Source organism: Cetorhinus maximus, chromosome 1 (genome assembly GCF_964194155.1).
Source record: "Cetorhinus maximus chromosome 1, sCetMax3.hap1.1, whole genome shotgun sequence".
Classification (NCBI taxonomy): domain Eukaryota; kingdom Metazoa; phylum Chordata; class Chondrichthyes; order Lamniformes; family Cetorhinidae; genus Cetorhinus; species Cetorhinus maximus.
The window spans coordinates 249621267-249743162 of record NC_135879.1 but is presented as its reverse complement, the minus strand read 5'-3'; the positions used below and the strand labels follow the sequence as shown (position 1 = coordinate 249743162).

Below are 121896 nucleotides of genomic sequence, written 5' to 3'. Positions count from 1 at the left end.
CCTGTCTGTCTCCAATATCCTTTCAAGCCGGTCAGAGATGTCCCTCACCCTGGCACCGGGCAGGCAACATACCATACGGGACTCTCGATCCTGCTTACAAAGGATGTTATTAATTCCCCTATTTATAGAACCCCTACAACTACCACTTGTCTTTTTGCTCCCCCCTCTTGAATGGCCTCCTGTGCAAACTGCAGTGACTCATGAAGAGGCTCACTATCATCTCCTTAGGGCAGCTAGAGATGGCAATAAATGCAGTGATATGCACATCCAAGAATAAAAAAAGTAATACAGTATTGGTATTTGTTTTAGTATTTCAGTTCATGAGCTTAAAACAAAACAGCACATCCCGAAAGACAGGAATTTCTGAAAACCCGCTGACAGTCTTAATTCTTTAGTCTTCCATCAACACAGTTGTTAGTTTCAAAGTTTGGTCACAACCTTTAATCTTTTAGCCTCATTTTATTCAAATGATAAGGGAACCTAGTAAGGAAGGAGAATAAATGCTGGCCTTGCCAGCGATACTCAAACCCTACAACTAATTTCTTAAAATCTATTTTATTGCTTAAATGTGAGATCTCTCACCAGGGCGCTGTTCTGTTCTGTTACCAAAGTCCTATTTGCATCATAATATGAGACTTGAAACCCTTCTGGTACAAGGACCCTGTAAATGGAACAAACAAGGGTTATAAATGCAAGCTTTTAAACCATGTAGGACATTCTAAGTTGATGTATCTTTGGCTACGATAGAGAAAGCTAAGAACGTGGCTCATTCAAATACCACAATGTTGATTTAAGAGCATAAGAAATAGGAGGAGTAGACCATTTGGCCTCAAGCCTGCTCTGTCATTCAATAAATGATCTGACTGTGGCCTGAACTCCACTTTCCTGCCTGTCCCCATATGGGTTGCCTATTGCATATCCATAACAAATAATTAGAGTTTTTTGACGATGTAACTCGTAGGATAAAGGAGAAGCTGTAGCTGTAGTATAACTGGATTTCCAAAAGGTACCACACAAAATATTAATAGGCAAGAAAAGGACTGGGGATAATATATTAGCATGGATAGAGGATTGGATAATGGACAGGGGGTAAAGGGTGGGCATAAACTGGAAATTTTCAAGTTGGCAGGCTGTGACTCGTGGAGCTGCAAGGATCAGTGTTGGGGCCTCAGCTATTTACAACCTATATTAATGACTTTGATACATTACTCTGTCTCTTCATCTAAGTTTCCTGATGATACCAAGCTAGGTGGGAAGGTAAGCTGTGGGAAGGACACAAAGAGGCTGCAAAAGGATATAAGCAAACTAAGTGAGTTGGCAACAAGATGGCAGATAGAGTATAATGTGGGGAAGTGTGAAGTTATTTACCTTGGTTGTAAGAATAGAAAAGCAGAATATTTTTTAAAAGGTGTGAAACTTATAAATGTTGCTGTTCAGGGGGACCTGGGTATGCTCATACAAGGAACGCAGAAAGTACCATGGTACAACAAGCAATTAAGAAGGCAAATGGCATGTTGGACTTTATTGCAAGGGGATTGAGTACAGGAATAAAGAAGGCTTGCTACAATTGCATAGATGTTTGGTGAGATGACATCTGGAAGATGGTGTGCAGTTTTTGTCTCGATATTTAAGGATGGATGGAGGTGGTACAGCAAAGGTTCATTAAATTGATCCCTAGAATAAGGGGGGGTGTTGTCCTATGATGAGAGTCTGAGTAAATTGGGCCTATTTCTCTGGAGTTTAGAAGAGTGAAAGGTGATCTCTTTGAAACATACAAGATTCTGAAGGGGCTTAATGCACGCCAAGAGACTGTTTCCAATGGTTGGCGAATCTCAGACACAGGGGTCTTAGGATAAAGGGACATTTAGGACTGAAATGAGGAGCAACTTCTTCAAAGGGTTGTGTATCTTTGGAATTCTCTACCCTAGTGGGCTGTGGATGCTCCATCGTTGAACATATTTAGGGCCAGGATCGACAGAGGGCACAATTTTCTGCCTGTTGGGTGTGCCGTGCGGGACCGGGCGATCGGGTCCGCGCCGCCATTTTACGTGGGTGGGCCAATTAAGGCCCGCCAGGTTGAAACGCGACTCCGGAGGACAGTGGGAGTGGGCGGGCGGCAGCGGGACTAATATGACTGCCGGGTCCAATGGCGACCCGGCAGCCTGTTTAAAAGTGCTCCTGCAGCCTTGCAAAGGCTGTCAAACACGCTGCTGGTGAGCAGGCCAGGAAGGAAGGTAGGGCAGGGGGGCACTGTGCCTCGTTTCTCAGACGATTGCCTTGCTGCCCTTCATGAGGAGGTGGCAGCACGACGGTAGGTCCTCGTTCCCAGGGACAGGAGGAGGAGGCCCCCCCCACATGACCAAATGTGCCTGGGAGGAGGTGGTGGAGATAGTGAGCTCCCGCGACGTAGTGTGACGCACCTGGATCCAGTGCTGCAAACGTTTCAACAACCTTTTGCATCCTGGAAGGGTGAGTACCATGTTGGCATTGGTCACATAGCCCAGCAGATAGGCTTTCCCCCCTGGCCGCCCGTTCCCCTCAACTCTGAGTGCATTGAATCATTGACGGCATGTGTCCTTCGCTGGGTGGGTCAGCAGATATTGCACATGCCGAGGTCACCCTGACAGGGTGGTGATGAGATGGGTTCTGCACCCGCAGCATGTGGTACAGTGACACCCACATTGCTGTTTTGGGGGCAACCTGGGGGGTCTGCACCTAGGCGCAGTGCTGGAACTGCAAAACATGTCAAAGTCAGGGTGCTGACATGCTGGGAGGGGAGCTTCCAGGTGGCAGGGCACCGAACCATCTGCTGCCCTTTCCGTTCCATGTGCTTGCGCCTCCTTGCTTTGCAAGGTTGGACCATGTGGTGCCAAATGTGATGTAGGCTGCATTTGGCCAAGGGGGAACAGACCTGGCGTCTTTGTGTGAGTGTGGAGGAAGCATGGTGCTCGGCCATGAGGCTTATTGCATCGGCGATGATCTTCCACCACGGAGACCAAGTCAAGCATAGCCTCATGTATCTCTACCAGATCCTCCCGCGCACCCTGCTGGACTTCCAGCGTTTGCTGCCTCATGAACGACTCCAGAGGCACATCATCAGCCACCGACTGAGCATGTGCCTGGTACCCTGCAGTTCCTCCGACTGCCTGCGCCATGGGCACTCTCTGTCTCCGCCAGCTCCTCCAGCGACTGTGAAGTGCCCTCACCACTGTGCCCCGGGACACTAGCCAATGATCTAATTCCCACCGAGGTGCTAGTATCTGCGCTAGGTGAGGAGGCACTGGAGCCCCGCAATGTTCCATTCTGGTTGGGGTGGGATGGCAGCGAAGAGATTCCAGGTACAAATTGCACTAATCAATGCTCTTTTCTCCTTTTCAGGAGAAGAATGCTCATAATGCCGCCGAGCAGTTGAGAACTGGTGGAGGGCTGGCCTAGTTGGCCATCATTACCAAGTTCGGGCAGGAGGCCATCGATCTGGAGAGGCGCCATGCGCCCACGTCCACCGGTGGTGAGGCTGGGGTGCCACAGGCAGGTATGTTAGCCCAGCACTGAGGTCACCATTAGTGTCCCAGCAGCCATGGCACTGCTAAATGTTCAGTGATTGAAATTTGCAACATGGCTTGACCATTGCTTATGGAAGGATGAGCGCATTATGATCCGGGGGACAGGGGTGCACACTGACATTATCTCCACGTTAACTAATCAAATGTCCTTGTTCTTCCTTTCAGCATCAGCGGATCAGGGCCGGGAGGAGGCGGCACAGGGGTCCCCCCTCTCACACCTGAGGGCCCTGAAGTCTCTGACCCACCAGCTTCACACCATCTCTGCCAGGCAGGCACCCAGCGCAGATACTAGCACCTCGTTGGGAATTAGATCATTGGCTAGTGTCCCGGGACACAGCGTGAGGGCACTTCACAGTCACTGGAGGAGCTGGTGGAGTCAGAGAATGCCCATGGAGCCAGCAGTTGGAGGAACTGCAGGGGACCAGGCACATGCTCAGTCGGTGGCTGATGATGTGCCTCTGGAGTCATCTATGAGGCAGAAAATGCTGCAAGTCCAGCAGGGTGTGCGGGAAGATCTGGTGGAGATACATGAGGCTATGGCTTGACTTGGTCTCCGTGATGGAAGATCAACGCCGATGCAATGAGCCTCATGGCTGAGAGAGCAACTCTCATGGAGAGATTCCTCCAGGAGGCCAATCAGGGCTTCTTGGGGATTCGCTTGGACCAGCAAGCCCTCACATCGGCATTGACCTCAGCTGGTCAGTGCCAGTGTGAGAGATGGTCTGGGCACCAAATTTCCCAGCTCAATGCCCATCCATCAATGGTGAGCAGGGAGGTCCGAAGCAATCTCACGTCGGTGCAGCAGCTGTCTGTCGTCTCTGCGGGCTCCTCTCAGGGCACTCCGGATGAGAGCAGCAGACCTCCCACCCCATCCCTCTGCCAGTGACCGTTCCATCCGATGAGGCTGACTGGGGAGCTGTGGAACTGGCCGCTCCCTCCCAGGAGGGGCCAGCACAGGCTCCATGGGCCAGAGGACCGCCGCTAAGGTCACCAAGGCAAACAGGACAGCACAGTGAGCAGGCCGTCTCAGATGCCACTCCCAGCGAGGGGGCCGCAACTAGACGTAGCAACCGAAAGCGTAAATTTAAGGCACCTTAGGCACACCACAGGCTTTCTTGCTGACGCTTTTGTGTTGCCCCACAATGAGGTCATGATTAGTTGGTGTGGTGTTTAACACCTTTGTCATTTTGTTCCCTTAAGTTCATTTTGTTATGTCATTAAATTTAGACATGTGACCATGGCTGAGGGTGCCTCTTTTCCTCTGCAGGTGGATGGTTACCCATGATGTTATGAGTGAGTTGTGTCACATTGAGCTTTACTGACAAGGCCCTTAAATAATGTTCTTATCCAGGCAGATTTAGCACTCAGGAATCGAGTATGGAGCCTGCAGCATAGGCTTTTTTTGGAGGTCCATCTGTGGTGTTCTAGCTGAAGGTTCATTGGATTAAAGCCTCTTGGGTGTCCCTGCCTCCCTGGAGTATGCCTGGGTCAGCATCTACCCCCTCAGCATTTCCCCGTGCTCATCCTCGGACTCACTGCTGGTCTCATCATGTGCAGCTGCAGCAACTGCGTCTACATCTTCTTCATCCACAGCGTTGCCCCTTTCCAGCGCAAGATTATGGAGAGCACAGCATGCAACCACTATCAGCGATACACGATCTGCGGGGTACTGGAGTGCGCCCCCTGAATGGTCCAGGCATCGGAAGCGCATCTTGAGAAGACTGATGGTTCTCTCCACCACAGCCCTTGTGGAGGCTCCTATTGTACCACTTCTCAGCTTCTGTTCTTGGATGGCGGAGCGGGGCATAAGCCACCTTCTGAGGGGATAGCCCTTGTCACCCAGCAGCCGTCCATCCAGCCAGGCTGGAGCACTGAAGAGCCCCGGCACCTGGGAGTGTCTGAGGATGTAGGCATTGTGGGAGCTGCCTGGGTACCTTGCACAGACTTGTAGAATCTGCAACCTGTGATCACATACTATCTGCACGTTCATGGAGTGGAAGCCCTTCCTGTTGACGAAGGCACCGGGCTCACCTGCTGGCGCCTTGATGGCCACGTGTGTGCAGTCTATAGCACCCCGGACACGGGGGAAGCCAGCAATCGCAGCGAAGCCTCTGGCTCGCTCTGTCTGGCTGGCCTCGTCCCAGCAGTAGTGGATGAATGTCAATGCACACCTGAATAGAGCGTCTGTCACCTGCTTGACACAAGAGTGGACAGCTGATTGGGAGACACCGCAAAGGTCACCCATGAAGGTCACCCTGGAAAGAGCCATTGGCATAGAAGTTGAGGGCAGCTGTGGCCTTTAGAGCCACTGGCATGGGATGTCCACCCACACAGTTAGCGGAGATCTCAGGGCCTATCATCTGACAGGTACAGCTGACTGTCTCCCTTGAGACAAAGCCTCCGTTGGCACTGCACCTCAGACATATTGAGGTAGCTGCTTCGCCACCTGTATCCCCTGGCAGCAGAATAGTGACATCTTCTGCAGCCCCTTCCACCTTGGATTTCCTGTTGGCCCTGCACCCCTTGTGCCTGCGCCTCTCCTCCCAAAGGCGGCTCCACTGGAGACTGAATGTGCACTTCCTGGCTTCCTCCCCGTTCTAGCCCTCCCTTCCTCCTCAGAGGAGGTGCCTCCAGTGGAGAGCACAACTCCCATTCCCAGGCTAAGGGAAGGCTTCCTGAAACCTGCAGGCCCGAAAAAGAATCTTCATTGCAGAGTGCTGACCTGAAGGTTGTGAGACCTGTCCAAACAACTGGTATGAGTTTTGAAGTATTTCTGCTCACACAGGCAAGTATCAGTAACTTTCCAAATTAAATCTCTGACTGAGCACATTCACGACCCCACTGACCCCTCTGATCCCACCCGTGGATGAGGTTTATACAAATGTGTCCTACCCGCCTGCCTGTTGCGCTCGTGCGACGACCTGAAGGTCGTCGCACGGGCCCCAAATAATCACCGTCAATTGGTGCCTTGAGGGCCTTAAGTGGCCCGTTAATTAATGGCGGGCGTGTATCAGAGATCACTGCATGCCCACCCACTGAAATATTGTGATGGCACGTGGTGATGTCAGGATGCTTACCTGACGTCACTGCGTGTCACTTTACGCGTCGGTGTGCGGGGCCCGCCCCCGCATACCAAGGGGAAAATTCTGCCCAGAATCTTGGTTTCTCGTGGATTTATGGGATATGGGGAGTGGATGGGAATGGGGAGTGGATGTGAAAATGTAGTTGAATCCCAAGATCAGCCACGAACATATTGAATGGGCAGATCAAGCTCGACAGCCTATACAGTCTACTCCTATTCCTATTTCTTGTATTCTTGTGATTTCTAAAATAAGCAGAATTTTCTGTGCAATTCATCCAGCTGTTGAAAGTGTTGAATCCTGGTTTACAATTTTGTCCCACTTAAATTATAATTTCTTTTACTCAAAACTCAAATTAAAATCCTGCTGCTTTTCTCTTTAATAACATTGCTAACAGCTATAACTAGAGTTTCAAAATTCAGAACCAGTTTTCAAAAGATTTTTTCTGTTCTCCTTTCAAAGATCTTCATAAGAGAACATGAGAAGTCATTCAGAACATTGAATCTTCTCACTGACTAAATTTTTTTTATGAAGTGTAACATAGGATGTAAACTCGTAAAGCAAGTTACTCTGAGACTGACCTGAAGACCTGGCATTGGCCCAGGAACAGTCACTTCCTCTATCTAATACTGGGGTGGTAGAGGATTACAAACATTCCATTCTTGATAGATATACCAAATTTTGCACAGTGTATTACTGATCTTGCTTATAAAAAGTACAATGGCATTACCATTGCTGGATTCACCAACACCCATCACCCACTCCACCCCACCCACTATCAGCAGCCTGGGGTTACAATTGACCAGAAATTGAACTGGACTAGCCATATAAATACTTTGGTTACAAGAGCAGGGCAGAGGCTAGGCATCCCATGGCAAGTAACTCATCTCGACTCCCCGAAGCCTGTTCACCATCTATAAGGCACAAGTCAAGAGTGTGATGAAATGCTCTCCACTTGCCTGGATGAGTGTAGCTTCCACAACACTGAAGGATCTTGACACCGTCTAGGACAAAGCAGCGGCTTGATTGGCCTTCCACAAACATTCACTCCCTCCATCACCGACGCTCAGTAGCAGCAGTGTGTACCATCTACAAGACGCACTGCAGTAACTCACCAAGGCTCCTAGGCAGCACCTTCCAAACCCATGACCACTAACATCTCAAAGGACAAGGACAACAGATAGATGGGAACACCACCACCTGGAAGTTCCCCTCCAAGCCAACCGCTTGGAAATATATCGTCGTTCCTTCACCGTCGCTGGGTCAAAATCCTGAAACTCCCTCCCCAATAGCACTGTGGGTGTACCTACACCACATGGACTGCAGTGGTTCAAGAAGGCAGCTCACCATCATCTTCTCAAGGGGCAATTAGGTTTAGGCAATAAATGCTGTCCCAGCCAACGACACCGACATCCCATGAATGAGTTTAAGAAAAGTACAAGTGGCTTGCAATATATTGTAGGCTAGAAACTGGCTTTACTTACAGATTTCTTCTAAGGTCTAGAGTTAAGTGCTGTTCTTCAATTTCCACCAAAACCTGGAGTTCATCAGTATACTTGTTCTGCTCAACAAAAATTGTGTCTCATTAGTTCAACAGTGACATGCACAAAAACTCGGTCCTTGCCTGAGATACAAAGTGCGTTCCACGGCCCTCAATGAAAAACATTTCATACTCCTTTCTGTCACTCCACAAAGAGGTTTAAGCATGTGACTCCTGTGATCATCTGCTTGTTAGCCTTTGTTATAGAATCAGATCCTTCAATTTTTGTCCCTCTGACCAGCTAATTTTGTAAACAGGCAATCATTATATACATGACCCAAACTTCTAGGGCTCCAGAGTGTTATAACTGGTGGGTACCCCAAAGATGCGCTGGGGAACCATCACCTCCCAAGTACCCAAGTAAGGGTTGCCGACAAATGCCCAGAAAGTTCAAACTTCCTTTGGGCTATTAATTGCTCTGCAAAGGAAACCATCCGAAAGTACGATATAAATCACAAACTTTGGATGATTCCGACTGTCTTGCAGTAATAGTTGCACAGGAGAAGTTAAAACCACTTCTAACTCCTGCATAACTATAGTACTGACCGCCACCAACAGCCCCCATGGGACCCTGCCCCCGACACCCAACTGACCACTTGGCTCAATCGAACCTTTCCTGACCAACCAACACCAACCCCACTACCAAGCAACAACCCTCACCAAACCAATGCGTTGACTCTAAAATGCCCTCTGAAATGGCCTAGCAAGCCACTCAGTTGTATTAAACCGCTACAAAGTCAATAACCCCCTTATTAACATCTGGAGGCTTGTGCCAAAATTGGGAGAGCTGTGTCACAGGATAGTCAAGCAACAGTCTGACATAGTCATCCTCACAGAATCATACCTCACAGCTCATGCCCCAGACACCACCATCACCATCCATGGGTATATCCTGTCCCACCGGCAGGACAGACTCAGCAGAGGTGGCAGCACAGTGGCATATAGTCAGAAGGGAGTTGTCCTGGGAAAACTTAACATCAACTCAGCATCCCATCAAGTGTCATGGCATCAGGTCAATCATGGGCAAGGAAACCTCCTGCTGATTATTATGTACTGTTCCCCACCACCCCAAACTGATGAATCAGTGCTCCTCCATGTGGAATACTACTTGGAGGAAGCACTGAGGGTAGCAAGGATGCAGAATGCACTCTGGGTGGGGGACATCAATCTCCATCACCAAGAGTGGCTCGGTAGTACCACTACTGATCGAGCAGGCCAAGTCCTAAAGGACATAACCGCTAGACTGGGTCTGTGGCAGGTGGTGAGGGAAGCAACAAGAGGGAAAAACATACTTGACCGCACCCTCATCAACCTGCCTGCCGTAGATGCATCTGTCCACTGTAGTATCAGTAGGAGTGACCACTGCACAGTCCTTGTGGAGATAAAATCCCATCTCCATATTGAGGATAACTGCCATCATCTCATGTGGGACTGCCACCATGCTAAATGGGATAGATTTCCAACAGGTGTAGCAGTTCAAGACTGGACATCTATGAGGTGCTATGGGCCATCAGCAGCAGAATTGTACACAACCACATTATGTAATCTCATGGCCCGGCATATACCCCGCTCTACCGTTACTACCAAGCCGAGGGATCAACCCTGGTTCAATGAAGAGTGCAGGAGGGCATGACAGGAGAAGCAACCGGTATACCTAAAAATGAGGTGTCAATCTGGTGAAGCTACAACACAGGACTATTTCCATGGCAAACAGCATAAGCAGCAAGTGATAGGCAGATCTAAGCGATTCCACAACCAACAGATCAGATCTAAGTTCTGCAGTCCTGCCACATTCAGTCGTGAATGGTGGCAGACAATTAAACAATTCACTGGAAGAGGAGGCTATACAAATATCCCCATCCTCAATGATGGAGGAGGCAAGCACATCAGTGCAAAAGATAAGGCTGAAGCTTTCGCAACAAGCTTCAGCAAGAAGTGCCGAGTGGATGATCCATCTTGGCATCCTCCGGAAGTACCCAGCATCTCAGATGCCAGTTTTCAGCCAATTCAATTCACTCCACGTGATAACAAGAAGCAGCTGAAGGCACAGGGTACTGAAAAGGCTATAGGCCCTGACAATATTCCAGCAACAGTACTGAAGACTTATGCTCCAGAACTTACCGTGTTCCTAGCCAAGCTGTTCCAGTAAAGTTACACCACAGGCATCTACCCGGTCATGTGGAAAATTGCCCAGGTATGTCCTGTACATAAAAAGCAGGGCAAACCCAACCCAGACAATTACCGCCCCATCAGTCTACTCTCCATCATCAACAGTGCTATAAAGCAGCACTTGACTAGCATGATCCTCCTCACTGACCCTCAGTTTGGGTTGCACCAGGGCCACTTAGCTTCTGACCTCATTACAGCCTTGGTTCAAACATGGACAAAAGAGCTGAACTCCCGAGGTGAGGTGAGAGTGACTGCCTTTGACATCAAGGCAGCATTTGACCGAGTGTGGCATCAAGGAGCCCTAACAAAACTGGAGTCAATGGGAATGTGGGGGAAAACTCTCCGCTGGTTGGAGTCGTGCCTAGCACAAAGGAAGATGGTTGAGGTTGTTGCAGGTCAGTCATCTCAGATCCAGGACAGGAGTTCCTCAGGGTAGTGTCCTAGGCACAACCATCTACAGCTGCTTCATCAATGACCTTCCTTCCATAAGGTCAGAAAAGGGGATGTTCACTGATGATTGCACAATGTTCAGTACCATTCGTGAGTCCGCGGATACTGAAGTTTAAAAAGGGTGGCAGGGATAATCCAGGAAATTACAGGCCAGTGAGCCTTACTTCAGTGGTAGGGAAATTATTGGAGAAGATTCTTCGTGACAGGATTTACTACCATTTGGAAGCAAATGGGCGTATTAGTGAGAGGCAGCATGGTTTTGTGAAGGGGAGGTCGTGTCTCACTAATTTGATCGAGTTTTTCGAGGAAGTGACAAAGATGATCGACGATGGAAGGGCAGAGGATGTTATATACATGGATTTCATTAAGGCCTTTGACATGGTCCCTCATGACAGACTGGTACAGAAGGTAAAGTCGCACGGGATCAGAGGTGAGCTGGCAAGATAGATACAGAATTAGCTTGGACATGGAAGACAGAGGGTAGCAGTGGAAGGGTGCTTTTCTGAATGGGGAGCTGTGATTAGTGGAGTTCCGCAGGGATCAGTGCTGGGACCTTTGCTGTTTGTAGTATACATAAATGATTTGGAGGAAAATGTAACTGGGCTAATTAGTAAGTTTGCAGACGACACTAAGGTTGGAGGAGTTGCAGATAGTGAAGAGGATTGTCAAAGGATACAACGGGATATAGGTCAGTTGGTGACTTGGGCGGATAAATGGCAGATGGAGTTTAATCCGGACAAATGCGAGGTAGTGCATTTTGGAAGGTTTAATACAGGCAGGAATTATACAGTAAATGGCAGAACCCTTAAGTACATTGACAGGCAGAGGGATCTGGGTGTACAGGTCCACAGGTCACTGAAAGTGGCAACGCAGGTGGATAAGGTAGTCAGGAAGACATATGGCATGCTTGCCTTCATTGGCAGGGGTACTGAGTATAAAACCTGGCAAGTCATGCTGCAGCTGTATAGAACCTTGGTTAGGCCACACTTGGAATATTGCGTGCAATTCTGGTCGCCACATTACCAGAAGGATATGGAGGCGTTGGAGAGGATGCAGAGGAGGTTTACCAGGATGCTGCCTGGTCTGGAGGTTATTAGTTATGAGGAGAGGTTGGAGAAACTCGGATTGTTCTCACTAGAGCGATGGAGATTGAGGGGCGACTTGATAGAAGTTTATGAGAAATTATGAGTGGCATGGACAGAGTAGATAGTCAGAAACTTTTTCCCAGGGTGGAAGAGTCAATTACTAGGGGACATAGATTTAAGGTGAGAGGAGAAAACTATAGAGGAGGTGTGCGGAGCAAGTTTTTTACGCAGAGGGTAGTGAGTGTCTGGAATTCGCTGCCAGAGGAGGTGGTGGAAGCAGGTACGATAGTGGTGTTTAAGAGGCAGCTTGACAAATACATGAATAGGTTGGGAATAGAGGGATTCGGACCCCGGAAGTGCAAAATGTTTTAGTTGACGGGCAATATGATTGGCGCAGGCTTGGAGGGCCGAAGGGCCTGTTCCTGTGCTGTACTTTTCTTTGTTCTTGTTCTTTGAAGCAGTCCATGTCCAAATGCAGCAAGAGCTGGACAATGTCCAGGCTTGGGCTGAGAAGTGGCAAGTAACATTCATGCCACACGAGTGCCAGGCAATAGCCATCTCCAACAAGAGAGAATCTAACCATCGTCCTTGATGTTTAATGGCATTACAATCACTGAATCCCCCACCATCAACATCCTGGGGGGTCACCATTGAAACTGAACTGGACTAGCCATATAAATACTGTGGCTACAAGAGTAGGTCAGGGGCTAGGAATCCTGTGGTGAGTGACTCAGCTCCTGACTCCACAAATCCTGTCCACTATCTACAAGGCACAAGTCAGGAATGTAATGGAATACTCTCCACTTGCCTGCCATGCAGCTCCAAACAACACTCAAGAAGCTTGACACCATCCAGGGCAATGCAACCCATTTGATTGGCATCACATCTACAAACATTCACTCCCTCCGCCACTGACGCACAGTAGCAGCAGTGTGTACCATCTGCAAGATGCACTGCAGCAACTCATCAAGGCTCCTTTGACAGCATCTTCCAAACCCATGACCACTACTATCTAGAAGGACAAGGGCAGCAGATACCTGGGAACACCACCACCTGGAAGTTCCCCTCCAAGCATCCTGACTTGCCGTTACTTCACTGTTGCTAGGTCAAAATCCTGGAACTCCCCGCCTAACAGTACTGTGGATGTACCTACACCACATGGATTGCAGTGGTTCAAGAAGGCCAGCAACTTCTCAAGGGGAATTAGGGATTGGCAACTAATGCTGGCCTAGCCAGTGACACCCACAAGCTATGAATGAATTTTAGAAAAGTATCGAGTCAGACACATCAGGAAGATTACTGCTTTAGCCGCTAGACTATATTCACATGGGCAATTTCAGTAGTAATTGGGTTTTCAGAACTGGCTTCAACAATACCAAGCTAAAGGAGGTAAACCTGGCTAAAGTTGAATCATTATTTACTGACCCTGATGGGCAGTACATGAGTAGGAGCACAGGGTGAGGATAGGATTAGGCCTATAAGGAAACATTCAATGTTCAGGTTCATTTATGTAGAATGTTCACTTGGAATTTGTTCCATAAATTACAATGAAAGAATGAAAATGACACAGCACAAGCTGGAGGCCAGCTAGCCAATTAATCCCACTTCCCTTCAAAGTTTTGCCTTCAAATATTTATCCAATTTTCTTTCAAATGTTGTTATTGAATCTCCATTAGTCATCCTTTTTGATCAGAAAACACTGTGCAAAAAAAAGTATCCTCATGTCACCTCTGGCTTTTTCGCCAATCAGTTTAAACTATGTTCTCTTGTTACTGACCCTTCTGCCACTAGAAAGATGTACTCTATTCTTTTATTAATAAAGCCAATGATCCCATATGCTTAACAGTTTTCTCAATTGTCTTGTCACCATTAAACATTTCTACCAATATTCCTCTCTATTTCTGCAACTCCTTTAAAATACCATATTCCTTCTCCACACTTTTCTTATCGAAATGTATCCTTTCATACTTCTCTGCATTAAACTTCAATGGCCATTATAGCAGTCTTCTTCTGTCTTCCTGAAATTTAGTGTTATACTCCTCACAAACATTTGTGAGTTTTGTATCATCTGCAAACTTTGAAATTCTATCCCATATACCCAAGACCGGGTGGCATTTTCCATTCCCGCCAGCAGCGGGTTTCACGGGGGCAGGTGCGGAAAATTTGGAGACAGGCCAAAAGTCAGAATCCTTCCAGCGGGAAAACAAGTCAGAATTTTCCCCTCATCACTTTCATGGCGGGTTGAGTGCAGGTTGGATTTCCTGCTGGCCCATGATGGGAACTCATTTGCATGCATTAGCACGTCATGAATACTCATTAAAAACACAACTCACCAGCAGCACATCACCCTCCTAATTACATGCCATGCCAGCAGGAAACTAGACCGGTCTGATTCAAGACTGAATATAAATGTCGAGCAGCAGTCCACCCTCGCGTCGCTTGTGACTTCGAGGTAAGTGCAATATTCAGAGCCTACCTGCAACAGCACTGCTCCGGGTCCTCAGTGATGCCAGTGTCAGCACACACTCGTGGAGGTTTATGCTTAGGCTACTCATAGTGGGTGCTGGGCTACTCCAAGACAATGGCATTGTGCACTGCGGGCTTCAGGCAGAGCACCATTCTGAAAAAGAGACCAGCATGGTGACTGCATGGGATGGGTGAATAGATGATTGAGACATGAGGGTGAAGGAGTTATGGTGGGGTCGGTGGGGGTTGGGGAAACAGAGAAGACAGCTAAGACATGACAGTGAAGGTGGCATGGTGGTGTTTGGGCAAGGTGTGGGGACACAAAGGCAGGTCGAGGGAAGATTGGGGGTGGGAAGCTGGAGCCCGACATGGAACACTGGAACGCAGACACAGAAAGGGGGGATTCAGATTGCATGATGTGAGGGGATGCATGCATACTCTGGAGTAGGAAGGTGGTAGGAGGGGGGTCTAGTGTGGCACTGAATGGTGTTGATGGGGGGTGGGGGGGGCGGGGGGGGAAGGCTTGCATAAGAGGCATGGCTTGCACAGAGACTCATGGAGGGGAAATGGTCTTGTGGCCACGGAGAACTAAGTAAAAGACAGTTGTAGTCCCCGGACTAAGGCAAAGAGGTCTGATTGAGAGATTAAAGGCAATCTCTAGGCTCTGTGGATCACTTAGTCAAGGTGAGAGATAAAGGAAGTCTTGGGGCTTCGCAGGCGTGCTATAAGGCTATGTATGACATGGACATCGTCTTCCTGCTCCAGGGAGGAGCAAGGTCTGTCTGCTCAATGGGAATCAGGCATAGCTTGGTGTGCAGGGCATGGTCATTGTCTCACACTTGGGGGTGATGAGGGTGTTTGGCTTGGTACTGATCTGCACATGCAATGGTCATGGTCAAGGGAGGCAGCTGCACCCTTTAAATGGGGAAAACAGGGCTACTTGAAGCTCTCGTGTGGACGGGGTGTCACCTCTGTATGTCACTGTGTGCACAGCCTCAAGAGGGGCGGGGCGAGGCGAAGTCCACATCAGGCATGGGGACATCAACAGTGATGGGTTCAGAGGAGAGGGCAAGAATATCCACCACAATGACAATGGGATCCAAGGTTACTGGGAGGCTGGAGAATCACTGGAGGGCACTCTTCCTGCACATCGTGAGGTCTAAGGAAGATCAAGGGGACCTGGACACTGACGTGGGAGGGTCGAAGCTGGCATCGAAGCAGAAATGCAGCACCACAATTTTAAGACCTAAGTTATGACGCAGTTTAAAATTTGAAACTGGAAAAGGATCTGCACGGGAGGGGTCTGAGGCAGTATGAGAGGAGCCCACAGCTTGACTCAAGCCCTCTCAGGAGGCACCCTCAAACTTGCAGTAACAACAGTGAAATGAACTCTGAGCTGACTGGAGTCTGGATGAGTGCTTTGAGAAGGTGCAATTGGAACCACTGATGTTTGGAGTGCTTTATTTTGACAGTGCTGGACAATAAAGTAGATCAACTTGAGCATTAATAGAGAAAGGAAGATGCAACCAGCCATTAAGGCAGGCAGCACAACTGCTGGATATCTGCAAGATGGTCAATGAAACCCAGTGAAGTGCTTTCTCCAAGTGGCATGGCTAACGGGCCAAATAGCATACAAATACAGTAAAGTCCAGACATTTGTGACTTCTTTGTTTGTGAATTCACTTACCCAGGCTTTTTACTTTGTAGACAACATCGCCCATCGCATGAGCAATGCTCGCTTATCCACAATTTATTCTCTCTCTCTTTTCTTTTCCCGGGGAGATGGCACCCATGATGGAGCGTCCAGAGCTATAATAACGGCTCTATTCAATTTTAAATCTTCACTAGCATCTAACCTAACTCTATGCCGATGTGTTTTATAAGCCTGTGCCCTAGTTATCCCATCCCTATAATTCTTAGCTAATCCTTTGGAAAGAATTCTGTGCAAGTTGGACGGGTTACACCTGAACAGGAACGGGACCAACATCCTTGCGGGGAGGTTTGCTAATGCTGTTGGGAGGATTCAAACTAAATTGGCAGGGGGATGGGATCCTGGAAAGAGAAGCTGAGGTGGCATTAGAAGTTAAAATGCTAGTAAGTGAGTTTGGAAGGCAGAGGAAACATAGGCTAGATAAGAAAGAAGAGAGTTTAGCAAGGCTAAATGAAATATATTTTAATGCAAGGAGCCTGAGGAATAAGACAGGTGAGCTGAGGGCACAGGTAGGCACGTGGGAGTATGATATCATAGCTATGACCGAGACTTGGCTAAAAGGGCAGGATTGGCAGCTCAACATTCCTGGTTATAGGGTATTCAGACAAGATAGAGAGGGAGGTAGAAGAGGAGGGGGGGTTGCAATATTGATCAAAGAGTCAATTATATCAGTGAGGAGGGATGATATCTTGGAAGGATCATCAAATGAGGCCATATGGGTAGATGTAAAGAACACAAAGGGGGCAGACACGCTGTTGGGTGTGTACTGTAGGCCCTAAAAGAATCAGGGAGAGAGACGATCAAATATGTAATAAAATTTCAGAGAAGTATAAGAATATTAAGGCAGAATTAGTAGGGGAATTTAACTACACAAATATTAACTAGGATAATTTTAGTGTGCAAGGTAGGGAGGGATCAAAATTATTAAGTTGCATCCAGGAGAACTTTTTTAGTCAGTACTTAGAAAGCCAACTTAAACTGCTTTGTATAATCAGGTGCTGATAGAAAAGGTGTAGTTGTTAGTACAGCTTTCAAACTGTCAAATGCATTTTGACCCTCCTGTGTGCAGTGGAACTTTATATTCTTTTTTAATAATCCAGTCAGCGGAGCAACTATGCTGCTGAATTTTGGCATGAATTTCCGATAAAATCCACTCTTGCCTAGAAATCTCAGAACTTCCCATTTCACTGTAGGTGCTGGGAATACCACAATAGCTTTCAATTTTGGATCTCTCGGGGCCACTTGACCATGTCCAACAGTGTGGCCCAAATATGTAACTTGTGCTTTCACAAATCCCCTTTTAGCCTAATTCACAACCAAATTGGCCTCCTGCAGTCGATCAAATAGTTCCTTTAAGTGTGGTAAATGCTTCTCCTACGTTTGACTGAATACTATTAAGTCATCAATATAAACAGCACAATTGTTCGGTTCCTCAGTCACTTTGTTTGTTCATCTCCGAAATGTTGTTGGTGCATTTTTTCATACCAAAATCCTTTACTTTGCACTGAGAAAGATCATCCAGTGTCACAAAAGCTGATATCTCTTTTTCCCTTTCCGATAAGGGTACATGCCAATATCCTCACAGCAAGTCAGTGTTTGTGATAAATATTAACTGTCCCACTTTCTCGATACAATCCTCCAATCGTGGATATGAATCTACTTTTGTTACTACCTTCACTTTTCAGTAATCAATACACAGTATTTGTGATTTATCCAGTTTTGGCACCATTCACAGAATCACACAATGCAGAAGAGGCCCTTCGGCCCATTGAGTCTGCACCGACACGTGAGAAACACCTGACCTACCTACTTAATCCCATTTACCAGCACTTGGCCCACAGCCTTGAATGTTATGACATGCCAAGTGCTCATCATTACAATGAGTGAACTTCAATTACTGTGACAGGGTTCTATGATGACATTCTGAAGCATAAATTCAATTGCATTCCGCACTTGAGCTAATTTTACTGGATTTAATCTATATGAGTGTTGCCTTATTAACTCCAATTTCCCCACATCAACATCATGTACAGCTAAATCTGTTTTCCCCATTTATTTCCACAAACTGCTTTGTGTGACTGCAATAGCTCTTTTAAATTACTCTTGACAACTTTCTAGAAAGTAATTCAATATTACATCTAGATTCTTAAGCACTTCCTCATTGTCCAATTTAATCAGAGGAAGATCTATTTCAGAATCCTTAATTCTACTTCCCCTTCCTTACTTACAACTAGCAGTACCTTTTCCTGTTTATTCTCTTTGTCAAAGTATTTTTTGAGCATAATTACATAGCACACTCATGGACTCTTCCTTCTATCTGGGGTATAGGGGGAAATGGTGGCATTGTGGTATTGTCACTGGACTAGTATTTCAGAGACCCAGGATATTGCTCTAGGGCCCTGGTTTCGAATCTCACCATGGCAGATGGTGACATTTGAATTCAATAAATATCTGGAATTAAAAGTCTGATGATGACCACGAAACCATCACTGATTTGTTCACTAATGTCCTTTAGGGAAGGAAATCTGCCATCCAAAACCTGGTCTGGCCTACATGTGACTCCAGGCCCACAGCAATGTGGTTGACTCTTAACTGTCCTCTGAACAAGGGCAATTAGGGATGGGCAATAAATGCTGGCCTAGCCAGCAATGCCCACATCCCATGAATGAATAGAAACTTACTACATTACTTCACTCAGTCAGTTCTCAATCTGGTAAGGTCCACTAAAGCTTGCCTTCATCACCTGACATTGGCAACAATACTAATGCTTTCACCCCACCCACAAAACTACTGAGTTCCTCTCTGCAGATGCTGCCAGACCTGCTGAGTTTTTCCAGGTATTTTTGTTTTTGTCTTGGATTTCCAGCATCCGCAGTTTTTTGCTTTTATTTTTGCTCACATCTTTATGTAGCCCAGTCCGACTAAAATGTTTTTATATCTTAGCTTGAGTTTTCCTTATTCCCAAATGTCCAGCCATTGGAATTTCATGAGCCATTAAAAATTTAATTCCGGTACCCAGATGGTATCACTACTTGGTGCACTACCATCCACTTTTTACCTTGTTGCGGTCTCCATTTCCTCATTAACACATTGCTCTTAATGTAATAACACTCTGGGATGCATTCTGCTTGTTTCAGAATAAGCTGTCTGATATAATTTCTTCAAATTCCTTCTGCTATAAGTCCACTAACTACACTCAGCTGAACACTCAACCTCACCCTCTTTACTCTTCTGCTCCTGAGTAATCTTTTCAAAGATTGATGCAGCCGACTGAATTTCAGCATTCTCCCCATCTTATAGATTTTTCCTCTTCCTGTTTAAACTTATGTTTGCGATCTTGTCACCACACAATCTAGGAACAATCCAGGATGCTTTTTCTGTAAAACCTCTGTTCCTTGTGTCTCAACAAGCTGCTCTACTACAACAGGCATAGTCAATATCTGTGATCCAGCTATATCATTCCCTAGAATAAATTGAACCCCTGCAATGGGCAATTTCTCCACTACCCTGACAATCACCTCTCCTGTTTTCAAATTACTTATTAAAATTTACATTAGGGAATGAAATAGGTTTGACTTTGCCATGAATTTCATTAATTAATATTTTGTCCAGTAATAACCTTTCCGGGCAACAAAAACCATTTTCCATAACATTAAGAACTGGCTAGCCCCAGTATCCCTTAAAATTTTGACATCTTTTCCTGATCTCCCCTGAACACATGGATATATTTTCTCTTTACATATAAAATCTTTAAACACCTCTGCAACCTGTGCTTCAGAACTCCATTGGGAAGTTGTGAACACATTTCCACTTTCCTAGCTACCAATAATTCTTCCTGCTCCACCTGTACACAAACCACTGGTTTTCCTTGCCTCTCGATCTCAGTGCCCACAGTACTCTTATTTCCCAAACTTTTCTGAGTTCAAATGGCCACAATTGGTTTCCTGTTTAATCTCTAACAACTTGATCTTGTGTGTCCAGCCTTATTACAAGGCAACATATCAGTTTCCTTCCTTCAACTGTACTTTCCACCTTTCCGTCTTTAATACACTGACGCCCTTCAGTTTGATCCCTATTACCAACATTTTTACCATCAGTAGGTTTTCTAAATCTCCAACTTCCCTGCGGATTTCCATATGACCCTTTTCCTACATTTAACTGTTTGTGTGAAATAACATACGTAACGGCTAAAACAGCAGCTTCCCTGATCTTTTTGTTTTGTCTTTCATCGAAATATTTCTTAATGTTTACTGGATTGCTATTTCTAAGTTCATCCATAACCATAACGTTTCAACATGAGTCAGATTAAGTCTCTTCCTTAAAGTTCTAAACTTCAACTGATAGGGTTCAGGGACAAACTCATAAGCATTTAATATTGCCTTCTTTACTATCTCATGATCTGCAGACTGCTCCTCGGAAAAGCTTGCATACACATTTATTGCTGTACCTGCTATAACATGATAATCCAAGCATGTTTTGGCCAATTCAATTTCATAGCTATCTTTTCAAATGAGGTAAAATCTCTATATCCCCTGTAAATTTATGCACTAACCAAAGATTTTTAGTTAAATCAAATTCCTCAAAGCAATCAACATCACTATCTGAATCACTATCTCTCCTTTCTTCCTTCATTCTAAGTTTCACGTTAGACAATCCAAAGAGGAGATATATAACATTGCCAGAAAAAAGCAGCAAGCCTGAGGTTTTGGAGCAGTTTAGAATTCAGCAAAAGTGGACAAAAAGATTGATCAAGAAGGGGAAAATGGGAGTATGAGAGTAAACTTGCAGGGAACATAAAAACTGACTGTAAAAGCTTGTACAAATATGTGAAGAGAAAAAGATTAGCAAAGACAAATGTAGGTCCCTTAAAGTCAGAAACTAGAGAAATTATAATGGGGAACAAAGAAATGGCAGAATTGAACGCATATTTTGGTTCTGTCTTCACAAAAGAGGACACAAATAATTTCCCAGAAATGTTAGGGAACCAAGGGTCTAGTGAGAGGGAGGAATTGAAGAAAATCAGTATTAGTGAAAATAAATGGTGCTAGAGAAATTAATGGGGTTAAAGACTGAAAAATCCCCAGTGCCTGATAATCTACATTCCAGGCTACTGAAGGAAGTGGTCCTGGAAATATTGGATGCATTTGTGGTCATCTTACAAAATTCTACAGGTTCTGGAGCAGCTCCTACAGATTGGAGGGTGGCAAACATAACCCCACTATTTAAAAAAGGAGGGAGAGAAAAACAGAGAATTACAGACCAGTTAGCCTTACATCAGTAGTTGAGGAAAATGCTAGAGTCTATTATAAAAGACGTGGTAACAGTACACTTGGAAAGCATTAATGGGATTAGACAAAGTAGCATGGGTTTATGAAAGGGATATCATGCTTGACTAATCTACTGGAGTTTTTTGAGGATGTAACTAGTAGAATAGATAAGGGAGAACCAGTGGATGTGGTGAATTTGGATTTCAAGAAGGCTTTTGATAAGGTCCCACATAAGAGGCTAGTGAGCAAAATTAATGCACATGGGATTGGGGGTAATATACTGGCATGGATTGAGAATTGGTTGACAGGCCGGAAACAGAGAGTGGGAATAAATGGGGCTTTTTCCAGGTGGCAGGCGGTGGCTAGTGGTGTACTGCAGGGATCTGTGCTTGGGCCCCAGCTAGTCACGATATATATAAATAACTTGGATGAGGAAACCAAATGCAGTGTTTCCAAGTTTTCTGATGACACAAAACTGGGTGGGGTTGTGAGTTGTGAGGAGGATGCGAGGAGGCTTCAGGGCGATTTAGACAAGTTGTGTATGTGGGCAAACACATGGTAGATGCAGTATAACGTGGATAAATGTGAAGTTAACGCTTCGGTGTGAAAAAGAAAGTCAGAGCATTATTTAAATGGTGATGTATTGGGAAATGTGAGTATACAAAGGAATCTGGGTGTCCTTGTACACCAGTCAATGAAAGTAAACAGGCAGGTGCAACAAGCAATTGGGAGAGTAAATGGTATGTTGGCCTTCATTGTAAGAGGATTTGAGTTCAGAAGTAGGGATGTCTTACTGCAGTTATACAGGGCCTTGGTGAGACCACATCTGGAGTATTGCATGCAGTTTAGGTCTCCCTACCTAAGAAAGGATATACTTGCCATAGAGGGAGTGCAGTGAAGGTTCACTAGGCTGATACTGGGGATGGCAGGACAGTCGTATGAGGGGAGATTGGTTTGACTTGGCCTGTATTCTCTAGAGTTTAGAAGAATGAGAGGGGATCTGATTGAAACATATAAAATTCTAACAGGGCTAGACAGACTGGGTGCAGGGAGGATGTTTCCCTTGGTTGGGGAGTCTAGAACCAAGGAACACAGTCTCAGGATATGGGGCAGGCCATTCAGGACTGAGATGAGGAAAGATTTCTCCACTCAGAGGGTGTTCAACCTGTGGAATTCTCTACCACAGAAGGCTGTGGAGGCCGGGTCACTGAGTATATTCAAGAAAGAAATTGATAATTTTTTGGATGTTAGGGGCATGAAGAGAAAGCGGGAATATGCCGTTGAGATAGAACATCAGCCATGATCATATTGAATGGCGGAGCAGGCTTGAAGGGCTGTATGGCCTAGCCTGTTCCTATAAGGAGGAAGTGTTGAATAGATTGTCGGTACTTAAAGTTGACAAGACACCAGGACCGGATGAGGTACATCCTAGGATATTGAAGGAAGTGAGAGTAGAAATTGCAGGGGCACTGGCCATAATCTTTCAGTCTTCCCTAGACTCAGGAGTGGTGCCAGAGGACTGGAGAAATGCAAACATTATGTCCTTGTTCAAAAAAGGTTGTAAGGATAAGCCCAGCAATTACAGACCAGTCAGTCTAACTTCATGGTGGGCAAGATTCTGGAAACAATTATTCGGATAGAATTAGTAGTCACATGGAAAAATATGGGTTGATAAGGAAGAGCCAGCATGGATTTCTGAATGGGAAATCATGTTTAACTAACTTGCTGGCATGTTTTCAAGAGATAACAGAAAAGGTCGATGAGGGTAATACTGTTGGATGTGGTGCACATGGACTTTGAAAAGGCATTTGACACAGTATCACACAACCGACTTGAGAGAAAAGTTATTGCTCATGGAAGAAAAGGGACAGTAGCAACGTGGATACAAAATTGGCTGAAAAATAGGAAGCAGAGAGTAATGGTCAATGGATGTTTTTTGGGCTGAAGGAAGGTTTGTAGTGGAGTCCCCCAGAGGTCGGTATTGGGGCCCTTGCTTTTCCTGATATGTATTAATTAACTATTAATACACCTGGTGTGCAGGTGACAACATCAAAGTTTGCAGATGATACGGAGCTTGGGAGTGTAGTGAACGGTGAGAGGACGGTGTGGAACTTCAAAAGGATATGGACAAGTTGGTGGAGTGGGCAGATAGGTGGTAGATGAAGTTCAATGTGGAGAAGTGTGAGGTGATGCATTTTGGTAAAAAACATGGGCTTTTTCCCATTGAAGCTTTTTTTTATTTCTATTTCTTTTCTTTTTCCTTCTCTTTTCTTTCTAATTTTTTAAAAATTTCCCTTTCTTTTCCTCTTTCTTACAAGTCAATTCCATTTGGTTCCATTTCTTGTTCAAGTTCAAGCTTCTTCATGAGGTGTCAGCTGTGGCTCAGTTCATAGCACCCTCGCCTTTGAATCAGAGGGTTGTGGGTTCATGTCCCACTCCCGGAAACCAAGAACTGTGATTGTACTGGAAAGAGTTGCAATCTGTGACTGTTGATAACTCGAAAGAGTTTCAAGCTTCTTCATTTGCAAATTAAGCCTTATGACTTCCAGCTGTCACATACTAGTTTCAGGTATCCGTTCCACCAACTTTAGATGCTGGGTAAGTACTTTAACAATCTTAGCCATACGAAATTCTGCTTCTTCTCTACCTGCACTTCATCTGCTAAATCTTCCAATTGAGTTTTAGTCAGAGATTTCAAACACTCCACAGTTACATTTTTCACTCCCAGAAAAGCCATAGCAATTATCAAAACTATGGTACAGTCTAAACACTTTAAAAGCCCTCAACACAAACCTCCTGAAGTCAGCGTTCTTCTTGTACTCGTATCCCTTGGATTCACAAATTCTAACCCAATCAAGAAATTTTAATAATCTCACAAAGAGCTCCCAAATTTGTTACGACCATAGCCGGTGTTAATTGCTACGCAAACCAAATCCCAGAGGGAAACATGACCAACGGGCCATAACCTTTTTTTTGTATTCTGAAATCAAGAAAGCAACATACCGATCTTAGCAGTAAGAGGTCCAGTAACACTTTTGGGATCTTAAAAATAGAGGTTTGGATCACAAAACTAAAAGAAAACTTAAGCGCACAAGATTATAGTTACGCAGTTAAGGTTAATCTTTCAAAACGTTGCCCTAAAACTCTCTACTTGGTTAAACCCACAAGTAAACACCTTCCAGGCAACACTCCCTTTTCGATGTCTACTATGAAGTCCAGTAATATTACACAAGGTAAACTGCTGTACCCTCTCCCACTCTGCAGTGGAATCCACTTCAGAATAAATCTACTTGCTGCAGCCCAAGGCTTTTCTAGCTTGCTTGACTGGATGGGTAATTCAAACAGCATCTTCTCCCAGCCCGGAGCTCCAGCTATCTCAACAGTTTAAACAGCTCCAGCCATCTCTATCTCAACAGCTATACACAGTAATTCTAATATACATTTTTTCCTTTAATCTCTGTCCCATAGTTCTCACGCCTCTTTGAAACTCAAACCCTTCCAAATATAAGATATTTTGTGTTTCCATCTTGTCAATGATTTTGGGTCATTAAAATACAATATCCCCAGTACTATTTACCAATGGAACTCCTGCAAGATGCAAACATGTTTCTGACTCCACTTTGCTTTCAAGCAAACTCTCAACTTATCTAAAAATGCAAATGTTAGATCTAACCAATTTGCTTGTACCTCAAACGTTACAGCTCTATCCCTTTCATGTTTCCAAATCCCCCAGACAACCTATCAAACTCTGCCCAGCTTAATTAAATCTCTCTCTCACACACACACAGCCTTTTTTTACAGAATAACACAATATTCCCCACAATATATTAAAAAAATAACATCCATCCTCACAATTAAGATGAAAAATGAAGTAGTCCAATCCAAAACTAGGGTCCTAAATCTAAACAAAGGAAACTACAAAGGTATGAGGTGTTAGTTAGCCAAGATAGGCTGGGGAATTTCATTAAAAGGTATGACGGTAGATAGGCTACGGCTAGTATTTAAGGGATGAATGTTTGCAATGCAACTGTTATATATTCCTTTCTTCACAAAAACACAACAGGAATAGTGGCCTAACGGTGGCTAACAATTAAATTAAACATAGTAATCGATCCAAGGAGGGACCATATGAAGTTGCTAGAAAAAGTGGCAAGCCTGAGGATTGGGAGCAGTTCAGAATTCAACAAAGGACGACCAAGAGATTAAGGGGTGAAAATAAAATATGAGAGTAAACTTGCAAGGAACATAAAAGCAGACTGTAAAAGCTTCTTTTAAGTATGTCATAAGAAAAAGATTAGTGAAGACAAACGTAGGTCCCTCACAGTCTCAAACAGAAGAATTTATAATAAACAAGGAAATGGCAGAGCAATCAAACAGCTACTTTAGTTCTGTCTTTACAGAGGAAGACACAAATAACTTCCCACAAAGGCTTTAGGGAGAAGGAGGAATTGAAGGGAATTAGTATTACAAAAATAAGTGCTGGAGAAATTAATGGGGCTGAAAGGCGATAAATCCGCAAGGCCTGATGATCTACATCCCAGAGTACTAATGGAGATGGCCATGGAATTAGTGGATGTGTTGGTTATCATCTTCCAAAATTCTATAGATTCTGGAACAGTCCCAACAGACTGGAGGATGGCAAATGTAACCCTACTGTTTAAAAAAGGAGGGAGAAAACAGGGAATTACAGGCTGGCTAGCCAAACATCAGTAGAAAAGAAAATGCCAGAGTCTATTATAAAGGATGTGATAACAAGGCACTTAGGAAATATCAACGGGGTTAGACAAAGTCAGCAATGGATTTATGAAAGGGAAGTCATTTCTGACAAACCGACTGGAGTTTTTTGCGGATGTAATTAGCAGAATAGAAAAGGGAGAGCCAGTGGATGTGGATTTGGATTTTCAGAAAGCTTTTGATAAAGTCCCACATAAGAAGTTAGTGTGTAAAATTAAAACATATGGGATTGGGGGTAATACATTGGCATGCATTGTTTCCTGTCTGCCAACCAATTCTCAGAATAGGAATAAATGGGTCCTTTTTGGAGTGCCAGGCAGTGACTAGTGGGGCACCGCAGGGATCATTGCTTGGGCTCCAGCAATTCACAATATATATCAATGATTTGGATGAGGGAACCAAATGTAATTTTTCCAAGTTTGCTGAAATACAAAACTTGGTGGGAATATGAGCAGTGGAGGAGGATATGAAGTGCCTTTAAGGCAAATTACACAAGTTGAGTAAGTGGGCAAATACATGGCAGGTGCAATAGAACATGGATAAGTGTGAAGTTATCCAATTTGGTAGGAAAAACAGACTGGCAGAGTATTATGGTGATAGATTGGGAAATGTTGATGTACAAAGGGATCTGGGGACACCAATCATTGAAAGCAAGCATGCAGGTGCAGCAAGCAGTTAAGGCAAATGGTATATTGGCCTTCATTGTGAGAGGATTTGAGTACGGGAGCAAGGATGTTTTCCTGCAGTTGGACATGGCCTTGGTGAGTCCACACCTGGAGTATTGAGTTCAGTTTTAGTCTCCTTACCGAAGAAAGGATATACTTACCATAGGGGGAGTGCAGCGAAGGTTCACCAGACTGATTCCTGGGATGGCAGGTTTGTCGTATGAGGAGAAATTGGGTTGACTAGGCCTGTATTCACTGGAGTTTAGCAGAACGAGAGCGGGTCTCATTGAATTGTATAAAATTCTGACAGGGATTGACAGACTAGATGCAGGGATGATGTTTCCTCTAACTCGGTGGGGGGAGGTATCTAGAACAAGGGGTCAGAGTCTCAGGATACAGGGCAAGCCATTTACAGAATCACAGTGCAGAAGAGGTCCTTTGGCCCATCTAGTCTGCACCGACACATGAGAAACACCTGATCTACCTACCTAATCCCATTTACCAGCACTTGGCCCATAGCCTTGAATGTTATGACGTGCCAACTGCTCATGCAAGTACTTTTTAAAGGATGTGAGACAACCCGCCTCCACCAGCTTCCCAGGCAGTGCATTCCAATCCATCACCACCCTCTGGGTAAAAATGTTTTTCCTCACATCCCCCCTAAACCTCCTGCCCCTCACCTTGAACTTCTGTCCCCTTGTGTCTGACCCTTCAACTAAGGGGAACAGCTGCTCCCTATCCACTCTGTCCATGCCCCTCATAATCTTGTACACCTCGATCAGATCGCCCCTCAGTCTTCTCTGCTCCAACAAAACAACCCAAGTCTAGCCAACCTCTCTTCATAACTTAAATGTTTTATCCCAGGCAACATCCTGGTGAATCTCCTCTGCACTCCCTCCAGTGCAATCACATCCTTCCTATAATGTGGTGACCAGAACAGCACACAGTACTCCAGCTGTGGCCTCACCAAGGTTCGATACACTCCAACATGACCTCCCTACTTTTGTAATCTATGCCTCGATTGATAAAGGCAAGTGTCCCATATGCCTTTTTCACCATCCCACTAACATGCCCCTCCACCTTCAGAGATCTATGGACACACACGCCAAGGTCCCTTTGTTCCTCAGAACTTCCTAGTGTCATGCCGTTCATTGAATACTTCCTTGTCAAATTACTCCTTCCAAAGTGTAACACCTCACACTTTTCAGGATTAAATTCCATCTGCCACTTATCTGCCCATTTGACCATCCCATCTATATTGTCTTGTAGCCCATGATACTCAACCTCACTGTTAACCACCCAGCCAATCTTTGTGTCATCGCAAACTTACTAATCCTACACACCACATAGTCATCTATGTCGTTTATATAAATGACAAATAATAGGGGACCCAGTGCAGATCTCTGTGGTACGCTACTGGACACTGGCTTTAAGACACTAAAGCATCCTTCTGTCATCACCCTCTGTCTCCTAAAACTAAGCCAATTTTGAATCCATCTTGTCAAATTACCCTGTATCCCACGTGCATTTGCCATCTTTATAAGTCTCCCATGTGGGACCTTGTCAAAGGCTTTACTGAAATCCATATAAACTATATCAACTGCACTACCCTCATCTACACACCTGGTCACCTCCTCAAAAAATTCAATCAAATTTGTTAGGCATGACCTCCCTCTGATAAAGCCATGCTGACTATCCCTGATCAAACCTTGCCTCTCCAAGTAGAGATAGATTCTCTCCTTCAGAATTTTCTCCAATAGTTTCCCTGCCACTGACGTGAGACTCACTGGCCTGTAGTTCCCTGGCTTATCTCTACAACCCTTCTTAAATTTCAGAACCACATTAGCTGTTCTCCAGTCCTCTGGCACCTCCCCCGTGGACAGAGAGGAATTTGGTCAGAGACCCTGCGATCTCCGCCCTTAGCAGTCTGGGACACAAATCATCTGGACCTGGAGATTTGCCCACTTTTAAGCCTGCCAACACCACCTTGTCACTCCCTATATCAATTTGCATAAGAGCCTCACAGTCTCCCTCCCCGAGTTCCATACCTTCATCCTCATTCTCTTGGGTGAGGACGGATGTGAAGTATTCGTTCAACACTCTAGCGATGTCCTCTGGCTCCACCCATAGATTGCCCTCTTGGTCCCTTATGGGCCCTACTCATTCCCTGGTTATCCTCTTCCCATTATAGAATATCTTGGGATTTTGCCTACTTTTACCAGCCAGAGCTTTCTCATATCCCCTCTTTGCTCTCCTAATTGCTTTCTTAAGCCCCACCCTGCACTTTCTGTACTCCACTAATGCCTCTGCTGATTTGCTTCCCTTGTACCTGCTAAAAGCCTCTCTTTTCCTTCTCATCGTAACCTGAACATCTCTGATCATTCATGGTTCTCTGGACTTGTTACTCCTTCCTATCACCCTAGAGGGAACATGTTGAGCCTGTACCCTCCCCATTTCCTTTCTGAACGCCCCCCACTGCTCCTCTGTAGATTTCCCCACAAGTAGCTGTTCCCAGTCCACCTTGGCTAGATTCTGCCTTATTTTACTAAATTCCACTCTCCCCCAGTCCAGAACATTAGGACTGAGATGAGAAGAAACTTCTTCACTCAGAGGGTGGTGAACCTGTGGAATTCTCTACAACAGAAGGCTGTGGTGGCAAAGTGACTTAATATATTTAAGAAGGAAATAGGTAATATTTCTGGACTCTAAAGCCATCAAGGGGTATGGGGAGAGCACAGGAGTATGGAGCTGAGATAGAGGATCAGCCTCATACTGAATGGCCAAGCAGGCTCGAAGGGCCAAAAGACCTCCCCCTGGTCCTATTTTCTATGTTTATATAAATCACCTGCCATTAGAATCTCATGGGCAATTCTTAAAATTTGATGGACTGCTGTCTACTTCTTATCTGCTGGTCTCTGAGGCCGTCTCCACTTCCTCATCAATTTCTCATTTTTTAGGTAATAACTTTCAGGGTCCATTTCAGATTCTTCCTCAGAACACTGGTGTCTAGATATGCACCTCAAATGCCATAACCTGCAGGGCTACGGACCATGCGCTGGGTTGGTCGAAATGGCTCCTTTTCTATCCGGAACAAATACGATGGGCCAAGTGGCCCCTTCCTGTGCCATAAACTTTCTATAATTTTTTGATTCGCAACAGCTGAAACTGCAAACCGGGATCTGCCTACTGGGCTTCATCCAAGGGAGCTCAGCTAAATAAGTCAGCCTCGTTACTTTCAGGGTCTCTAACCTCATTCAAATTCCCTAAAAAAAAATTTCTATCCAAATGAACACCGGAAATACGCTCCCTCTCAATCGACTCCGCTTCATACTGTCTAGCCCTACAAGCCTGAGCCCTAACTCCGCAATTCCTCTGATGCCCTACATCATATCAACCACTTCCAGCTCCCTGGCCCCAACCACCGCCTCTTCGCCATGGACGTCCAATCCCGTTACACCTCCATCTCCCACCAGGATGATCTGAGAGCTCTCCGCTTCTTCCTTGAACAGAGGTCCGAACAATCCCCATCCACCACTACTCTCCTCCAACTGGCTGAACTCGTTCTCTTTCAATTTCTCCTTAAACTCGTCTTGCTTCCTCCAAATGAAAGGTGTGGCTATGGGTACCCGCATGGGCCCCAGTTATGCCTGTCTCTTTATGGGGTATGTGGAACATTCCTTGTTCCAGTCCTACTCAGGCCCCCTCCCACAACTCTTTCTCCGGTACATCGATGGCTGTTTTGGTGCCACTTCATGCTCTCGTCTGGACCTGGAAAAATTTATTAATTTTGCTTCCAATTTCCACCCCTCCGTCATTTTCACATGGTCCATCACTGACACTTCCCTCCTCTTCCTTGACCTCTCAGTCTCAATTTCTAGTGATACTGTCCACCAATATTCATTACAAGCCTACCGACTCCCACAGCTAACTCAACTATAACTCCTCACACCCCACATCCTTTAAAGACTCCATCCCATTCTCTCAGTTCCTTCGCCTCCGTCGCATCTGTTCCGATGATGCCACTTTCCATAACAGTGCTTCTGGAATGTCTTCCTTCTTCCTGAACTGAGGTTTCCCACCCACGATGGTTGACAGGGCCCTCAACCGTGTCCTACCCATTTCCCGTGCCTCTGCCCTCACACCTTCCTCTCCCTCCCAGGACCATGATAGGGACCCCCTTGTCCTCACTTTTCGCCCCACCAGCCTCCGCATTGAAAGGATCATCCTCCGCCATTCCCGCCAACTCGAGCATGATGCCACCATATCTTCCCTTCACCTCCCCCCTGTCGGCATTCAGTAGGGACCATTCCCTCCGGGGCACCCTGGTCCACTACTCCATCACCCCCTACATCTCAACCCCCTCCCACAGCACCTTCCCATGCGATCGCAGAAGGTGCAACACCTGCCCCTTTACTTCGCCCCTCCTCACTGTCCAAGGGCCCAAACACTCCTTTCAAGTGAAGCAGCATTTCACTTGCACTTCCCTCAATTTGGTCTACTGCATTCGCTGCTCCCAATGCGGTCTCCTCTACATTGGAGAGACCAAACGCAGATTGGGTGACCAATTTGCAGAACACCTTCGGTCTGTCCGCAAGCATGATCCAGACCTCCCTGTCACTTGCCATTTCAACACACCACCCTGCTCTCATCCCCACATGTCTGTCCTTGGCCTTCTGCAATGTTCCAGTGAAGCTCAACTCAAACTGGAGGAACAGCACCTCATCTTCCGATTAGGCACTTTACTGCCTTCTGGACTGAATATTGAGTTCAACAACTTTAGATCATGAACTCTCTCCCCCATCCTCACACCTTTTTGATCCCCTTTTTTCAAATATTTATTTTTAAAATTTTTATATATATATTTTTTCCCACCTATTTCTATTATTATTATTTTTTAAATGTATTTCCATTCATTGTTTTATCCCTACCTTTTAGCCTATTTCGATCTTTTCTCCCACATTGTCCCCTCCCCCCACCCCATCCCCACACCCACTCGGGCCATCTGTCACTTGCTCATCCTGCTTTCTACTCTTAATGTCACCATTAGCACCTCCTTTAGCCAGTATCACCACCACCAACACCGTTTTGACCTTTTGTTTATGGCATCTTTCGCAATCTCTCCTTTGCCTCCACCTATCACTGGCCTTCTATTCAGCTTCACCTGTCCCATCCCCCTTAAACAGTATATATTTCACCACATTTTTACTTCTCTTTAGTTCTGAAGAAGAGTCATACAGACTCGAAATGTTAACTGTCTTTCTCTCCACAGATGCTGTCAGGCCTGCTGAGTTTTTCCAGCAATTTTTGTTTTGGTTTCAGTTTTCCAGAATCCACAGTATTTTGCTTTTATCTTAAGTCTGAGCCCTTGTTACCATGCAATCTGGGAACAATTCAGCATGTTCCTCCTGAAAAATCTCAATTTCTCTCACATCAACTGGCTATCACAAAACTCTTAGCGGTACGTTAATACTCTCAAACTCGACTCCAGACCCCATGACGTCTCAGGCATCAGGTCAAACATGGGCAAGGAAACCTCCTGCTGATTACCACATACCGCCCTCCCTCAGCTGATGAATCAGTGCTCCTTCATGTTGGACATCACTTTGAGGAAGCACTGAGGGTGGCAAGGGTACAGAATGTAGTCTTGGTGCAGGACTTCAATGTCCATCACCAAGGGTGGCTCGGTGGCACCACCACAGGCTGAGCTGGCTGAATCCTAAATGACATAGCCGCTAGACTCGGTCTGCGACAGGTGGTAAGGGAACCAACAAGAGGGAAAAACATACTTGACCTCATCCGCACCAACCTGCCTGCCGCAGGTGGATCTGTCCATGACAGTATGGGTAGGGGTGGCCATCCATATGGGGACCCTCCATCGTGTTGTGTGGCACTACCACCATGCTAAATGAGATAGATTTTGAACAGATCTAGCAACTCAAGACTGGGCATCCATGAGGTGCTGTGGGCCATCATCAGCAGCAGAATAGTACTCAACCACAATCTCAAACCTCATGGCCCAGCATATCCCCCGCTCTATCATTACCATCAAGCCAGGGGATCAACCTGGTTCAATGAAAAGTGCAGGAGGGCATGCCAGGAACAGCACTAGGCATACCTAAAAATAAGGTGTCAACTTGGTGAAGCTCTAACAGAGGACTACTCACGTGCCAAACAGCATAAGCAGCAAGTGATAGAGCTAAGCAATCCCACAACCAACAGATCAGATCTAAAACAAAACAAAAACAGAATTACCTGGAAAAACTCAGCAAGTCTGGCGGCATCGGCGGAGAAGAAATCAGTTAACGTTTCGAGCCTTCATGGCCCTTCGGCAGAACTGCCAAGCTAAGCTCTGCAATCCTGCCACATCCAGTCACGAATCCTGGTGGACAATTAAGCAACTCACTGGAGGAGGAGGCTCCACAAATATCCCCATCCTCAATGATGGGGGAGCCCAAAACATCAGTGAAAAGAGAAGGCTGAAGCATTTGCTACAATGTTCTGCCTGAAGTGCCGAGTGGATGATCCGTCCCAACCTCCTCCAGAGTCCCCAGCATCACAGGTGCCAGTCTTCAGCTAATTCGATTCACTCCATGTGATATCAAGAAATGGCTGAAGGCACTGGAGAATACAAAGGCTATGGGCCCTGATAATATTCCAGCTATTTTACTGAAGTCTTGTGCTCCAGGAGCCTTCTGAGCCCCTAGCCAAGCTGCTCCAGTACAGCTACAACACTGGCATCTACCCGGTAACGTGGAAAGTTGCTCAGGTATGTCCTGTAAACAAAAAAACAGGACATGGCTAAGCTAGAATTTATTTCCCATCCCCAATTTCTGTTGAGAAGGTGGTGGTGAGCTGCCTTCTTTAACTGCTGTAGTCCCCATGGTGTAGGTACACCCACAATGCTGTTAGGGGGTTCCATGATTTGGACACATCAACTGTGAAGGTATGGGAATATATTTCCAAGTCAGGGTGGTGTGTGGCTTGGATCGGAACTTCCAGGTGGTGTTCCCATGTGTCTGCCGCTCTTGTCCTTCTAGATGGCATCGGTCATGTGTTTGGAAGGGGCTGCCTAAGGAACCTTGGTGAGTTCCTACAGTGCATCTTGTAGATGGTACACACTGCTGCGACTGTGTGTCAGTGGTGGAGGGAGTGAATGTTTGTGGATGAGGTGCCAATCAAGCAGGCTGCTTTGTCCTGGATGGTGTCAAACTTCTTGAGTGTTGTTGGAGCTGCACTCATCCAGGCAAGTGGAGAGTATTCCATCACACTCCTGACTTGTGCCTTGCATTTAGTGGACAGGCTCTGGGGAGTCAGGAGGTGAGTTAATGGCCAAAGGATTCCTAGCATCTGACCTGCTCTTATAGCCATAGTTTTTATAAAGCTAGTCCAGTTCAGCTCCTGGTCAATGGTAACCCCCAAGATGTTGATAGTGGGGTGATGGCTAGATTCTTTTTTGCTGGAGATGATCATTGTCTGGCACTTGTGCAGCACGAATGTTGCTTGCCACTTGTCAGCCCAAGCCTGGATATTGTCCAGGTCTTTCTGCATTTGAACCTGGACATTGAATGAATGGTTCCAGGATGAGACACTTCTGTTACACGGATAAGTTTGCATAAATGGGACTGTTCTCCTTGGAGAAGGACGAGAGGAGATATCATGAGGGGTCTGGATAAAAAAGATAGGGAGAAACTGTTCCCATTGCAGAAGTCAAGAGCCAGAGGACAATGTTTTCGAGTGATATATAAAGAGCCAGAGGAAGTATGTGATGAATGGATTGGATCTGGAACACACTGCCCAAGAGCGTGGTGGGGGCAGATTCAATCCTGACTTTCAAAAGGAAATGGGTAATTATCTCAAAGGATTTGCAGGGCTCCAGGGAAACCATGGCAGAATGGGACTAGCTTACTTGCTCTCACAGAGAGCTGGCATGAACATCATGGGGCAAATGGCCTCTTTTGTCATATCCATTTTACGATTCTACGCTGTTTGTTCTTTGAGGTGAAGATGATCATATCCATCATCTGGGATGTTTTGTAGGGTTCCAATGGTTATGTCGGTGACCACTAAGGCTGGGAAGGTTATGTTTGCAAATAGGATAAGATGTTGCAGATGATTGAGTTTTGGATGAATTGCCTCTGCTTGTGTTTTCTCTCTGCCTCTGATATGCGTTTTCTTTCAAAGGAGATTGCTGCTTTTTTTATTTTGTTGCAAAAGGTGCAGCAATTCTGGGCAAGCTTTTCAAGGATTCGGTGTCAATATCAATACTCATAAGTGAAGCCTTTAGTGTCACTGTAGTGCTTTATTTGACTGCCATGAGAGTGCATCCAGACTCAAGCTCTCCATAGAAGAATCAGCTTGGTAAGCGAGTGTCAGGCATTCTGGTTACACACCAGTCCAACTCAGTTGTGACCGTCTCAATATGGTGAGGGTGTTTGGCATGCCAGCTACAAAGCATCTTAGTGTCCAGTATTTTGGCCTACAATCTGATCTTCTATGATTCTATAAAGAGAAACTGTTTCTCGTAGCAGAACAGTTGGTGACCAGAGAGCACAGATATAAGGTGATTGGCAAAAGAACCAGAGGTGACATGAGGAAACATTTTATGAAAACACATCAAGCTGTTGCATCTGGAATGCACTTCCTGAAAGGGTAGTTATATTCAACATAATATTCAAAAGAGAATTCGAAAAAGACCCGATGGAAAAAAAAATTACTGGGATATGCAGAAAGAGCAGAGGGTGGGATTCATCGAATGGCTCTTCCAAAGAGTCAATACAAACACAATGGGCTGAATGACGACCTTCTGTGCTGCATCATTCTATGATTTGATGGTCCTTTCCAACTTTCCAGTCACATCTACAATAGTTACTCTGACACCAAGCTTTGCATCATCAGCAAACAGCTCTTTATTCCTTCAGAATCACAGTGCAGAAGAGGCCCTTCGGCCCATCGGGTCTGCACCGACACGTGAGAAACACCTGACCTACCTACCTAATCCCATTTACCAACTCTTGGCCCATAGCCTTGAATGTTATGACGTGCCAAGTACTCATCCAGGTACTTTTTAAAGGATGTGAGGCAACCCGCCTCCACCACCCTCCCAGGCAGTGCATTCCAGACCCTCGCCACCCTCTGGGTAAAAAAGTTTTTCCTCACATCCCGCCTAAACTTCCTGCCCCTCACCTTGAACTTATGTCCCCTTGTGACTGACCCTTCATCTAAGGGGACAGCTGCTCCCTATCCACCCTGTCGATGTCCCTCATAATCTTGTACACCTCGATCAGGTCGCCCCTCAGTCTTCTCTGCTCCAACGAAAACAACCCAAGTCTATGCAACCTCGTTTCATCCCAGGAAACAACAGGTGATAAGCCGCATGGCCTCCTTCTGTGCTGCAAGGTTCTATAGGCAATGGATTGACCTTGGCATTCCCAATCCAAAGGAACAAGTCCTGATTAGAACTAAATGTCAGCCAAATTAGAACAGACCAGCAGAACACTGTCATATTAAGTAGATCTGTAAATAGATTTGTAACAACATTGACATGTACTCCTCCACTGTTTCCTTACCTGCTGTAAAAGGTCCATATTCCACATCTGTCCTCCTGACACAATAAATGGAGAGATGATTCTGTACTGGTTAAGTTCTTGAAGAAGCTTTTCCTGATGCTTCAGGAAACCATCTCCGGTTTCAATGTCAGGAAACCATGACACTATTACATAAGTATACATTTGAGTGTTAATTTGAACTGTGATTCTTTGACAATTTAAGACTATAAGCATCACACTTCTATTCCTACTAAAATGGTGCTAAAGGATGATCGAATGATGTTACAACAATATAGCTCCTGAAGAATTGGTGATGTGCAACATTAAGTGGGGAACGTTTTTTGTCACTCTCTTCAAACTGAATTTTCAATCTCAGGTTATGTGTTGCTGCAAAAGGCCAAGTGGGGCAAAAGGGGAAAGTCATAGCAGTAATCACCGATACAAAGGCAAAGGGATTTTAGGAAGAAACAGATATGGGCAGAAGGAAGAAATAAGGGAGGAGAGAGCTAGTCTGCCTACAAGACATGTCAGAGTAGATTGGGGTATGGAAAGGAGGCAGTGTGAGGATTGGAGAGATTTGGTAATAAGGGAGAATTGAGAAGGGAAGGTTGAATGAAGATGAAGGGATGTAGAAAGAGATGGAGAAAAAAGGTAAAGTAAGAAAGAAGGAGGAGACGGAGCAAGTAATGACGAGAAAAGAATATGGGAATAGGATAGTTTGGGGCACAGGAGCATAGAGGGGAAGAGAGGAGGGCTGAGGAGGATAGGAGAAAAAAATATTTGGAGATACAATGATTGAGCTACTGGATGAGTTCTTTGCCTCTGTCTTCCCAAAAATATGGATAAAGCTAATGTTACAGTAGAAGGAGGAAGAAGTAAGATACTGGATAGGATAAAAAGATAGAAGGGAGGCAATAAATAGATTGGCACTACTTGAAGTTAACAAGTTACCCGTGCAATGAGATGTATCTCAGATTGCTGAGTAAATCTCAGGCACAGATAGCAGGAGTTCCATTCCTCTTTGAATCTGAGAGAGATTCCAGAATATTTTACAACCCTGTTCTAAAAATGGAAGAGGAATAAGTACATGCCAATTAACCTAACATTAGTGATGGAAAAACTACAGAGGCTATTGTCAAGGATAAGTTTCATTCTCATTTGGAGAAACCATGCGGTCAAAGTGACAGCCTTCATGGATTTGTTAAAGGAAAATTATACTCAACTAATCTGAGTACTGTGATGAAGTAATGATGTACAAGTGGACTTTCAAAGGGCATTTAATAAAATACTGGTACATACTTATTAGAAAATAGCAGCACAGAGTATTAAATGAATGGTGGTTACTCAAGTATGTAATTGGCTAACAGATAGGACAGAGAGTAGTAGTGAATGGATGTTCTTCTGATTGGAGAAAAGTATATAATGGCTTCCATTTGGCCCATCGAGTCTGCTCCGCCATTCAATCATGTTGCTACTGGGGCCATTGCTTTTCTTGTTATATACAGATAATTTGTAAATAGGTCCAGGGAGTACAATTTCAAAATTTGTGGATGATACAAAACTTGGCAATGATAGTTGAGCATGACGGAGTAGAATTTTACAGCCCCAACACGGCAGGGACAGGACCAGAAAATGCAGCGTACCGTTCAAAAGTCTATTGACTTTGGCGGGACCAGAAGATCCTGCTGATGGGCAGGGCAGTAAAATTCCTCCCCTAGCAGCAAATTTCAGGAGGCCATAGAGATTGTGAAATGGGCAGACACATGGCTGACGCAATTTAGTGCTGCTAGGTGTCAAAGATGTCCTTTGGAACCAACAACTCGGAAAGGCAGTAGAATCTAAATGGCACTATTTTGAGGGTTGCAAGAGGAGATGCAAATTCACAAATCTTGAAGGTATAGGCCAAGTTGAAAAGACAGTTAAGAAAGTGTATCGGATACTTAGGATTGTAAAGGCACTGAATATAAAAACAAGGACTAAACCTTGTAAACTATGTGCATCGCGCTCTTCAACCACTATTCAGTTTTGAATAACGCTGAGAGTGATAGTTCGTGATGGGGAGCGCAGCCAGAGCTAAGTCCATGGCACCATGGGTGGCTCAACTGTACAGGGGGTACAAGGAAGTCTGGAAGAGGAATAAGTTATAGGTGTTTTGATAGTTAGGCGTTTCTCTGGCCATAGAGGTGAATCCAGGATGGTTTGTTGCCTCTCTGTTGCCAGGGTCAACACTGTCTCTGAGCAGACTATGGGGGGTTGGGGAAGAGTGAACAGCCAGTAGTCCCCCATCCCTTCTGCAAAAATGCACCATCTCACACTTCTCTATATCAAATTCAATCTGCCACCTGTCCGCCCATTCTGCTAGCCTACCTATGTCCTGTTGCAGGCAATTCATATCATTATCACTCTTTACCATTTGTCAGGGGAGGCGGTGGTAAAGTGGTATTGTCACTGGACTAGAATTCCAGAGACCCACCATAATGCTCTGGGGACCCAGGTTTGAATCCCACCATGGCAGATGGTGAAATCTGAATTCAATAAAAATCTGGAATTAAAAGTCTGGTGATCACCATGAAACCATTGCTTATTGTTGTTAAAAACCCATCTGGTTCATTAATGTCCTTTAGGGAAAGAAATCTGCTGTCCTTACCTGGTCTGGCCTACATGTGACTCCAGGCCCACAGCAATGGCCTCTTAAATGCCCTCTGAACATCCCCCAAGACTTGCTGCTTTCTGTCCTTAAGCCAAATTCTTATCTAATTGCGCACTGACCCTCTTATTCTATAAACCTTAATATTGTTAACCAGCCTTTTACGTGGTACCTTGTCAAATGCTTTAAAATCCATACAGACAACATCCACATTTCTTTCATCAAAAAATTCAATTAGTCAAGCATCATTTGTCTTTCTGCAAAACTACTAGCTCTCCTTAATTAACTCAAGCTTCTTTTCCCCCTGATTAATGACTCCCTATGCTTACCCAGAACTGATGTTAAAAGTAAAAATAAAAATACCTGGAAAAACTCAGCAGGTCTGGCAGCATCTGCGGAGAGGAACACAATTAACCTTTCGAGTCTCGAAGAGTCATACGGACTCGAAACGTTAACTGTGTTCCTCTCCGCAGATGCTGCCAGACCTGCTGAGTTTTCCCAGGTATTTTTATTTTTGTTTTGGATTTCCAGCATCCACAGTTTTTTGCTTTTGTCTTGATGTTAAAAGTACCTGGCCTGTAGTTGCTAGGACTGCCCTTGCATCCTTCCTTGAGTAAGAGTCACATTTACCATTGTCCAATCCTCTGGCACTTCCTCCACATCAAGAAAAGTTTGAAATATTAAAACAAGCCTTTCTGCTATCTCCAAACCCACTTCCAAGGAGCCCTGTTTTTGGCTCTCTTACCTTGTTGGAATGCACCTGACATGTACCTGAAGCCTTTCTTCCTTAAAGTTCACCCATTGGTCCGCCACAGTTTTCCCCATCAGTTTTTGGTTCCATTTTAAAGCACTATATTGCAGGGACTTGGATCATGTACTGGCATTGTCATTGAATTAATAATCCAGAGGTCCTGGGGACACAGGTTCAAATTTTATTCATTCATGGGGTGTGGGCATCACTGGCTAGGCCAGCATTTATTGTCCATCCCTCATTGTCCTTGTTCAGAGGGCATTTAAGAGTCAACCACATTCCTGTGGGTCTGGAGTCACATGAAGGCCAGGCCAGGTAAGGACAGCGGATTTCCTTCCCTAAAGGACATTAGTGAACCAGATGGATTTTTTACAACAATCGGCAATGGTTTCATGGTCATCATTAGGCTTTTAATTCCAGATTCTTTTGGTTGAATTCAAATTCCACCATCCACCATGGCAGGATTCGAACCTGGGTCCCCAGAGCATCACCCTGGGTCTCTGGATTGCCCTGATTAGATCCCTTCTCATCAAAATTATCCTTTTTCAAATTTAGAAGTTCCATATTAGATTGTTCATTGATCTTCCACATTATTATTGATCTTACCCAAACAGTTCCCTACAGACCCTTGGGGCAGGATCTTCCGGTCAGCGAGCAGGGCCCGACCTGTCAACGGCCTTTTGAGGCCATTGAAAAACTAACTAAAGTCATTAATGGACCTGCCCGTCCAATCTTAAGGTTGGCGGACAGGCCGAGAGCTCTGGCGGGCTTCGGAAAAAGCATGAAACCTCATCCACGGGCGGGATGAGGTTTCATGAGGGTATTTAAATTTTTATTAAAGGTTTCAATAAAGGTTATGGACATGTCCCAACACATGGGACAGTGTCTCATGAGGGGACATGTCAGAGGATTTTTTTTTATCATTTGTACTGCAAATTTTAATTCCAAGCCGATCACCCTGAGGCAGCACTTAGTGCATTCCGGGCTGAGGGAATCCCCCCCACCCGCAGAGGGAGCGCATAGCGGATGTCATGCTGGGCGGGCCTTAATTGGCCTGCCCATGTAAAATGGTGGCGCGCCCCCAATCGGGGGCGCCGATCAGACGTGCGCCCTCCTGTGCCCGCTCCTGCACATCCCCCTCTGACGGGGGGAAAATTTTTCCCTTGGTCTACTTGGCCCACCTCACTTCCCAGCATCAGATGCAGCAATAGAAACATAGAAACTAGGAGCAGGAGTAGGCCATTCAGCTCTTCAAGCCTGTTTCACCATTCAATATGATCATGGCTGAACCTCCATCTCAACGCCAGATTCCCACTTTCTCTCCATACCCTTTGATGCCCCTAATATCCAAAAAATTATCAATTTCTTTCTTGAATATACTCAGTGCCCCGGCCTCCACAGCCTTCTCTGGTAGTGAATACCATAAGACATGGGAGCAGAAATTAGACAATTTGGCCCATCGAGTCTGCTCCGCCATTCAATCATGGCTGATAAGTTTCTCAACCCTATTCTCCCGCCTTCTCCCCGTTATCTTTGATCCCCTTACCAATCAAGAACCTATCTATCTCGGTCTTAAATACACTCAATGACCTGGCCTCCACAGCCTTCTGTGGCAATGAATTCCACAGATTCACCACTCTCTGGCTCAAGAAGTTTCTCCTCATGTCTGTTCTAAAAGGTCTTCCCTTTACTCTGAGGCTCTGCCCTCGCATCCTAGTCTCTCCTACTAATGGAAACATCTTCCCCACGTCCACTCTATCCAGGCCTTTCAGTATTCCGTAAGTTTCAATCAGATCCCCCCTCATCCTTCTAAACTCCATCAAGATAGACTCAGAGTCCTCAAACATTCCTCGTATGTTAAGCCTTTCATTCCTGGGATCGTTCTCGTGAACCTCCTCTGGACCCTCTCCAGGACCAGAACATCCTTCCTGAGATACGGGGCCCAAAATTGCTCACAATATTCTAAATGTGGTCTGACCAGAGCCTTATAAAGCCTCAGCAGCACATCCCTGCTTGTATATTCTAGTCCTCTCGAAATAAATGCCAACATTGCATTTGCCTTCCTAACTACCGACTCAGCCTGCAAGTTAACCTTAAGAGAATCCTGGACTAGGACTCCCAAGTCCCTTTGCACTCCAGATTTCTGAATTCTCTCCCCATTTAGAAAATAGTCTATGCCTCTATTCTTCCTACCAAAGTGCATGACCTCACACTTCCCCACGTTGTATTCCATCTGCCACTTCTTTGCCCATTCTCCTAACCTGTCCAAATCCTTCTGCGGCCTCCCTGCCTCCTCAATACTACCTGTCCCTCCACCTATCTTTGTATCATCTGCAAACTTAGCCAGGATGCCCTCAGTTCCTTCATCTAGATCATTAATGTATAAAGTGAAAAGTTGTGGTCCCAACACTGACCCCTGCGGAACTCCACTAGTCACCGGCCGCCATCCTGAGAAGGACCCCCTTATCCCCACTCTCTGCCTCCTGCCAGACAGCCAATCTTGGATTGAGGTTGATTCATTGGATTGAAGGTGAGTTTTTGGATTGGGGTGATTTTTTTTGGATTGGGGTGAATTTTTGCATTGAGGGGTGATTTTCTGGATGGAGGGGTGATTTTTTGGACTAAGGGTAATTTTCGGGATTGAGGGTGATTTTTTGGATTGAGAGGGTGGTTTCTTTGGATTGGGGGTGATTTTTCCGATTGAGGGGGTGACTTTTTTTGGATTAAGGGGGTGATTCTTTTGGATTGAGGGATGATTTGTTGGATTGAGGGTGATTCTTTGAATTGGGATGATTTTTTTGGATGGAGAGGGTGATTTTCTTGGATTGAGGGCTGATTTCTTTGGATTGAGGGGCTGATTATTTGGAGTGAAGGGTGATTTTTTTGGATTGAAAGTGATTTTTGTGGATTGAGGGGGTGATTTTTTTGGATTGCGGTGTCATTTTTTGGATTGGGGCTGATTTTTTGGGATTGAAGGGGTGATTTTTTGGATTGACCAGGTGATTTTTTTTTGGATTGATGGGTGATATTTTGTCTTAAGGGTGATTTATTGGATTGGGGGTGATTTTTTTGGATTGAGGGGGTGATTTATCTGGATTGAGGGGGTGATTCTTTTGGATTGAGGGGTGATTTTTTTTGGATTGAAGGGGTAATTTATTTGGATTGAGGGGTGATTCTTTTGGATTGAGGGTGATTTTTTGGATTGATGGGTGATTTCTTTGGATTGAGGGTGATTTTCTGGATTTAGGGGTTTTTCTTTTGGACTAAGGGTGATTTTCTGGATTTTAGGGACAATTTTGTAGGATTGGCTGTGATTTTTTAGATTGAGGGGTGATTTTTTGGATCGAGGGGATGATTTCTTTGGATGGAGGGGGTGGTGCTTTTGGATTGAGGGATGATTTTCTGGATTGAGCAGGTGATTTTCTTGGATTGAGGGGTGATATTTTGTCTTAAGGGTGATTTATTAGATTGAGTGGGTGATTGTTTTGGATTGAGGGTGATTTTATGGACTGAGGGGGTGATTTCTCCGTTTGAGAAGCTGATTTTTTGGATTGAGGGTTTGATTTTTTTGGATTGGGGGGTGATTTATTTGGATTGAGGGGTGATTCTTTTGGATTGAGGGGGATTTTTTGAATTGACGGGTGATTCTTTTGGATTGAGGATGATTTTCTGGATTTAGGGGTGTTTATTTGGACTAAGGTTGATTTTGTGGATTTCGGGGATGATGTTTTAGGATTGGCTGTGGTTTTTTGGATTGAGAGGGTGGTTTCTTGGGATTGAGGGGGTGATTCTTTTAGATTGAGAGGTGATTTTTTGGATCGAGGGAGTGATTCTTTTGGATTGAGGGGGTGATGTTTTTGGATTGAGGGGTGATTTTCTGGATTGAGCAGGTGACTTTTTTGGATTGGGGGTGATATTTTGTCTTAAGGGTGATTTATTGCATTGAGTGCATGATTGTTTAGGATTGAAGGTGATTTTATGGATTGAGGGGGTGATTTCTTTGGATTGAGAGTCATTTTTCCAATTGAGGGGCTGATTTTTTGGATTGAGGGTTTGATTTTTTTGGATTGAGGGGGTGATTTTTTGGATTGAGGAGTGATTTATTGGATTGAGGGGTGATCTTTTGGATTAAGGGTGATTTTCTGGAATTTTGGGGATGATTTTTTAGGATTGACAATAACTTTTTGGATTGAAGGGGTGATTTTTTAGGATTGACGATGATTTTTTGGATTGAGGGAATGATTTCTTTGGATTGAGGGGGTGATTCTTTTGAATTGAGGGGGTGATTCTTTGGATTGTGGGAGTTATTTTCTGGATTGAGGTGGGTGATAGATTTTGGATTGAGGGATGATTTGTTGGTTTAAGGGTGATTTTCTGGATTGAGGGGGTGAATTTATTGAATTGAGGGTGAATTTCTGAATTAAGGAGGTGATTTCTTTAGTTTGGTGGTGATTTGTTGGATTGAAGGGGTGATTTTTTTTGGATGGAGGGGGTGATTATTTGGATTGAGGTGTGATTTTTTTTGAATTGAGGGGCTGATATCTTTTGGATTGAGGGGTGATTTATTGGATTGAGCGGTGATTGTTGGTTTAAGCGTGATTTTCTGGACGGAGGGGGTGAATTTATTGAATTGAGGGTGGTTTTCTGGATTAAGGAGGTGATTTCTTTAGTTTGAGGGTGGTTTGTTGGATTGAAGGGGTGATTTTTTTTAGATTGAGGGGGTGATTTTTTGGATTGAGGGTATGATTTTTTTGGATTGAGGGGGTGATTTTTTGGATTGAGGAGTGAATTATTGGATTGAGGGGTGATATTTTGGATTAAGGGTGATTTTCTGGAATTTTGGGGGTGATTTTTTAGGATTGAAAATAACTTTTTGGATTGAAGGGGTGATTTTTTAGGATTGATGATGATTTTTTGGATTGAGGGAATGATTTCTTTGGATTGAGGGGGTGATTCTTTTGAATTGAGGGGGTGATTCTTTTGGATTGTGGGAGTTATTTTCTGGATTGAGGGGGGTGTTAGATTTTGGATTGAGGGATGATTTGTTGGTTTAAGGGTGATTTTCTGGATTGAGGGGGTGAATTTATTGAATTGAGGGTGATTTTATGGATTAAGATGATTTCTTTGGTTTGAGGGTGATTTGTTGGATTGAGGAGGTGATTTCTTTGGTGTAATGGTGATTTTTTGGATTGAGGGAGTGATTGTTTTGAATTGAGGGGGTGATTCTTTTGGATTGTGGGGGTTATTTGCTGGATTGAGGGGGTGATAGATTTTGGATTGAGGGATAATTTGTTGGTTTAAGGGTGATTTTCTGGATTGAGGGGGTGAATTTATTGAATTGAGGGTGATTTTCTGGATTAAGGTGATTTCTTTGGTTTGAGGGTGATTTGTTGGATTGAAGGGGTGATTTATTTGGTTTGAGGGTGATTTATTGGATTGAGGGGGTGATTACTTTAGATTGAGGGGTATTATTTGGATTGAGGAGTGATTCTTTTGGATTGAGGTGTGATGTTTTGGATTGAGGGGGTGATTTTTTGGATTGAGGGGTGATTCTTTTGGATTGAAGGGGTTGACATTTTTTGTATTGAGGATGATTTGTTGGATTGAGGGGTGATTTGTCGTCTTAAGGATGATTATTTGGATTTACGGTGTGATTTTTCTGGATTGAGGGGGTGAATATTTGGATTGAGGTGTGATTTTTTGGATTGAGGGTGATTTTTTGGATTTAGGGGATGATTTTTTGGATTGAGGGGTGATTCTTTTGGAATGAGGGGTGATTTATCTGGATTGAGGGGGTGATTTTCCAATTGAGGGGGTGATTATTTTTGGATTGAGGGGATAACATTTTCGGATTGAGGTATGATTTTTTGGAGTGAGGTGTGATTTCTTTTGTATTGAGGGTTTGATTTGTTTGGATTCAGCGATGATTTTTTCAGATTGAGGGGCTGATTCTTTTGGATTGAGGAGGTGATTTTTTTCAGATCGAGGGGGTGATTGTTTCGGATTGATGTGTTATTTTCTGGATTGAGGGGTGATATATTGGATTGAGGGATGATCTTTTCGATTAAGGGTGATTTTCTGGATTGAGGGGTGATTGTTTCAGATTGAGGTGGTGATTCTTTTGGGCTAAGGGTTAATTTATTGGATTGAGGGGGTGATCATTTTGGAATGAGGGTGATTTTTGGAATTTGGGAATGATTTTTTGGATTGAGGGTGTGATTTTTTAGGATTGACGGTGATTTTTTGGATTGAGGTGATGATTTCTTTGGATTGAGGGGGTGATTCTTTTGCATTGAGGGGGTGATTCTTTTGGATTGTGGGGTGATTTTTTTGGATTGAGGGGGTGATTGTTTTGGATTCAGGGTGATTTTTCCGATTGAGGGGGTGATTTCCTTTGAGGGGATGATTCTTTTGGATTAAGGGTTGATCTTTTTGGACTGAGGGGGTGATTTTTTTTGGATTGAGAGGTGATTTATTGGATTAAGGGGTGATCTATTTGATTAAGGGCGATTTTTTGGATTGAGGAGGTGATCCTTTTGGATTGAGGGTGATTTTATGGATTGAGGGGTGATTTTTTCAGATTGAGGGGGTGATTCTTTTCGATTAAGGGTTGTTTTTCTGGACGGAGGGGCTGATTTGTTTGGATTGAGGGTGATCCTTTTGGATTGCGGGTGATTTTTTGGAATTTGGGGATGATTTTTTAGGATTGACGATGATTTTTTTGGATTGAGGGGGTGATTTTTTAGGATTGATGGTGATTTTTTGGATTGAGGGGATGATTTCTTTGGATTGAGGGAGTGATTCTTTTGGATTGAGGGGACTATTTTTTGGATTGAGGGGGTTATTTTTTGGATTGAGGGGGTGATATTTTTTGGATTGAGGGATGATTTATTGGATTGAGGGGTGATTTGTTGGTTTAAGGGTGATTTTATTGGATTGAGGAAGTGCATTTATTGAATTGAGGGTGATTTTCTGGGTTAAGGGGGTGATTTATTTGGTTTGAGGGTGATTTATTGGATTGAGGGGGTGATTTATTTGGTTTGAGGGTAATTTATTGGATTGAGGGGGTGATTACTTTAGATTGAGGGGTATTATTTGGATTGAGGAGTGATTTTTTGGATGGAGGGGGTAGGTTTTTTGGATTGAGGGAGTGATTTTTTGGATGGAGGGGGTGATTTTTTGGATTGAGGGGGTGAGTTTTTTGGATTGAGGGAGTGAGTTTTTGGATGGAGGAGGTGAGTTTTATGGATGGAGGGGGTGAGTTTTTGGATTGAGGGGGTGAGTTTTTGGATTGAGGGGGAGAGTTTTTGGATTGAGGGGGTGAGTTTTTGGATTGAAGGCGTTAGTTTTTGGATTGAGGGGGTGATGTTTTTGGATGGAGGGGGTGAGTTTTTGGATTGAGGAGTGAATTTTTTGGATTGAGGGGGCGAGTTTGTGGATTGAGCAATGAGTTTTATGGATTGAGGGGTGATTTGTTGATTTAAGGGTGATTTTCTGGATTGAGGGGGTAAATTTATTGAATTGAGCGTGATTTTCTGAATTAAGGAGGTGATTTCTTTGGTTTGAGGGTGATTTGTTGGATTGAGGAGGTGATTTCTTTGGTTTAATGGTGATTTTTTGGATTGAGGGAGTGATTCTTTTGAATTGAGGGGGTGATTCTTTTGGATTGTGGGGGTTATTTGCTGGATTGAGGGGGTGATAGACTTTGGATTGAGGGATGATTTGTTGGTTTAAGGGTGATTTTCTGGATTGAGGGGGTGAATTTATTGAATTGAGGGCATTTTATGGATTAAGGTGATTTCTTTGGTTTGAGGGTGATTTGTTGGATTGAAGGTGTGATTTTTTTGGATTGGGGTGATTTATTTGCATTGAGGGGGTGATTATTTGGATTGAGGTGTGATTTTTGTGGATTGAGGGGGTGATATCTTTGGATTGAGGGGTGATTTATTGGATTAAGGGGTGATCTTTTTGATTAAGGGTGATTTTTTGGATCGAGGAGGTGATCCTTTTGGATTGAGGGTGATTTTCTGGATTGAGGGGTGATTTTTTCAGATTGAGGGGGTGATTCTTTTGGATTAAGGGTTGTTTTTTTGGACCGAGGGGGTGATTTGTTTGGTTTGAGGGGTGATCTTTTGGAATAAGGATGATTCTTTGGATTGAGAGGGTGATCCTTTTGGATTGAGGGGATTATTTTTTGGATTGAGGGGGTGATATTTTTTGGATTGAGGAATGATTTATTGGATTGAGGGTGATTTGTTGGTTAAAGGGTGATTTTATTGGATTGAGGAAGTGAATTTATTGAAATGAGGGTGATTTTCAGGGTTAAGGGGTGATTTCTTTGGTTTGAGGGGTGATCTATTGGATTGAGGGGTGCTTTGTTGGTTTAAGAGTGATTTTTTGGATTGAGGGGGTGATTTTCTTTGGATTTAGGGTGATTTTCTGGATTTAGGGGGTGATTTATTTGGTTTGAGTGGCGATTTATTGGATTGAGGGAGTGATTACTTTAGATTGCGGTGTGTTATTTGGATTGAGGGGTGGTTCCTTTGGATTGAGGTGTGATTTTTTTGGATTGAGGTGTGATTTTTTGGATTGAGGAGTGAATTTTTGGATTTGGGGGGGTGATTTTTTGGATTGAGGGGTGATCTTTTTGATTAAGGGTGATTTTTTTGGATTGAGGGGTGATTCTTTTGGATTGAGGTGTAATTTTTTGGATTGAGGGGTGATATGTTGGATTGAGGGGTGGTCTTTTTGATCAAGTGTGATTTTCTGGATTGAGGGGTGATTGTTTCAGATTGAGGTGGTGATTCTTTTGGGCTAAGGGTTAATTTATTGGATTGAGGGGGTGATCATTTTGGAATGAGGGTGATTTTTGGAATTTGGGGATGATTGTTTGGATTGAGGGTGTGATTTTTTAGGATTGACGGTGATTTTTTGGATTGAGGTGATGATTTCTTTGCATTGAGGGGGTGATTCTTTTGCATTGAGGGGTGATTCTTTTGGATTGTGGGGTGATTTTTTGGATTGAGGGGGTGATTGTTTTGGATTGAGGGTGATTTTTCCGATTGTGTGGGTGATTTCCTTTGAGGGGATGATTCTTTTGGATTAAGGGTTGTTTTTCTGGACCGAGGGGCTGATTTGTTTGGATTGAGGAGGTGATCCTTTTGGATTGAGGGTGATATTTTGGAATTTGGGAATGATTTTTTAGGATTGACGATGATTTTTTTTAGATTGAGGGGGTGATTTTTTAGGATTGATGGTGATTTTTTGGATTGAGGGGATGATTTCTTTGGATTGAGGGAGTGATTCTTTTGGATTGAGGGGGTGATTTCTTTGGATTGAGGGAGTGATTCTCTTGGATTGAGGGGACTATTTTTTGGATTGAGGGGGTTATTTTTTGGATTGAGGGGGTGATATTTTTTGGATTGAGGGATGATTTATTGGATTGACGGGTGATTTGTTGGTTTAAGGGTGATTTTATTGGATTGAGGAAGTGAATTTATTGAATTGAGGGTGATTTTCTGGGCTAAGGGGGTGATTTATTTGGTTTGAGGGTGATTTATTGGATTGAGGGGGTGATTTATTTGGTTTGAGGGTAATTTATTGGATTGAGGGGGTGATTACTTTAGATTGAGGGGTATTATTTGGATTGAGGAGTGATTTTTTGAATGGAGGGGGTAGGTTTTTTGGATTGAGGGGGTGATTTTTTTGGATGGAGGGGGTGATTTTTTGGATTGAGCGGGTGAGTTTTTTGGATTGAGGGAGTGAGTTTTTGGATGGAGGATGTGAGTTTTTTGGATGGAGGGGGTGAGTTTTTGGATTGAAGGGGTTAGTATTTGGATTGAGGGGGAGAGTTTTTTGATGGAGGGGGTGAGTTTTTGGATTGAGGGGGTGAGTTTTTGGATTGAGGGGTGAGTTTTTTGGATTGAGGGGGCGAGTTTTTGGATTAAGCGATGAGTTTTTTGGATTGAGGGGTGATTTGTTGGTTTAAGGGTGATTTTCTGGATTGAGGGGGTGATTTCTTTGGTTTGAGGGTGATTTGTTGGATTCAGGAGGTGATTTCTTTGGTTTAATGGTGATTTTTTGGATGGAGGGAGTGATTCTTTTGAATTGAGGGGGTGATTCTTTTGGATTGTGGGGGTTATTTGCTGGATTGAGTGGGTGATAGATTTTGGATTGAGGGATGATTTGTTGGTTTAAGGGTGATTTTCTGGAATGAGGGGTGAATTTATTGAATTGAGGGTGATTTTATGGATTAAGGTGATTTCTTTGGTTTGAGGGTGATTTGTTGGATTGAAGGGGTGATTCTTTTGGATTGAGGGGATTATTTTTTGGATTGAGGGGGTGAAATTTTTTGGATTGAGGAGTGATTTATTGGATTGAGGGGTGATTTGTTGGTTTAAGGGTGTTTTTATTGGATCGAGGAAGTGAATTTATTGAAATGAGGGTGATTTTCTGGGTTAAGGGGGTGATTTCTTTGGTTTGAGGGTGATTTGTTGGATTGAAGGCGTGATTTCATTGGATTGAGGGGTGATTTATTGGATTGGTGGGTGCTTTGTTGGTTTAAGAGTGATTTTTTGGATTGAGGGGGTGATTTTCTTTGGATTTAGGGTGATTTTCTGGATTGAGGGGGTGATTTATTTGGTTTGAGTGGTGATTTATTGGATTGAGGGGGTGATTACTTTAGATTGAGGGGTGTTATTTGGATTGAGGGGTGATTCCATTGGATTGAGGGGTGATTCCATTGGATTGAGGTGTGATTTTTTTGGATTGAGGTGTGATTTTTTGGATTGAGGAGTGAATTTTTGGATTTGGGGGGGGTGATTTTTTGGATTGAGGGGTGATATATTGGATTGAGGGGTGATCTTTTTGATCAAGTGTGACTTTCTGGATTGAGGGGTGATTGTTTCAGATTGAGGTGGTGATTCTTTTGGGCTAAGGGTTAATTTATTGGGTTGAGGGGGTGATCATTTTGGAATGAGGGTGATTTTTGGAATTTGGGGATGATTTTTTGGATTGAGGGTGTGATTTTTTAGGATTGACGGTGATTTTTTGGATTGAGGTGATGATTTCTTTGGATTGAGGGGGTGATTCTTTTGGATTGTGGGGTGATTTTTTGGATTGAGGGGGTGATTGTTTTGGATTGAGGGTGATTTTTCCGATTGTGGGAGTGATTTCCTTTGAGGGGATGATTCTTTTGGATTAAGGGTTGTTTTTCTGGACCGAGGGGCTGATTTGTTTGGATTGAGGGTGATCCTTTTGGATTGAGGGGGTGAGTTTTTGGATTGAGGGGGTGATGTTTTTGGATGGAGGGGATGAGTTTTTGGATTGAGGGGGTGAGTTTTTGTATTGAGGGGTGAGTTTTTTGGATTGAGGGGGCGAGTTTTTGGATTAAGCGATGAGTTTTTTGGATTGAGGGGTGATTTGTTGGTATAAAGGTGATTTTCTGGATTGAGGGGGTGAATTTATTGAATTGAGGGTGATTTTCTGGATTAAGGTGATTTCTTTGGTTTGAGGGTGATTTGTTGGATTCAGGAGGTGATTTCTTTGGTTTAATGGTGATTTTTTGGATTGAGGGAGTGAATTGAGGGGGTGATTCTTTTGGATTAAGGGTTGATCTTTTTGGACTGAGGGGGTGAGGGAGTGAATTGAGGGGGTGATTCTTTTGGATTGTGGAGGTTATTTGCTGGATTGAGTGGGTGATAGATTTTGGATTGAGGGATGATTTGTTGGTTTAAGGGTGATTTTCTGGAAGAGGGGTGAATTTATTGAATTGAGGGTGATTTTATGGATTAAGGTGATTTCTTTGGTTTGAGGGTGATTTGTTGGATTGAAGGGGTGATTCTTTTGGATTGAGGGGTGATTTATTTGCATTGAGGGGGTGATTATTTGGATTAAGGTGTGATTTTTGTGGATTGAGGGGGTGATATCTTTTGGATTCGGGGTGATTTATTGGATTGAGGGATGATTTGTTTGTTTAAGGGTGACTTTCTGGATTGAGGGGGTGAATTTATTGAATTGAGGGTGATTTTCTGGATTAAGGAGGTGATTTCTTTGGTTTGAGGGTGATTCTTTTGGATTGAATGGGTGATTTTTTTGGATTGAGGGGGTGATTGTTTTGGATTGAGGGTGATTTTTCCAATTGAGAGGGTGATTTCTTTTGATTGAGGGGACGATTCTTTTGGATTAAGGGTTGATCTTTTTGGACTGAGGGGGTGATTTTCTTTGGATTGAGGGGTAATTTATTGGATTAAGAGGTGATCTTTTTGACTATGGGTGATTTTTTGGATCGAGGAGGTGATCCTTTTGGATTGAGGGTGATTTTCTGGATTGAGGGGTGATTTTTTCAGATTGAGGGGGTGATTCTTTTGGATTAAGGGTTGTTTTTTTGGACCGAGGGGGTGATTTGTTTGGTTTGAGGGGTGATGTTTTGGATTGAGGGGTGATCTTTTGGAATAAGGATGATTCTTTGGATTGAGGGGGTGATCCTTTTGGATTGATGATTTTTTTGGATTGAGGGGGTGATTATTTTGGATTGAGAGGGTTATTTTTTGGATTGAGGGGGTTATTTTTTGGATTGAGGAGGTGATTCTTTTGGATTGAGGGGATTATTTTTTGGATTGAGGGGGTGATATTTTTTGGATTGAGGAATGATTTATTGGATTGAGGGGTGATTTGTTGGTTTAAGGGTGATTTTATGGGATTGAGGAAGTGAATTTATTGAAATGAGGGTGATTTTCTGGGTTAAGGGGGTGATTTCTTTGGTTTGAGGGTGATTTGTTGGATTGAAGGCGTGATTTCTTTGGATTGAGGGGTGATTTATTGGATTGAGGGGTGCTTTGTTGGTTTAAGAGTGATTTTTTGTATTGAGGGGGTGATTTTCTTTGGATTTAGGGTGATTTTCTGGATTGAGGGGATGATTTATTTGGTTTAAGTGGCGATTTATTGGATTGAGGGGATGATTACTTTAGATTGAGGGGTATTATTTGGATTGAGGGGTGATTCCTTTGGATTGAGGTGTGATTTTTTTGGATTGAGGTGTGATTTTTTTGGATTGAGGAGTGAATTATTGGATTTGGGGGGGGTGATTTTTTGGATTGAGGGGTGATTCTTTTGCATTGAGGTGTGATTTTCTGGATTGAGGGGTGATATATTGGATTGAGGGGTGATCTTTTTGATTAAGGGTGATTTTTTTGGATTGAGGGGTGATTCTTTTGGATTGAGGTCTAAGCTTTTGGATTGAGGGGTGATATATTGGATTGAGGGGTGATCTTTTTGATTAAGGGTGATTTTTTTGGATTGAGGTGGTGATTCTTTTGGGCTAAGGGTTAATTTATTGGATTGACGGGGTGATCATTTTGGATTGAGGGTGATTTTTGGAATTTGGGGATGATTTTTTGGATTGAGGGTGTGATTTTTTAGGATTGACGGTGATTTTTTGCATTGAGGTGATGATTTCTTTGGATTGAGGGGGTGATTCTTTTGCATTGAGGGGGTGATTGTTTTGGATTGAGGGTGATTTTTCCGATTGAGGGGGTGATTTCCTTTGAGGGGATGATTCTTTTGGATTAAGGGTTGATCTTTTTGGACTGAGGGGGTGAGGGAGTGAATTGAGGGGGTGATTCTTTTGGATTGTGGAGGTTATTTGCTGGATTGAGTGGGTGATAGATTTTGGATTGAGGGATGATTTGTTGGTTTAAGGGTGATTTTCTGGAATGAGGGGTGAATTTATTGAATTGAGGGTGATTTTATGGATTAAGGTGATTTCTTTGGTTTGAGGGTGATTTGTTGGATTGAAGGGGTGATTCTTTTGGATTGAGGGGTGATTTATTTGCATTGAGGGGGTGATTATTTGGATTAAGGTGTGATTTTTGTGGATTGAGGGGGTGATATCTTTTGGATTCGGGGTGATTTATTGGATTGAGGGATGATTTGTTTGTTTAAGGGTGACTTTCTGGATTGAGGGGGTGAATTTATTGAATTGAGGGTGATTTTCTGGATTAAGGAGGTGATTTCTTTGGTTTGAGGGTGATTCTTTTGGATTGAATGGGTGATTTTTTTTGGATTGAGGGGGTGATTGTTTTGGATTGAGGGTGATTTTTCCAATTGAGAGGGTGATTTCTTTTGATTGAGGGGACGATTCTTTTGGATTAAGGGTTGATCTTTTTGGACTGAGGGGGTGATTTTCTTTGGATTGAGGGGTAATTTATTGGATTAAGAGGTGATCTTTTTGACTATGGGTGATTTTTTGGATCGAGGAGGTGATCCTTTTGGATTGAGGGTGATTTTCTGGATTGAGGGGTGATTTTTTCAGATTGAGGGGGTGATTCTTTTGGATTAAGGGTTTTTTTTTGGACCGAGGGGGTGATTTGTTTGGTTTGAGGGGTGATGTTTTGGATTGAGGGGTGATCTTTTGGAATAAGGATGATTCTTTGGATTGAGGGGGTGATCCTTTTGGATTGATGATTTTTTTGGATTGAGGGGGTGATTATTTTGGATTGAGAGGGTTATTTTTTGGATTGAGGGGGTTATTTTTTGGATTGAGGAGGTGATTCTTTTGGATTGAGGGGATTATTTTTTGGATTGAGGGGGTGATATTTTTTGGATTGAGGAATGATTTATTGGATTGAGGGGTGATTTGTTGGTTTAAGGGTGATTTTATGGGATTGAGGAAGTGAATTTATTGAAATGAGGGTGATTTTCTGGGTTAAGGGGGTGATTTCTTTGGTTTGAGGGTGATTTGTTGGATTGAAGGTGTGATTTCTTTGGATTGAGGGGTGATTTATTGGATTGAGGGGTGCTTTGTTGGTTTAAGAGTGATTTTTTGTATTGAGGGGGTGATTTTTTTTGGATTTAGGGTGATTTTCTGGATTGAGGGGATGATTTATTTGGTTTAAGTGGCGATTTATTGGATTGAGGGGGTGATTACTTTAGATTGAGGGGTATTATTTGGATTGAGGGGTGATTCCTTTGGATTGAGGTGTGATTTTTTTGGATTGAGGTGTGATTTTTTTGGATTGAGGAGTGAATTATTGGATTGGGGGGGGTGATTTTTTGGATTGAGGGGTGATTCTTTTGCATTGAGGTGTGATTTTCTGGATTGAGGGGTGATATATTGGATTGAGGGGTGATCTTTTTGATTAAGGGTGATTTTTTTGGATTGAGGGGTGATTCTTTTGGATTGAGGTCTAAGCTTTTGGATTGAGGGGTGATATATTGGATTGAGGGGTGATCTTTTTGATTAAGGGTGATTTTTTTGGATTGAGGGGTGATTCTTTTGGATTGAGGTCTAAGCTTTTGGATTGAGGGGTGATATATTGGATTGAGGGGTGATCTTTTTGATTAAGGGTGATTTTTTTGGATTGAGGTGGTGATTCTTTTGGGCTAAGGGTTAATTTATTGGATTGACGGGGTGATCATTTTGGATTGAGGGTGATTTTTGGAATTTGGGGATGATTGTTTGGATTGAGGGTGTGATTTTTTAGGATTGACGGTGATTTTTTGCATTGAGGTGATGATTTCTTTGGATTGAGGGGGTGATTGTTTTGGATTGAGGGTGATTTTTCCAATTGAGGGGGTGATTTCCTTTGAGGGGATGATTCTTTTGGATTAAGGGTTGATCTTTTTGGACTGAGGGGGTGAGTTTTTGGATTGAGGGGGTGAGTTTTTGGATTGAGGGGGAGAGTTTTTTGATTGAGGGGGTGAGTTTTTGGATTGAGGGGGTGAGTTTTTTGGATGGAGGGGGTGAGTTTTTGGATTTAGGGGTTGAGTTTTTGGATTGGGGGGAGAGTTTTTTGATTGAGGGGGTGAGTTTTTGGATTGAGGGGGTGAGTTTTTGAATTGAGGGGTGAGTTTTTTGGGTTGAGGGGGCGAGTTTTAGGATTGAGGGGTTAGTTTTTTGGATTGAGGGGGTGAGTTTTCTGGATTGAGGGGGTGAGTTTTTGGATTGAGGGGTGAGTTTTTGGATTGAGGGGGTGAGTTTTTGGATTGAGGGGGTGAGTTTTTGGATTGAGGTGTGAGTTTTTGGATTGAGGGGGTGAGTTTTTGGATTGAGGGGGTGAGTTTTTGGATTGAGGGTGCGAGTTTTTGGATTGAGGGGGTGAGTTTTTGGATTGAGGGGGTGATTTTTTTTGGATTGAGGGTGCGAGTTTTTGGATTGAGGGGGTGATTTTTTTTGGATTGAGGGTGCGAGTTTTTGGATTGAGGGTGTTGGATGGCGGGAGCCCCGCTTTCCGGAGCTGCAGGAACGGTGTTTGGGATCGAAGCCCCTTCTGTTCACCTGCTGTCGAGTGGTGGAAGTCGGACATATCCGTTGAACGCCTTGTTTCCAGTACGAAAGGCTGAGGCTCGACTCCGGCCGCTTCCACTGAATTGAAGAGTCGGCCGCAAACGGTGAAAATGAGCAGGGCAGCGGGAGCGGCCATGACTGCGCGAGAGGCAGCGCAGAGACAACAGCTGCAACCGTCACTGCAATTCAAAACACGCGCAGCCGCATGACACAGCCAGCCGGCCGCGCAGTCGCACGACACGGCACCAGCCTAGCGCAAAGCGCGTGCGCAAGGCCGTGAGAAAGAGCGGGAAAGTACAGGGTGAGATAGTCACGTGGAAAAGATTAAAAAGGAAACGGTTTCTTCGCCTCAAAGACTGAGCCGAAATTTAACAACGTCCAGATTGTCCCGTTATAACCTATGTGGGCTTCGCTGGCTGTGCCAGCATTTATTGCCCATCCCTAGTTGCCGTTGAGAAGGTGGTGGTGAGCTGAGTTCTTGAGCCGCTGCAGTCCATGTGGTGTAGGTACACCCACAGTGCGGTTAGGGAGAGAGTTCCAGGATTTTGACCCAGCGACAGTGAAGGAACAGTGATATATTTCCAAGTCAGGATGGTGAGTGACTTGGACGGGAACTTCCAGGTGGTGGTGTTCCCATCTATCTGCTGCCCTTGTCCTCCCTGGTGTTAGTGGTGGTGGGTTTGGAAGATACTGTCTAACTGCGCGTGAGTGAGTTCCCAGCCTGAACACAGGAAAACCCAGTAACTGCACAGGCGCAAGCTTCCTCCGGCCAACGCAGGCGCAGAAACACCAGGAATGAAAAGAAATGACCTGCGCATGTGCAACCATCCTACAGCCAGCCGGTGCATACACAGAAACACCAAGGCCCACTGGAACTATCGTTCGACACCTCAGAACTCTGATTTTAACTCAAAGTAAGTCTTTTTTCCTCAAAAGAAAGAAAGCTTCACTACAGTGAAGGTTTCTTCAAAATGGCCTTTACACCTTCTTTACAAGAATTTAACATCAGAAACTTCTAACAAATAGCTTATTACGTTACACAAATAAACGTTTTGTCTCGTTTCACAACTACACGTCATATTGTACAATTACAAATGTTTAACCAAATTAAAAGTCAATACGTGTAACAAGTAAGACCCGCAGGATTTGTATATCATAGAATTATCATAACTCAATGCGTTTATGTTTTCTCTTGTTCCCAGTCCTTAACTCAGCAAAGAAGGTTTCATTTAAGCCCACAGCCCGGTCATTTTCATTAGCTGTCGGTATTAAGTCCATCATCAAGCTCGTTTTCCAAAATCAAATGTGGTAAACTCATGTCAAGATAATAACGTCAAAATGGCATCTTTATGAGCTAAGAACTCATTTCTCCTCTGATCAAAACCTCATTTAGCTCTTTCAAAGATACTATTGAGATATTTTTTATGTTCACACAAAAGTGTTTCATACTCCAACTTGGTTTGATCTTTGAACATTTTATGATCTAGTAGTTTCTCCCAATCCCATTTCAAATGGGCGTTATTTAATTCTTTTCGAGCAACATCAATCACTTCTTACCTCTGGAGTTTTACGGCTCATTCTAATACTTCATCGATTTTACATAATTAATATCATATCATTCCACTCCTCTGCATGTTTTAAATGGTCTTTTGCAAATTGTCCACTTGCCTGTATTCCAGCTGCTGTATCTTGTGTGTCAACACTGGCAAGCACTTGTAAATCAGTGTCACTGGACATTGACCCTTCCAGATCATTTTACAGTTTCAGTCCTTTCTGAATTCAGTCCTTTCTGAATCAGTCCTTTCTAAATTCTTAATTTCCAGTTCTGCAGACACTTCAGTTGCTTTTGTTCTGTCCATTACTGAGGTTGATACAGCAGTAAGGTTACTTGGATCAGTTCTTTGCTGAACAAGGAACTTTTAGCAAGGAACTTTTATTCATATGAACAAGGAGCAGGACTAGGCCATTAGGCCCCACGTGCCTGCTCCACCATTTAATATGATTATGATAGTAACCTCAAATCTTTTTTTTGCAGGAAAATTTGTGACACTCCATCTCAGAATGTGGAAAAACTATACCACCCACCATTGCCCAGAATAAAATCTACCATTTCAATAGGTGAAAGAGCAACAATTGCCACTGTCACAATTCCGTTTACTAAGTTACTCAGTAAATTGACTTTACACAAAGGAATGGGTTTTTAAACTCCATGATTATCTCCTATTAGTACTTTTTCCTTCATAAACCTACCTGGAACACATATTGCATCATCAGTCATGATCAATGACTGAACTGCCTTAGCATATCTCAAAATTTAAATTCATTTACTTATTTAGTTGGAGGAGTAAGGAAACACTTCTCCCTTTGAGATAAAACATCTAGAACACCCAGTAGCCTGGCTCTCTTTAGCAGTAGTCAAAGAGGAATTCTCTTGACTAACCTGAACCATATCCCCCTTCCTAGTAGGTTCTGAGGGAACATTTTTTACCTGTACCACTGCTATGGTTTTAATACCCACTTCCTGTTCTGGTACAACCTTTTCTCAGGATTCCTTACGCATTCCAACTACTGCAATAGGTTCTCCCATTTAATCTCCAGCAATTAGCTTTAGTATGTCCAGTTTTATTACAATGGAAGCATAACATTTTCTTTACATCGCTTTTAGGTTCTAGCCTATCTCCTTTATCATTTTAACATCCTTCTATTTGTTCTCTAGAACTATTATCTTTTCCATCACCATGCTCCCAATTCTTCCAGTTTCCCTGTTGATTCCTATATGACCCTTTCCCCACACCTAACTGTCTGTGTGAGATATCATAGGTATCAGCCAAAACTGCCAATTTTTCAGATCCTTGATACTTGACGCTCATCAAAATAAGTCTTAATGATTACTGTAATAATATTTCAGAATTCTTCAATAATCATGATTTCCCTCAAAAGTTCTCAAAAGTGTTTTTTTCTAATTTCAGTGATTGAAATCACTGACCCCACAGCATTTCCTTCTCTCTTGCAAATTCTACAAGTGTCTGATTAGGCTTTTTGCTTATGGTCCTAAACTTTAATTGATAAGCTTCAGGGACAAGCTCATTGATTATTGCCCTTTTAACCACTCATAGTCTGCAGATTGCTCTTCTAACAGATTAGGGTACACATGCATAGCTGTACCTATCAGGACACTTTGTAATATTAAAGTCCAAGCATCTTTTGGCCACTTAACTTCATAGCTATCTTTTCAAATGAAGGGAGATATCTTTCTCAAAGCCATCCTCTGTAAACTTAGGCACTAAACAAAAATTTTTAGTTCAATCAAAATCCACAGAGGAATCAAAATCACACTCTGAACTACATTTTTTTTCCTTTCTTCGAAACTTTGGAACTCAAGTCATGTTTCTTTCTTTCTCACTTTGAAACTCAAGCTCAAGATTCTGCATTCCCGTGTCTTTCTTTCCCTTTTTCTTTCTCCTTTCTTTCTTATTCAAGTTTTACTAATTTCTCTTTCTCTCTCACTTTTCTCCAATTCATTTCTTTTCAGTTCCTTTTTTTCAAATTCAATCTTCTGCTTTTCTCTATCTCTTTCTACCCGGATTTATTTCATTCTTAACTGAATTTTTGCTAACTCTAGCTGTGAGATACCAATTTCAGGTTCCACCTCTTTTAATCCTAAATGCTGGGTAATTACTTTAATCGTATCTTATAGTCTGATAAACCCTGCTTTTTTTTCTACATTCAATTTATCTGCTAACTCTCTCAGTTTAGCCTTAGTCAAGGATTTCAAATGATCTACTGTTACATCTTCTACTAGAAAAAGGCCATTCTTGAGTTTCGACAAGTGTAATATACTACGCAGCAAATCCTGTTCCTATGGCCAGTACCTCCATATACTCGTGTGTTTAAGGATTCACAGGTTCCACTTAAATGCAATGCTTTTCGATTCCACAAGACACCCCACCTTCTTACAATCCCGGACAAGCCCCTACTTTGTTACGATCCCAGCTGATGTTAACACAGGAAAAGTCAAATCCCAAAGTGAATCTTGGCTTGATCGATCCTAACTTTTATTTATTTTAGAAACTGTGGAGGGCAGTTACTGAACAGATTCACAGGAGCCTGCTAGTGTATTTTTAACACAAAGAATAAAACATTCATGAAACAAGAAAAAATGAACTATGGGCAGAATCATCGTAGATTTGCACTAAGTGTGGTAGCAGGCCTGAAAAATGACACTATACCCACCAGATGCAATGACGGATTTTCACGCCACATTGTCTCCTTCCCACCTCAAATTATGCCTTCATGGAAAACATGCTGGATCGCTGACAGGCAGTCTCCAATTTTCCTGCCTCACCGTTAACTCACCACTTCCTCACTCCGCGCACCATATTTAAACTGTAGCCGTGCACACTGTTCTCAATGCTGCTAGGCCAGGATTGTTCCATGAAGACATAGCCCAAAAAGCCAAGAAGAGTGCAGCCCTCTGATTCAGTGACGCATCCCTGGGATGCCTTTTGGACCCTGTGAAAGCCTGCTGCGCTGTCCTCGACTGCGGTTCTGGATGCAGAAGGCCCACCAAGTCTCACCATTCTGGCTTGGGAGGTGGTGGCAGAGGTGGTCAGTGCCAATACTGTGCACAGGAGGTCAGCCATCCAGTGGAGAAAATAGGTCTATGATCTCATCTGTGCCGCTGAGTAAGTCAAACATCTTATCACTCTAAACTCACACACTCACAAGACCATCGCACATTCACTGGCATCTCACTCACTGCCAGCTCGAGGGACATCATCACTCACTCTCTCATACATGCCCTCACATCTCCATCTTAGAGTCATAGAGGTCTACAGTGCAGAAAAAGGCCCTTCGGCCCATTGAGCCTGCACCGATCAAACAAGTACCGAACTATTCTAATCCTGTTTTCCAGCACTAGGCCCAAAGCCTTGAATGCCATGGCATCGCAAGTGAACATCCAAATACTTCTTAAATATTAATAGACTTTCTGCCTCTACCACCCTTTCAGGCAGTGAGTTCCAGATTCCCATCACCCTCTGGGTGTAAACATTCTTCCTCACATCCCCTCTAAACCTCCCACCCCTTACCATAAATCTATGTCCCCTGCTTAATGATCCCTCCACCAAGGGGAAAAGTTCCTTCTTGTCTACCCTATCTATGCCCCTCATAATTTTATACACCTCAATCATGTCCCCCCTCAATCTCCTCTGCTCCAGGGAAAATAACCCCAGTCTATCCAATCTCTCCTCATAACTAAAACTCTCAAGCCCAGGCAATGTCCTGGTGAATCTCCTCTGGATTCTCTCTAGTGCAATCACATCCTTCCTATAATGCTGATTCCAGAACTGCACACAATATCCTAGCTGTGGCCTATCCAGCATTATGTACAGTTCCAGCATAACCTCCCTGCTCTTGTATTCTATGCCTCGACTAATAAATGCAAGTATCCCACATGCCTTCTTAACCACCTTATTTATCTGTCCAGCTAGCTTAAGGGACCGGTGGATATGCACACCAAGGCCCCTCTGATCCTTGGTATTTCCCAGGGTCCTACCATTCATAGTGTATTCCCGTGCCTTGTTTGTGTTGTCCCAGTGCATCACCTCACACTTATTCGGATGAAATTCCATTTGACACTGATCAGCCCACCCGACCAGCCCGTCTATATCCTCGTGTAATCTAAGGCTGTCCCCCTCGCTATTTACCACGCCATCAATTTTCGGGTCATCTGCAAACTTACTGATCAACCCTCCTTCATTCACAGAGTCACAGAATCACACAGTGCAAAAGAGGCCCTTCGGCCCATCAAGTCTGCACCGACACGTGAGAAACACCTGACCTACCTACTTATTCCCATTTACCAGCACTTGGCCCATAGCCTTGAATGTTATGACGTGCCAGGTACTTTTTAAAGGATGTGAGGCAACCCGCCTCCAACACCATCCCAGGCAGTGCATTCCAGACCGTCACCACCCTCTGGGGAAAAAAGATTTTCCTCACATCCCCCCAAACCTCCTGCCCCTCACCTTGAACTTATGTCCCCTTGTGACTGACCCTTCAACTAAGGGGAACAGCTGCTCCCTATCCACCCTGTCCATGCCCCTCATAATCTTGTACACCTCGATCAGGTCACCCCTTAGCTCCAACGAAAACAACCCAAGTCCATCCAACCGCTTTTCATAACTTAAATGTTTCATCCCAGGCAACATCCTGGTGAATCTCCTCTGCACCCCCTCCAGTGCAACTATATCCTTCCTATAATGTGGCGACCAGAACTGCACACAGTACTCCAGCTGTGGCCTCACCAAGGTTCTATACAACTCCAGCATGACTTCCCTACTTTTGTAATCTATGCCTCGATTGATAAAGATGTCCCATATGCCTTTTTCACCACCCCACTAACATGCCCCTCTGCCTTCAGAGATCTATAGACACACACGCCAAGGTCCCTTTGTTCCTCAGAACTTCCTCGTGTCATGCCGTTCATTGAATACTTCCTTGTCAAATTACCCCTTCCAAAGTGTATCACCTCACACTTTTCAGGGTTAAATTCCATCTGCCACTTATCTGCCCATTTGACCATCCCATCTATATCTTCCTGTAGCCCAAGACACTCAACCTCACGACTAACCACCCAGCCAATCTTTATGTCATCCGCAAACTTACTAATCCTACCCCCCACATAGTCATCTATGTCATTTATATTAATGACAAATAATAGGGGACCAAGCACAAATCCCTTTGGTACGCCACTGGACACTGGTTTCCAGTCACTAAAACATCCTCTGTCATCACCCTCTGTCTCCTACAACTAAGCCAATTTTGAATCCACCTTATCAAATTACGCTGTATACCATGTGCATTTGCCTTCTTTATAAGTCTCCCATGTGGGACCTTGTCAAAGGCTTTACTGAAATCCATATAAACAACATCAACTACACTACCCTCATCTACACACCTGGTTATCTCCTCAAAAAATTTGATCAAATTTGTTAGGCATGACCTCCCTCTGACAAAGCCATGCTGCCTATCCCTGATCAAACCTTGCCTCTCCAAGTGGAGATAGATACTCTCCTTCAGAACTTTCTCCAATAGTTTCCCTACCACTGATGTGAGACTCATTGGCCTGTAGTTCCCTGGCTTATCTCTACAACCCTTCTTAAATAGTGGAACCACATTAGCTGTTCTCTAGTCCTCTGGCACTTCCCCCGTGGCGAGAAAGGAATTAAAAATTCGGGTCAGAGCCCCAGCGATCTCCTCCCTTGCCTCCCTCAGCAGTCTGGGACACAAATCATTCAGACCTGGAGATTTGTTCACTTTTAAGCCTGCCAACATCTCTAATACCTTGACACTCCCTATATCAATTTGCTCAAGAACCTCGCAGTCTCTCTCCCCGAGTTCCATACCTTCATCCTCATTCTCTTGGGTGAAGATGGATGTGAAGTATTCATTCAACACTCTAGCGATGTCCTCTGGCTCCACCCATAGATTACTCCCTTGGTCCTTTATGGACCCGACTCTTTCTCTGGTTATCCTCTTCCCATTGATATACTTGTAGAATATCTCGGGATTTTCCCTACTTTTACCAGCCAGAGCTTTCTCATATCCCCTCTTTGCTCTCCTAATTGTTTTCTTAAACTCCATCCTGCACTTTCTGTACTCCACTAATGCCTCTGCTGATTTGCTTCCCTTATACATGCTAAAAGGCTCTCTTTTCCTTCTCATTGTAACCTGAATACTCCTGGTCATCCATGGTTCTCTGGGCTTGTTACTCCTTCCTATCACCCTAGAGGGAACATGTTGAGCCTGTACCCTCCCCATTTCCTTTTTGAATGCTCCCCCTCTGCTCCTCTGTAGGTTTCCCCACAAGTCGCTGTTCCCAGTCTACCATGGCCAGATCCTGCTTTATTTTACTAAAATCCACTCTCCCCCAATACAAAACATTTTTTTGCAACTTGTCATTTTCTTTGTCCATAACAAACTTAAACTGTACCATGTTGTAGTCGCTATCGCTAAAATACTCGCCCACCACCACCTCAGCCACCTGTCCGGCTTCATTCCCCAGAATTAGGTCCAGCATTGCCCTGTCCCCTGTTGGACCCTCTACATATTGACCTAAAAAGTTCTCCTGTACACATTTCAAGAAATCCACGCCATCCAAGCCCTTAACACTATGTCTATCCCAATTAATGTTGGGAAAGTTGAAATCACCTAATATAATTACTCTATTGTTATTGTTTTTACACATCTCTGCAAATTGTGCACATATTTGCTCCTCAATTTCCCACTGACTATCTGGGGGTCTATAATAAACACCTAACAATATGGCTGCCCCTTTGTTATTCCTAAGCTCTACCCACAAAGCTTCATTCGATGTCCCCTCCATAATATCATCTCTTCTGACTGCAGCAACTGATTCCTTAATTAATAATGCAATGCCCCCTCCTCTTTTACCCCCTCCCCAGTCTCGCCTGAAGATTCTATATCCCTGAATGTTGAGCTGCCAATCCTGTCCCTCCCTCAACCACATCTCAGTGATGGCTACTATATATCACAATTCCACGTGTCAATCCTCACCCTTAAGACCATAAGACATAAGAGCAGAAATTAGGCCATTCGGCCTATCGAGTCTGCTCCGCCATTCAATCATGGCTTAACTCATCCTTTTTACCTGTAATACTCCTGGCATTAAAGTAGAGGCCATCCAGCCTTGCCTTACTCCCTTGTAGCTTAATGCAGCTGTACTCCCTCTGACTTGATTGTTTTACTGTATTATGATGCGTCCCTATTCTGCTAACATTCTGTGTCCCCTCCCCCTGCCGAATTAGTTTAAACTCCTCCCAACAGCACTAGCAAACCTACCCGCAAGGATGTTAGTCCCGCTCTAGTTCAGATGTAGACCGTCCCGCTTGTACAGGTCCCACCTTCCCCAGAAACGGTCCCAGTGATCCAGGAATCGAAAACCCTCCCTTCTGCACCAACTCTTAAGCCACGTGTTGATCTGCGCCATTCTCCTATTTCTGGCCTCTCTAGCACGTGGCACTGGGAGTAATCCAGAGATTACAACCCGAGGGGTCTTGCTTTTTAGTCTACTGCCTAACTCCCTGAATTCTTGGTGCAAAACCTCATCCCTCTTTCTACCTATGTCATTGGTACCAACATGTACCATGACCTCTGCCTTATCACCCTCCCACTTCAGGATGCCCTGCAGCCGTTCAGTGACATCCCAGAGCCTGGCACCAGGGAGGCAACATACCATCCTGGAGTCACGTTGACGGCCACAGTTGCGCCTATCTGTTCTCCTGACTATAGAATCCCCAATTACTATTGGTCTTCCTCCCTTCCTCCCCTCCTGTACAGACAGGCTGCTTGTGGTGCCAGAAGCTTGGCTCTGTCCGCACTCCCTGGAGGAACCAGCGCCCTCATCAGCCTCCAAAATGGAATACCGATTTGCGATCGGGACTGCAGTGTGCTTGCACACGAACAGGGGAGAGAGTTCACCCTCAGTGAGATACAGCCAGAGTCAATTTTTGGCAATTTGGTGCACAGCGGGAATTGAACTGGTAAGTATTTCTCTTTAATTTTTGTAAGTTCAGGAGTCTAGTTAAAAGGTTGGTAAGGTAGCTGACTCAGCTGACTGTGTGGCAGTTAACTGTCAATCACCTGAGGCCTGATTAGGGCCTGAATAGGTGTTGATTACTATTTGCAGCGTAACTAGTGTGAGTCACCTCAGCTCTGTTTAAGAAAGGGACTATTTCGAATCACACTACAGTGTGCTTGCACACGAACAGGGGAGAGAGCTCATCCTGAGTTAGATACAGCCAGAGTGAGTGTGGGTATTGGCAATTTGGTGCACAGTGGGAATTCGGTGCATCGGGAAGAGGTGCTCTTTGCATTTTTTCCTTGCTATCCAACTTCTTAAATCTTCAGAGAGTGGTCTTGGCAATTTGGTCAGACATGACCTCCCCTTAACAAAACCATGCTGACTGTCCTTGATTAATCCCTGCCTCTCCAAGTGTAGATTAATTGTCCCTCAGAATTTCTTCCAATAATTTCCCCACCACTGAGGTTAGACTGACTGGCCTGCAATTCTCTGGTTTATCCCTTCCTCCCACCTTGAATAATGGTACCACATTGGCTGTCTCCCAGCCCTCTGGCACCTCTCCTGTGGCCAGAGAGGTATTGAAAATTATTGCCAGTGCCCCTGCTATCTCCTCCCTTGCCTCACTCAAAAGCCTGGGGCACATTTCATCCGGGCCTGGATATTTATCTACTTTTAAGCCTGCCAGACCACTTAGAACCTCCTCCCTTTCTATTCTAATTTCTTCAAATTATATCACAGTCCTTCTGCCTGATTTCCATACCCACATCGTCCCTCTCATTTGTGGACACCAACACAAAGTATTCATTTTGAACCCTATCTACGTCTTTCGGCTCCACACACAAATTACCACTATGGTCCTGAATGGGCTCTACTCTTTCCCTAGTTATCCTCTTACTCTTAATGTTCTTGTAAAATAACTTTGGATTTTCCTTTATTTTACCTGCCAATGTTTTTCCAAGCCCCCTTTTTGCTCTCCTAATTTCCTTTTTAAGTTCCCCCCTACACATTCTATACTCCTCTAGGGCTTCCACTGTTATGAGGCCTTGGTATCTGCCATAGGCGTCCCTTTTTCTCTTCATCCAACCTGTATATCCCTCGACATCAAGGGTTCCCCCACTGATACCTCTAGGCGAGATGCACCCTGGGGATTTCCTGACTACCTGCCTGACACCTTTCTTCTGCCTGATGGTCACCCTCTCTGTCTGCACTTCTGTAAGCTGTGGGGTGACTACGTCTAAAAACGTGCTATCCACGAAACTCTCAGCCTCGCGGATGCACCTCAGTGCCTCCAGCAGCCGCTCAAGCTCCGAAACTCGGAGCTCAAGTAGCTACAGCTGATGGCACTTCCCGCACATGTGGTCGGTCAGAGTGCAAGGAACGTCTAGGATTTCCGACATGTTGCAGGTGGTACATAACAAGGGACTGAGCAACCCTGCCATTCCTCTAGTGAAAAAAAAACTTATCTTAAGTTAAATGCAGTAAAGAAAAGTTGAATTATTTATGTACTTTAAGTAAAAACTAGAATTCTTACCTTTCCTTAGCTTAATCTATTTTAAACTAGAGAAAAACTGGATTAAAAAACTGGAGAAAAACAATTACCCACTGCTCACCAATCAGCTCTCACCTTAGTGCTGATGTGACTTTTTGCAGGTTCCCTGCACTCGCGCTGGTTCTGAGGGATGAGGTCTTGCATCAAGAATTCAAGGAGTTAGACAATAGGCTAAAAAGCAAGACCTCTCGAGTTGTAATCTCTGGATTACTCCCAGTGCCACGTGCTAGAGAGCTCAGAAATAGGAGAATGGCGCAGATGAACACGTGGATTAAGAGTTGGTGCAGGAGGGAGGGTTTTAGATTCCTGGATCACTAGGACCGTTTCTGGGGAAGGTGGAACCTGTACAAGCAGGACAGTCTCCATCTGAACCAGAGCGGGGCTAACATCTTTGCGGGCAGGTTTGCTAGTGCTAGTTTGCTAGTGTTGGGAGGAGTTTAAACTAATTCAGCAGGGGGAGAGGACACAGAATGTTAGCATAATAGGGACACACCATCATACAATTAAACAACCAAATCATAGGGAGTACAGCTGCAATAAGCTTCAAGGGAGTAAGGCAAGGCTGGATGGCCTCTATTTTAATGCCAGGAGTATTACAGGTATAAAGGATGAGTTAAGGGTGAGCATTGACATGTGGAATTGTGATATAGTAGCCATCACTGAGAAGTGGTTGAGGGAGGGGCAGGATTGGCAGCTCAACATTCCGGGATATAGAATCTTCAGGCGAGACAGGGGAGGGGGTAAATGAGGAGGAGGCATGGCATTATTAGTTAAGGAGTCAGTTACTGCAGTAAGGAGAGATGATATCTTGGAGGGGGCATCGAATGAAGCTTTGTGGGTAGAGCTTAGGAATAAAAAAGAGGCAGCCACACTGTTAGGTGTTTATTATGAACCCCCAGATAGTCAGTGGGAAATTGAGGAGCAAATATGTGCACAATTTGCGGAGGTGTGTAAAAACAATAACAATAGGGTAATTATATTAGGTTATTTCAACTTTCCCAACATTAATTGGGATAGACATAGTGTTAAGGGCTTGGATGGCGTGGATTTCTTGAAATGTGTACAGGAGAACTTTTTAGGTCAATATGTAGAGGGTCCAACAAGGGACAGGGCATTGCTGGACCTAATTCTGGGGAATGAAGCCGGACAGGTGGCTGAGGTGGTGGTGGGCGAGTATTTTAGCGATAGCGACTACAACATGGTACAGCTTAAGTTTGTTATGGACAAAGATATTGACAAGTTGCAAAAAAATGTTTTGTATTGGGGGAGAGTGGATTTTAGTAAAATAAGGCAGGATCTGGCCAAGGTAGACTGGGAACAGTTTCTTGTGGGGAAACCTACAGAGGAGCAGTGGGGGGCATTCAAAAAGGAAATGGGGAGGGTACAGGCTCAACATGTTCCCTCTAGGGTGATAGGAAGCAGTAACAAGCCCAGAGAACCATGGATGACCAGTGATATTCAGGTTACGATGAGAAGGAAAAGAGAGCCTTTTAGCATGTACAAGGGAAGCAAATCAGCAGAGGGATTAGTGGAGTACAGAAAGTGCACGGTGGAGCTTAAGAAAACAATTAGGAGAGCAAAGAGGGGATATGAGAAAGCTCTGGCTGGTAAAAGTAGGGAAAATCCCGAGATATTCTACAAGTATATCAATGGGAAGAGGATAACCAGGGAAAGAGTCGAGCCCATAAAGGACAAAGGGGGCAATCAATGGGTGGAGCCAGAGGACATCGCTAGAGTGTTGAATGAATACTTCACATCCATCTTCACCCAAGAGAATGAGAATGAAGGTATCGAACTCCGGGAGAGAGACTGCGAGGTTCTTGAGCAAATTGATATAGGGAGTGACAAGATATTGGAGGTGTTGGCAGGCTTAAAAGTGGACAAATCTCTAGGCCCAGATGATTTGTGTCCCAGACTGCTGAGGGAGGCAAGGGAGGAGTTCGCAGGGGCTCTGATCCAAATTTTTAATTCCTCTCTGGCCACGGGGGAGGTGCCAGAGGATTGGAGAACAGCTAATGTGGTTCCGCTATTTAAGAAGGGTGGCAGAGATAAGCCAGGGAAGTACAGGCCATTGACTCTCACGTCAGTGGTAGGGAAAGTATTGGAGAAAATTCTGAAGGAGAGTATCCCTCTCCATTTGGAGAGGCAAGGTTTGATCAGGGATAGTCGGCATGGCTTTGTGAGAGGGAGGTCATGCCTAACAAATTTGATTGAATTTTTTGAGGAGGTGTCCAGGTGTGTAGATGAGGGTAGTGTAGTTGATGTAGTTTATATGAATTTCAGTAAAGCCTTTGACAAGGTCCCACATGGGAGACTTATAAAGAAGGCAAATGCACATGGTATACAGGGTAATTTGATAAGGTGGATTCAAAATTGGCTCAGTTATAGGAGGCAGAGGGTGATGACAGAAGGATGCTTTAGTAACTGGAAGCCAGTGTCCAGTGGGGTACCAAAGGGATCTGTGCTCGGTCGCCTATTATTTGTCATTTATATAAACGACAAAGATGACTATGTGGAGGGTAGGATTAGTAAGTTTGCGGATGACACTAAGATTGGCTGGGTGGTTAACAGTGAGGTTGAGTTTTTTGGTCTACAGGAAGATATAGACAGGATGGTCAAATGGGCAGATAAGTGGCAGATGGAATTTAACCCTGAAAAGTGTGAGGTGATAAACTTTAGAAGGAGTTATTTAACAAGGAAGTGTTCAATGAACGGCATGGCACTAGGAAGTTCTGAGGAACAAAGGGACCTTGGCGTGTGTGTCCATAGATATCTGAAGGCAGAGTGGCATGTTAGTGGGGTGGTGAAAAAGGCATATGGGATACTTGCCTTTTTCAATCGAGGCATAGATTACAAAAATAGGGAGGTCATGCTGGAGTTGTATAGAACCTTAGTCAGGCCTCAGCTGGATTACTGTGTTCAGTCCTGGTCGCCACATTATAGGAAGGATGTGATTGCACTGGAGGGGGTGCAGAGGAGACTCACAAGGATGTTGCCTGGGATGAAACATTTAACTTATGAAGAGAGGTTGGATAGACTTGGGTTATTTTCGTTGGAGCAGAGAAGCCTGAGGGGCGACCTGATCGAGATGTAAAAGATTATGAGGGGCATGGACAGGGTGGATAGGGAGCAGCTGTTCCCCTTAGTTGAAGGGTCAGTCACAAGGGGACATAGGTTCAAGGTGAGGGGCAGGAGGTTTAGGGGGGATGTGAGGAAAATCTTTTTTACCCAGAGGGTGGTGACGGTCTGGAATGCGCTGCCTGGGAGGGTGCTGGAGGCGGGTTCACTCACATCCTTTAAAAAGTACCTGGAGGAGCACTTGGCACGTCACAACATTCAAGGCTATGGGCCAAGTGTTGGTAAACGGGATTAGGTAGTTAGGTCAGGCATTTCTCACGTGTCGGTGCAGACTCGATGGGCCGAAGGGCCTCTTTTGCTCTGAGATTCTGTGATTCTGTGATATCTCCACTGCTTTCTCACGCTGCCTTTTGATGTCACTCTTCATGCCTTATCTCCTTTGGAGATAGTCTTCTCATCATGTCCATGGCTCCACTCAACACACATGGACGCCTGGCATCCTTCTCATTTATCCTGGCATGCACCTTGCTCATACTGTCTCCACCCATCTTTATGCAGGACAAGATCACGCACAATAAATGGGAGAAGTCCCAGACCGGTGGTGAAGTGCTGGACATCAAGTTCCGCACACCATTCTAGAGTCACTTGTTGGAGCTAGCCGGAGGGGATATGGATCATTCCTGTGGTGAAGTTAAGGTTGGCAGCACATCAGCCCTCTCTCAACTCTACTCTGAATCCACTATTCTGTGTTCAACATAGCTACCAAGCACAAATAGCCTCCACTTTGTCTCCTAGGCACATCTTCCACATCAGCCTCAGGCAACCTTGACCCTCACCCACCACCAAAAGCACCTCGAATGAGGACCCTAAGGGCATCACTGTTGACGACTCATCACGGCACTCACCCATGCCCTCCAGCACTGTAGCTCAGTGGGACTTAGATGTAGAGCAGCCTCTGGATCACAACCTGGTGAGTACAGCACACAATCTGTTCCACATCAGGCCGAGGCAGGGACATCCAAGGTTGCTGGCACTCAGAGAACTGCTGGAGGCAAGGAATCTGCTAAGTCCAAGTCAGATGAGGGAAAATGATGCAGTGAAGAGGCTATTTTGAGTGCTTATGAGTAGGTTCCAGAGAAATTTTGAAAGGTGAGCAAACAGCCTGGACAGACTGATATTGAGTTTGAAACAGTCAAATAAAGTAATTTTGATCGGTGGTAAAGGCATTACAAAAAGAAGGATCCTATAAAACTCTTAGGGAAGTAATTCTTTTGGAAGAATTTAAAGATTCACTTCCTTCAGAATAGAAGGAACAGCTGGGGAATTTAAGGAGATTTCACCTCAGACTCGAGTGTTGAGAGTGGATGAAATGTAAGAAAACTTAAATGTTTTCATTATAATAAGATTGGTATACACAGAAAGTCGTCGGGATTTACCATGGCCGCCAGCATCGGGCATGTTTGGTGGGGTGAATGGATGTTATGACCGATGCAGTAGGCAAAGCCGAGTTATTTAAAAATCCCAGAGGGAAACTTTAAACAACTGTCATAACCTATAATTTTACGTGTTATGTTTGAGATGCGACTCTAAACTCAGGAATCAGACCACCATTCTCGAGAGGTTTCATATTAAACTAAATGAAACATTTTATTAATTTACACAGGTTAAAATATATGTACACATGGTTACAAATTACTACTATCATAACTTTTAACAAATTCCCAAATCAATTTCCATTAAGGCAACAGCAACCCATAGATTTAACCAAACACCAGGCAAAGCATTTTCACCTTACGAATTCAAAATTAGGTTCTTTTCACTTTGGTTCCTGTGGAGCCAGTTGGAGGCTTGCAGCTGCCTTTTGATCTTACATTGCCTCTGCCCTGAACACACAAAAACTGCTGAAGTTATACCTATCACCCCCATTGAATGTAAATTCTCATTGTATCGCCAACCTTTGAACTAAACCTCTCTAACAATAAAACCCCTTTCACAGCACCAATTTTATTAGTAATATAAACATATTGCTTGGTATCTGCTAGATAGACATCAGTTTTCACCCGACTTCTTGAGTACTCTATTCAAAAAATGCAAATGCACTATACCTCTCTGTTTACATCTCAAAACTAGTACAAATCAAAGCACCCAGACCATCTGGCTTTAATCCAATTAAGACACACCCACAGACTTAATCTCTAATTTAAAAGAAAAATATTTTCCAATAATATTATATATATTAATAGCTTCATGACATCCCCCTCCTTATCGGAAAATGAACCGTCATAATTCTAAAAGACGGCTTCATTTTAATAACCTATCTCAAACTATCTCCTAAACCTATTGCAGTATTACATTACCAGATGCATGTATTAACATATATATATATATATATATATACATACAAGTCTTTGGTATCAACAGAAATCACTCCAGTTCAGTGTCCAGTTTTTTTTTTAAATGTTCCATTTTCCTTTAAACTTCAAGCTCTTGATGACGCATGTGAACAGATTTTCTCTTCCAGCAACATGTATAATACGTAGATGAAATAGTTTTAATAATAGGCTCCACCTGAAAAACCTTGCACTTTTGTCTCAAAATTTGTCCAAAAGGTTCAAAGGATTATGTTCTGTATAAACAATTATTTCTGATGAATTGTTTGCAACATGAATTTCAAAATGCTGCAATGCTAACACCAAACTCAAAGTCTCTTTTTCGATCGTTGAATATCTTCACTGTCGTACATTCAGCTTCTGTGAAAAATATCCTCTTGGTTTTTCAATTCCAGTGTTATCTTCTTGTTACAGTACAGCCCGAATGCCTATATCACTTGCATCAATGGCCAACTTGAATTGCTTGGCATAATTGGGTACTGCCAACACTGGCGTCATAGCTAATACAGTTTTCAAACTATTGAATGACTTCTGACACTCCAGTGTCCATTGAAGCTTCTTGTTCTTTTTTATTAGTTCAGTCAGTTAAGCAACCACTCAGAAATTTGTACCAAATGTTAGCTGGTTAAACGCACTCATGCCCAGAAATCTCAAAACTTCTCGTTTTGTTGTAGACACTGGGAAATCCACAATAGCCTTGACTTTCGCATCTTTCGGAGCCGCCTTACCATGTCTAATGGTATGGCTTAGACATGTAATTTGTGCTTTTGCAAGTTCACTTTCAGCCAAGTTCATCACCAAATTAGCTTCTTGTAGCTGAGTAAATAATTCTTCCAGATGCTGTAACTGTTCCTCCCACGTCTGACTGAAAACAATTAGATCATCAATATAAACCGCACAATTGCTTAGACCCACAATTACTTTGCTTGTCAGTCTTTGAAATGTCGCAGGTGCATTCTTCATACCAAATGGCATCACTTTAAACTGATATAGACCACTTGGCGTTATGAAAGCTGATATCTCCTTTGCTCTCTCCGACAATGGTACCTGCCAATATCCTTTTAGCATGTCATTCTTTGTGATAAATTTTGATTGTCCCACTTTCTCGATGCAATCCTCCAACCATGGTATGGGATATGAATCTGCTTTTGTCACCACATTCACCTTTCGATAGTCCACACACAGTCTTTGTGTTCCATCTGGTTTCAGTACCAGTACAACAGGCAAACTCCAGTTACTGCAACTAGACTCAATGATATCATTTTGAAGCTTGAAATCAATTTCTTTTTGTACTTGTGATAACTTTACCAGATTTAATCTATAAGGTCTATAAGGTCATTTTATTGTCGATGATATTTCTATACATACATCATGGAAAGCTAAATGTGTCTTTCCCAACTTATTTCCACAAATAGGTTTGTGTGACTGTAATAGCTTTTCCAAATCACTTTGATACTTGCTTGGAAGGTAACTCAATATTGCATTTAAATTTGCAAACACCCCTTTGTTATCCAATTTGATTAGAGGAAAATCAATTTCAGAGTCCTGCACTTCTAACTCTTTCTCATCATCCACCATCACTAACACCTCTTTTTGTTCCTCTTCCTTGTCAAAGTACTTTTTCGCATATTTATATTTATATTATCTGTTGAAAGGTCATGAGGACTCGAAACGTCAACTGTACTCTTCTCCGCCGATGCTGCCAGACTTGCTGAGTTTTTCCAGGTATTTCTGTTTCTGTTTTTGTTTTATATGACACACCTTCTGCTTCTTTCTTCTATCTGGTGTGTTTATTAAATAATTTACTTCACTCAATTTCTTTTCATTCCTGTAAGGCCCACTAAATCTTGCATTTAAGGAATCACCTAGTACTGGTAACAGAAGTAGTACTTTTTCTCCAGAACCAAAACTGTGAATCTTCGCCTTCTTATCTGCTTTCATTTTCATCACTTGCTGTGATATCTTTAAATGTTCCCTAGCCAACTCACACGCTCTGTTCAATTTTTCCCTGAAATTTAATACGTAATCCAGGAGAGTAGTTTCTGAATTTTGACTCACTAATTTCTCCTGAATCAATTTCAGTGGTCCCCATACCTTGTTACCATAGACTAGTTCAAAAGAGCTAAAACCAATCAATGCAGTAGGAGCTTCTCTAATAGCAAATAATAAAAATGGAATTCTTGTATCCCAATCCTGTGCATAACCATGAGAGTGTGCTCTTATCATAGTTTTTAAAGTTTGATGCCATCTTTCTAAAGCTCCTTGTGACTCCGGATGATAACTTAACCAGTTGCTTAACCAGATGCTGACTTAAACTGGTTAATCCCCAAACTGTTCGTTACTTCCTTAAACAGCTGTGTCATGAAATTTGACCCCTGATCTGATTGTATTTCCTTAGGTAAACCATATCTTGTAAGAAATTTAATTAACTCCTCAACAATCTTCTTAGTTGTAATATTTCTTAAAGGTATCACTTCAGGAAACCTAGTAGACACATCCATTATTGTTAATAAATACTGATTTCCACTTTTAGTCTTAGGGAGGGGTCCTACACAATCAATCATGACCCTGGTAAAAGGTTCTTCAAATGCTGGTATTGGGATTAAAGGCACAAATCACTGCTTGTGATTTTCCTGTTATGTGACATATATAACAGGTTGTACAGAATTTGACTACATTCCTATGCAATCCTGGCCAAAAAAAAACCTCTGTATCATTTCCTGTATTTTCCTAATTCCTAAATGTCCCCCCATTGGAATTGCATGAGCAATCCTCAGAATCTCATTTCTATACCCAACTGGGATAACAATCCGATGCACCTCTCTCCAGCTTTCATTTGCTGAGACCTGATCCGACCTCCACTTTCTCATTAAAATATTCTCTTGAGGATAATAACATACTGGAATACATTTTGCTTCTGTTTCTGAATAAGCTTTCTGATATAACTGTTTTATTCGCAAATCATTTTTCTGTAACTCCACTAACCTCTGTGAGTTAAACTCTTCAACTGAACTGTCCTGCATTCCTTCCTCCTGAACAATATAATCAAATACAGTGCCAGATAATTGGATTTCAACACCTTCTATTTGCCTTTGAACTGCCTGCTTAGCTTATTTATTTTGTTCTAGCCTATGGGAATTTGATCTTGTTATAACTCAATCAGGAAACAACCCAGGATGTTCCTTCTGTAGCATGTCAGTTGAAAACACTTTTACAGGCTGCTCAACTACCCTAGGCATCACCCACATTTGCAATCCAGCTATATCATTACCCAGAATAAATTGAACCCCATGTAATATGTAATTTTTCCACCACTCCAACTATAACTTCACCAGTCTTCCATTTGCTCTTTAAATTTACCTTCCAGAATGGAATAGGTTTATCATCTCCATGAACTCCACTTATTGTTACCTTCTCCTGCAATACTCCCTTTGAATAACAAATATCACTATCCCACAACATTAAGGACTGACTAGCCCCTGTGGCTCTTAAAATTTTAACATCTTTGCCTCCTCCACCTTGTGCACATGAAAAGACTTTCCCTTCACATACAAAGTCTTTAAACATTTGTGTAACCTGCTCCTCAGAATTCTCTTGAATAAACTGTGAACACAATCCCGCTCCTTTAGCTTTCACCGATTCTCCCTATTTCACCTGTACACAAACCACTGGTTTCTCCTTGCCCGAACCTCAGAAACCACAGTACTTATACTTCCACAGCTTTTCCGTACCTTTACAATTCCTACAGATTTTTCCTGCAACCTCCAACACACTGGGCAGAATTTTCCGGCTGACGTGCGGATGGCGTAGCCTGCATGTCAGCGCGTAAAATGTCGTGCGCTGACATCGCACGAGCGTGCCGACATCAGCGTGTGGCATCGCGATATTTCGGGCGGGTGCGCTCAGTTTGCCCGCCATTAATTGAAGGGCTCGTTAAGGCCCTTAACTTGCCAATTGTCCAGGATTTGGAGGGGCCTGTGCGAACTTCGGGTCGGCGCACGGGCCCAACGGGCAGGAGCTTATTTAAGAAAACTTTTGCAATGTCGGGATATGTGGACTCAGAGGGTTGTTCATGTTTTACATGAAGTTATAATTGATGAAAGTGTTTAAAACTTGCCTGTGTGATTGTTTCTAGTTCTCATCGATGTCCAAGAGGTTTTTGTGTAATTTGAAACCAGTCTCCAGACAGCAATCTTTTTCGGCCTTGCAGCTTTCCAGAGGCCTCCATTTAGCCTGGGGCTATGGGTTCTGACCTCTCCAGTGGAGGCAGCTCCACTGAGGAGGAAGGGAGGGATAGAATAAGGAGGAGGCCGGGGCTGAACAATCAGCCTCCAGGGGAGCCACCTTTGTGTGTCCAGGCGCAGGCACAAGGGGCGCAGGGCCAAGAGGTTGTCCAAGGTGCAAGGGGCAGCAGAAGATGCTGCTATCTTGCTGCCAGGGTATACAGATGGCGAAGCAGCTGCCTCAATATGGCTGAGGTGCAGTGTCGAAGGAGGCTCCAACTCTCAAGGGAGACAGTCAACAATATCAATCAGATGATTGGCCCTGAGATCTCCCCTAACTGTGTGGGTGGACACCCCATGCCACCGGCTCTGAAGCTCACAGTAGCCCTCCACTTCTATGCCTCTGGGTCCTTCCAGGGCTCGGTGGGTGATCTTTGCGGTGTCACCCAAGCAGCTGTCCACACTTCTGTCAAGCAGGTTACAGACGCTCTGTTCAGATGGGTATCCACCTTCATCCACTTCCGCTGTGACCAGGCAAGTCAGGCACAGTGAATCAGAGGCTTCGCGGCCATTGCTGGCTTCCCCCATGTCCAGGGTGCTATAGACTGCACACATGTGGCCATCAAGGCGCCAGCAGGTGAGCCCGGTACCTTCATCAACAGGAAGGGCTTCCACTCTATGAACGTACAGATAGTGTGTGATCACAGGATGCTGATTTTACAAGTCTGTGCAAGGTTCCCAGGCAGTTCCCACGATGCCTACATCCTCAGACACTCCCAGGTGCCGGGGCTCTTCAGTGCTCCAGCCCGCCTGGATGGATGGCTGCTGGGTGACAAAGGCTATCCCCTGCGAAGGTGGCTCATGATGCCTCTCCGCCATCCAAGAACAGAAGCTGAGAAGCGCTACAATAGGAGCCACGGCTCCACAAGGGCTGTGGTGGAGAGAGCCATCGGTCTTCTTAAGATGCGCTTCCGTTGCCTTGACCGCTCAGGGGGCGCACTCCAGTACCCCTCAGATCACGTCTCTCTTATCGTGGTAGTCTACTGCGCCCTGCACAATCTTGCACTGGAAATGGGGGATGGAATTGACAATGAAGACTTTGACGCCCTGGATGATGAACATGGTGAATCCAGCAGTGCCTCAGAGGATGAGGAAGCACAGGGTGATGATGAGGGGCACAACAATGACCCACGTTTACACCAAGAAGGCAGGGACACCTGGGACAATTTAATCCAAAGAACCTTCAGCTAGCTCCACACACATGGATCAGCAGGAGCAGCATTGCCTGGAACTTCCACACGTGGCACTTAGGTGCTACATCTTCCACCTTATCAGCAGCAAACAAGGCCTTAGTACAGAAACATCAATGTCCACTCAAGCACTCATGATAATTATGTGAAAAAGAAAAAAGAACCACAATGAAACGACTCTCAGCCATGGTCACAAAGGTGGACTTTATTGTGTCCAAAATTAAAGCCCACATGATTATTTCACAATGACAGAAAAATGGGTCCCTATTCTAAGGCCAACACAAAATCACCAGTGACATACCCAGGGAGTGCCTAACGTGCCTTATGCTTACGTTTCCGGGTGCTATGTCTACATGCCGCCCCATCGCTCGGAGTGGCTTGTAAGACAGCCTGCTGACTCTGCTGTCCTATTGGCCTAGATGACCTTGGCGGGTGTCCTCTGGCCCGTGGAGCCTGTGATGGCCCTGCCTGGGAGGGAGTGGCCAGCTCCTGAACTGGCATCTCCTCAGTTGTCGCAGCCTCAACGGAAGAAACGTTGACTGGCAGAGGGGTGGAGGAGCTGCTGCCCTCATCCGGAGCACCATGAGAGGAGCTTGCAGCGACGGCAGGCAGCTGCTGTGCCGACATGAGGTCCATTTCGACCTCCCTGCTCACCTCAGATGCATGGGCACTGAGTGCCGGCTCTTGGTGTCCACAACATTCCCCACAATGGGAAAGACCACCTGTGGCCAGTACCGCTGTGAGAGCTTGCAGGTCAGAGCGTATCCCAATCATATTTTGATCCATTCGGTTAAAGCCCCTCTCTATGAGAGTCGCCATTCTCTCATTGAAGGAAGCCTGAAGCTCTGCCCTGAGGGCAGAATCTTCACGTGACTCCTCCGTCGCAGAGAGCAACTGAACCATTCACTCATGCAACCCTGCCAGATGCAAATGCACTTCCTGCCACCTGTCCTGCAGCTGCTTCAATGGGGACAACTCCAGAGGCACGTCATCAGTGCCGAACTCAGCATGTGCCTCGTCCCCTGCAGCCCTCCAGCTGCTGGAGCCATCAGCACTCTCTGCCCCTACCATCTCCTCCAGCGATCGTGATGTGCCCTCTCCACTGTGACCCGGGACACTAGCCGACGGTAAAGTCCCCACCGAGGTGTGTGTGTCTGCGCTGGTGCCTGGCTGGCTGAAATGATGTGCCGCAAATTGCACATGTTGTCCTTCAGGTGTAGAGGGGGGGCTGCGGTGCAGACATGTGCATCGCTCTGGTGGTGTTGCTGAAATTAACAACAAGGACAGTGCACCAGGTAGCGTTCATTCATTTCAACCTTTCATCCCTTTCCCCCCCAGCCTCATAAGTCGCTCACCCTTAAAGACCCTAAGGAGAAGAACATTGGTGAAGTGCAAATGAGTCAAGACGGGCCCCAACCATTAAATGCACATGCAGACAGGCTGGTCAGATGGCCTCATGAATGCCACATGGCTTGTTATGAACCATAGGAGTGGGGAGAGTGCAGGGGTATCTGATGTGGATGCATTGTTGCCTGGATAGTTGCGGGGCTGAGGAAACATCTCAAACAGTTGTGACATTTTCCGCCAAACTCAGGAGAGTGAGAGGTCATATTATTGCCCTTCGTTCTGTAAGGAGGGGCATAGACCAGGTGGCCAGAAGGCAACATTTCCCCTCGGCGCAGGGATGAGTAACGTGGTGGCATTCATCTAAGTTGAGTGCCATGAGGTTCACAGCTGAGGTGCTGAGGACGTTTTGGACAAAGTCATGTGGGGCGCACTGGCTGAAAGGGTGCAGGAGGTCCCAAGCCCCCTAGAATGGAATAAGTCTTTGGCTGTGCAGCAGCGATCCAATGGCACGTTAGACCGTGATGATGGTGGTCACAAATGAGATAAGGTGACTTTGGTAGGTGGTGGAGACGCGCACCCTCAAGGGGACGAGGGTCCCTCGTGTATGACCCAAATCTCAGAATGTCTCAGCCTGTAAATGAGCAGTGTTGCAGCATTAACGATTGCAGCAACCATCAGTGGTTTGGATGGTGTGCAGACAGAGTGGATGGGACTGTGGACCTCAAATACTTGCCCGCTGGACCCCAGCCTCGCTGCCCCCGGCTGCCCTGGCCTCCTGCCTCCTGCCCTGCTCCTCGAAGGGTGTGAGGCGCTGGAGGAGGGCGCGCCCACCACCAGTCCTCAGGCGCTCCCGGGCATTGTAGCTACTTTTTGCCTGCAAAACAGAGAAGAGGATTTATGGGGGCAGCTCACTCATATACTCGCACGCCAACCACAGTGGCCCATCCGAGGCCTCCAGCAGCTCCTGTCCACACTACTGGTGATCAGTCACCAGAAGATAGTATGGCAGCTCCCAACCCCCTCCCCCAACGGCCACCTTGGACACATTTGGCGTCCATCACTTTGAATAGCACACGGGTCCTAGCGCCCATGGCAAGGAGCAGCAAATAGGTGCGGCGCCGATGCCAGCAGATGGGACTTGCCCAAAGGACCTTGAGGCACCCCTTGGACCATCTCATTACCATCAATATGACATGTTTTGGAGTTCTGAGTTTGTGTCTACCGGCTTCCCCTGCAGCTTGCCCCCAAACTACTCAAATGCCACAGAAACCAACATATGCTGTGGGGAGAACCCTTCTTCTCCTCAACCACTAAGGCTGATGTAAGCATTGTCAGTACCCATTTGCCCACCCAGCATGCGACTGATGCCCTATGCAGTAACGACAGCAAGACATGGTGGGGGGTGCAGGGGGTGCGGTTTAAAGGCTAAGGCTGTTTTCTGGGTCAAATGGCCAAGACAGACATGGTACTCACCCGTCCGGAGCGCAGTAAATCATTGAATCATTTTCTGCACTGAGTGCCAGTGCGCCAGATGTCATCATGGGCACTTACTCACCCACCTTCTCCCATGCCTGGGGGCCCTCCTCCTCCCATCCTCAGGATACAGAATCTGACGCCGGTTTCCCACCTCTTCCAGGAGGACAGCAAAGCATGCATCCGAAAATCTAGGGGCACGGTGCCCCCCCCACCCCCGCTGGCCTCTCCTGCAGCCTGCCCCACTCCTCCTCCACCTCCTCCTCTGCCCTCCATGCAACATTTCTTGATCTCTGAGTGGCCATGGTGCACTGCTTCAAGCAGGCTGCCTGGCCCCTCTTTAAACAGGCTGTCGGCTCCCCATTGGAACCGGCAGTCTGAGGCCGCCCGCCCCTGTGACTATTTTCCCGTTCTCCACGGGAGTCGCAAAGCCGCGGTGTGGGCCTTAATTGGCCTGCCCGCAGAAAATGGCGGCGCAGCCCATTTCGTCAGCGGCAATCGGCCACCCGCCTGCTGCCGAGTCTGTTGGGCCCGCCCGACCGATGAACGTAAAATTCTGGCCACTGACTTTGTGTGCCCCACTTTATTACAATGAACACAACTCAATTTTCAAATGTCATTTTTACCTTCAGCAGCTTCCTTTTTATTCTGAGAAAAAAACTTCTTGGGAACTTCCAGCTACTCCTTCTCTTCCCTGGCTACCTGCCTTCCTGTCACCTTCCCACTTTTTATCTTTTTGCAATTTGAAAGCTTGGCGGAAAAAAGGTTTAGCTCTATGAACTAACTCATAATCATCAGCTATCTCTGCTGCTTGTCTTACAGGATCAACCCTCTGTTGCTCCACATGAGTTCTCGCTACTGAAGGGATTGAATCTTTAAATTCTTCAAAAATTATGACTTCCCTAAGAGCTGCATAGGTTGTCTCTATTTTTAACACCCATATCCACCGGTCAAAATTACTTTGTTTTAATCTTTCAAACTCAATATAAGTTTGCCCAGGCTGTTTTCTCATATTCCTAAATTTCTTTTATGCTTCAGGAACCAACTCATATTCGCTCAAAATATCTTTTTTCACCACATCAAAAGTCACTGACATTTCTCATGATAGCAGAGCATATACCTCATGTGCCCGACCTAACAAGTTAGACTGTCATAATAACATCCAGTATTCCTGTGGCCATTTCATCTGTTTAGCTAGCTTCTCAAATGAAATAAAGAATAGAAACATAGAAACTAGGAGTAGGAGTAAGCCATTTGGTCCTTCAAGCCTGCTCTGCCATTCATTACGATCATGGCTGATCATCCAGCTCAATAGGCTGCTCCCGCTTTCTCCCGATACCCTTTGATCCCGTTCGCCCCAAGAGCTATATCTAACTCCTTCTTGAAAACATACAATGTTTTGGTCTCAACTACTTTCTGTGGTAACGAGTTCCACAGGCTCACCACTCCCTGGGTGAAGAAATTTCTCCTCATCTCAGTCCTAAATGGCCTACCCCATATCCTCAGACTGTGACCCCTGGTTCTGGACTCCCCCACCATTGGGAACATCCTTCCTGCATCTACCCTGTCTAGTCCTGTTAGAATTTTATAGGTTTCTATATCTCTTTCTTCTGAACTCCAGTGAATATAATCCTAATCGACTCTATCTCTCCTCATATGTCAGTCCCGCCATCCCAGGAATCAGTCAGGTAAACCTTCGCTGCACTCCCTCTATAGCAAGAACATCCTTCCTCAGGTAAGGAGACCAAAACTGCACACAATATTCCAGGTGCGGTCTCACCAAGGCCCTGTACAATTGCAGCAAGACATCCCTGTTCCTGTACTCGAATCCTCTGGCTATGAAGGCCAACATACCATTTGCCTTTTTTACCGCCTGCTGCGCCTACATGCTTACCTTCAGCGACTGGTGTACGAGGACACCCAGGTCTCGTTGCACATTCCCCTCTCTCAATGTATAGCCATTCAGATAATAATCTGCCTTCCTGTTTTTGCTACCAAAATGGATAACCTCACATTTATCCACATTATACTGCATCTGCCGTGCATTTGCCCACTCACTCAGCTTGTCCAAATCACACTGAAGCATCTCTGCATTCTCCTCACCGCTCACCTGCCCACCCAGCTTTGTGTCATCTGCAAATTTGGAGATATTACATTTAATTTAAGAGGTAGGCTTGCTGTTGCTGTTGGGGGGTGTCGCGGGTTGGTGTCTAAACTAATTTGGTGGGGGGGTGGGATACAGAGTGGGGATACAGTAGGGGGTGATGCACAGCCAAACATAGAAGAGAAACTAAGTCAGTCTGGAAGGCAGAGAAAATATAGACCTGTTAAGGCACAAGGGAATAATGCAAGGCTGCATTGCATCTATTTTAATACAAGGAGTCTTACAAGTAAGACAGATGAATTGAGGGTGTTGATTAACACACGGGAATAAGATATCGTTGCTATCACAGAGACATAGGGCAGAATTTTGCCCTCGGATGGAGGTGGCATTGTACTATTGATCAAGGAGTCAATTACTGCAGTAAGGAGGGATGGTATCTTTGAAGGTTCCTCAAATGAGGCCAAATGGGTAGAACTTAAAAACAACAAGGGGGCAATCACTTGGCTGGGAATGTACTACAGGCCTCCAAACAGTCAGCAGGAGATAGAGAAGCAGATATGTAGGCAAATCTCAGAGAAGTGTAAAAATGGTAGGGTAATAATAGTAGGGGATTTCAACTTCCCTAATATTAACTGGGATAGTCTTAGTGTGAAAGGCTTAGAGGGGGCGGAATTCTTAAAGTGCATCCAGGAGAGCTTTTTGAGCCAACACGTAGAAAGTCTGACAAGAGAAGGGGCGAAACTGGACCTAATCTTAGGGAATGAAGCCGGGCAAGTGGTAGAAGTGTCTGTGGAGGAGCATTTCGGGGATAGGGACCATAACTTCGTAAGATATAAGGTAGTTGTGGAAAAGGACAAAGATGGACCGGAAATAAAGGTCCTGAATTGGGGGAAGGCTGATTTCAATATGATAAGACAGGATCTGGCCAAAGTGGACTGGGAGCAGCTACTTGGAGGAAAGTCTACATCAGACCAGTGGGAGTCATTCAAAAAGGAAATAGTGAGAGTTCAGGGCCAACATGTTCCCATAAAGGTGAAGGGTAGGACCAACAAGCCCAATGAACCCTGGATGTCAAGGGATATAGAGGATTGGATCAGGGGAAAAAAGGAGGCTTATGGCAGATACAGAGGGCTGAAAACAGCGGAAGCCCGAAAGGAGTATAGAAAGTGTAGGGGGGGTACTTAAAAAAGTAATTAGGAGAGTGAAGGGGGGGCATGAAAAAACACTGGCGGGCAAAATAAAGGAAAATCCCAAAACATTTTATAAATATATTAAGGGCAAGAGGATAACCAGGGAAAGAGTAGGGACCAAAGTGACAATATGTGTGTGGAGCTGGAGGACGTAAGTGAGGTTTTAAATGATTTTCATATGTGTTCACTGTGGAGAAAGACAATGTAGGTGTAGAAATCAGGGAGGGTGACTGTATATACATGAACAAATTAGTATTGAAAGGGAGGAGGTATTAGCGGTTTCAGTGGACTTAAAAGTGGAGAAATCCCCAGGCCCAGATGAGATGTATCCCAGGCTACTTTGGGAGGCAAGGGAGGAGATTGCAGGGGCTCTGACACTAATTTTCAAATCCTCTCTGGCCACAGGAGAGATGCCAGAGGACTGGAGCTCAGCGAATGTGGTATCATTATTCAAGAAGTGTTAGTTGGGATAAACCAGGTAATTTACAGGCCAGTGAGTCTAACATCAATGGTAAGGAAACTATTGGAAAAAATTCTGAGGGACAGGAATAATCTCAACTGGGGAGAGGCAGGGATTAATCAAGGATAAAAACAGAATTACCTGGAAAAACTCAGCAGTTCTGGCAGCATCGGTGGAGAAGAAAAGAGTCAACGTTTCGAATCCTCACGACCCTTCAACAGAACTGAGTATAGTTAGGAGAGGGGTGAAATATAAGCTGGTTTAAGGATAATCAAGGATAGTCAGTATGGTTTTGTCAGCGGGAGATCATGTCTAACAAATCTGATTGAATTTTTCGAGGAGGTGACCAGTTGTGTTGGTGAGAGTAGTGCAGTTGATGTAGTCTACATGGACTTCAGTAAGGCTTTTGACAAGGTCCCGCATGGGAGAATGGTCAAGAAGGTAAGAGCCCAGGGGATCCAGGGCAATTTGGCAAATTGGATCCAAAATTGGCTGAGTGGCACGAGGCAGAGGGTGATGGTCCAAGGTTGTTTTTATGATTGGAACCCTGTGCTGAGTGGTGTACCGCAGGGATCGGTGCTGGGACCCTTGCTGTTTTAATGTACATTAATGATTTAGACGTGAATATAGGAGCTAGGTTTGCAGATGACACGAAAATTGGTGGTATCATAAATAGTGAGGAGGAAAGCCTTAGATTACAGGACGATATAGATGGGCTGGTAAGATGGGCAGAGCAGTGGCAAATGGAACTTATTCCTGAGAAGTGTGAGGTGATGCATTTTGGGAGGACTAACACAGCAAGGGAATACACAATGAATGGTAGGACCCTAGGAAGAACAGAGGATCAGAAAGACCTTAGTGTACATGTCCATAGATCCCTGAAGGCAGCAACACAGATAGATAAGGTGGTTAAGAAGGCATATGGGACACTTGCCTTGATTAGCCAGGGCATAGAATATAAGAGCAGGGAGGTTATGTTGCAGCTGTACAAAACGCTAGTTAGGCCACAGCTGGAGTACTGTGTGCAGTTCTGTTCTCCACACTATAGGAAGGATGTGATTTTGCTGGAGAGGGTGCAGAGGAGATTCACCAGGATGTTGCCTAGGCTGGAGTGTTTCAGCTATGAAGAGAGACTGGATAGTCTAGGTTTGTTTTCCTTAGAGCAGAGAAGGCTGAGGGAGACCTGATAGAGGTATACAAAAATATGAGGGGCATAGATAAGGTAGATAGGAAGAAACTATTCCCCTTAGTGGAGGTGTCAATTACCAGGGGGCATCGATTTAAGGTAAGGGGCAGGAGGGTTAGAGGGGATTGAAGGATTTTTTTTTTCATCCAGAGGGTGGTTGGAATCTGGAACACACTGCCTGAGGGGGTGGAGGCAGGAATCCTCACAACAAACTGTTAGAGGGCCCATTTCAGAGTTAAATTAAACAAAACATTTTCATATTTTCAAGAAGAAAAATGACAGGGTTAGTAACAGTGTCATACTGAAATCTGACGGAACTAAATTATAATTTTTTTCTTATTTGCAATATTATTAATCAATTTGCCCTGCAAAAGTACTGAATACCAAACACAGCTTTATTTAAGTAGATCCGTAGATTTTAATCAAAGGCTACATTTTCAGTCTCACAATAATGAAATATTTGCAGTATGTTGCTTAGCCTGTTTTTTATTTGGTCAGTATATTCACCAGAATTAGACCCATGTGTAATAGCCAGGGTTAGCAGTGCTGTTATCCCCAGGAAAATTGGAATATTATAAATAATGTGAAACAACAAGAGTTATTGCTGAACAAATCACTGTGTTTTGAAATTAATAATACAGTTTACAACAAAGAAGTGAAGTGAAATAACAATTCAGCATATCACACCAAATACTTCTGATTGTCTTTGTTACCCTTACAGTGAATGATTCTTTCAGTCGGAAATTGGCCTCTTCATTCAGATTAAATAGTATTGCACTCATTGAACTGCCTCTGATCTGCACCCTTCCCCATTCTAGGATTTTAATACAGAACAGAGAATGGGCACATATGGCAATTTTGTATAATTGATAAGGTATTGGAGTTAGCTGGTCTGAATCTGTAGAGAGAAGAACAAGTATTAATAAATGTTAAATGGTTCAGTAGGGAATTGACCAGCAGAGAATTTCTTTCCCCCATACTATTAAATTCTCTTTCTCGTTGCTCTCTTGCACTGTGGCGAGATTACCTTTACAAATAACAAACTGCTTTTACACTTTGTGCCAATGGGAAGTTGTGCTTCACTTTCCACAGAACTGTAAGCTCTGGAGTTGGTGCCTGTGAGCAGTGCAGCAGCTGAGATGGTGGAAATACCAGAAGCTGGACTTGTATGTGGTAGGGTTTATGAATCTGTGAAATATCCAGGGAGAGCACAGAATTATCAAGTGTAAAAGGTTTGTTTTGCTCAAGCAGAGGACTGCTGACCTCGAGGCTCACCTAGCTTTATCTTACAGGAGGATGTTTTGGGTAGTCTGGTTCATAAGATGGTGCCCCCAGCCACCCAACACCTCTATCCCATTAAAAGAATAGTGAATGAGCCAGGAGGAAGTGGGTGACAACAGGGAAGGGAGCATGAAGAAGCAAGAAGCCTTTGCACTAGCTTGCAGCTTCAAGGTAGAATTTCTTAAGGCCTTGGCTTGGGTGTTATCTTTTGGTTGCTCCCAAAGAAAGCTATGGGATGGGAAAAGTCTTATGAGGGGAGGGGAATGAGTAGGGAAATCCTGAAAACAAGAAAAGCTCAAAGAGGATAAAACCCCTGGTCTGGCCAGTTTGCATCCACTTAGTTCAGAAGAAACTAGGGAAGAAGAGCAGAGATATTACCACACATATTTAATAATTTGTTTGAAAAATGTATAGTGCCAGAAGACAAGTGGATAGCTAATGTAATTCCTACATTTAAGAAGAGGGACAGAACATGTTCACAAAATTATCGACCAGTCAGCTTAACATCAGTCGTAGAGAAAATAATGGAATCTTTACTAAAGGAGAGAATAGAAGAACATCAAGAAATGAGAACCATAATAATGAATATTCAACATGGATTTTAAAAGGGAAAATCTTGCTTCATCAACAACATTGATTTTTTTGAGGATGTGGCAGAGAGATTAGACAATAATAATGCAGTAGATGTAATTTATTTCCAATTATTATTATTTCCAAAAAGCCTTCTACAAGATGCTCCATAATAATTCAAGAACAAGGTCAGAAAACATGGAGTCAGGGGACCACTGTCAGAATGGGCTGTTGGTGAGCTTCAAGACAGAAAGCAGAGAGTGGGAATTAGGGGACTTATTCAGAGTAGCCGAAGACGAAACTGGTGTTCCACAAGGAACAGTGTTGGGACCACTGCTGTTCACAATTTACATAAGCAATTTGGACTTTGGAGTTAAAAACACAATTTCTAAATTTGCACATGATGCCACATTTGAGGGTGGGGGGTGGTAGTCAGTATCGAGGAGGACTGCAACAAATTACAGGAGGATATTAATAAACTTATAGAATGGGGCAAATAAATGAAGTTCAACACAAATAAATGTGAGTTGGTATGTGTTGGCAGCAATAGAGAGAACACTTATTACTTGGAAGGTGCAAGTCTCAGTCGGGGATCTTGGAGTACAAATAAATCAATCACTAAGAGTCATGCCACAGGTTTGCAAGGCTGTAAAAATCAAACCAAGTGTTAAGATTTATTTCCAGAGGGATACAATTACAAAGCTGGGATGTTATACTAAACCTGTATTAGAGCACACTGGTTAGAGCACACTTGGAGCATGCAATTCTGATCACCATATTATAAAAAGGATGTAGGGGCAATAGAGAGGGTGCAGAGAAGATTTACCAGGAAAGGATTGCCAGGCTGCGCTCGTTTTGCTTGAAAAAAAAGAAGCCTGAGTGGTGACCTAATACAGGAAAGGCAAGGATCCCGACACAGATCCCTGAGGAACTCCACTACAAGTCTACCTCCAGCCCGAAAAACATTCATTAACCTCTATTCTCTGTTTCCTGTCACTCAGCCAATTTCATATCCATGTTGCTACTGTCCCTTTTATTCCATGAGCTATAACTTTGCTAACAAGCTTGTGGTGCGACACTGTATCAAATGTCTTTTGGAGATCCATCTACAGCAAATCACTACAGCAACTCACCTTCGACAACACCTTCCAAACTCGCGACCTCTACCACCTCGAAGGACAAGGGCAGCAGATGCATGAGAACACCACTGTTCCTGTCCAAGACACACAGCATCCTGACTTGGAACTATATTACTGTTCCTTCACTGTCATTGGGTCAAAATCCTGGAACTCCCTCCCTAACAGTACTGTGTGTGTTACTACAACACATAGGCCAGAATTTTTCGGATGATGGGGTCTTGCTTCCCGCCATCCAAAACATCGGCTGGGAACACATCCCCACCAACTCTGAGTGTCCTGCAGCCATTTCACGCTTGAATGAGCATTAAGTGGCTGCAGGCGGGACTTCCACCCTTCACTCGGGAGGAAATCCCACCTTAGAGATTCAGATTGGCTGGCAGCTCTGCATTCCCTGCAGCGCCAACGCCGCAGTGGACAGAAAAAGAAATGCAGGAGGACATCGGAGCTGAAGTCCAGGCACTGGAGGCCCAGCTAAGTTCAAGGGGTCCCACGGCGGGGAGGGTAGGGAAGGTCTGGGTGGGGTACGTAAAGGGTGTGACCTGGATCTTGCGGGAGAGGCCTGGGGGGGTAGGGAGATCTGGAGAGGGTGTGGTGGTGTCCCCAATTAGAAGGGGGCTTCTGATGGAGGCGCAACCCCCCACCTTCCCCACCACACCTCGCCACCTACCCGTCTGGGATCTAACTTCTTTTTTGGGTTTCACCGCAGACATTCAATCTTCTTGTCAGCCTAAAAATTGAGGCTGGGTGGGAAACGGCCTTTAAGTGATGAATAGTTGGCCATTTCAGGTCCTCAACTGGGGTGAGTGCAGGCTTCTTGTCCGAGGCCTTGTCTGCCCCAGCGTAGAATTGCAGGGAGATTTGCTGATGCTGTTGGGGAGGGTTTAAACTAGATTAGCAGGGGGACAGATTCAGGTGGAACAAATTCAGAGCAGAGAGCAGGAGACAGAAAATTAGCGGCTGACTCTGAAAGACAAAAGAAGCAAAAGTTAAAAGGCATAGAGCACAGGAATTTAGCAATGTTAAAAGTAATTTATTTAAATGCAAGGAGTATAGCAAACAAAGCCAATGAGCTGAGGGTACAGATAGACACATGGCAGCATGATATCTCGCTATAACGGAAACCTGGCTTACAGAGGGGCAAAAATGGCAGCTCAACATCCCTGGATATCAGGTTTCCAGGCTGGATAGAGGAGGGGGAATAAAAAAAGTGAGGGTGTAGCATTATTGGTTAAAGAATCAATTACTGTTGTGAGGAGGGATGATGTACTAAATGAATCATCAAATGAGGCCATATGGGTTGAGCTCAGTAATAAAAAGGGGCAGCCACATGACTAGGAATGTACTGTAGATCCCTAAATAGCGAGAGGGAGGGAGAAGAGCAAATATGTAGGCACATTTCTGAGCTAAAACAATAGGGCAATAATAGTTGGGGACTTCAACTATCCCCTGGGGTATGAACAGTGTGAAGGGTGCAGAGGGCACAAAATTCCTGAACTACATTGAAGAGAACTATTTTAGCCAGCACGTAACAAGGCCAATGAGACGGGGTGCAATTCTAGATTTAGTCTTAGGAAATGAAGCTGGGCAAGTGGATGAATAAGCAGTGGATGACCATTTTGGAGATAGTAACCATAATACACTTAGATTTCATCTAATTATGGAAAAGGATAAAGAACTAGAGTAAACGTTTTAAATTTGGGAAAGGCAAATTTTACAAAACCGAGAGGTTGTTTGGTGAAAGCGGACTGGTTATAGCTACTTGAAGGGAAATCAGTGACAGACCAGTGGGAGGCATTCAAAAGCAAGATTCTATGGCACAGTGCAGACATGTCCTCGCAAAGAAAAAGGGTGGTACTGCCAAATCTAGAACCCACCCTGGTTATCTAGAAGCATATAGGCCAAGAAAAAGGAAGCTTTTGACAGTCACAAAAAACTTAATACTGTACAAAGTCTAGAAGAGTGAGAAAGTATAGGCATGAAGTAAAAAAGGTAAATAGGAAAGCAAAGAGGGAATATGAAAAAATATTGGTAGACAGGGAACAGCCAATTGTGGGGAAATCTACAGAAGAACAGTGGGGGGTGTTCAAAAAGGAAATGGGGAGGGTACAGGCTCAACGTGTTCCCTCTAGGGTGATAGGAAGGAGTAACAAGAGAACCATGGTTAACCAGAGATAATCACGATACAATGAGAAGGAAAAGAAAGGCTTTTAGCGGGTACAAGGGGAGCAAATCAGCAGAGGGATGAGTGGAGTACAGAAAGTGCAGGGTGGAGCTTAAGAAAACAATTAGGAGAGCAAAGAGGGGATATGAGAAAGCTCTGGCAGGTAAAAGTAGGGAAAATCCCAAGATATTCTATAAATATATCAATGGGAAGAGGATAACCAGGGAAAGAGTAGGGCCTGTTAGGGACCAAGGGGACAATCTATGGGTGGAGCCAGAGGACATCAGTAGGGTGTTGAATGAATACTTCACATCCGTCCTCACCCAAGAGAATGGGGATGAAGGTATGGAACTCGTGGAGAGAGATTATGAGGTTCTTGAGGTATTGGAGGTGTTGGCAGGCTTAAAAGTGGACAAATCTCCAGGCCCAGATGATTTGTGTCCCAGACTGCTGAGTGAGGCAAGGGAGGGCTCTGACCCAAATTTTTAATTCCTCTCTGGCCACGGGGGAGGTGCCAGAGGACTGGAGAACAGCTAATGTGGTTCGTCTATTTAAGAAGGGTTGTAGAAATAAGCCAGGGAACTACAGGCCAGTGAGTCTCACGACAGTGGTAGGGAAACTATTGGAGAAAATTCTGAAGGAGAGAATCTAGCTCCCCTTGGAGAGGCAAGGTTTGATCAGGGATAGTCAGCATGGCTTTGTCAGAGGGAGGTCATGCCTACAAATTTGAATTTTTTGAGGAGGTGACCAGGTGTGTCGATGAGGGTAGTGCAGTTGATGTAGTTTATATGGATTTCAGCAAAGCCTTTGACAAGGTCCCACATGGGAGACTTATAAAGAAGGCAAATGCATATGGGATACAGGGCAATTTGATAAGGTGGATTCAAAATTGGCTTAGTTGTAGGAGACAGAGGGTGATGACAGAAGGATGCTTTAGTGACTGGAAGCCAGTGTCCAGTGGCGTATCACAGGGATCTGTGCTGGGGCCCTATTATTTGTCATTTATGTAAACGACATAGATAACTATGTGGGGGGTAGGATTGGTAAGTTTGCAGATGACACTAAGATTGGCCGGGTGGTTAACAGTGAGGTTGAGTGTCTTGGGCTACAGGAATATATAGACGGGATGGTCAAATGGGCAGATAAGTGGCAGATGGAATTTAACCCTGAAAAGTGTGAGTTGATACACTTTGGAAGGGGTAATTTGACAAGGAAGTATTCAATGAATGGCATTGCACTAGGAAGTTCTGAGGAACAAAGGGACCTTGGTGTGTGTGTCCATAGATCTCTGAAGGCGGAGGGGCATGTTAGTGGGATGGTGAAGAAGGCATATGGGACACTTGCCTTTATCAATCGAGTCATAGATTACAAAAGTAGGGAGATCATGTTGGAGTTGTATAGAACCTTGGTGAGGCCACAGCTGGAGTACTGTGTGCAGTTCTGGTCGCCACATTATAGGAAGGATGTGATTGCACTGGAGGGGTTGCAGAGGAGATTCACCAGGATGTTGCCTGGGATGAAACATTTAAGTTATGAAGAGAGGTTGGATAGGCTTGGGTTGTTTTCGTTGGAGCAGAGAAGACTGAGGGGTGACCTGATCAAGGTGTACAAGATTATGAGGGGCATGGACAGGGTGGATAGGGAGCAGCTGTTCCCCTTAGTTGAAGGGTCAGACACAAGGGGACAGAAGTTCAAGGTGAGGGGCAGGAGATTTAGGGGGGATGTGAGGAAAAACTTTTTTACCCAGAGGGTGGTGACAGTCTGGAATGCACTGCCTGGGAGGGTGGTGGAGGCGGGTTGCCTCACATCCTTTGAAAAGTACCTGGATGAGCACTTGTCATGTCATAACATTCAAGGCTATGGGCCAAGTGCTGGTAAATGGGATTAGGTAGGTAGGTCAGGTGTTTCTCACGTGTCGGTGCAGACTCAATGGGCCGAAGGGCCTCTTCTGCACTGTGTGATTCTGTGATTGGCAGGTCAAATCAAAGAAAACCCAAAGATATTTAAGGAAAGGTTAGGGCCGATCAGAGGTGTACATGGTAACTTGTGCTCTGATGCTGACGATGTGGGCAGGGTTCACAATGAGTACTTTGCCTCGGCCTTTACTAAGGAGAGGGATGAAGCAGATATTCTCGTTAAAGAGGAGGAATGTGAAATATTACATACAATAAGCATAGTGAGAGAGGAAGTACTGGAGGGACTGACATCCTTGAAGGTGGATAAATCACCAGGGCCCGATGGATTGTATCCCAGGCTGTTGAAGGAAGTCTGGGAGAAATAGTCATTGCTTTGAGGATCATTTTCCAATCCTCACTTTGAGGGATGCGAGGCACCAGAAGATTGGAGGTCTGTACCATTATTTAAAAAGGGTGCGAGGGATAGACCAAATAATTATAGGCCGGACAGTCTGACTTCAGTGGTGGGCAAATTATTAGAATCAATTCTGAGAGACAGGATAAACTGTCACTTAGAAAGGAATGGATTAATCAGGGATAGTCAGCATGGTTTTGTTAGTGGAAGGTTGTGCCTTACTAATTTAATCAAATATTTTGAGTAAATAACGAGGATTGATGAGTGTAGGTGTAGTGGATGTTGCGTATGTGGATTTAATAAGGCATTTGACAAGGTCCAACATTGCAGACTGGTCAGAAAAGTAAAAGCCCATGGGATTCAGAGGAATGTGGCGAGTTGGATCCAAAATTGGCTCAGCAACAGGAAAGAAAAGGGTGATGGTTAATGAACGTTTTTGCAAATTTTCCAGTGGTGCTCCACAGGGCTCAGTGTTGGGTCCCTTGCTGTTTGTTGTATATATTAATGATTTGGACTTAAATGTGGGTGGCATGATTGGAAAATTTATTGATGATGCAAAAATTGGCCGTGTGGTTGATAATGAAGAGCATAGCTCTTGACTCCAGAATGACATCAATGGTTTGGCTGAGTGGGCAGAAAAGTGGCAAATGGAATTCAATCCAGAGAAACATGAGGTAATGCATTTGGAGAGGGGAAACAATGCAAGGGAATACTTAAAAAATGGGAGTCTACTGAGAACGGTAGAGGAAGTGAGAACCCTTGTTGTGCATGTCCACAGGTCCCTGAAGGTGGTAGGACAGGTGGATAAGGTGCTAAAGAAAACATATGGAATGTTTTCCTTTATTGGACGAGGTATTGAATACAAATGCAGGGGTGTAATGATGGAACGGTATAAAATGCTGGATAGGCCACAGCTGGAATTTTGTGTACAGTTCTGGTCACCACATTATAGCTCTCTGGATTGCTAGTCCAGCGACAATACCATTATGCCATTGCCTCTTCCAATCATATCTTTCAGATAATGTCCCAGACACAACCCTCGCCATCCCTGGGTATGCCCTGGCCTGCCGGCAGGACAGACCCAGCAGAGGTGGCGGCACAGTTGTATACAGTAGGGAGGGAGTTGCCCTGGGAGTCTTCAACATCAACTCCGGACCAGAAGTTTCATGGAATCAGGAAAAACCTGGGCAAGGAAACCTGCTGATTACCACGTACCGCCCTCCCTCAGCTGATGAATCAGTGCTCCTCCATGTTGAACATGAGGAAGCACTGAGGGTGGCAAGTGTGCAGAATGTACTCTGGGTGGGGGACTTCAATGTCTATCACCAAGAGTGGCTCGGTAGCACCACTATTGACCGAGCTGGCCGAGTCCTAAATGACATAGCTGATAGGCTGGGTCTGCGGCAGGTGGTGAGGGACCCAACAAGAGGGAAAAACAAACTTGACCTCATCCACACCAATCTGCCTGCCTCAGATGCATTTGTCCATGACAATATGGGTAGGAGTGACCACCGCACAGTCGTTGTGGAGACAAAGTCCCGCCTTGACATTGAGGATACCCGCCATCGTGTTGTGTGGCACTACCACTGTGCTAAATGGGATAGATTTTGAACAGATCTAACAACTTAAGACTGGACATTCTTGAGGCGCTGTGGGCCATCAGCAGCAGCAGAACGTTACTCGGAAAAAACCTGTACCATCATGGCCCAGCATATCCCCCACTCTACCATTACCATCAAGCCAGGGGATCAACCCTGGTGCAATGAAGAGTGCAGGAGGGCATGCCAGGAGCAGCACCAGGCATACCTTAAAATGAGGTGTCAACCTTGTAAACCTATAACACAGGACTGCTTGCATGCCAAACAGCATAAGCAGCAAGTGATAGACAGAGCTAAGCGATCCCACAACCAACAGATCAGATCTAAGCTCTGCAGTCCTGCCACATCCAGTTGTGAATAGTGTGGATAATTAAACAACTCACTGGAGGAGGAGGCTCCACAAATATCCCCATCCTCAATGATGGAGGAGCCCAGTTCATCAGTGCAAAAGATAAGGCTGAAGCATTTTCTGCAATCTTCAGCCAGAAGTGCCAAATGGTTGATCTATCTCGGCCTCCTCCGGAGGTCCCCAGCATCACAGATGGCAGGCTTGAGCCAATTTGATTCACTTCACATGATATCAAGAAACGGCTGAAGATGCTGGATTGTGCAAAGGCTATGGGCCCTGATAATATTCTGGCAATTGTACTGAAGACTTGTGCTCCAGAACTTGCTGCGCCCCTAGCCAAGCTGTTCCAGTACAGCTATAACATTGGCATCTACCCGGCAATGGGGATAATTGCCCAGGTACGTACAGTACACAAAAACCCAGACAATTACTGCCCCATCAGTCTACTCTCCATCATCAGTGAAGTAAAGGAAGGGGGCATCAACAGTGCTTTCAAGTGGCACTTGCTTAGCAATAGCCTGCTCACTGATGCCCAGTTTGGGTTCCGCCAGGGACACTCAGCTCTTGACCACATTACAGCCTTGGTTCAAACATGGACAAAAGAGCTGAACTCCCGAGATGAGGTGAGAGTGACTGCCCTTGACATCAAGGCCACATTTGATCGAATGCGGCATCAAGGATCCCTAGCAAAACTGGAGTTAATGGGAATCGGGGAAAAGCTCTCCGCTGGTTGGAGTCATACCCAGCACAAAGGAAGATGGCTGCGGTTGTTGGAGATCAGTGTCATGAAGCTATGAATGTATATAATACTTTGGAAAATATTTTCCTTTTAAAATAGAGGCTTAGTTTGCGGGTATGTCTTAATTGGATTAAAGCCAGCTAGTCTGGATGCTTTGATGGGTACTAGTTTTGATATGGAAGAGAGATAGCGTACATTTGCATTTTTTGAATAGAGCATTCAAGAAGTGGAGTGAAAACTTGACGCCTTTCTAACAGATACCAAGCAATATGTTTATAGACCCTAAGACCATAAGACATAGGAGCAGAAATTAGGCCATTCAGCCCATCGAGTCTGCTCTGCCATTCAATCATGGCTGATAAGTTTCTCAACCCTATTCTCCCGCCTTCCCCCGTAACCTTTGATCCCCTTATCAATCAAGAACCTATCTATCTCGGTCTTAAATACACTCAATGACCTGGCCTCCATAGCCTTCTGTGGCAATGGATTCCATAGATTCACCACTCTCTGTCTAAAGGAGTTTCTCCTCATCTCTATTCTAAAAGGTCTTCCCTTTACTCTGAGGCTGTGCCCTCGGGTCCTAGTCTCTCCTACTAATGGAAACATCTTCCCCACGTCCACTCTACCCAGGCCTTTTAGTATTCTGTAAGTTTCAATCAGATCCCCCCTCATCCTTCTAAACTCCATCGAGTATAGACTCAGAGTCCTCAAACGTTCCTCATTTGTCAAACCTTTCATTCCTGGGATCGTTCTCGTGAACCTCCTCTGGACCCTCTCCAGGGCCAGAACATCCTTCCTGAGATACGGGGCCCAAAATTGCTCACAATATTCTAAATGTGGTCTGACCAGAGCCTTATAAAGCCTCAGCAGCACATCCCTGCTTTTATATTCTAGTCCTCTCGAAATAAATGCCAACATTGCATTTGCCTTCCTAACTACGGACTCAACCTGCAAGTTAACCTTACGAGAATCTTGGCTAGGACTCCCAAGTCCCTTTGCACTCCATATGATATATATTATTTTATATTACTAATACAATTGGCACAAAAGGTAAAGTTCAAAGAGGTTGTCGATACAATGATAATTAACATTCAATGGGGCTGATAGGTATAACTTCAGTAGTTTTTGGGTGTGCAGGCAGAGGCAATGAGAGATCAAAAGGCAGCTGCAAGCCTCCAACTGGCTCCACAGTGAAAGGAACTTCATTATGAATTTCTATGGTGAAAATGCTTTGCCTGGTGTTTGGTTAAGTCTATGGGTTGCTGTTGCCTTAATGGAGATTAGTTTGGGAATTTGTTATAAGTTATGATAGTAGTAATAAGTAGCCATGTGTACATATAGTTTAACCACTGTAAATTATTAAAATGTTTCATTTAGTTTAATGTAAAACCGAGAACTACTGGTCTGATTCTTGAGTTTAGAGCTGTATCTCAAAATTAACACTTAAAATTATTGGTTATGACAGTTGTTTAAAGTTTCCCTCTGGAATTTTTAAAAATAACTCCGCTTTACCAACTGCATCGGTCAAAACAATTGGGGGCTCGTCCATGATAAATTATATTTCTAGTTCCTCGATTGATTGGGAATTGGTGAATAGTAAAGCTTATGAGTAAGAGAAGCACTTTGAGTTCAAGAATTGGTGAGGTATTTTAGGAGTGGTGAGACTGCAAGATGGCTTAGGCAATTTCTAAGACGTGTCTGGGAGGAGAAGAGATAACTCTACTTGGGTTTGAGAAAATAACCAAAAGCAAGCTAACAAGAGTTGGCGGATAAGGTACAATTGGGGTTACCTGCAGGAGCTAGGAAATCAGATATAGTTAAAAGTATAGCACAGCATATACAGTTGGAAGTGAAACCTGACACTGGTGAGTCACAGCTGGAATTGGCGAGACTTCAGTTGCAAATGAAAAAGCTTGAGTTAGAAGCAAAGGACAGAGAAATGCCTTTAAAAGGGAATTAGAAATTGCGAAGATGGAGAAGGAGGAAAGAGAAAGAGAGAGAGGATGATTCCAACTGAAAATGTTGGCAGTTAGAAAAGAGATGTCAGTGGGTGAGGAAGGATTTACCTCTAGAATAGAAACCAGTGGGGATATGTTTAAATTTGTACAAGTTCTTCCAAAGTTTGAGGAAACAGTTATTGAAGCATTCATTTCATTTGAGAAGCTAGCTAAACAGATGAAATGGCCACAGGAGAACTGGACGGTATTATTACAGTCTAAATTATTAGGTAGGGGGCATGAGGTATATGCTTCGCTTTCAGAAGAAACGTTTGTGAATTATGATGTGGTGAGAAAAGCTCTTTGGAGTGCAAATGAGTTGGTTCCTGAAGCAGAAATTTAGGAATATAAGAAAACAGCCTGGGCAAACTTATGTTGAGTTTGAGAGAGAAAAACAAAGTTTCCCTCTGGAATTTTTAAAATAACTCCACTTTACTAACTGTATTGGCCATAACAGTCAGTCATCTCAGTTCCAGGACATCACTGCAGGAATTTCTCAGGGTAGTGTCCTTGGCCCAATCACCTTCAACTGCTTAATCAATGACCTTCCTTCCATCATAAGGTCAGAAATGGGGATGTTTGCTGATGTTTGTACACTTGGAATATTGCGTGCAATTCTGGTCACCATATTACCAGAAGGATATGGAGGCGTTGGATAGGGTGCAGAGGAGGTTTACCAGGATGCTGCCTGGTCTGGAGGTTATTAGCTATGAGGAGAGGTTGGAGAAACTCGGATTGTTCTCACTAGAACGACGGAGATTGAGGGGCGACTTGATTGAAGTTTACAAAATTCTGAGTGGCATGGACAGAGTAGATAGAAGCTTTTTTCCAGGGTGGAAGAGTCAATTACTAGGGGACATAGATTTAAGGTGAGAGGAGAAAACTATAGAGGAGATGTGCGGGGCAAGTTTTTTACACAGAGGGTAGTGAGTGTCTGGAATTTGCTGCCAGAGGAGGTGGTGGAAGCAGGTACGATAGTGGTGTTTAAGAGGCAACTTCACAAATACATGAATAGGATGGCAATAGAGGGATATGGACCCCGGAAGTGCAAAATGTTTTAGTTGACGGGCGCAGGCTTGGAGGGCCGAAGGGCCTGTTCCTGTGCTGTACTTTTCTTTGTTCTTTGTTCTTTTCTTTGTTTGCACAATGTTCAGCACCATTCGTGACTCCTCAGACTCTGAAGCAGTCCATGTCCAAATGCAGCAAGCCCTGGACAATATCCAGGTTTGGGCTGACAAGTGGCAAATCACATTCACGTCACACAAGTGTCAGGCAATGACCATCTCCAACAAGGGAGAATCTAACCATCGCCCCTTGACGTTCGATTGCATTACCATCACTGAATCCCCCAGTATCAATATCCTGAGGGGTTACCATTGACCAGAAACTGAACTGGACTAGCCATATAAATACTGTGGCTACAAGAGCAGGTCAGAGGCTAGGAATCCTATGGTGACCAAATCACCTCCTGACTCCCCAAAACCTGTCCATCATCTACAAGGCACAAGTCAGGAGTGTGATGGAATACCACTTGCCTGGATGAGTGCAACTCCCACTCAAGAAGCTTGACACCATCCAGGACAAAGCAGCTCGCTTGATTGACACTGCATCCAGAAACATTCACTCCCTCCACCACCGACGCACAGTAACAGCAGTGTGTACCATTTACAAGATGCACTGCAGGAATTCACCAAGGCTCCTTCGACAGCACCTTCCAAATTCATGATCTGTACTATCTAGATGGACACTGGCAGCAAATAGAGAGGAACACTATCACCTGCAATTTTCCCCTCCAAGTCACTCACCATCCTGACTTGGAAAGATTTCACTGTTCCTTCACGGTCGCTGGTTCAAAATCCTGGAACTCCCTCCCTAACAGCACTGTGGGTGTACCTACACCACAGGCACTGCAACGGTTTGAGAAGACAGCTCTAGTGATGGGCAATAAATGCTGGCCAAGCCAGCGAAGCCCACACCCCATGAATGAATTTAAAAAAGTAAGTCATTAAATGGACTCAGAATAAGGGAGAAATAATTAAAGTCTCAATTAGGGTTAATGTGCATGTATGTGAATGCACCGAGTGTGGTAAACAACATTTGTGAGTTACAGTCACAGGTTGCCATGTGGAGAGACAGTGCAGACATGACAGGCTGAATGGCCTCCTCCTGTACTAAGATTCTGTGAATCTGTGATTCTGAGAGAGTACAGAGGAGGTTTACAAGTATGTTGCCAGGGCTTGAAAATTGCACCTGTGAGAAAATATTGGACAGGCTGGGGTTGTTTTCCTTGGAACTGAAAAGGTTGAGCGGTGGCCTATTTGAGGTGTGCAAGCTAATTAGGGGCCAAGATAGAGTTCACAGGGATGCCCTGTTTCCATTAGCTGAGGGGTCAATTACCGGGGGCACAGATTTAAGGTGATTGGTAGAAGGATTGGAAGGGATATGAGGATAAACCTCTTCACCCAGAGGGTGGTGGGTGTTTGGAATTCACTGCCTGGCTTGGTGGTGGAGGCAGAAACCCTCAACTCATTTAAAATGCACCTGGATCTCCACCTAAAGTGCTGTAGCCTGCGAGGCTACGGACCAGGTGGGTGGGATTAAAATGGACAGCTAGTTTTTCTTTTATTGTTTTCTTTTCAGCTGGCGCAGACATGATGGGCTGAATGGCCTCAATCTGTGTGGTAACTTCTCTATGGTTCTATGATTGGGCTGACGGGAACCCGGAGGTAATCCCGTCCCTTCAACTTTCACATTCCCCTCACCATCGCTTTAAAACCCGCCAGGGAGCATAGAATTCTGGCCCTGGATTGCAGCGGTACAAGAAGGCTGCTCACCACCACCTTCTCAAGGGCAATTAGGGATCAATGAATGCTGGCTCAGCCAGCGAAGCCCACATCTTATGAACAAATAAAATAAAACTTCAATAGCATTGACCTCATCAACCCTCTCTGTTACCACTAACATATTTAATCTGTTTCTGTCTTCATTGATCCTGCATGGAGTATCAGATATAATCTTGAGACTTCTACCCTTGAGATTTTGCCCTTCAGTCTGGAGCTTTACTCTTTAAACACCCTCTGTAGGACCTCCATCCTGTCACCAACACTTTAACCTCTGACCAGCTGGCGTAGGCAGCTCTTTTATCTTTGAAACAGTGACTGTGTATGAGAATTAGTTCAGTTACTTACTGGGTCTGACTGGCAGACTGTGGTACCCGGGAGTACACCCTGTAGTCAAGTGGAGGCATCAATGCCTGGGCTAAATGGAGAAGAAATCACTGTGAGCTTGCTGTTTTCTGGAGGACTACATTCTCTATTTTTATATTGCATTGTTTATTCAGTGCTTCTCACCTTCCATTTTTGAACCACTTCCTCTCCACCACTTTTGACCAAGGGGCTAGGAATGAAATTGCTCAAGACCCCCCTCAGTTCCAAGCAGTGTGTAACTGCTTCAGGTGACAAGTAAGAATAGTGTCTGTTGACCTCCACTCCTTTCAAAAAGCACTCTGCTGCTCAAAATCTTCCCTGAGATTTCAATTGAAATGCTTTGAAGAAAATCTTTATGGACACTAAGGGGGTCATTTTAAAACTTTGTGATGCTGGTGAGAAAGCTGTCAGAGTTATATGTTGAAATTTCGGCAGGTGATAAACATGCTTTCCAAACCATTTCAGTCAATGTTGGAAGATTGTACACAGCCCTAGTTTTTGCTTCTTCTATCCTAGGTAACTCTCCACTTTGACTCCGAAGATAAGCACAACTCAGATGAAAAGACAGGCCACAATTATGATGTTAAGGTAGGTGCCAACTGTGATCCCCAAACAGATGTTAACTCTGCTCCCCTGGCTGATCCTTACTTTCCAGGAGTATTACCCAGCCAAATATTAGGTAGATATAAAAAGAGAAGTATTGATTTTAACTTGGGATGAGAATGCCATGTGGGTTGGCAGAAGCGTTCATGAGTGTGCCGACATGAAGCCCAGTTCATTTTAACCCTGTGCATCATTATTTTATTGCAACATGGATTGCCATTTGAACCTGGTAGCTATGACTAGGTGGCCATCAGATGAGTGGGAATGGAATCTCTGTCACCAGTAGATCCGATGGAATGGTCCCAGGTATGAAGGTCAGTGGTCAGGGGAGGGTTATGAAGGGATTGATGAGTGATGGAAGTCAGGGACAGAGAAGGCTTAATGTTTCTCTGTAGGCCACGGTAGTTCACTCAATGCCAGGTCTGATACTTTGAGTTACTTGCATGGTCCGAATGACATCCTTGTACCCTTTTAAATGTCAATGATATGTGAAAACATCACAAAAACAGCGCAGTACTGTTATTGAACCACTCGCCCATCACATTCCATCTGGGCAGTTTTAAATTGGCTTTTAAATGTAAGCTTGTTAAATTTGCTGACATCAGCCGAGAAAAAGGATATAGCAGAAGGCTGTCAGAATAAGTCTTAGGATTGGGCCAATAAATGACAGATACAATATTATATTGATAAATATAAAATCCTGCATATTGGGCAAAGGACTGGAAATTATACAGTGATTGGGAGTGAACTGCAAACAGAGATCTAGAAGTGATCTGTGCAAAAGGGCTGTCATCACTAACAATAACCAGACAAACGTGGTGAATTTATTGTGATAGTAAAGTTAGGGTCATATAGCAAGAATAGTTGAACAGAAATCTCTGAATATTATATAGACAGAAAATGCTGGAAAATCTCAGCAGGTCTGAAGAATCTCTGGAGAGAGAAACAAAATTAATTTGAAAACCCAACAGATCAATCAGAATTTGCGTAGATCTTTCTCAGCTGAACAAAAGAGTTGAACGCAAAGTTCACCTTGTACCATCTGTGGATGAGAGCTTAACTAGATTGGGAAAGAGTTCAATCTTGATGAATCTCAATGCAAATAGTGGTTTTTCGCAACTACTCCTCAATGCTGTGTTGCTCACAATCTTTTTAAGAAGATGGCTCAGGGATGAGGAACTTCAGTTACAAAGATGGATTGGAGAAGTTGGGACTGTTTTCCTTAAAGAAGAGAAGGCTGAGAGGAGACTTGATAGAAGAATTCAAAATCATGAGGGGTCTAAACAGAGTAGATAGGCAGAAACTGTTCGCACATGTGAAAGGATCAAGAACAAGAGAGCACAGATTTAACATAATTGGCAAAATAAACAAAAGTGATATGAGAGAAAGCTTTTTCATGCAGTGATAGGTTAAGGTCTGGAATGCACTGTCTGAGAGTTTGGTAGAGGCAGGTTCAATCCAGGTATCAAAAAGGGAATTAGATTGTTATCTGAAGAGGAAGAATTTGCAGGGTAGTGGGGAGAAGGTGGGGGAATGGAACAAATTGAGTTGTTCATTCGAAGAGCCAGTGCATTCACGATAGGCCTAATGGCTTCCTTCTGTGTTACGATAATTCTGTGATTCTGCGAACCTCAATTACTCTGTTTTAGGAGGTTTTGCTTCAACAGCCTACCCTTTGGCATCACATCAGTGCCAGAAATCTTCCAGAGGACAATGTCAAGTATCCTAGAAAGGGAATCGTACATCACATTGATGATGACCTGATCCATGGATCCACTCAGACAGAACATTTCACTAGAGTGTGAGCTGTGCTGTGATGCCAAGAGGAAGTAGAACTTACACTCATTCACCCCTTGGGCATATTGTGGATGCTTATTTTTATTCATTCATGGGATGTGGGCATCACTGGCTAGGCCAGCATTTATTGCCCATCACTATTGCCCATGGTGGTGAGCTGCCTTCTTGAACCACTGCAGACCATGTGTGTAGGTTCACACACAGTGCTGTTAGGAAGGGAGTTACAGGATTTTGACCCAACAACCGTGAAGGACAGCGATATATTTCCAAGTCGGGATGGTGAATGACTTGGAGGGGAACTTCCAAGTGGTGGTGGTGTTCCCTTCTATTTGCTGCCCTTGTCCTTCTAGATAGTAGTGGCCATGGGTTTGGAAAGTGCTGTCTAAAGAGTCTTGGTGAGTTGCTGCAGTGCATATTCGAGACAGTACACACCATTGCGACTATGCATTGGTGGTGGAGGGAGTGAATGGTGCCAGTCAAGCGGGCTGCTTTGTCCTGGACGGTGTCAAGCTTCTTGAGTTTTGTGGGAGCTGCACTCATCCAGGCAAGTGGGGAGTATTCCATCACACTCCTGATTTGTACCTTGTAGATGGTGGACAGGCTTTGGGGAATCAGGAGGTGAGTTACTCGTCACAGTCTTCCTAGTCTCTGCCCTTCTCTTGGAACCACAGTATTTACACAGCTAGTCCAGTTCAGTTTCTGGTCAATGGTAACCCCCAGGATGTTAATAGTGGGGGATTCAGTGATGGTAATGCCATTGAATGTCAAGGGGCGATGGTTGGATTCTTTCTTGTTGGAGATGGTCATTGCCTGGCACGAATGTTAGTTGCCACTTGTCAGCCCAAACCTGGATATTGTCCAAGCCTTGCTACATTTGAACTTGACCTGCTTCAGCATCTGAGGAGTTGTGAATGGTGCTGAACATTGTGCAATCGTCAGCAAACATCCCCACTCCTGACCTTATGATGGAAGGAAGGTCATTGGTGAAGCAGTTGAAGATGGTTGGGCCGAGGACACTACCTTGAGGACCCCTTGCAGTGATGTCCTGGAGCTGAAATGACAGATCTCCAACAATCAAAGCTCTGCAGCCTGCCATATCCACGCGTGAATGGTGGTCAACAATTAAACAACTCATTGAAGGAGGAGGCTTCACAATCATCCCCATTCTCAGTGATGGGGGAGCCCAGTACTTCATTGCAAAAGAAAGGGCTGAAGCATTCACAACAATCTTTAGCCAGAAGTGCTGAGTGGATGATCCATCTCAGCCTCCTCTGGAGGCTCCCAGCATCAAAGGGCCAGTCTTTAGCCAATTTGATTCACTCCACATGGTATCAAAAAATGGCTGAAGGCACTGGATACTGCAAAGGCTATGGGCCCTGACAATAGTCCGGCAATAGAACTGAAGACTTGTGTTCCAAAATATGCTGCGCCCCTAGCTACAACACTGGCATCTACCCAGCAATGTGGAAAATTGCCCAGGTATGTCCTGTACACAAAAAGCAGGACAAATTCAACCCGGCCAATTACTGCCCCATCAGTCTACTCTTGATCATCTGTAAAGTGATCGAAGCGGTCATCAACAGTGCTATCAAGCGACACTCGCTTAGCAATAATCTGGGTTCCGTCAGGGTCATTCAGTTCCTGACCTCATTACAGTCCTGGTTCAAACATGGACAAAAGAGCTGAACTCCAGAGGTGAGGTGCGAGTGGCTCCCCATTTGACTGAGTGTGGCATCAAGAAGCCCTTACAAAGACCTAGCATAAATGAAGATGGTTGTGGTTGTTGGAGGTCAATCACCTCAGCTCCAGGACATCACCGCAGGAGTTCCTCAGGGTCGTTTCCTGGGATCAACCATCTTCAGCTGCTTCATCAATGACCTTCCATGTGGTGTAGGTACACCCACAGTGCTGTTAGGGAGGGAGTTCCAGGATTTTGACCCAGTGACAGTGAAGAAACAGTGATTTATTTCCAAGTCAGGATGGTGAGTGACTTGGAGGGGAACTTCCAAGTGTTCCTATCTATCTGCTACCCTTGTCCTTCTAGATGGCAGCGGTCATAGGTTTGGAAGGTGCTGTCTAAGGAGGCTTGGTGAGTTCCTGCAGTGCATCTTGTAGATGGTACACACTGTTGCTATTGCGTGGCTGTGGTGGAGGGAGTGAATGTTTGTGGAAGGGGCACCAATCAAGCAGGCTGCTTTGTCCTGAATGGCATCAAGCTTCTTGAGTATTGTTGGAGTTGTACTCATCCAGGCAAGTGGAGAATATTCCATCACACTCCTGACTTATGCCTTGTAGATGGTGGACAGGCTTTGGAGAGTCAGGAGATGAGAGCAGGTCAGAGGCTAAGATTCCTGAAGTGAATAACTCACCTCCTGATTCCCCAATGCCTGCCCACCATCTACAAGGTACAAGTGTGATGGAATACTCCCCACTTGCCTGGATAAGTGCAGCTCCCACAACACTCAAGAAGCTGGACACCGTCCAAGACTAAGCAGCCTGCTTGATTGGCACCCCATCCACAAACATTCACTCCTTCCACCACTGGCGCACAGTAGCAACAGTGTGTACCATCTACAAGATGCATGGCAGGAACTCACCAAGCCACAGGAAATTTTTTTGTTGTTAAATTTCTTAGATTCCTCACTGGTATGTGCTTGACAGATCAGAGACTGGACAAGTCAGGACCCAGTCCTGTCTCAAGTATGAGAACAAGTGCTACATGGTTGGTCACAGGAGCCCACATCTGACGAAATAAAACTGTACTTCAACAGAAGACATGGAATAGCCAGCCAGGAAGGTATCTTATTGTGGGGAGCACAAGTGATCGTTCCTCCAAAGGGAAGGGAGCCATTTTTCATTGAACTACACAGTGCCCATCCAGGAATTTCCCGAATGAAGACCATAGCACACAGCTATCTATGGTGGCCTGGGATGGATGGCGAAATAAAGTTTAGTAAAACACTGTGTGCAATGTCAGCAACCACAAAAGTTGCCAGTGACAGCTCCGTTACAGTCATGGGTGGGGCTGGGTAGGCCCTGGGTGCGGTTACACATTGACTACCTTGGACCTTTCCTAGGCACAATGTTTCATTGTCGATGCCCATTCAAAATGGTTGGATGTATATGAGGTGAAGTCACCAACGTCGGCCGCTACAATTGAGAAACTACGTCAGAGTTTTGCCATTCATGGACTACCAGAAGTAATGGTTTATGATAACGGCACGGCATTTATGAGTGCTGAGTTTCAATGGTTTATCAGCCTCAACGGTATCACTCATGTGAAAACTGCATCGTACCAACCTTCCTCAAACGGACTGACCGAAAGGGCGGTTCAAACGTTCAAGGCAGGTATGAGAAAGCTAACTGGCGATTCTTTGGCAAACAAGCTAGCACGCTTTATTTTTCATTACAGGACTACTCCTCACACACCAACAGGCGCCACACCTGCAGAGTTATTGTTGAATTTAATAATGCCGAATTTGGAGAGGAAATTGGAAAGGAGTCAGGGAAGCCAGAAAACTAGACACGTCTAGCATGGTTGTGAAAGGAAATTTACTGTGGGAAAGCAGGTGCACGTGAAGAACTTCGGGGAAGGACCAAAGTGGTTACTGGGTGAAGTAAGTGCGGGGACTGGTCCTCTATCTTACCACGTGGAGGTGGAAGGCTGGATCATCCGTAAACATGTGGACCATTTAAAGAAGAGAGGCAAATCACCAAATTTGGTTCCACCAGTGACCATGACTGGGGCAAATTTCCAGTTGAGGATACACAACCCAGGACTGACATGTCTGATGTTCCTGTAAGAGTTGAGGATACAGAACTGCAAGTGCCCACTGAAGCACCTGATGTTCAGGCAATTCTGGAAAAGGAGATTCCTGACAAAGAATCTGAAGTTGTGGAGCTGCGACGCTCCACACGTACCAGGAAACCACCTGAAAGACTGAACATGTAAATTCCTTACCCAGTGTAAATATTATATTGCCTTGAAAAATATGTACTTGTAAATATAATATGTGTAGCCGAGTTAAAGAGGAAGGAATGTAGTAATTATGGTTTTATTAAGTGTTAAATGTACCTTTAAGAATAATAATTGTTAGGCAAGGTCACATGATCTGTAGTAACCAATAGGAGAGTAGTGTGGGCTATCTCAGGAGTAAGTGTAGAGATAGAGTTGAAGTTGAAAGCACATGTGTAGTTGCTGCTGAGTAGATTGTAAATAAAGTTAAAGACGCCAAGAAGCGTCTACAAATCAACACTATCATTAATAATACAACTCGGCCATCCTACAACAGCTTCGCCCCCCCCGACAACAACAGCATGGCCTCAGTCCCAGGACAGTCTGCTCTCTCCCCTCGACAGACCATAAGACGTAGGAGCAGAAGTAGGCCATGCAGAGTCCGCTCCGCCATTCGATGAGATCATGGCTGAACTGATAATCCTCAACTCCACTTTCCTGCCTTTTCCCCATAACCTTGAATTTACTTAATGAACCAGCCTCTACAGCCCTCTGCGGTAAAGAATTTCACAGATTGACTACCCTCTGAGAGAAGAAATTCCTCCTCATCTCTGTCTTAAATGGGCGCCCCCTCACTCTGAGATTATGCCCTCTGGTCCTAAACTCTCCCACAAGGGGAAACAACCTCTCAGCATTTACCGTCTCAAGCCCTCTAAGGATCTTATATGTTTCAATAAGGTCGCCTCTCATTCTTCTAAATTCCAATGAGTACAGGCCTAACCTACTCAACCTCTCGTCATAAGAAAATCCCTCCACATCTGGATCAACCAAATGAACCTTCTCTGGACTGCCTCCAATGCCAGTATATATTTCCTCAGATAAGGGGACCAAAATTGTTCACAGTATTCTAGATGTGGTCTAACTAGTGCCTTGTATAGTTTTAGCAAGACTTCCTAATTTTTATACTCCATTCCCTAAAGGCCAACATTCCATTTGCCTTCCCTATTACCTGTTGAACTTGTATGTTAGCTTTTTGGGATTCATGCACGAGGACTCCAAAATTCCTCTGTGCTGCAGCTTTCTGCAGTCTTTCTCCATTTAAATAATATTCAGCTCCTCTATTCTTCCTGCCAAAGTGCATAACCTCACATTTTCCCACATCATATTCTATCTGTCAAGTTTTTGCCCACTGACTTAACCTGTCTATATCCCTTTGTTGATTCCTTGTGTCACCCTCACCACTTGCCTTCCCACCTATTTTTGTGTCATCCAGAAACTTGGCGATGACACTTGCCTCATCAAAGTCAATTAATACATATTGTAAATAATTGAGGCCCCAGCACAGATCCCTGTGGCACTCCACTAGTTACAGTTTGCCATCCTGAAAATTCCCCTCTTATCCCAACTCTCTGCCTTCTATTAGTTAGCCAATCCTCAATCCTCCATCCATACTAATATACTACACCCAACACCATGGGCTCTTTTCTTATTAAGTAGCCTTATGTGTGATACCTTATTAAACGCTTATTGGAAATCCAAATATATTACATTTACTGGTTCCCCTTTATTTATCCTGCTTGTTATCTCTTCAAAGGATTCCATTAAATTTGTTAGGCATGACTTCCCCTTCATGAAGCCATGCTGACTCTGCTTGATTAGGTAATGTATTTCTTAAATGTCCACTATTACATCCTTTATAATAGGTTCCAATATTTTCCCAATGACAGATGTTAAGCTAACTGGCCTATAGTTACCTGTTTTTTGTCTCCTTCCTAGTGCAAACCATCAGGTCCAGGGACCTATCGGCCTTTAGCCCGATTAGTTTCCCTAGTACTTTTTCTCTAGTGATAGTTATTGTATTTATTTCCTGCTCCCCTTTTGCCCCTTGATTATTTAGTATTTTTGGAATGCTATTAGTATCTTTTACCATGAAGAAAATTACTTATTCAACTCCTCTGCCATTTCCTGGTTCCCCATTATTATTTCCCCAGTTTCATTCTCCACTTCGGCCTCTCTGTTCCTTTTTAATATATTTTAAGGAGCTCTTACTGTCCGTTTTTATATTACTTACTTGTTTAGCCGCAAAGTTTATATTCTCCCTCTTTATTATTTTTTGGCCATCTCCTGTTGGTTCTTAAAACGTTCCCAATCCTCTGGCTTACCACTAACCTTTTCCACATTGTATGTTTTTCCTTTCAATTTGACACTATCCTTAACTTCCTTGGTTAACCATGGTTGGTTTATCCCCTTCCTTGAATCCTTCTTCCTCACTGGGATATATCTTTGTTATGAGCCATGAACTATTTTCTTAAACATCTGTCATTGTTCATCAACCGTCTTTTCTGTTAAACTCCTTTCCCAGTCCACTGCAGCCAACTCTGTCCTCATTCCATTGTAATTACCCTTATTTAAATTTAGCACAGTTGTTTCTGGCCCAGGTTTCTCACTCTCAAACTGAATGCTAAATTCTACCATATTATGGTCACTGTTTCCTAGGGGATCCTTTGCCCTGAGATCATTTATTAAACCTGCTTCATTACACATTACCAGATCCAAAATAGCCTGATCTCTTGTTGGATTCACAAAATATTGTTCAAGAAACTGTCCTGAACACACTTTATGAATTCTTGCTCGTGTCTACCTCTTCCAATTTGATTTTCCCAATCAACACGAAGATTAAAGTCACCCATGATTAATGTACTGCCTTTTTTACATGCCCTCATTATCTCCTGATTTATTCTCTGTCCTACATTATAGCCACTGTCAGGGGGCATTTAGACTACGCCCACCAGTGTCTTCTTCCCCTTGTTAGAAACATAGAAACTAGGAGCAGGAGTAGACCATTCGGCCCTTCGAGCCTGCTCCGCCATTCATTATGATCATGGCTGATCATCCAACTCAATAGCCTGCTCCCGCTTTCTCCCCATACCCTTTGATGCCTTTCGACCCAGGACCCTATTTGCTGCTGTTTTTTTACGTTTGTACACTCTGTCTCTTCCTGTCACACTCTGGGTATCATTACCTAAGTAGCTGCCCTGCAAGGCTGCCATGTCCTTTTGTTTTGTGAGCCTACTTATCCCCTTTCCAGAACCCTCCCCCCGGCTCTGTTTAGTTTAAAGCCCTCCCTACAGCCCTAGTTATTCGATTCGCCAGGACACTGGTCCCAGCACGGTCCAAGTGAAGCCAGTCTCACCGGCACAGCTCCCTTCTACCCTAGTACTGGTGCCAGTGCCATAAAGGACAGAATGTGACTCTGCGTTGGACAGTCTTATAACTCTTGCTCCAGAACTCGGTCTTTTAATAATCCACTCTGTTCCTGTTCCAACACCTGCACCCTCACCTCCCAAGTCATGCCTGCCATCTTTCCCCCCTTCACTCCTGTGTTCTACTACCTCACCCCAATCCTGCCCCCACCTTCCCTCCTGTGTTCCACTACCTCATCCCGATCCTGCCTCCATCTTACCCCCTTCACTTCCAACACAGCATTCCCTCAGCCCCAGGACAGACTGCTCTCTCCACCCCCCGACAGCATTCCCTCAGCCCCAGGACAGTCTACTCTCCACTACCTCACCCCAATCCTGCCTCCATCTTCCATCCTTCCCTCCAGTGTTCCACTAACCCATCCACCCCCTCCCCAAGTCCTGCCTTCCTCTTCTCCCTCCCTGCTGGTCTTGCATCCTGTTCCCAGCCTTGGCGCAGGTTGTGAAACAACCACCTGAAATCTCGCTGCAGCACTGTTAAAGGTAGGTGAAAAAATCATCTGCATACCTCAAAGTTATTGATGAAGTGAAGCTCACCAGCTGCATGCCACTTATATATGGTCGAGAAACAGACAGTTCTAATTATCCACAGAGATAAAAGCAAAGAACTGCGGATGCTGGAAATCCAAAACAAAAACAGAAACAGAAATACCTGGAAAAACTCAGGAGGTCTGGCAGCATCGGCGGAGAAGAGCACAGTTGACGTTTCGAGTCCTCATGACCCTTCAACAGAACTAAGTAAAAATAGGAAAGGGGTGAAATATAAGCTGGTTTAAGGGTGGGGGGGTTTGTTGGGACAAGCAGCCAGTAATAGGTGGAGATAACCAAAAGATGTCACAGACAAAAGGACAAAGAGGTGTTGAAGGTGGTGATATTATCTAAAGGAATGTGCTAATTAAGAGTAGAAAGCAGGACAGACAAGGTACAGATAGCTCTAGTGGGGATGGGGTGAAGGAATACTAAAAGGGCGAAAAAGTAGAGATAAACAATGGGTGGAAATACATTTAAAAATAATGGAAATAGGTGGGAAGAGAAAAATCTATATAAATTATTGGAAAAAACAAAAAGGAGGGGGAAGAAACGGAAAGGGGTTGGGGATGGAGGAGAGAGTTCAAGATCTCAAATTGTTGAACTCAATGTTCAGTCCGGAAGACTGTAAAGTGCCTAGTCGGAAGATGAGGTGCTGTTCCTCCAGTTTGCATTGAGCTTCACTGGAACAATGCAGCAAGCCAAGGACAGACATGTGGGCATGAGAGCAGGGTGGAGTGTTGAAATGGCAAGCGACAGGGAGGTCTGGGTCATGCTTGCGGACAGACCGAAGATGTTCCGCAAAGCGGTCACCCAGTCTGCGTTTGGTCTCTCCAATGTAGAGGAAACCGCATTGGGAGCAACGAATGCAGTAGACTAAGTTGAGGGAAGTGCAAGTGAAATGTTGCTTCACTTGAAAGGAGTGTTTGGGCCCTTGGACGGTGAGGGGAGAGGAAGTGAAGGGGCAGGTGTTGCATCTTCTGCGGTTGCATGGGAAGGTGCCGTGGGAGGGGGTTGAGGAGTAGGGGGTGATGGAGGAGTGGACCAGGGTGTCATGGAGGGAACGATCCCTATGGAATGCCGCCAGGGGGTGAAGGGAAGATGTGTTTGGTGGTGGCATCATGCTGGAGTTGACGGAAATGGCGGAGGATGATCCTTTGAATGCGGAGGCTGGTGAGGTGATAAGACTAATTAATTGTTCTAATTATCTGCTGGGGGGGCACTTAATTTGGAAGGAAAAGGTAACTCCGGTAAGTTGGCCTTTTAATGAGCATCCTTGAGATGAAAATGTGGTTCCTGACCTAGATCAGCAGGAAAGTCCACCCACCTTTAGCCCACCATGAAGGTCGGGAGAACAAAATTCCAAACTAATTTCCTGCCGGCAGGAAATTAACTTTTGCCATCATTCCAAAATTTTATGCCCCAACTGCCAAAATTCCCGCCACCAGCAGGAGTGCAAAATTCCACCCATTAGGGATAAATTTCTTTTAGATCTAGTAGTGTCATAAGACAGGTTTAATTAGCAAACATTTCAAGAAATGTTTCAAAGTTTTCAACAAAAATACATTCCATTTGAAAGCAAAATCTCAGCAAAACAGATTCATCCATTGCTTACTAGATTTACAAATGGGATTAGACTAAAAGAAAAGGCTTATAATATGGTGAAGAATTACCTGAGGCCTAAGATTACAGACCAACATAAGAACATACACACGAACATATGAATTAGGAGGAGTAGGCCACTCGGCCCCTCTAGCCTGCTCCACCATTCAATAAGACCATGGCTGATCTGATTATAACCTCAACCCCACAATACTGCCTATCCTGAATAACCTTTCACCTCCTTGTTAATCAAGAATCTATCTAGCTCTCCCTTAAAAATGACCAAAGCTGTGATAAAAGGGGAAAACATGGAATATGAGAGTAAACTAACTATGAATATAAAAACAGTTTGTGAGAGATTTTCTAAGTATATAAAAAGGAGAGTATTTCTAGTAAATGTTGGTCCTTTAGAGTCAGGAGAAATGATCACAGGGAATGAGGAAATGGCAGACCATGAAAAAATAATTTTTGTCTGTCTTCAAAGAAGAAGGCACAAGTTACTGACAGAAATGGAGCAGAAGGAAGAGGCTACAAAGAGTGAGGAACTTAAGGTAATTAAAATCAGAAGAAGAAAAGCGTTGGAGAATCTTAAGGAACTAAAATCAGACAAATCCCCAGGACCTAAAGGCCTACATCCAAGGGTTCTAAAAGAGATAGCGGCAGAGGTAATGAATGCACTGCTTATGATGTTTCCGAAATTCCCTCAGTTCTGGAATAGTCCCAATGGATTGGAAGTTAGAAAATGTAACACCACAATTCAAGTAAGGAGAGAGAGGGAAAACAGGGAGATAGTGACCATAACTCAGTTAGATTTAGGATAGTTAAGGAAATGGATAAGACTGGGCCGGGAATAAAATTTCTAAACTGGGGAAAAGCTGATTTTACTAAGATGAGATACGATTTGGCCCAAGTAGATTGGGAGCAGTTACTCGCAGATAAAACTGTGTCAGAGCAGTGGGAGGCATTCAAGGAGGAAATAGCGAGAGTACAGGGTAAATATGTTCCCGTAAAGACAAAGTGGGGGACCAAGTCTGGAGAACCCTGGATGTCAAGGGACATAAAGGTTACGATTAAGAAAAAACGAGAAGCTTATGGTAGATACCAAGGGCTCAGTGCAGCAGAGTCCCTAGAGGAGCATAAAAATTGCAGGGGGGAACTTAAAATGGAAATTAGGAAAGCTAAGGGAGTGCATGAGAAAGCTTTGGCGGGTAGATTAAAGGAAAACTCAAAGGGTTTTAAAAAATATATATAAAGAGCAAGAGAATAACTAGGGAAAGAGTAGGGCCAATTAGGGACCATAGAGGTAACCTGTGCGTGGACCTGGAAGACGTGGGTACAGTCACAGAAACACAGAATCACACAGTGCAGAAGAGGCCCTTCGGCCCATCGAGTCTGCACGGACATGTGAGAAACACCTGACCTACCTACCTAATCCCATTTACCAGCACTTGGCCCATAGCCTTGAATGTTATGACGTGCCAAGTGCTCATCCAGGTACTTTTTAAAGGATGTGAGACAACCCATGTCCACCACCCTCGCAGGCAGTGCATTCAAGTCCTCAGTGAATACCTTGCATCAGTTTTCACAATGGAAAAGGACAACGCAGGTATAGACATCAGAGTGGAGGACTGAAATATTAGAGGAAATTAACATGGTGACAGAGGAGGTACTAGTGGGTTTATCAACCTTAAAAGTGGATAAATCTGCAGGCCCGGATGAGATGTATCCCAGGCTGTTGAGGGAGGCAAGTGGAGAGATATCAGGGGCCCTGGCAGTAACTTTCAAATCCTCTCTGGCCACAGGTGAGGTGCCAAAGGACTGGAGAACTGCTAATGTTGTCCCATTATTAAAAAATAGAGGAAGGGATAGACCAGGAAATTACAGGCCAGTCAGTCTAACCTTGATGGTGGGGACGTTACGTGAAGGAATTCTGAAGGACAGAATATACCTGGACTTGGAGAGACACGGATTAATCAGGGATAGTCATCTTGGATTTGTTAAGGGAAGGCCATGTTTGACAAACCTGATCAAATGTTTTGAGCAGGTAACCAGGAGTGTTGATGAGGGTAATGCATTTGATGTGGTCTACATGGACTTTAGCAAGGCTTTCAATAAGGTGCCTCATAGCTGACTGGCCAAGTAAGTAAGAGCCCACAGGATCCAAGGCAAAGTGGATCCAAAATTGGCTGAAAGGCAGGAAGCAGAGGGTGATGGTAGAGGGATGTTTCTGTGACTGGAAGTCTGTTTCCGGTGGGGTTCCACAGGGCTCGGTGCTGGGTCTCTTGCTGTTTGTGGTGTACATAAATGATTTGGACTTAAATGTAGCGGGTATGATCAAGAAGTTCACAGATTACACGAAAATTGGTAGGGTGGTAAATAGTGAAGAGGATAGCCGTAAACTGCAGGAGGATATCAATGGACTGGTCAGGTGGGCAAAGCAGTGGCAAATAGAATTCAATCTGTAAAAGTGTGAGGTAAAGCACTTGGGGAGGGTTAACAAGGCAAGGGATTACACTATGAATGATAGGACCCTGGAAAGAACTGAAGATCAGAGGGACCTTGGTGTGCATATCCACAGATCCCTGAGGGCAGCAGGGCAGGTAGATAAGGTGATTAAGACAGCATATGGGATACTTGCCTTTATTAGCCGAGGCATAGAATACAAGAGCAAGGAGGTTATGCTGGAACTGTATAAAATGCTGATTAGGCCAAAACTGGGGTACTGCGTACAGTTCTGGTCACCACATTATAGGAAGGATGTGATTGCACTGGAGAAGGTGCAGAGGAGATTTACCAGGATGCTGCCTGGGCTGCAGGGTCTGAGCTATGAGGAAAGATTCAGATAGGTTGCGGTTGTTTTCCTTGGAGCAGCGAAGTTTGAGAGGGGACCTGATAGAGGTGTATAAGATTACGAGGGGCATGGATAGAGTGGATAGGAAGGCACTTTTTCCATTAGTAGAGGGGTCAATAACCAGGGGGCATAGATTTAAGGTAAGAGGTAGAAGGCTATGTGGGGAGATGAGGAGAATTGTTTTAACCTAGAGGGTGGGCGGAGTCTGGAACTCACTGCCTGAAAGGGTGGTTGAGTCAGAAACTCACGTAACATTTAAGAAGTGTTTACATATTCACTTGCATTGTCATAGCCTCCAGGGCTATGGGCCAAGCGCTGGAAAATGGGATTAGTGTAGTCAGATCTTTGTTGACCGGCATGGACACGATGGGCCGAAAGGCCTCCTTCTGTGCTGTAGACGTCTATCAGTCCACAGGTCAGCTAGCCTGGCATCAACTGGCATCACAGTTGTCATGGGAATTCTAAAATAAATCATTAAGGAAGTCTCAACAAAGCACTTAGAAAACTATGGTAGAATATGGTTTTATAACAGGAAAATCACAATCAAAAATGTTGTTAGAGGTTTTTGTGGATTTTTAAAGAATTCTTTCATTGATTTTGGGTGCCTCTGGCTGGGCCAACATTTTTGCCCATCCCTAATTGCCCTTGAGAAGGTGCTGGTGAGCTGCCTTCTTGAACTGCTGCAGTCCATGTGGTGTAGGTACACCCACAGTGCTGTTAGGAAGGGAGGTCCAGGATTTTAACCCAGCAACAGTGAACGAACATCAATGCATTTCCAAGTCAGAATGGTGAGTGACTTGAAGGGGAACTTCCAGGTAGTGGTGTTCCCATCTATCTGCTGCCCTTGTCCTTCTAGGTGATAGTGGTCGTGGATTTGGAAGGTGCTGTCTAAGGAGCCTTGGTGAATTCCTGAACTGCATCTTGTAGATAGTACAGACTGCTGCTACTGTGCGTCAGTGGTGGAGGGAGTGAATGATTGTGGATGTGGTGCCAATCAAGCGGCTGCTTTGTCTTGGACGGTGTCAAGCTTCTTGAGTGTTGTGGGAGCTGCACTCATCCAGGCAAGTGAAGAGTATTCCATCACACTTCTGTCTGGTGCCTTGTAGATGGTGGACAGGCTTTGAGGAGTCAGGAGGTGAGTTACTCGCCACACGATTCCTAACCTCCGACCTGTTCTTGTAGCCACAGTATTTATGTGGCTAGTCCAGTTCAGTTTCTGGCCAATGGCAACCCCCAGGATGTTGATAGTGGGGGATTCAGTGATGGTAATGCCATTGAATATCAAGAGGTGATGGTTAAAATCTCTCTGTTTGGAGATGGTCATTGCCTGGCACTTGTGTGGCGCAAATGTTACTTGCCACTTGTCAGCCCAAGCCTGGATATTTGGATATTGTCCAGGTCTTGCTGCATTTGGACATGGACTGCTTCAGTATCTGAGGATTCGTGAATGGTACTAAACAATGTGCAGTCATCAATCACCACTGCAGAATCTCACCAAGGATCCTTTGGAAGCACCTTCTCAACTTCCACCATCTCGAAGCACAAGGGCAGCAGACACATGGGAATACCCTCACCTGGAGGTTCCCCTCTAAGTCACTCAAGGTCCTGACTTGGAAATATATCACAGTTCCTTCACGGTCACTGGGTCAAAATCCTGGAACTCCCTTCCTAACAGCACTGTGGGTGTACCTACACCACATGAACTGCAGCGGTTCAAGAGGCAGCTCATCACCAGCTTCTCAAGGGCAATTAGGGATGGGCAATAAATGCCGGCCTAGCCAACATCCCGTAAACAAAGAAAGTACAAGAACATCTGACCTCATGATGGAAGGAAGGCCATCGATGAAGCAGCTGAAGATGGTTGGGCCGAGGACACTACCCTGAGGAGCTCCTGCAGTGTCCTGGAACTGAGATGACTGACCTCCAACAACCACAACCAGCGGAGGGTTTTCCCATTGACCCCAGTTTTGCTTGGGCTCCTTGATGCCACGGTTGGCCAAATGCTGCCTTAATGTCAAGGGCAGTCACTCTCACCTCACTTCTGGAGTTCAGCTCTTTTGAACCAAGGCTGTAATAAGATCAGGAGCTGAGTGGCCCTGGCGAAACCCAAACTGAGCATCAGTGAGCAGGTTATTGCTGAGCTTGATAGCACAGTTGATGACCCCTTCCATCACTTTACTGATGATGGAGAGGAGACTGATGGGGCTGTAATTGGCCGGGTTGGATTTGTCCTGCTTTTTGTGTACAGGACATACCTGGGCAATTTTCCACATAGCCGGGTAGATGCCAGTGTTGTAGCTGTACTGGAGCAGCTTGGCTAGGGGCGCTGTAAGTTCTGGAGCACAAGGCTTCAGTACTATTGCCAGAATATTGTCAGGACCCATAGCTTTTGCAGCATCCAGTGCCTTCAACCGGTTCTTGATATCATATGGAATGAACCAAATTGGCAGAAGACTGGCACCTGTAATGCTGGGGACCTCTGGAGGAGGCCAAAATGGATCATCCACTCGGCACTTCAGGCTGAAGATTGCTGCGAATCCTTCAGCCTTATGTTTTGCACTGATGTGCTGGGCTCCTCCATCATTGAGGATGGGGATATGTGTGGAGGCTCCTCCTCCAGCGAATTGTTTAATTGTCCACAACTGGATGTGGCAGGACAGCGGAGCTTAGATCCATTGGTTGTGGGGTCGCTTAGCTCTGTCTATCACTACAAGACTTCAGTTATGTCAAGTGACAAACGAAAATGGGGTTCATCTCTTTTGCCGAGAGAAAAATTAAAGAATGATTTGAAAAATTTTGAATGGTGGTATAGTGGTAACTTTGTCAGAATAACACTCCAGAGGACCAGGCTAATAATCTGGGGCTATCAGTTCAAGTCCCACCATGGAAGTTGGTGGAATTTAAATTAAATTAATTAACAAAAAGTGGCTATACTCAATAATGGGAACATGAAACTATCAGATTGTCAAAACAATCCCATCTGGTTCATTCATGTCCTTTAGAAAAGGATTTTTTAAAAATTCATTCATGGGATGTGGGCTTCGCTGGCTGGGCCAGCATTTATTGCCCATCCCTAGTTGCCCTTGAGAAGGTGGGGGTGAGCTGCCTTCTTGAACCGCTGCAGTCCATGTGGTGTAGGTACATCCACAGTGCTGTTAGGAAGGGAGTTCCAGGATTTTGACCCAGCGACAGTGAAGGAACGGTGGTGAGTGACTTGGAGGGGAACTTTCAGGCGGTGGTGTTCCCATCTATCTGCTGCCCTTGTCCTTCTAGGTGGTAGTGGTCGTGGGTTTGGAAGGTACTGTCTAAGGGGCCTTGGTGAGTTCCTGCTGTACATCTTGTAGATCGTACACACTGCTGCTACTGTGCTTCGGTGGTGGAGGGAGTGAATGTTTGTGGATGTGGTGCCAGTCAAGCAGGCTGCTTTGTCCTGGATGGTGTCCAGCTTCTTCAGTGTTGTAGGAGCTGCGCTCATCCAGTCAAGTGGGGATTATTCCACCACACTCCTGACTTGTGCCTTGTAGATGGTGGACAAGCTTAGGGGAGTCAGGATTGTGTTTGAGTACAATTCCGCTGGTGCTGATGACCCACAGTGCCTCATGGATGCCTAGTCTTGAGTTACTAGACCTGTTCAAAATCTATCCCATTTAGCACGGTGATGGTGCCACACAACACGATAGAGGGTATCCTCAATGTGAAGGCGAGACTTCATCCCCTCAATGACTGTGCGGTGGTCACTCCTACTGATACTGCCATGGACAGATGCATCTACGGCAGATAGGTTGACGTGAATGAGGTCAAGTATGTTTTTCCCTCTTGTTGGTTTCCTCACCACCTGTTGCAGACTCAGTCTAGCAGCTATGTCCTTTAGGACTCGGCCAGCTCAGTCAGTTGTGGTGCTACTGAGCCACTCTTGGTGATGGACATTGAAGTCCCCCACCCAGAGAACATTCTGCACCCTTGCCACCCTCAGTGCTTCCTCCAAGTGATGTTCAACATGGAGGAGCACTGATTCATCAGTTGAGGGAGGGTGGTACGTGGTAATCAGCAGGAGGTTTCCTTGCCCATTTTTGACCTGATGCCATGAGACTTCATGGGGTCCAGAGTCGATGTTGAGCACCCCAAAGGCAAGTCTCTCCCAACTGTATACCACTGTGCCGCTACCTCTGCTGTGTCTGACCTTGTGGTGGGACAGGACATACCCAGGGATGGTGATGGAGGAGTCTAGGACATTATCTGTAAGGTATTATTCCTTGACCTCTCTGTCTCAATTTCTGGTGATAGACTGTCCACCAATGCTTGACTAGCCTGTGAGACAGCTCTCCCAATTTTGGCACTGGCCCCCAGGAGGGCTTTGCAGGGTCGACAGGACTGTGATTGCCGTTGTTGTTTCCGTTGTCTAGGTTGATGCCAGATGGTCCTTCCTGTTTCATTCCTTCCCTGGTCTGGCCTACATGCAGCTCCAAACCCAATGTGGTTGACTTTTAACTGTCCTCTGAAATGGCAGAGCAACACTCAGTTGTATCAAACCATTGTACAGTGGTTCAAGAAGGCGGCTCACCACCAACTTCTCAAAGGTGCTTAGAGATGGACAGCAAATCCTGGCCTTGCTAGCAACACTCACTTCTCATGGAAGAATGAAATAAAGAACCAAAACACAGAATAATTTTTTAAATAGATGAGAAAGCGAAGTCCTGGACCAAGGTCTCCATGGTGGCCGCCATCCTACCAGTGTTGACCTCGGTGCATTGGCATGCCGGCACTATCACCTCAGCCTGAAGGTGGGCGGACTCCTCCATCATGCCTTGCAATCTGAGAAATGCAGCGGACATCCCTTCCAGTTGTTCCCTAGCTAGCCTTTGCAGCTGCAGCAACTGTGACATGACCGAACCCAGAGGCTCATCATCTGACTTGGACGCAACAAATTCTTAGCCTCTAGCAGTTTTCCGAGTGCCGGACACCTGGGAAGTCCCTGCGCCGCTTGCTATGGATCAGACAGTATGATGTGCTCACCAGATTGTGATCCCAAGCGAACTGTAAAGCTAGGTCCCACCAAGGTGTGTGTCTCTGCGCTGGTGGAGGATGTGGTTGAGCGCGGTGATGGCTCTTCAAGGAGGGTGCCTTCAGATTCCTCTTCAGAGATTTCTTCGGGACTTGATTGGAGGCCCTGGGTCATGGACACTGTTGACTGTTTCCCAGATGTGCCTGCGGAAGCAAGGGGAGTTAATGAGTGCATGGCAGTGGCCTGTGAAAGAGGACACATCACTCCCAGTATGGTTGTCTGATGGATGTTGCTGTGCTTGATCCTCACTTTGTAGAGCAGCGCTGACCTCACCATCAGCACAGGACTGGTCCAGATCCTCGCCGGCCAGCTGGATGGCTCAGTTTTCAAAGTCCGTACGGGCCTTGATTTCAGGCATTCCTCCAGCAGTCTGTGACCTCTCCCTCCTGTTGTGTGCCATCTCCATAGAGATGGAGAGAGTGTAAGCAGGAACCCTGACAGGCTAGATGATGAGTATGCCTGGCCTGTGTGGATGGTGAGTGGTTCCATGGACAGAATGAGGGCAATGAATGCGTGTGTGAGAAAGCGAATGTGATGTTCCTTGAACTGGCAGTGAGTGAGGGCCCTGTGAATATGTGATGGGTTTGTGAGTGTGGGAGTTGCGAGTGATGAAAAGAGTGACTTACCCTGGTGGAACAGAGGAGATCATTCATCCTCTTGCGGCACTGGGTGGCTGTTCTCTTTTGCAGGGCATTGGCACTGACCACCGCTGCCACCACCTCCCAAGCTCCCAAGCCAGATTAGTGAGGTTGCTGCCCATCCTTCAGCCAGAGCGGGGTTAGAGGACATCACGGTGAACCTCCACTGTGCCCAAAAGGTGCTTGAGAGACGCGTCATTGAACCTGGGGTCCCAGTCTTTTTGCCTTTTGGGGCCATCCTGTCTTCTTTGCAGCAATCCCAGGCTGGAAGCACTGAGAGATGTGCATACGGCTGTACGTTAAATATGGCGCCCAGTGTGCTGAAGCGGTGAGGTGAAGACCTGGCAGGCAAATGAGAGCCCACCTGCCATGGAAGTAGCGTGTTTCCCAGAAATGCATATTTAATGTGGCAATAGGTGTGAAAACCCGCCATTG

At 44.7% G+C, this 121896-nt stretch overlaps 1 long non-coding RNA gene across 1 annotated transcript; it reads right to left on the bottom strand.

Moving 5' to 3' along the window:
* Positions 1 to 582: 582 nt before the first annotated feature.
* On the bottom strand, positions 583 to 36380 carry LOC144693055 (uncharacterized). Its single transcript, XR_013579456.1, has 3 exons — positions 36297 to 36380; positions 8128 to 8204; positions 583 to 661 (listed from the first exon to the last, which is right to left on the bottom strand). It is a non-coding gene; the product is annotated as an uncharacterized LOC144693055 (long non-coding RNA).
* Positions 36381 to 121896: the final 85516 nt, after the last annotated feature.